This window comes from Hyperolius riggenbachi, chromosome 5 (assembly GCF_040937935.1).
Source record: "Hyperolius riggenbachi isolate aHypRig1 chromosome 5, aHypRig1.pri, whole genome shotgun sequence".
Classification (NCBI taxonomy): Eukaryota; Metazoa; Chordata; class Amphibia; order Anura; family Hyperoliidae; genus Hyperolius; species Hyperolius riggenbachi.
In genome coordinates, this window is record NC_090650.1 from 358,346,503 (window position 1) to 358,490,681 (window position 144,179).

At 44.3% G+C, this 144,179-nt stretch overlaps 1 protein-coding gene across 2 annotated transcripts; it reads right to left on the bottom strand.

The window, feature by feature from the left end:
• Positions 1-3,920: 3,920 nt before the first annotated feature.
• On the bottom strand, positions 3,921-109,182 carry SLCO5A1 (solute carrier organic anion transporter family member 5A1). 2 transcript variants are annotated; one of them, XM_068237478.1, is made up of 10 exons: positions 108,987-109,182; positions 93,370-94,796; positions 62,055-62,187; positions 58,581-58,807; positions 54,546-54,710; positions 35,561-35,759; positions 31,393-31,552; positions 22,148-22,389; positions 16,854-16,918; positions 3,921-8,436 (listed from the first exon to the last, which is right to left on the bottom strand). In XM_068237478.1, exons 2-10 carry the CDS (start codon positions 94,361-94,363, stop codon positions 7,970-7,972), a joined length of 2,652 nt encoding a protein of 883 aa, XP_068093579.1. In that variant the 5' UTR covers positions 94,364-94,796; positions 108,987-109,182; the 3' UTR covers positions 3,921-7,969. The 2 variants fall into 2 exon arrangements, with proteins under 2 accessions (XP_068093579.1, XP_068093580.1); XM_068237479.1 differs by lacking the exon at positions 108,987-109,182 and adding an exon at positions 98,149-98,233.
• Between the last annotated feature and the right edge of the window lie 34,997 nt (positions 109,183-144,179).

Consider the following 144,179-nt stretch of genomic DNA (forward strand, 5'->3'; position numbering starts at 1 on the left):
AATAGCAGTACAGTGTTGTACCATGCTAGCCATTGGTAGAAAGTAATTGGACACAATAGCAGTACAGTGTTGTACCATGCTAGACATTGGTAGAAAGTAACTGGACACAATTGTAGTACAGTGCTGTACCATGCTAACCATTGGTAGAAAGTAACTGGACACAGTAGTAGTACAGTGCTGTACCATGCCAGCCATTGGTAGAAAGTAACTGGACACAATTGCAGTACAGTGCTGTACCGTACTAGCCATTGGTAGAAAGTAACTGGACACAGTAGCAGTACATTGCTGTACCATGCTAGCCATTGGTAGAAAGTAACTGGACACAGTAGTAGTACAGTGCTGTACCGTGCTAGCCATTGGTAGAAAGTAACTGGACACGATAGCAGTACAGTGCTGTACCGTGCTAGCCATTGTCAGAATGTCACTGGACACAATTGTAGTACAGTGTTGTACCGTACTAGCCATTGATAGAAAGTAACTGGACACAGCAGTAGTAGTGCTGTACCGTGCTAGCCATTGGTAGAAAGTAACTGGGCACAACAGCAGTACAGTGTAGTACCGTGCAGATATGTAGAGAGCTATGGCTAACGGATATCTTTATGGAATATTTAACGCTGGAAAAGTGCCATGAGGATGAAACGAGCAAAAGTGTGTGGTGCACCAAAACACTATAAACTAAAATACTGTTATCTTGGAGAAGGTTGCTGAAGGCTGCATTTAAAAAAAAAGGTGACTTGGACGTTACAGTCATTCAGCAACACTTCAGCAGGCCATACACTGGCTCGATTCACGGCCGTTTCGACAGCAGATCCGATCCTGGGATCGAATCTGCTGCCAATCGCTTGCGCTAAACGCACCCGCCGATCCGATTCCCTCCCGAAATCGGATCGGTCCGTCGATCGCGCCGTGCGGGAAATTACCCTCGATCGCCCGGCGGTAGGAGCGCGTCGCTTGCGGCGTACGATTCGGGCCCGATCCGAGCATGCATACATTACCTGAAGCTGGCTCCGGGGTCCTCTTCTCCTCGCTGCACCGCATTTCCGCATGTCCCAGTGTACGCTTATACTTCCTGTGTCACTCCGGTGACCAGGAAGTTGAAATAGAGGGCGCTCTATTTGAACTTCCTGGTCACGGAGTAACACAGGAAGCGCCGGGATGGAGCAAGAACAGCGGTGCGGTGCGGAGAAGACGCCCGGGAGCCAGCCTCAGGTAATGTATACGGGGGGGGGGGGGGGGGACAGGGACAGGCGGCAGGAGCAGCTGAACAGATTGTGATCGGTTTCAGGCTGAAATCGATTCACAATCTGTTTGCAGTAAAGGCAGCCATACGATCCCTATCTGATCAGATTCGATCAGATAGGGATCTGTCAGCTGGTCGATCTAATGGCACATCGACCAGTGTATGGCCACCTTTCGATCCTTGAATCCTAACAGACCATTTATACAGCTAAAATCCAGTAATATCTCTCCTACTAGGGCTGCCTGATGCTACTCTACTGCGACACCCAACCAAGCTCTGAGACATGAGCTACAAAGAGAGGATGAAGGATTCAGAAGCATTGTGGGGGTATTATTCATACAAGGTACAAGATTGCATCTTTGTTAGGCCTCTTTTCCACAGGCATTTGATAGGCATTGAAATGCCTCTCAAACTCTCACTTCTCACTGCAGCCTGCTAAATGCTCACTGCTGCCTGGTAACTGCTTGCTGAGCACACAGTTCAACTGCCTGTGGAAAAGAGGCCTTAAAGGGGCACTATGGTGAAAAATTGTAAAATTTAAAATATGTACAAACATAGACAAAAAAGAAGTACGTTTTTTTCCAGAGTAAAATGAGCCATAAATTACTTTTCTCCTATGTTGCTGTCACTTTCAGTAGGTAGTATAAATCTGACAGAAATGATAGGTTTTGGACTAGTCCATCTCTTCATAGGGGATTCTCAGCAAGACTTTTATTCTTTATAAAGATATTCCCTAAAAAGGATTTATACAATGATGCTGGCCAGCTTCCCTGCTCGCTACACAGTTTTTTGGCAGTTGAACAGAGCAACTGCCATTCCTGTCATTCACTAAGTGCTTTTGAAAATAAATAAATCCCTGAGAATCCCCGATGAAGAGATAGACTAGTCCAACACCTGTCACTTCTGTCAGATTTCTACTACCTACTGTAAGTGACAGCAACATAGGAAAAAAGTAATTTATGACTCATTTGTATATGTTTGCACATATTTAAAATGTTTCGCCATAGTGCCCCTTTAAGGTGGAAGTCCAGGCAAACATGTTGTTAGTTCTGGGAAGGGCAGAGAAGGCTTTACTTCTGTCCTTGTCCCTTTTGAAGGACATCTACAGTATCTGCACTTCCTGAACCCCCAAGACAGCAGCCACTGGAACAGAAATACATTTCAGAATTTTATGGCTGTCACTAAACATGTTAGGGATAAATGTTCATAAACAAGTGTCAAAACTCCAGTCCACGTATGCCGAAATCATTTATGCCCCTAGTTTTCTCATGTCTCCTCAACAATCCCACAGACAGCAATAAAATCCTAATAAACATTCCCTGATTATCCTTCCCTGGCCTTTTCAAAACAAAAAACTGCTGCCTTAGCATTCACTTTAAGAAACACTGGGGTATATTCTGCAAACTGCTGTAAAATTGCCAGGCGTAGGCAGTATGCTGACATTTTACCAGCACTTATGGCAATTACATATTGCGCAAATAGCACAACTCGTGTTACCTAAGTGGCACATGCTTTGCTAGTGTAACATGCAGTATGTAACCAGCTTCAGTACTGGTAAAACTGCAGTGCGCTACCTGCACCCAGCAATTTTTAAAGCAGTTTATTGAATATACCCCCTTGCCTAGTGTAAGGCTATGTTCAGAGCTGGCATTGCACTGCAAATCCTGCAAGAGCAGAATCGCAACACACTGGAGGGGAACAGTAAAGGTGAGATGCATACAGAATATACAACGTATGTTTTACAACAACTGTTAACTCACATGTTATGCGGTACTGCACAAGTCCAGCGCATCACACTGTTAACATGCCTATTTGAATGTACCATTACAGCACAATCGCATCGCACCCCACTGTGAGCATAGCCTAAAAACTATGAAAGATTTTTGACTGAGACTAGCAGGAGATCTTGACATACTGTTTCCTTATTAACCCTCTTCTGCACAAAGAGGAAGCGGGAATTTTGCACTACAGTGGGCAGAACCATTCTGCGGTGAGGGGTGGGGGTGTACAGTAGGAGGATTTAGCAATCTTGTAGCATTCAAATATATTATTTAAACATAATTTAGGAAATACAAATAAATACATTAAGAGAAGAAGAAACTACATCATTTGCCTTGCACAAAAGTTCATCAGTTTTCACCTATTTCAATAGTAATAATAATAAAAAATCAACGCCAAGTCCTATGTCATCTAGGAAATTCACCTAGCAATAGGATTGCCAGCAAGAAATTACCCAAACAGACATCCAATAATCAGCAGAGTATTGCTGAATGCAGAGGCATCTGCCAGGGACAGGGTAGCACAAGGCTCCACACCTAGACACTGGCACAGACAGAAACAGCGCAAGAAAAAAACAGAGCAGAACTGATGCAAAAATGGATATTTAGCTCAACGCTTCTGATTGGTCATTCTGATCAACTGTTCCACCTCTGCATCGGATTTGCTCCAATCCTCCCTATGCTGGATTTGATAAATCTGACCCACTTGGTGCAAGAGCAATTCACTAGTGACAGAGACACACTGCTTCACACTGAATGTCAGATGGCCGTCCACTAGTGATGGAGTGATGCACTGCTCCACTGCTTGACACTGAATGGCAGAGAGGCACCACTAGTGACGGAGTGGTGCACTGCTCCACTGCTTGACACTAAATGGCAGAGAGGCACCACTAGTGACGGAGTGGTGCACTGCTTCACTGCTTGACACTGAATGGCAGAGAGGCACCACTAGTGATAGAGTGGTACATTGCTTCACTGCTTGACACTGAATGGCAGAGAGGCACCCCTAGTGACAGAGTGGTGCATTGCTCCACTGCTAGACACTGAATGACAGAGGCACCCCTAGTGACGGAGTGATGCACTGCTCCACTGCTAGACAATGAATGGTAGAGAGAGGCACCCCTAGTGACGGAGTGATGCACTGCTCCACTGCTAGACACTGAATGGCAGAGAGGCGCCCCTAGTGACGGAGTGATGCACTGCTCCACTGCTAGACACTGAATGGCAGAGAGGCACCCCTAGTGACGGAGTGATGCACTGCTCCACTGCTAGACACTGAATGGCAGAGAGAGGCAGCCCTAGTGATGGAGTGATGCACTGCTCCACTGCAAGACACTGAATGGCAGAGAGGCACCCCTAGTGACAGAGTGGTGCACTGCTCCACTGCTAGACAATGAATGGCACAAAGAGGCAGCCCTAGTGACAGAGTGGTGCACTGCTCCACTGCTAGACACTGAATGGCAGAGAGGCACCCCTAGTGACGGAGTGATGCACTGCTAGACACTGAATGGCAGAGAGGCACCCCTAGTGACGGAGTGATGCACTGCTAGACACTGAATGGCAGAGAGGTATCCACTAGTTATGGGGTGAAGCACTGCTAGACACTGAATGGCAGAGAGGTATCCACTAGTTATGGGGTGAAGCACTGCTAGACACTGAATGGCAGAGAGGTATCCACTAGTTATGGGGTGAAGCACTGCTAGACACTGAATGGCAGAGAGGCACCCCTACTGATGCACTGCTAGACAATGAATGGCAGAGAGGCACCCCTAGTGACGGAGTGATGCACTGCTAGTGACGCTATACTGACTATTGGGAGTAGATTTGGGGGATTCTCCCTGCTGACCATCATATTGCTGAGCCAGCTGTTACCAGGTCACACAGGCCCAAACTAAAGGGTCTATCTGTTTTTACAGACTTTTACTGTTTTTCTTGGTTATACTACTTTGCAGGTGCTCATATACTACCTAACTGAAACTATTTACAAATAAAATCCCAAGCTGATGGTTTTATATCAATGCCCAAAGCAAAAAATAGTCTTTGCTTTATGTAATCCTGCTAATAGCATTGGTATGGCTTGCATATCTGGTTTCTGCCCTGCTTCCCATGCAATTCTCCACAGTGTAGTTGCATAGTTTAGGCTAATTCAATTGTGCTTTGAAACATAGCTCACAGTACAGTTCATACAATGTACAGCATTTCCTCACAGCGACATGTACATCACACGGCATCACTGATAACATTCAGTTAGATAATGCAGCCTATGGCTCCATGCTTATTGGCTCCGCAAACCCCAGAGAACCATGCTTGGCAAGGGGTGGTAGAATATAACAGTGCTAGAAGGCTACCCTGCTGTTCACCTCTACACTGATGAATCGTTTACGTAAGTTAATATTGCCATCAACTAAATGGAAAAATATGAAACAGCACACTTAGATGCATGCACTGATCTTGTTCTAATAAACACAGCTCACTTTGAAGCATCTAAACCGCAATAAGCTTTCTTTGCCATACTTTACCATAAAATGTCTTAAAGCCCAGTTTGGGCAATAAGCTCATGGACAATGACTTAATACTGAATGAAAGAAAAGAACTTTCTCTTGTGCTTCCTGCACTAATCAGCTACTGAGCTGCTTACTTGCCACTCTGAGGCATCTGCTAATCTAGTTTTCAGGAGTCATTTAGTGAAACTAATACTGTTTCAGGAGTAAGGAATCCTAGACCGCTAATGAGTCAAATCTACTTCCTGTCAGCTCTGATTGATCCAGTTTTAGGCTGCATACAATGTGGATGCAAGCCAGAATTAGGCCAGGGGGGCCCACTTGTGTTTGCAAATTGTTCTCAAACCGCTTAGTGCAAATTGGCTACATAAATGGAGCGATTTATAAAGCGATTTTAGGCCCTGCTTTCCCAATTAAATGGCTCCAAAATAGGTGTCGGCAAAGTGCAATCACTCCTTCGCGCTTAACTCCATTAACTTTCATTAGCCTGACCCTTTGAAATGGCCGGCGCAGCTAAAAACACTCTAGTGGGCCATAGCCCTCATCTGCATTTCTTTGAACATGTCTACTAAGGAGGAGAAAATATACCCTACAATATTGTGTTATATAATCAACAGAATAATGAGTCTGGCCATGACGGCCAATACCATATGACGATGGGGGGGCATGTCATACTGGGCACAGGGAGGTCAGGTTAGTCATGTTATCTGTAGTGGTGAAAATAGAAAGAAACAAGGCAATGCTGGCAAACTACATCATGGCGGTAATATATAATAGATTTATGAATGTATCGGAGTGGAATAACATCATTGTGGCTAAATAGTTAGCAATGTTGCCTTGCAGCTCTAAGGCCTGAGACCCACTGGCAGTACTTTTGCAGCAATTGGTAGAGCGATGCATTAGTGTAACCCTATGGGGTTGGTTCAACTTGCAGCGTTGCGCTGGTGAAGTAATAAAAAATCTCTGCATGCAGCATGTTGGAAGCGATCCCTGAACAATCTCATTAATGACTGCAGAGCCAAATCGTGATCGCTATGGCAATTGGGTTTGAAATCATGGGCTACCAGTGGGTCCCTAGCCTAAGGCTTGGTTACATTCCCACCCAGGATATTACCTACATGGCATCTCTGTAGGCCCTCATCATGTTTGTACTTGCTTCCTATGGTTGCTTGTTTCTCCCACATCCCAAAAACAAACTGGTGGGATTTCTTCCCCAATAAATGAGCCTACTTTGTGAAACGTATATTATGTTGTAGGCCTTTCTGAATAGGTATCTGTAAAGTGCTGCATCATAAACCGACTCTATAAAGATTCATAATAATCGTCCTGTTGTCCTTGAACAGGGTTGTCAAACTCCATTCCTCGGAGGCCATATCCATATCAGTGTTTAGGATGTACTGAGAAATTGAGAAATGTGTTAAACTTGATAATCCATATCTTTCCTAATTCAGTCCCATCAATTAATTTGAGCTGAGCCAAAAATGTGTGTGGACCTCGGTCCTTGAGGACTGAAGTATGACATCAACTTCCAAGAACATGCAGACTGTACACTGGCAGACACTGTTCTAAGATTAGACCTAGACAAATGTACTCCATGCATGAAGACCATCAGCCCTCTACTCTGCTATATAACTGGACTGTGCAAAGGTAGCTCTACATAGAGATGTTGGCTAGCCAGTAGCCACAGTGAGATTTGCACCATTGGTGTGCTACAAATAACATAGAGTGAGGCAATGATCAATAATGCTATATTACTGATTATGTTTTCTACTCCCAACTTTTTGCGGATATTGTGGAAAATTCTCAGCAGCTTTGCAATCTCCAAAGACATCACTTAAGCTGAAAGATAATTCTGAGTTTATGGAGTCAGTGAAACCCTGTAGAGCAGTCTGAGATAAATTGCTTAAGCAGAGCACAGAGTGTAGCTTGTTTACTATTATTATAAGTATAGGGTAGCAGCTTACACTACATATACTGTGGCTGGCATGCCTGTATCTTAAAAAGTGTTCTACAACAATGCAAGTATACTGCATTTTTTTTATTAGGGCCTCATTTTAATTTATTTTAGCCATACGTAATTATAAATTACATTAACACTGTGACTCATAAAATAAATCTAAAAGCTGATTGTGCATAGAACAAGTTCTCAGAGCTACAGTATTCCAAATGTGCTGTATCACGGCTCTCAGTATTTGTATACTTTTAAGGAACCATTCAAAGGAGCGCAGATTCATAGCATAGTTATAGGAGCGCAGATTTATCACTAACAAGTAAGAAAGAATATTGGGAGGAAAGTCAATTTTTTGTCGAGGTAACCAGCCCTCAACAACCCTGTTGCTACTGATTGAAAGGTGTTCTCCTTGTTCCTAACGTACGTAGTTCATATAAAAGGCACGTGTTGCACAAGGCGCCATCACAATCTCAGCCAGGAGAAAGACTGACCATCCAAACTACGTGTCAGCTGGGGGCTCTTCTTGAGAATTGTCAAAGGATGAATTTATTGCTTCCAGGAAAGGCCCAGGATAGGTTTGTGCTATGTGTTGGATTCCTTTGTCTGCGTTGCCATCTTCATTCGGCTCTTCCCTGGTGCCAAAGGCAGGGCAGGATCTGGTCCGTGCATAATTTGGCTCTGCTCGGGTGGTTCTCGCGTTGCCAATCATCTCACTGACTGTGCTTATTGGGGACGCCCGCCACCTTCTCCTCTGCAACTGATCTTCTTTGTGTTTTATGGAATACCACGCCAGAAATATAAAAATGAATCCTAAGAATTTCAGACCCGCTGCCAGTCCAAAATAAACGAAGCGAAATGATGTCACGTTGTATTCCCAGCAGGAGCCTTGTACTCCACAGTCCTGCTGCCAAAGCATGCAAGTTGTATCAATAACAGCCCCAAAGTAGATCGGTGTAGGAATGTAAGCTGCAAAAACAAAGAGACGTTGGAGAGAGGTTGGAAATATACATCTTTTCACACAATAAATAATGTGCAGCCAGGCGCGGTAGGTTGCCAATGTAATTACAGAGAGTTAGATGGAAAATGTACAGCTAACTCCAGGGTGCTTTTTGTATATAAAGCATACAAAGGCAACCTTATTTAATTCCATGTTTGCATTTATTGAGACGGTAAGGTGAACATTTCTTAAAGTGAGATTCAAGGTACAGAAATGTGACAGTGCTGTATAGCTGGACATACACTATTCAAGTTCTAGTAGATTGGACATTAGATTTACTAAAGCCGTTCAACTACAGGAAAAAAAAACGATGAAAGGCCTGCTTAATGAAACAGTGATTAGGGAAGGCCATTCTTGGCAGATCCACAGGAAGAAGAAAGCATGGGGTGGGGCCTGGCAGAAGTAGTGAGGGAGGGAGACTCCATAGCTTTGTGCTGCATTGAGCAGAACAATGTTTGAGGCGGTGGTCGTGTGGCCGATATTAGATCAGATCACTGCAGAGATCTGATCTAATACTGAGTGGGGCCAGGTGGAAAAAGACCAATAACAGGTAGATATCAATAATTGCAAACCTAATGCTGTTCACCTATCTTAAATTGTATCCTGATACTGTACACAGTGACTAATTTATACTTACCTGGGGTTTCCTCCAGCCCCATGAGGACTATTGGCTCCCTTCCCACCTCTGGTATCATCTAAAGTCGGTGCCAGTACTGGTGTTCTGCGCCTGCACAACCTGGCCAACCATGTGTTCACCCCGGGACTACTGTGCAGACGCAGAACGATCCCTGCTTCAGGAGAGGGACGAGAGGCGTGCAGAACACCACAGCTGAATAAGATACCGGAGGTGATCCAGGGACAAGGGAGCGGCCCAGGGAGTGCGTTGAGGGAGACCATGGGGTTGGAGGAAGCCCCAGGTAAATATAACTACACCAATGAATGCCTATGGGCCTGTTTCCACTAAACACAATTTTTCTGATGCAGATTTCCCATAGGCATTCATTGGAGTTTTCTGCATCCAGAATCTGTGTGTAGTGGAAACAGGCCCTAAGGTATCCTTTAACTCATTAGCAGCTTCAAACTAATGTTTTTGTTTGAAGACTGCTGTGCACTCTAAACCTCTGCCGGCAAATCTCGTTTGGCTGGTGCAGCCAAAGGAGCAGGCGACAGGGAGCAGCTATAGTTACCTGTTCCGGACGGCTTCTTCTCTTCCTCCACCAGCGGTTTTGAACCAACGGGTCTTCTGGGTCCCGATCACATGATATGAAACGTGATTGGGATCCAGGAGACCATGTCAGCGTTACAATGCCACCCACTGGTGGAAGAAGGGTGATGGAAGAGTCTGTTCCATTGCCCCTCTTCCACCACCGGGTCATGCTGTAATGCTGACACAGTTTCCTGGATCCCGGTCACGTCATATCATGTGATTGGAACCGAGAAGACATGTTGGTATTACATTGCTGCCATGGTGCAGGAGAGAAGAAGAGGATCCAGCAGTTCGGGCAGATAACTATAACATTTCCCTGCCGCCCACTCTGCACATCCTGCCAGGCTGGGGAAGGCACACTTCCTCAGCGGCAGGAAAAATTCGGCCCTGCAGCCAAATAAAGTTTTACTTTATTTGGCTGCTAAAGGGTTAAAGGTTAATGGATGTGACATGGGGCCTGATGCAGCAAGATCCAGTAAATTTGCCATGTACGGGGAGCAGACGGCAATTTTACTGCTACTAACTCAGGGGAGCACCAGCCTTTAACTCTTAGCACCATTTGTAATTTGTGTGTTGCTATGGTAACGCGTGTTATGCCATGCATTATCATAGCAACATACAAGTTAACTCGGCAACGCACATGGCGCTAAGGCCGGTGATAGTAATGGTAAAATTGCTGTGTGCTTCTTGTGCACAGCGGACTTTGCTGCATCAAGCCGATGAGGAAATAAACATACGTATGTACAGTCCCAATCCATCCTAGGACTGGGCTTTGTTCCTTTGTTCTTCTTTATTATTGTAAGAGTTAAGAATCCAGGGGCCATATGCAGCAGGCAAGCTTCTTATTACCTAACAGAATGTACCGGCAAATTCAATTGTTGGCTTCAACTGAGCGTGTCCAACCTAGAAAAGGCAAATAGTAGCTATTAGTAGCTATTTGCCAGAGCATTGCTTGTAGCTACCTGGTGAAGAGGAGCAAGGTTTTGTGCTGTGCAGCTGTCTTTCAGTACCACAACACTTCTAACTCATTTCCACATGAAATCCACCACACTCGTCACATTTGTCAGGCAACTCACCCGACATCTGTGGCTCTCCACCGCTACAGCCTCAGGCTGCAGGGCAGTCACGTCCACCGCCACATGCCAGACTCCCCTGAGACTGTTGCTCCCTGTCGTTTCTGCGACAACTGGAAAGGACCACCATCGCTTCTTCTTAAATCACTGCAAACCGGAGCCCTGGCAAAATCATGTTCACAGCTCCCGCCAGGGCTCCCCATTGGTCCACCTATGTCATGGACTATGCAGGCTGGTATAGCTTAGTATGGCAGAGCCCCACGCAGGTTGGCTCAGCCATTCTGAATATACCAATCTGCATGGGGACAACAGGTTAAAGGAAAATAGTATTGGTTAGCTTAGTGGACCAATGAGAATTCCCCTCAGGGGAGAATTCTAATTGGTTGAGACCGTGGACCAATGGGGAGCCCCGGTTGCGGGCTCAAAGATGGTTTTTCCTAAGCTCCTTGCATAGTGTTGCACCAGAAACTCGGGCAATGCAACAGGTGAACTATCCCAGCTGGCAGCGGCTGTGCAGCGGGTGGTATGGATGATAGTGCCCAACAAAGGAGCAGTGGTAGTCCAACAGGACCAGTGGCTGAGAGACAGCACTTCAAGCGTAATTAAAGGAGGAGACAGAAGAAAGGAGTCACAAAAGAAATAAGTGACAGTTGAAAAAAGAAGAATGAAGAAGTTTGCTATTTTGAATAATTTATTTATTTATTTATTTTTTTAGACAAAATAGCTAAGGAGTCAAAAATGACTCGCTTTACCTATATAAAAGATGGGCATCTGGGATAACCTTAGTAAAGGAAGCTTCCAGATGACAAAACACGTTGGTGGCAGATGGCCAGAATTTTCACCAGCTCTGAGCAGATTTTCGCCCGTTTGCCTTAACCACTTGAGGACCTCAGTGTTAAACCCCCCTAAAGACCAGGCCATTTTTCACAAAAAAGGGCCACTGCAGCTTTAAGGCCTTGCTGCAGGGCCGCACAACACAGCACACAAGTTTCTCCCCACTAACAGAGTTCTCTGTTGGTGGGGTCTGATCACTCCTAGGTTGTTTATTTTTATTTTTTGTAAATATTTATTTTTGTTAATCAATTTGGTGTTTTTTTTAATTTTTTCCCCCCGCTAGCCAATTTGATTGACTGTCATAGATCGCATCGCTGTACAGGCGGCATCGCCGCTGGGAGACTGATGGCGGAGCTCTGCTCCGTCATTCATGCGGAGATGCGCGCGCGATCTCCTGCAATCCCTGCCACAAGGGCCTTACGGCAATCTGCGTTAGGCGGTCCTGGGGCTTCCACCGTGTCCACACCCATCGGCGTGATGCGGTCGGCAAGAGGTTAATACTTGTTTGGAAGCATTGCTTCCTGGTGGCATGAAGGGGGAACTGCATAGGGAAAAATCGCCCAAGCAAGTGTTCTTTCTGCTCTGATGAGTGCTTATTACAGTTGAATTAGGCAACAGTCGCATCACCTTATTTTAGAACTTTCCAGCAGGAATTGCATAGGGCCCCAGGTCTCTACAGTTTCTCTGTAGTCAGATGACAGGACTGCATATCTCTAATTAATACCTAATTATAAATTGAAAAACTCTTGCATAAATAAGGAGAAAAACACACCTGCTTGCAGAGAACAGATAACAATATCTGTAGTTCACAATCTGTCTGCAGGAGAGCTGAACAGCATAAAAAATCTGCCCTTTTCAGAGCCCTGTGCCCATATGCGATTAACTTTTTCTCCTGAGTTTTCTCCTAGGAGATAATTTTTCATCTTCGATTTAGAATAACCATTCAGCAATGGTAAAGGACCAAAAAGTTGGTGAATTATTTTGAGTACTTATTTGCATGTTAGTGGTTTAAAAGGCATTTTATTGACAAGTTGTGAAAATGTCACCTAGGCAAAAGCTCAGGAGAAAAAGTCAATTGATTATGGGCCATAATGTCAGTACTACGTATATAAATGAATAATAATAAAAATAATATCTGTTAACTCCTTAAATTGCAGAGTGCCCCATAATAGGGGGTAAGTGGAATAAAAATGTATGGGAGATGCAACAGATCACCCCATTTAATAAATTGCAGATACTGCTAAACATGGGATACAGACCAGAAAGGTCCACTTGTAATACTGTATTAATAACTAGGACTCTTATTTCGTTTAGGAATTACCAGTACTAGTTACACACTGTACTATGCAATTCCAACAGCAGCACAACACCTCCACCTTGTGGGCAAAAGTGGTTACTACCAAACAAAAGAAATTCATTACCGTATTATTTACCTTATTAGCTTAAATTATTGCTTAGCCTTAGGCTATAAAATTGTTCAAACTTGTTTCAGACACAAAAGCTATTTTAATAATTATTCTCAATAGTGAGAAAATAAAGAAAATGTTGCAGTAATCTACACAACATGGCTAGATAGTGTAATGGTTAGGGGCTCTGCCTCCAATACAGATGAGCTGGGTTCAAATGTAGGCTCTTTCTGTTCAGAATGCCTGCACCTATTCAGTAAGGAGTCATTGGGCTAGACTCCCTAACATGCACGGAACTATAACGCGTGGCAGAGGTAAAGTAGAAATTAGAGGAGACAGAAACTGCAAGCCTCAGTCTTGGTGGAGCATATCTCAGTCCAACAAATGAACGTGAGGTATGCCCCACCAGCGAACCAGTCTCTTGTGACTAAGCCCCACTCACTGGACTGTGTGCAAGAAGCACACAAACAACACACATAAAGTTCAACAGGATATACAATAAACTACGTAACGTGTTGTATTTACAGTGGCTTGCAAAAGTATTCAGCCCCCTTGAAGTTTTCCACATTTTGTCACATTACTGCTACAAACATGAATCAATTTTATTGGAATTCCACATGAAAGACCAACACAAAGTGGTGTACATGTGAGAAGTGGAACGAAAATCATACATGATTCCAAACATTTTTTACAAACAAATAACTGCAAAGTGGGGTGTGCGTAATTATTCAGCCCCCTTTGGTCTGAGTGCACACAGTTGCCCATACACATTGTCTGATGAGTGCTAATAACTAAATAGAGTGCACCTGTGTGTAATCTAATGTCAGTACAAATACAGCTGCTCTGTGACGGCCTCAGAGGTTGTCTAAGAGAATATTGGGAGCAACACCATGAAGTCTAAAGAACACACCAGACAGGTCAGGGATAACGTTATTGAGAAATTTAAAGCAGGCTTAGGCTACAAAAAGATTTCCAAAGCCTTGAACACTGTTCAAGCGATAATTCTGAAATGGAAGGAGTATGGCACAACTGTAAACCTACCAAGACAAGGCCGACCACCTAAACTCACAGACCAAACAAGGAGAGCGCTGATCAGAAATGCAGTCAAGAGGCCAATGGTGACTCTAGACAAGCTGCAGATATCTACAGCTCAGGTGGGGGAATCTTTCCATAGGAAAACTATTAGTTGTGCACTGCACAAAGTTGGCCTTTATGGAAGAGTGGCAAGAAGAAATCCATTGTTAACAGAAAAGCATAAGAAGTACCGCTAGCAGTTTGCCACAAGCCATGTGGGGGGCACAGCAAACATGTGAAAGAAGGTGCTCTGGTCAGATGAGACCAAAATGGAACTTTGTGGCCAAAATGCAAAATGCTATGTGTGGCGAAAACTAACACTGAACATCACTCTGAACACACACCATCCCCACTGTCAAATATGGTGGTGGCAGCATCATGCTCTGGGGGTGCTTCTCTTCAGCAGGGACAGGGAAGCTGGTCAGAGTTGATGGGAAGATGGATGGAGCCAAATACAGGGCAATCTTGGAAGGAAACCTCTTGGAGTCTGCAAAAGACTTGAGACTGGGGCGGAGGTTCACCTTCCAACGACCCTAAACATAAAGCCAGGGCAACAATGGAATGGTTTAAAACAAAACATATCCATGTGTTAGAATGGCCCAGTCAAAGTCCAGATCTAAACCCAATCGAGAATCTGTGGCAAAATCTGAAAACTGCTGTTCACAAACGCTGTCCATCTAATTTGACTGAGCTGGAGCTGTTTTGCAAAGAAGAATGTGCAAGGATTTCAGTCTCTAGATGTGCAAAGCTGGTAGAGAAATACCCTAAAAGACTGGCAGCTGTAACTGCAGCAAAAGGTGGTTCTACAAAGTATTGACTCAGGGGGCTGAATAATTACGCACAGCCCACTTTGCAGTTATTGATTTGTAAAAAATGTTTGGAATCATATATGATTTTCGTTCCACCTCTCACGTGTACACCACTTTGTATTGGTCTTTCACATGGAATTCCAATAAAATTTATTCATGGCAGTAATGTGGCAGTAATATGACAAAAGGTGGAAAACTTCAAGGGGGCCGAATACTTTTGCAAGCCACATATCATAACTCACAGAGCCGTAGCTAGGGCTTTCAGCGCCCGGGGTCAAAGACTATTAATGCACCCCCTAAGGAGGGACCTGCACGCGCCAAAAAGGGGGCATGGCCACACCATAAAAGGTGGGCGTGGTAATGGGTGGGGCCAAATATTCATGACTTTAGCAGTGGTGTAAAAGGTCTGCCAGGGAAGTTTGAGCTCTACCAAAGTATTTCCCCCCCAAAATAAATGTAATCTGACAGCATTTCACCAAAAATACATGTCATTTGTCAAAGGTTCCTCCAAAATACAGATAATATGGTAATGGTTCCCCCAAAATAGACATAATCTGGCAGCAGTGGTTACCCCAATATACATATAATCTGGCAGCTATTCCCCAAAATACACTTAATCTAGCAGCAGCTATTTTATTCTTTGTAGTTACTCCCATTTATAGCCAGAGGAAGTGGGTGAAATACCTGCAAAATGCATTGCACTGTTTTTGGTATATACAATAAAGTTATTGCCTGATTCAAGTCAATTCAGGTTCTCAACGGAGAGGCGAGTCCACCGCTACCACCCATTTGAAACTGTTTTAGTACATTTTAATCTTCCTGACACCTGCTTTTCCCTTTATCAATTATTATAAAAATATGCATCACCCCCATCATAATTATATAGCATTATTTTTACAGTGGAAAACAAATTCTTGATTACCGCACAAAAACAATGTGCTTTTCTAAAAAGCCACATGAATTAAGGTAGGTAAGAAAAGAAACATTAAACACAAGATAAAAACAATTTTGAGTACTTTTTTGCTTACGTTGGTTTTATGTGGTTACTACTGTAGTACCTCTTGCAGCATGCCTATACATATAAATAGTGCAGGCTATCTTACCTTGTTTCCCCCGAAAATAAGGCACTGTCTTATATTAACTTTTACTTCAAAATATCTGCTAGGGCTTATTTTCAGGGAGGCCTTATATTTTGTGGGGGTAGTCAGATCCCCTTTAGTATCCCCTACTACATACAGTATCCAGATCCCCCAGTATATAGCCAGAAATCCCCTCACCCCCCCCCCCCCCCAGTATATAGCCAGATCCCTCTAGTATATAGCCAGATTACCTTCAACCCCCCCCCCCCCCCCCGGGAACCGATTTACCCCCTCTGCTCCTGGCTCCCATCTCCAGAGAGTCGGATCCCCCTGCGGCTTATGTCGTGCTTAATTATAATTCAAACCTCAGATCAGCGGTGAAGACAGCTAAAGTTGTACAGTAACAGAGCCCGTATACAGGAAGTGATCTCTGTTTACTTCCTGTATACGGCGGTGCTGTTACTGTACAACTTTAGCTGCCTTCACCGCTGATCTGAGATGTGAATTACAAGCCGCAGGGGGATCCAACTTTCTGGAGGAGGGGGCCAGGATCAGAGGAGGTAAATCAGCAGCAGTGGAGGGGGGTTGAGCAGGTGAACTATACCCCAACTTCCCCATCGCCGGCCCTTGCTCTTTGCTGTGTCCCTGTCTCTTCCACTACAGCTAGGTATTATTTTCGGGGGAGGGCTTATTTTAGGGGAAACACAGCATTATGTGCACCACTAATTTTTACTACATTTTGATAACAATCTATTTGTTTTATGTGCAAAGACTGGCACATATTCAAAGTATTGCAATTTAGGCGAGTTCAGTTTTTCGCCAATTCTTTTTTTTGCTTGTAGCATGAATTTGGCCCAAATGCTCAGATAGAAAACATTGTAGATTGGTGATTGAAAATACTTACCAAGAGTTCTCAGCAAAACAAACTGCATTCCTAATGCAAATGGCCTCTCACCTTCTTCCACTGACCTGCAAGATAGAAGAACCATTGATTTAACAAGAAAAAAACAACAACAAAAACGAAAACTGGAAATCATCCAGAGTCTTTCAGTTGTTTAAAAGGGGTTTGTTGGGAAAATATGAAATTATTGTCAGCAGATGTAGGATAGTCAGCAGAATTGTGATTTTAGGTATTGGAGATCATTGTATGAGGTTTGGGGAGGAGGAAGAAAGTCCCCCAAAGAGTATAAGACACTAAAAAACTGTTTAAAAAGTGGACTCAGTATGAAACATCTTTAGGGTAAAAAGGAGGTTGTTTATTAGTCAACAACGTGTTTCACGGGAGTCAACCCGCTTCCTCAGGGCAGTAAATGGTGTCTTAGGGCAAGTATTGCACAGCTTGGAGCATCTGCACACTATTCACAGACCTGAGGAAATGGGTTATCTCTATTGTACAAGGTTTGATTCCCACAAGGAGTAGTGTCGTATTAATACTGCATGTATTGACTGCAGGTTCCTCTGCCGCTTCAGAGTGGATGTGTGAACAAACAGAACCACTGCTCATGCATAAATAGTGGTAAAATCCCTCCACTGCATTTACACAGTGAAGATGAGGACAAACTTGCTAATGAAACTGCGCAAACACTGCACCTGATGATCACTATCCCATTGAATTCTAGTGGAATAGCAATCGATCTGCTAGGCATATCGGGCTATAATAGACCTGTGTATGGCTAGTAGGGATGAATGAACAAAACTGAAGAGTTTTGTCTTGAAATGAATCAACCACAAATGTTGCTTTGCGAGATTATCATGATCTTGACAGTCAAGTTCACCATGTGGCAGAGAATTGAAGTGAGAAGCAGGTGGTGGTTGCCATATTTTTTTATTTTTTAAACAGTCTTGCTGATTTCTTTGGGGCAGGCGAGTGTCGCTTGCTAAGGAGGTGGGAAGAAGGGAGTGTGAGGAGGAATCTAGCTGGCGGTAGTGAAGATCTGGTCACCTGTGCTCTGCTTCAGCAGATTTCTTTTAATGCACAATTTACTGTATACTTAAAGAGGAACTCCAGTGAAAATAATGTAATAAAAAAGTACTTCATTTTTACAATAATTATGTATAAATTATTTAGTCAGTGTTTGCCCATTGTAAAATCTTTTAAATCCCTGATTTACATTCTGTCACACAGTACAGACCAAAAGTTTGGATACACTTTCTCATTCAAAGAGTTTTCTTTATTTTCATGACTATGAACATTGTAGATTCACACTGAAGGCATTCAAACTATGAATTAACAAATGCGGAAGTATAGTACATAATTAAAAAGTGTGCAACAACTGAAAATATGACATATTCTAGGTTCTTCAAAGCAGCCACCTTTTGCTTTGATTACTGATTTGCACACTCTTGGCATTCTCTTGATGAGCTTCAAAAGGTACTCACCTGAAATGGTCTTCCAACAGTCTTGAAGGAGTTTCCAGAGATGCTTAGCACTTGTTGGCCCTTTTGCCTTTACTGCGGTCCAGCTCACCCCAAACCATCTCAATTGGGTTCAGGTCTGGTGACTGGAGGCCAGGTCATCTGGCACAGCACCCCATCACTCTCCTTCCTGGTCAAATAGCCTTACACAGCCTGGAGGTGTGTTTGGGGTCATTGTACTGTTGAAAAATAAATTATGGTCCAACTAAATGCAAACCGGATGCAATAGCATGCCGCTGCAAGATGCTGTGGTAACCATGCTGGTTCAGTATGCCTTCAATTTTGATTAAATCCCCAACAGTGTCACCAGTGAAGCACCCCCCACACCCACACCATCACACCTCCTCCTCCATGCTTCACAGTGGGAACCAGGCATGTAGAGACCATCCATTCACCTTTCTGTCACACAAAGACACGGTGGTTGGAACCAAAAATCTCACATTTTGACTCATCAGACCAAAGCACAGATTTCCACTGGTCTAATGTCCATTCCTTGTGTTCTTTAGCCCAAACAAGTCTCTTCTGCTTGTTGCCTGTCCTTAGCAGTGGTTTCCTAGCAGATATTCTACCATGAAGGCCTGATTCACACAGTCTCCTTTTAACAGTTGTTCTAGAGATGTGTCTGCTGCTAAAACTCTGTGTGGCATTGACCTGGTCTCTAATATGAGCTGCTGTTAACCTGTGATTTCTGAGGCTGGAGACTTGGATGAACTTATCCTCCGCAGCAGAGGTGACTCTTGGTCTTCTTTTCCTGGGGCGGTCCGCATGTGAGCCAGTTTCTTTGTAGCTTTTTATGGTTTTTGAGACTGCTCTTGGGGACACTTTCAAAGTTTTCCCAATTTTTCGGACTGACTGACCTTCATTTCTTAAAGTAATGATGGCCACTCATTTTTCTTTACTTAGCTGCTTTTTTCTTGCCATAATACAAATTCTAACAGTCTATTCAGTAGGACTATCAGCTTTTAATCCACCTGACTTTTCCACAAAGCAACTGATGGTCCTAACCCTGTTTATAAGGCAAGAAATCCCACTTATTAAACCTGACAGGGCACACCTGTGAAGTGAAAACCATTTCAGGTGACTACCTCTTGAAGCTCATCAAGAGAATGCCAAGAGCGTGCAAAGCAGTAATCAAAGCAAAAGGTGGCTACTTTGAAGAACCTAAAATATGTCATATTTTCAGTTGTTTCACACTTTTTGGTTATGTACTATACTTCCACATGTGTTAATTCATAGTTTGGATGCCTTCAGTGTGAATATACAATGTTCATAGTCATGAAAATAAAGAAAACTCTTTGAATGAGAAGGTGTGTCCAAACTTTTGGTCTGTACTGTATATTACATGGTGACATTTTCACTGTTGGCACTTGGTGTAGCTGCTGCATGTTTTTTGGCAGTTGGAAACAGCTGTACACAGCTTTTTCCCACAATGCAGCAAGGTTCCCAGACAGGAAACTGCCAGGAGTACGTACTCAAGAATTTCTTGTGAGAGGGGTTTCACCACAATATCAGTCATTCAGCGCCCCCTGATGGTCTGTTTGTGAAAAGGAAGATTTCTCGTGTAAAATGGGGTATCAGCTACTGATTGGGATAAAGTTCAATTCTTGGTCGGAGTTTCTCTTTAAATACCTATTAAAGGCAACTATAACAAAGGTAAAACAGGTCTTTAAGAATGTCAGATCAAATTTCTGTTGGCCTCAGTACTGCTGAGCACTGACAGCACCTCCACTATTCTACACATGCATTCATAACGTCACACCATCAGTCCATGCTCCATCATCTCCATGCCCCACATACAAGAAGACAAACAACCACACCATGAAACCATCATAGACATTTGTGAATGCCATAGATGAAGTGAAAAGCTCTATTTAAGCATGTTATTTCGCTCTGCAGGAAGCAGGCCTGGCTATATATAAATTCCTTAATGCACATTTATTCGCTCTTTAAAGTGAGCAGCTCGGTGGAAAGGCTGCCTCAGGCTGTAGATGTACACACTGCAAGCCTGTGATATTTAGTACAGTTCCTTTCAGGACAGTAGTGACAAACTCAATGAGGCAGAATGGTGGAGAAGAACGCTTGCAGGCTATGTGTCTCGTATCATGTGTGGCTGAAAGCAAGGCTTTCTGTGTGCCTCTAATCTACACTTCCAAATGTCAGATGGCAGCCAGTATCCATGCAGAGAATAGACGCATACACAGCTTGTTCACTTAATAAACAATTGCAATCCACGGAGAAAGGGAACCGCACTGGAAACAAGAACTGTTCTTCTTCCAGTTCTGTTATATTTGGCTTGTCAAAGCACATAGCAAACAGACACAAACAGTAAGTTACGCCACATAGGGCATAAATCCAATTCATTCAAAACATTTAGGCTTATCACCCTGTTCTCAACACAGTATTAAACTTAAAGGACATGCGAGGCGAAAAAAAAAAAACCGAGATAAACAATTGTATCTGTCCTCCTCCTTCTAAAAGTGACTTTTAAAGTTATCCCGCAGTTTTATTTTATATTTAAATCAACTTTTTAAGCTTTTACTGTTTACATAGTTACATAGTTATTTTGGTTGAAAAAAGACATACGTCCATCGAGTTCAACCAGTACAAAGTACAACTCCAGCCTGCTCCCTCACATATCCCTGTTAATCCAGAGGAAGGCGAAAAAACCCCACAAGGCATGGTCCAATTAACCCCAAAAGGGAAAAATTCCTTCCCGACTCCAGAAGGCAATCAGATAAAATCCCTGGATCAACATCATTAGGCATAACCTAGTAATTGTAGCCATGGATGTCTTTCAACGCAAGGAAAGCATCTAAGCCCCCTTTAAATGCAGGTATAGAGTTTCATGGCCTTTTCTCAATGATGCATTAATTGAAGTATGACAGGGCTAAATATATGAACTATTGACCTTTTTTATCTCTTTCCTGCTCTTAGAAGCCATTTACTGCCACAAAAGTGAGGGTTACGCTAGAGTCCGACCTGGACAGGAACTGCCACTTACATACCTGATTTTTTTACTTTTTCAGGCAGAGAAAAAAAAAAAGGAACACAGCCTAGTTATTTGTGTACTAGGCACTGTACATATACATGTCTATCTCATTATGTCACCTCGTGAGTCCTTTAAACTAATGGGAAGCGAAAAAAGGCAAACAGATACTTACCTTCTCTCTCCTTAGGCAAGTATCTGTCTGTTTTTTTTTCGCTTCCCATTAGGTTTAAAGAGGAACTTTAACCAAGGATTGAACTTTATCAGTAGCTGATTAGCTGATATCCCCTTTCTCATGAGAAATCTTTATTTTTTCTCAAATAGATCATTTTGGGGGGAGGGGGAGGTGTTATTATGGTGTGGCTGATATTGTGGTGAAACCCCTCTCACAGTGTGATGTCGTGAGCATGGGCATGTTTCCTTTCTGTGAAAAGTGCAATGTTAGTTGTCTTGTGTGCAGGGGCGTAGCAATAGGGGGTGCAGAGGTAGCGACCGCATCGGGGCCTTTGGGCCAGAGGGGCCCCGAAGGGCCCTCCCTCAACTACAGTATTAGCTCTGTATTGGCCCTGTGCTCATAATAATCACTTCTATAGATACTTTGAATAGTAATAATCATTAACAAACTGTTCCCCATCCCCCTCTTGCATCCCTGACACTGTAGTTGCCATTGGCAGGTTTTGGTGCGCCTTATCAATTGTTATGTATTGAGTGCTTAGGGGGGCCCCATAGTAAAACTTGCATCGGGGCCCTCAGCTCCTTAGCTACGCCACTGCTTGTGTGCCCAACTTTCTCCTCACCTCAGGGTCACGATGATGGCTGAGGGTTGTGCACACGCTGTGATGAGGGTGACAATGAAGAGAAAAATCAGAAATGGAATGAGTGTATTGCAGGTGCGATCACACTTCCCCGACACAGCATAGCCGTTTTCATGCAGATAGGTCTTGACAATGACCACGCGGAGCTGACTGCGTTGGCCCACTGTGGGCGGAGTGATAACTTGGCGGCTTTGGACACAGGCACATTCAGTGTAATTTCTTACCTGTAACAGAGAAACAGTGAGATGACCATGTTTGATAATATTTCTAGATCAAAGGAGAACAAATTTGATAGCTGGTGTGTACATGATACACAATAGTCACAATACTGTACTTGGTGTAAATGACCAGAGTCAGCTATATCAGATGACCATCTGCTGAATAAACTGTGGTTTTCGGATTATGCTCTAGTGAGGATCTGGAGTGCATCACCTAACCGAGGTAGACTGTTCGCTATGAATGGAGAAACGTCCTGAACCGCTGCATAATTACACCAAGGTCGTTTTCATTTTTTTTAAAAACGCCTCCATTGACTTACATCAAAATTGTGGTAAAATTAAGGCAAAATCAATATGATTATGATTTTTCTGCGATTTTAATGTAAGTCAATGGAGGCGTTTTAAAAGAAACAAAAACAACCCAGTGTGTCTGGGCCCTAACAGAGACAGAGGCGCTACAAGTTGGCATGGTATGTATAGAGAACCAGTAAAGCAGGTAATTTCGGCGGCTGGCGATCAGCGCTTAGTCCCGAAGCTGGGCACCGCCATAGCACTAGTGCTAGACCACAAATTACATCTCCCTCCACGTTGCTACAACTCAGAGGGAGAATAGTATTTAACGCCGCCGGGAATTTGAGCGGCAGCAGGGTGAGCTGTCATTGGGCTCACCCTGTGCCCAGCTCACCGGCAGCCGGACAATATGTAAGCAGAACCAGAACCACTAGAATTTTTGTAGAGGACTAAAATGAACACAAAAGCCCACTTGCTAAAAAAAGCTATGCAGAGTACAATTTCTCCTTCTTAAAACAGAAAGTTCTTACAATTTTTCACCTAAGGATGAAGTGACCCGATCTGTTTCAGCACACCAAAGCTTAATTTGGCATTTTTTTTTTCAGCAAGTTGACTCTTGGGTTCCTTTTGGCCTCTACAAAAATCCTTGTGGTTCTGGTTCTCCTTAATGTAACTACGGTAAGTACTTAGGGACACCTCTAGCTTTTAAGTCCTGCCCACAGAGCCATACCAATCCACACCATGCACAGGTAAACACCAAAAATGCCTGAAGCAGCTGTCTGCAAGCTGGAGTGCTGTAAAATTCACAGGCATTCACAGGCGGTGAGCTTTAAAACAGCAGTATTAGATGAAGACAAAATTGTATTTGGGAGGGATAGAGATGAAAATGGCATATCAAAGACCAACGGGTTAAAACACAAACAACAATAAAAAAAACCTTTAGGTCTGGTTCACAATCTGCACATTTCTGGTCCAGTGCAGTCCTGTCAGTTGTGCATCAGTTTTCTATCAGTTTTACCTGACTAGACCGGAAATGTACACTTTTTATGTGTGAACACGGTCATAGAAACATAAACAAAACTGACACAAAATTGACAGGATGGCAACAGAAATGTACAGAAACACATACAAAACTGATTCCAACTGTCAAAAACTGACAGGACAGGGCTGGACCAGAAATGCATAGAAACACAAAACTGACTGGACACCTTTTCATGTGTGCAACAACCTGTACAGTGGCTTTAACGTTAAATAAAACATTCTAAAGAAAAAACATGGTTGGCATTAAGCATTAAAGTTCTCAATTAAAAATACACAAACATCTTTATAACTGGCAACAAGTGCACTGTCTTTCATACTGGTCGACTTGGTAGCGTAATGTCTAGTGGAAAATGACAGGTGCCCTTGAACTTATTAAAGAATATATTTCCATAAACAGAGCTCAGCAATGCCTCTAGCACATTCCTGATAGGAATAATCAGCCCAGCTGGTAGTCAGTATGTCTAAGGCTAGACAAGTTGATGAGAGATTATACCTCTCTAGTTACAATCGGTCACACAGCCAAAGGCCCTGCTCCGTTTCATATACATACAGAAATGCCAGTAACTAATTGAAAATAAGATCTGAGCTACACAACACCACTACAATGCACTGCCGCAAATCAAGTCAATGTGTGCTACGGCAACACCAGTCAGAAAGAGCGCAAACTATATTCTTATATGGGGAGAGGTCAGTAATCCCAATCACAGGAGAACAAAGTTAAGCCTAATCAGTAGTGGAGTTCTCATAAGTGCCCAGACAGAGGGCGACACAATAATGTGACATGACACAAGGTTCTAAGATTGCACTGGCTCATCTCTGAAACGCAAGTATGTCAACATACCGTGGATCTGCATCCTGCACAGTGAAATTGTCTCCCAGTCCAGAAAGTGATAGCTTGTTTGAATTGCAGCTATGCCTGGTTGGCTTTTAAGATGCCTGCAGTTATTAGTCAGCTTTTACAGGGACCTCACTGCTCTTAAACAGCACCCTCACTGCTCTCACACAAGGTCCTCAATGCTATTATGAAGGGTCCTCACTACTCTCACACAGATTTCTCAGTACTCTCACACCGAGTCCTCACTAATCTAACACAGGGTCCTCACTACTCTCACACAGATTCCTCTCTACTGTCACACAGGGTCTTCACTACTTTTACACAGTGTCCTCACTACTGTCACACAGAATCCTCACTACTCTCACACAGATTCCTCTGTACTGTCACACAGGGTCTTCACTACTTTTACACAGAGTCCTCACTACTGTCACACAGATTCATCTCTACTGTCACACAGGGTCTTCACTACTTTTACACAGTGTCCCTCACTACTGTCACACAGAATCCTCACTACTCTCACACAGATTCTTCCCTACTGTCACACAAGGTCCTCACTACTGTCACACAGGGTCCTCACTACTCTCACACAGATTCCTCCCTACTGTCACACAGGGTCCTCACTACTCTCACACAGATTCCTCCCTACTGTCTTACAGGGTCCTCACTACTGTTACACAGGGTCCTCACTACTCTCACACAGATTCCTCCCTACTGTCACACAGGGTCCTCCCTACTGTCACACAGGGTCCACACTACTCTCACACAGATTCCTCCCTACTGTCACACAAGGTCCTCACTACTGTCACACAAAATCCTCACTACTCTCACACAGAGTCCTCACTACTCTCACACAGAGTCCACAGTACTCTCATATAGGGTCCTTACTGCTCTTGCTGAAGGTCCTCACTACTCTCACACAGACTCCTGAGTACTCTTAGGCTGGGCGCTCCCTAGAGCGCTTTCAGTATAGTTTTTGCTTTCTAGAAATCCAGGCGATTCCTAAAAGAACTTTGCTACTGAAAGGATACGGCAGTGAGCCCACAGCACTGTTGTGCTTGCAGGGTGATCACAAAAGCATTTTGTAACGATTGTGGAACTTTCTCCGTGATCAGCGCACAACGCGTGCGCTGATATGGCGGAAATCCTCCACAAGCGTATGATTGCAGGAACCCAGCAAAAGGTGCTACGCACCCGTAGAGGGAAATTCCTGTCGGCAGATGGCGCTGAGGAGTGCAGAGGAACCAATCCTCTGTACCTCCACAAATGCCAGACAGGAATTGTACGAAGCGCAGAACGCAATCGCAAGAGAAGCAATTGCGAATGAGAATGAGCAAAGGGACAGGTTGTATGTGTGTGTGCGCCAATCTAGTCGCCACCCCGCGACAGCGCACACACAACAGCAGGTACGAAACAGAAACGCAACCGCAAGAAAGGCGATTGCCAAAAGTGACACAAGGCAGATCAGAACAGAATACGAGGATAGCAAAGGCACAGCAAATCATACAATGAGGAGATACGGAAAATAACAAACGCTAACTGAACGCGAACACCGCACTCATTCGCAACAGTGCACGCGTTCATGCGCGGTCTCCACGTGATAAGCACAATAGAGACAAGCACGCCCAACCAACCATCAACAGACAAACATGTAACAGAGGACGCGAGCGCCCGCTCAACGGCCACCCCACCGAAAGCCCAGCAAGCGCCCGCAGCAGACAAGACAGACACACGAAAACAGGGACAAGCAAGAGATAGGATCCACAGCACTAGCGAAAGTGGCTAGCGCTATCCAGGAAGACAGAACAGAAGGATCCACAGTACTAGCGCAGGATGCTAGTGCGATCCAGGTACAGAGTAGCAGAACAGAAGGATCCACAGCACTAGCGCAGGATGCTAGTGCGATCCAGGGAGACAGAACAGAAGGATCCACAGCACTAGCGCAAAGTGGCTAGCGCGATCAAAGGAGACAGAACAGAAGGATCCACAGCGCTAGCGCAAGATGCTAGTGCGATCCAAGTGAGACAGATCAGAAGAGATAGCTGGTAGCAACCGCTGCGCCAGCTATACTCCAAGAACAGATATCAGAACGATTTCCTGTCGACCACCGCTGGGACAGGACAATCGCAACAGAACAAACAAAACAGATAAGCAATCCTAACTGCACTAGGGGAACCTGCCTCTCGCAGTTTCAGAAATTACTCTAAGCTGAACTTCAAACAGAGAGTAAGGCTGACACTCCTCCAGGAGTGTTTCACAGGAAGGAATCCTTATGACCAGCCGAGCATTGTGGGAAACACATAGTACTTATAGTACACGCCTCCAATGAATGTGGCCAGGCAATTTGCATGACAACGTATGCAAATTCCTCAGCAAGCACAAGCTGCAAAACTGACAGAAGCTCTTCTTTCCAGAGTCCTGCAGCATGCAAACCTAAACAATGGTCAAAAAGCTGCCTGCCTGCACAGGCAGCTGAGCAGATCATTACACATTTTTGTAATTTCCCTGGAGCAATTGTGTTTTTGCCAATTGGGGCAAAATCCCAATTGCTCCAGAATCACAGGGAAAAAAATTATTTTTTGTGATTCTAAGATTGCTAGTGTCGCCCTAGTGATCGTGACCAATCGCTATGGGTGGCAGCCATAACAGGTGTCCATGAATCTTAAAGTGTACCAGAGATTAAAGAAACAAAAAGTTTTATACATACCTGGGGCTTCCTCCAGCCCCATACCCACGGATCGCTCCCACGCTGCCATCCTCTGCTGCCCGCATCTTCGGGAATCGGGTCCCTGCCCTTCCATGAGTCGGCTCCAGTCTACACAGGAGAAGTGTGCCTTTTACCTATTTCTCCAGTGACTACTGGAGAGATATGCCAAGAGTGCACTTCTCTTACGTCAGAATGGAGCCGACTGACGGAAGTGCGGGGACCCGGTTCCTGAAGCTGCAGGCAGCGGAGGATGGCAGCATGGGAGCAATATGTGGGTATGGGGATGGAGGAAGCCCCAGGTATGTATACATCTTTTTATTTCATTCAGCTCTGAGTCCCTTTAAGGCCAAGTATAGGTGACACGAGGTGTTTATTAGTCTGGTAGGGGTTAAAACTTAAAAAACAAAACTTTTATTTGTAATGTGCTCACTGTCACTTTAATAAAAAAAAAATCTCATAACTTTATGTGAATGATTGCTGGTAGCAACAATCATTCACTATTGGAAGAGTGCACAAGCATGCAAAAGCTCGTGCATGCGCATGATTGCAAGGGCTTTTAGTTCTGGACATGAGTCTCACATTCAGGAACCTTTAGAGTAGCTAGTTTGGACGTGGGACTCATGTCCAAGAGCCATAAGTACTGTAGTTTTAAAATAGCAACACCACTTGTTCACAGAGGAGTCTGTATTTCAGCAGAAGTGGCTTGTGGGTTTTCTTAGCATCCTGAAAAAAGAATGCTTGTGGTTGTAGCTCACCAATGTTAAGAGGGATAGAACTCGCCTAGATTGTTATAACAGCAATATTAACTAAACCCAGCAGAGTACTGTGCGTTAGACCCATGTTTCTCAACACACGGTTCGTGTACCCCAGGGGGTACGCGAGACCACAGCAGGGGGTACGCAGCCAGGAGGGGATGCAGCGCAAAACGGGGGAGCATGCCCACACATAGCAGCGGGGAGGGGGGTCCACTTCCCCCCTCCTTCACCTTGGGCTCCCCCATCAGCGCTTCCCACTCCGACACTCATTAATACCAGCAGGGGCGGCATGGTAAAAGGAACGCAGACTTTCTTCCGCGTTCCATGCCGGAGGTCCTTCTCTGTCAGCGATGACGCTACTTCCTGTTTATCAGGAAGTAGCGCCAGGCTCAGAGAAGATCGGGCCTCCGGCATGGAACGCAGAAGTAAGTGTGTGTTCCTTTTACCATGCCGCCCCTGCTGGTATTAATGATTGTCAGAGGGCAAAGCACTGACGGGGTAGCCCAAGGTGAGGGAGTGGACCCCCCTCCCCGCCGTTATGTGTGGGCATGCTCCCCTGTTTTGCGCTGCGTCCCCCATCTGGCTATACTGTGGGCATTGCCAGGCTATACTGGGGGGCAACCATGCCAGACTATACTGGTGGGCACCTATACCTAGCTATACTGGGGGCACCTATGCCTGCCAATACTGGGGCACCCATGCCTTGCTATACTGAGGGGCACCCATGCCTAGCTATACTGGGGGCACCTATACCTAGCTATACTGAGGGCACCTATACTGGGGGCAGGCACCTATACCTGGCTATCTATCTATACTGGGGGCACCTATACCTGCAGTGGGGATGGATTATTTCATATATATTATATAGACATATTCACACACATATATACACATACATACGCGTGGGGGGTACTTGGCTGGAATTGAATTGCGATAGGGGGTACTCAGGTCGAAAAAGTTGATAAACACTGCGTTAAGACGACCAGTAGTACAGGAGTAAAGTGCTATAGTAACACATGTTACGTTGCATGCTTAACATGCATTACCCATGTACTGTGGGTAGCGCTTCTTGCACAATGTGCAGTACTCTGAAGCCAGCTATGATTTTCCAGACATGACAAATAATTCAGAGTATGTCTCCACCAGGTGCAGGCAGGATATACTCCGCTCTTTTTACACCACCAACAAATTCAGAAGGAAGTATGAACTCACTGAAGGGCTCCTCTGAACAGTACTGAGTTAATCCCCACATAGCAGAGAGACACGGCCGCCATTTTCATCTGTTAGATGACCTCTGCTGCTGAATCATGTGGTGAGTAAAGACCAGGAAGGGTTGTTGTGAAATGCATGACAATTTGGCCATATGGCTGTGCAGTGATGTGTAACCATACCAATGACTGCAAAAATCCTTGCACTTCACCATTCGGTAAACAGGGGCATTTTGACACCCTTAACCTTTATAACAACTATAGCCACCAAGTTATTGTTCACCTTCCATATATTCAGAAGTCACCATGTCATCTCTCCCCTTCCCCATACCTGGTGTACCATCTCACCTCCACCACTGACCCCGCATGTAGATATTACTAATGGCCACCATGTAACCACCATCCAATGACTCTTGTGTGCCTTCTTCACCCAATCCCAGTAGCGATCTAAGGGGGTGGCAGCAGGAGCGGGCTGCTCTGAGGGCTCGTTCACACTAGGGGCCTTTTTGAGATTTTTTAAGTGCTGGCGATTTTCAAAATTGCCCTGAAGGTGCTTGTGCAATGATTGTCTATGACAGCTGTGCCCAACCTACGGCCCGCGGCCCTGTGCATACACCCAGGAACCGTACTGGACTCTAATACCATTGCCAGTACTTATGTCTGTGAGCAAACGTTCTCAGTGATAAAAAGGGCAAAAACTGGCTCACATTCTCGCATCACAGATGATCACCTTCATTCTGTATTAAGAATAAATGTTACAAATTTGGAGCCAAATATCCAGAAAATGGTTTCTGAAAAACAGCCGCAAACTTCTCATTAAGAAAATGTGCATCAAATGGTGAGTACAACAATTCTTACATTGTCGTTTTCTTTCCATTTCCAACACCATGTTAACTGTTACTAGAAAAACGTTAAAAGTTTTACATCGAAATGTTGTATGCATGTGTTCCGGCCCTCGAGATTTTTCTTGATTTGAAGTTCGGCCTTTAGACCAAAAAAGGTTGAGCACCACTGGTCTATGACAAAGTTCACATCTGAGCGGTTCGTTTCCAGATAAGCGGTGCATGGGCCATTTTTGAGGAGATTCCGCCTCAATGGAAGGTATAGGAAAACCGCAAAACGCTCACAAAATCACTTTGTGCAGCAATTGCGTGAGCGTTTGTAAGAATAAATACATGGTATTTATTCTTTTCCAGGTCAAAGAATGTCAGTGAGTGAATTAAAAAAACGCCCGGCAAAAGCGATTAGAAAAGCGCTTTTAACAAAACCGCATCGCCCACCCAAGCCCCAGGAAAGGAAAAAAAAAGCCTCTAAAAAAGCCCAACGCCGACAGACACGCGAGCGAAATGCAATGGGAATGAGGCCTGAGTGTCACCATGGTAGGGGGTGACACCAAAGTCCTGTGCAGCTGCCCTGGAGCAATGCAGAGTAGTTCTGTGCTGTGATATCTCACCTACTAGTGGCTGGAAAGTGTACTGGTTAAGGGCTCTGCCTTTGACATGGGAGACCAGGGTTCAAATCCTGGCTAGGTCAAGTACCTATTCAGTAAGGAGTTCAAGGCAATACTCCCTAACACTGCAGAGTGGCCTCTTGAGCGCATCCCAGTGGCTGCAGCTCTTGAGCGCTTTGAGTCCGACAGGAGAAAAGCGCTATACAAATGTTCGGATTATCGGATTATATTATTACTTTCGCACGCTAGAGTCGAATGATGCATCCTCCTCTCACTGCTCAGCTGCACAAACCCCAACCTACATAATACCATTTAAAAATTACAGAGCAGAAAAACAAGTCAACATGGAATTATGCATTCCAATTACAAACTTTCATCGCAACTGCAAATTTTGCAGGGAAATGACTGCTATGCAAAAATCGAGCTCATCACGTGTGTGTGTGTGTGTGTGTGTGTGTGTGTGTGTGTGTGTGTGTGTGTGTGTGTGTGTGTGGGATCAGGAGAGGAGTTTACAGACCCCAGTATATCAGATTACTGCACCACAGCTCTAGAGATTGTTCTATCTCCTTCTAAAGCAATATCCATAAAGCACTGCAGCACTTTACCCACTACTACTACTAATACAGGAAGTAAAAGTCATGCTGATAACCTCATTAATACGAGGACCTGTCTGTGCTTCCCCACAGTAAGAGTCAGCAGACGACTGCTTCACATATAGTACTTACTGCAATGCTTTGATTCCCCACACTGATGCAGCCAGCGAGACAAGGATTGAAGTATGTAATTCCATCCGATCCACACACTGGCTCGTATTCATGGATTTTACAACCGCAGTTAACATTACAGCCACCTGTTAGATTCCTGTGAGGCATCGTTAATGTGGGGCTGAGAAGGAAAGAGAAAACACACAGCTACTGCAAAATGTGAAGTATACTCAGAGAATTTTACATCGGCAGATTACAGACGCACTGACACGCTCTGATTACAGTGTGATGAAATGATTTCAACTACAGTATGCTGCGGGAAAATGAATAAACATGAATGTCATTGCTTTCATTTCTGAAGACTTCACAGCTGTTTTTCTGCCTCTGCACATACCACATTGGGCTTAAAGGAAACCAGAGACGGGGGATAGAAAAAAATATACCTCATTTCATATGACTAAGGGCCTTGCTGTATGATATGTATGGATGGATGGATGGAGGGAGTTCCTAATTAGTAGATATAGGGGAGTTAGGTATTGAGGTTTGGGCAATTTTTATATTTTTATATATGTTTTGATACCATTAAAGTGTATACAATTTTGATACAAACTTAGTTTTTGTGTGTGCATTTTTGGTATGTATCATCCACCCTGTGGTTCCTTCCTATAAAGTTTTGTGCTAGAAAAAAATATACATACCTGTAGCTTCCTCCAGCCTGATCGCTCTCTCGCCGTCCTCCTGCACCATCCAGATCCACCGCTATTCAGCCTGCAAAGTCCTTCAGTCTGGGGCGTAATATGCCCCCATCGTGCTCCCATTGCTGGGAGTGTTCTGCGCTCCCAGTGACGAGAGCGCGATGGGGGGGGGGGGGGGGATGGGAGTGTGCAGCCAGACTGCACATGCTCTGACTGTCCCCGACTGAAGGACTTTACTGGTCAAATAGCTGAGGATCCAAGCGCAGGAGGACAACGAGGGTCCGATCAGCCTGAATAGGGTGGCAGGAAGCCACAGGTATGTATAATTTTTTTAGACACCCCCCCCCCCTCGTCTCAGGTACACTTTAAAGTGAGACTGCCTTGATAGGCCTGAATTACTCCATGCATCTTCAGGCTGGAAATCACCATAGAACATAAGTGATCTTGCATACCTAGCCTGGGCTAAAGGACACGTTAACTGAAAGGGATATGGAGGCTGCCATATTTATTTCCTTTTAAACAATACTAGTTGCCTGGCTGTCCTAATCATTTGCCTCTAATGCCTGGTATACACTGTGCAATTTCCTGTCAGAAAGATGTGTCGAATCAATCATTTCCACAGGTCCGATCTGATTTCCAATAGTTTTTCTGATCGATTTTGTACGGAAGTGATCTGAAAATCCATCAGAAATCAGATCTGACCTGTCAGAAATTATCGAGCATCCAGCAGAGAGAAATGTAATCTTGACTCTGTGCAAAGCATTAGAAAGATGCTCAGCTCAGTTTTAGGATACTCTGGAACTGATAAAAGTGCATAGAGGAGCCGCATAGGAAAAGGAACAAGGTATCTCAGTGATGAGTAATGGCTAGATGATTTAGGGCCCATTTCTAGTGACTATTTTAGGTAAAATGGAGCCCTGGGCAAAAATGTCCTCTTTGACCTCTACAGTCCCTTATTTGTGGGCCCCCTAAGGAGCTTGGAAACCTGGGAAATTGCCCAGCTGACCCTATAGAAGCACTAGCACTGTTTCCACTAAACTCTGATATCTTACAGGACAGGAATTTGCGCTTCTGCTCACACAAAGGAGAAAATGAAAGTGTTAAAAATGGTTCCATCAATGTCCATTTGTGGAAAACGGTACATTTGTGTGTGGTGTGCACCAAGCCTAACCACGGTTGGCAACCGAGATGAAACTACCCATGAAAATGTAAACGCTGTAACTGAGCTATGAGGTTCAGGAAGTGTACCTGGCATACAAAGGCATAAAGTAATAATGTGAGTGGCTCCCCCCACTGTCCTCAAATGATGCCTTATGGGTTTTGCATTTATACACATGAAGTGGTAACCTATGGTTTTATAAAGGCAACTTTATACCCCACTTTCTAGATGAGAGATTAATATACAATTCAGACTTAAAGTGTACCCAAGGTGACATGTGACATGATGAGATAAACATGTGTATGTACAGTACTAAACATATTAATAACCAGGGTGTTTTCTTGTTTTATTTTGCTGCTTGAAAGAGTAATTTTTTGGGGGCATGGAAGTAACAGCTTCTGTCTTGTCAGTAGCTTGTCAGGAATATAGTAAACATCACTGATAAGCAAATTGCAGCCATACAAGTTTTACTGGCAAAATACAACTTGTGAGGGCAGGGGAGAGATATAAAAGCTCAATAGTTCAAGTATTTTCACTCTGGGACACTTAATAGAACATTGAACAGAGACAATAAAACATTCATTCTATTTTGTAAATGTTTAACTATAAAATAAAACCATGGGATATCTAAAAAAAAGGTCATTTTTTAGGAGTAGGTGGATAAATACTATTTATCTCATCAGCTTATTTTCACCTCGGGTACTTAAAACCATAATGGCATTCTGTCTGTTCATATTACCCTACATCCTGGGTTTAGGCTGTCTGGCAGCACATGTAGCACACAGCAGACAGGGAAGTTCCCATTGCATCATGGAAGCAGATTTGGGGGGATTTCGAGTTTGTCAGGACTTTCTTAGGAAATACAAGCTGAAGAAAGGTTGCCAGAGATACATTTTATGTTTCAGATTTTTTACAGCATGTCTGAGAGTGTATTTCACAGAAAGGCCTCTGGGGTTGTGTTATGTCATAAAAAGTGTCTAGCTGATTTCATCCAGGGAAATTAGACTCATGTATACTATTTTTCAATGATGTGCTCTTAAACTTTCTTTACAAAGGAATTAAACAGTCTGTAATATGCTATAATCTGATCTCTGAATAAGGCTACTTGCTTTGGATCGCTTTGCAAAAGAGGAGAAAAGTCACACAGAGCGTCACTCCTGCAATACAACGCATATGGTGAAGAATGCAGTACATAAAAAATATGCTTTGCTGCAACTGTTAGGCCTTGTTCACATTTAAAATAGAAATAACTGACGGCAGCGATTTTCGAGCGTTTTTTCCCCCCTCCCAGCGCTCCATACACGCTACAATTTTGTGCAAATCGCTTTTGTAAGCACTTTTGCAGACCGATTCCGTTTTGTCACTTCCTGACGTCAGCCAGGAAGTGAACTCTTTGACTCTTTGACTCTTTGGTTCTTAAAAACGCGAACGCAATTGCAGCATGAATTGATTTTGTGTGCATTTAGCGCTCTTCCTATACCTTCCATTGGAGCAAAATCGCCCCAAAAATGGTACAGACATCACCTTGCGGAGCGCAAAGTGGACGAAAACGCACTGATATAAACCTTCTCATAGAGAATCATTGCAAAAGCGTTTCGTGGGCAAATGTTAAAATCTCCTGCGCTTGAAAAAAGGCAGAAAACACCGTAGATGTGAACGAGCTTCACTTATTACAGGTTTAGGATGCTTGTGAACAGGGTGGTGTTGCTATTATATTGTAATGCCAGATTCACATCGGTGCCTCAGCAGTGCGGTGCGGCAGAATCTGTCGGAATAACATGATGTATGCTATGCATTACTGAATGACGTGCTCTTTTAGGGCTCATTATAATAAACCTAGGAAATAAACTAAAAATAAGGAAAGCACTATTAAAGAGGAACTTTAACCTGGGATTTAACTGCATCCTAATCAGTAGCTGATTCCCCCTTTCCCGCAAGAAATCTTTACCTTTTCTCGAAGAGTGCATCAGGAACATTTGTATGGCTGACAGTGTAATGTCAGGGACATGGTCCTGACACGTTGCATTGTGGGAAATAACATCTTTTTCCAACTGCCGAGCAAGCAGTATCATCCTCTCTGCATATATATTTATAAAAAAACAAATTTTTAGTCTATCACATTGTTAGTGGGTATGTTTATAGATAACGGCAGTTGGTGCTGTATGCTTCTTTTTTGTGTGTGTCAGCAGTGAAGATGATGACCTGGAAGCTCAAGGTGGCGCAAACAACATGAACGCATTAAAAAGTAAAGTTCCTTGGCTTTCAGTTACATATACAGAGGACTGCATACTCCCAATAAGTTACAGAGCAACGTTTTCAGAGTGCATATACCTACCCAGTAGTGTAAGGTATATTGATACCTCCAAGATTAATACTTTCACATCCCACAATGAACAGCGTGGAGAAGCAGAGCAGAGACACTCCGCAGCAGATCATAGCTAGCTTTGCAGATTCTCTTGCACTCAGTTTAAGCTTCTTGATAATATAACCTCCTAAGACAATACCCACACCAGCACTGGGGACAATGATCAGGCCTGAAACAGAGAAACAGAAAGAAGATTAGCACTGATTTTTTTTTTTTAAATATCTATTCAGAAAAAAAAGAAAACTGCACATTTAGTCAAGACACAGAACATTTATATTGCACTTTTCCCGGCAGAATCAAAGTGCCAGAGCTGCAGCCACGCTCTATAGACAGTAGCTGTGTTAGGGGAGTCTAGCCCAAGGTCTCCTCGCTGAATAGGTGCAGGCTTAGGCCCGGGTTAACATTAGTGGTGAGCGGAACAGGAGCGGAACATATACTGTACAAACAGACCGGTATGCGCTATTCATCCAATTTTAAACCAATGGAACCGTTCACATCCCTCCGCTTGTACGGATCCGTTGTCTGTTCCGCATAATGGACAAAAAAATGCTGCAGGGCCTATTTTCCCGGACGGTTGTGCCCAGCGGACCGGAAACTGAAAGTTTTGCAGGTACATAGGAACAAAGAGAAAACTGACAGTTTACAGCACACTGGCTGTAAAAACAGACAGTTTTTACCTGATCCGTATGGCCGGTTCTGTGAAAAACCGCAAATGTGAACCGGCCATACTGAACAGGAAGAGCCAAGGTTTGAACCTTGGTATCCTGTGTCAGAGGGAGAGCCCTTAACCAGTACACTATCCAGTGTGCAGTAGGATATCTCATTCCACCAATGTAGTAATTACACTACCAGACACCCTGGATCCAGTCCTGTCCTTTGCTCTTCATATCCAGTCTATCGCCAGTCCTGTTACTTCCACCGGCATATCTCCACTATACATCCATTCCTTAACCTAGCCAACTAAGGCTGGCCAACTCTAGTCCCCGAGGGCCATATCCATGCCAGTGTTTAGAATGGATGGAGAAATGTGTTCTACATGATGAAACACAACTTTCCAGATTCAGTCCTATCAATTAATTTGTGCTGTGCCATAAATGTGTGAGGACCTCGGCCCTTGAGCACTGGAGTTGGACAACCCTTAGCTATGGAAATGCTTTAGATTTTCTTTAGCCAAAAAGAAAATTTGTGTTATGTGAAAATCTACAATGTGTACAGGTGTCCAACCGACATGAACATGATTGAGGTGGTCATTAGTGATCCATAAGGTGAGACTACCAACAAATGGCTGCCATTGTTCCTATGGGCTCATTTATTGAGTTCCAGCACAGAGTTTACAGAGAAACCGTAACCAAGAATTGAACATCATCCCAATCAGTAGCTGATACCCCCTTTCCCATGAGAAATCTTTACCTTTTCTCAAATGGATCATCAGGGACATCTGTATGGCTGATATTGTGGTGAAACCCCTCCCACAGTGTGATGTCAGCACCTCTTAGCTCTGAGGTCCTGACATCACACTGTGGAAGCCTTGTTGCATTGTGGGAAATAACAGCTGTTTCCAACTGCCAAAAAAGCAAGCAGCATCTCCTTCCACTGACATCACCTGCCAGCAATAAAAATGTCACCATATGATGTCAGAATGTAAATCAGGGAGAGGAAAGATTTTACAATGAGCAAACACTGACTAAATAATTTATACATTATTATTGTAAAAATTAAACACTTTTTTATTACTTTACTTTCACTTGAGATCCTCTTTAATACTGTCTAGCAATCGTTTCCAAAACTGTCACCTGAAATTATTATTTTTATTTATATAGCGCCGACATCCTCCACAGCACTTTACAGAGTACATATTCATGTCACAAACTGCCCTCGGAGGAGCTCACAATCTAATCCAGCCATTCTCAACCTTTTTACCCTGGAGGAACTCTGCAATAACTTTTGGATCTCAAGGAACCCCTGCAAACAATTTTTTGATCTCAAGGAACCCCTACATTTATTTTGCAGGAGGCATGGGTCAGCATTCACAAAGCTTTTCGGTAATGCAGAAAACAGCTGATTTTACTGATCATTTAGTGAAATGTCAATTCACTAATGCTGTTACCGCATGACAAGCTGAAATTACAGAGCAGTGAGGAAAACTACCGATTTGTGCGGTAAACACCTCTATAAATGCCAGTACTTGTGTGGTAAAGCCAAGAGGGATGTTCGCTGATTACCAGCAGCTCTCAGGTGTCGAAAACTAGGCTCCACAATGCTTCAGAGTAGATATCTAATGATAGGCATGAGCAGAGAGCCAATAATAACAGCCCCTGGCTCCTGCAAGCCCCTGTCTCCTTGCTGTTAGGATATGAAGCCTTCTAGAGAGGAACAAGATTTTCTACCTCCCAGACAGCGGAGGACAGAGAACGAAAAAAAGAGGTTTCCCCTGCAGCCTTTTAGACGTTTATCAGATCAGGTTCCTGTTTGAAGATGCGGAGGAGCTAGTGTGGAAATCACCTAAGCATGGTGTGTTTAATATTTCTTGGATCTCATCTAAGCTGTAGCAATAAAATAAAATGTTAAGAAAGACTAATAGACAGATTCAGAGGGAGCAGAGGAACTATAGCAAACATGTATATTCTAAAGGGATGTTGGGGATGCTTTTTACTATTGAAATGCTGTCACTGTACGAAATGAAAATGTAACAAAACAGGGGCAGCTCCACACTCTTCTGCTGTTACTGAACAGGTTTTTGTGAGTTGAAACCTATTTTTTAGGTAAATTACCAAACTTCTACCGCACCTATGAAAATCTTTGCAAATTGGGGGAAAAGTCTAAAATACCGAATGCGGCATTTTACCGAGCTGATTTTTTTTTTTATCGACCAGCCCTTTGTGAATGCTGACCATGGTCTTTAAAAGGTAGGTGAGGCTGTTTATTTCACTACCTCCTATTACAGTGCCACTCATTATACTGTCTCCTTATCCTAGTGCTTTTTATTAATGTGCTCATTATTATTCTGGTGCTTCTTTTTACAGTGTTCCCTATTATAATGTGCTCTATTCTACTCTCAATGGGGGACAATGCCAAGGAACAAAAGTTTTGGAATAGTGTTCTGTGGACTGATGAAACAAAATTAGAACTGTTTGGGCCCATGGATCAACGCTATGTTTGGAGGAGGAAGAACAAGGCCTATGAAGAAAAGAACACCTTGCCTACAGTGAAGCATGGCGGGGGGTCAATCATGCTTTGGGGCTGTTTTGCTTCTGCAGGTACAGGGAAGCTTCAGCGTGTGCAAGGTACCATGAATTCTCTTCAGTACCAGGAGATATTGGAAGAAAATGTGATGCAGTCCTTCACAAACCTGAGGCTTGGGAGACGTTGGACCTTTCAACAGGACAATGATCCCAAGCATACCTCCAAGTCCACTAGAGCATGGTTGCAGATTGAAGGCTGGAACTTTTTGGAGTGACCATCGCAGTCACCAGACTTAAATCCGATTGAGAACCTCTGGTGGGACTTAAGAAAGCAGTTGCAGCGCCCAAGCCTAAGAATGTGACTGAACTGGAGGCTTTTGCCCATGAAGAATGGGCTAAGATACCCGTAGATCGCTGCAAGACATTTGTGTCAAGCTATGTTTCACGTTTAAATCTGTTATAACTGGAAAAGAATGTTGTACTAAGTACTAATGTCACTTGGGGGTTGAATAAAACTGATAATGATGTGAGCACAGAAAAGACATTTGTGGTTATTTCATTGTAAATGTTATGTTATATTTGTCTAAATTACATGTGCCCCTTTGATTTAATTGTAAACAAGATGACTGAAAAGATCAAAATCAAACTGGCCAAAACACTCAATTTCAGTGGGGGTTGAATAATTTTGAATACAACTGTATGTATTTTCGGTACTTATCTGTTAGCCGGGCGCATCCGGCAGGTGGCGCTAATTACATGAAAACTTCACATTAACACAAAAGTGTTAATGTAACCACTTGTCGGCACTGTTTGAAGTTGCCGGCTCGCTGCGGCCAAATGTATATTAAAATAGTGAGTGAATTGAATGACAAATAAGCTGCCGGCTTTGGCGCTCTCCTCCCCTTGCCCTCTCTCTCCTTTTCAATACTGGCAGCCGGCGGGGACATGCGTGTCCCCCAGAGTCGTTCGTCGCGGCAGGGAATCCTGCTTGTTTTAGGGCTGCCAGTGTTCTATAGGAGAGAGGCAGGGGGAGAAGAGCGAGACACGAAGCCGGCGGCTTGATCTGTTACATTGCCACCCGCTTATTTGTCATTAAATTCACTCACTGTAGTGCCGAGAAGCGGTTACATTAACACTTTTGTGTTAATGTGAAGTTATCATGTAATTAGCGCCGGATGCGCCCGGCTAACGGATAAGTACCGTATTTTCATTTAGGGGCACTTAATAGGTTGCCATTTTTAGGAGTAGGAGGATAAATACAGTTGTTTATCTTATCAGTTTATTTTCACCTCGGGTTCACTTTAAATTTTACACATTTTGGCAATAGTGGTTCTTTCAACCTTTTAGCACTGGACTTTCTTGTTTAATCCTTTTAGCCCGCATATCTTCCTGTCTTTACTCTCACAGAAGATCTGCTAAACTGAAATGAGTTACAGAGCATGCAGTTGGGTTTCAGCTCACACTGTGAAAGTGCAGATGGGAAAATCGGATCTCCTGATTAGTTCTTGTAGACAACAGTTACTTTTCCTCTTCTTGGGATAATAATACAAGAGGCCCTGTGTGTCCTGTATGGTGAGGATCTGAGATTCAGATTTCACTTATATACAGCTTTGCTCTGGTGGTGTAATTAATCTTGATGCTCACAAAACCGTTTTGAAGTAACAAAGGATGCTACTACCATTCTATAATCAGATCTGTGCTAGGAAGGACTTTAAATGAGTGTTTTTGTATTGAACTGCAGTCTTAATGTTGTTTTCATAGCTTCCAATGGCAAAATTGCCTAGAAATATAATGTTAACAAACATATTTGTTTCCTGAAGCTGGAATGATTGCTCTCATGCAAATACGCTCAAATTGTAACACAGACATCTAGAATAAACAGACACCTGTGCTAGCTATGCTGTAAGATCTCTATTCTGAGAGATGCCAAGCTATGCTTTTTATCAGTCTTGTAAGGGTGACAAGTTGCAAGTAATTTTTTGATGGGAAATGACATAGGTGTCTCCCAAAAGATAATAAGACAATGTACAAGAGGCATTATTGTGGGGGGAAAAAACATTTCTCAGCTTTTATTTACATTTGAGCAAAAAGTGTCCAGTCCAAAATTATTTATGAAGAGTCAGACTCCCAACCTGAAAGATTTGGAGCTCATTGCTAAAGATGAATGGGCAAAAATACCTGTGGATACATGCAAAACATTGGTCTGCAATAGTAGGAAGTGTTTGATTGCTGTAATAGCCAATAAAGGCTTTTCTATTGATTATTGAAAGGTGTATGAATAATTTTGGACTGGACACTTCTTCAAATTTCCCACAATAATGCCTCTTGTACATCGTCTTATTATCTTTTGGGAGACACCTATTTCATTTCCTGTCAAAAAATGAATTGCTGGTTGAATAAACGTAACTTTAAGTCAGAATTTGCCAGGGGTATGAATAATTATGGGCAGCATATATATATAGATTTGAACCCTGGTCTCCTGTGTCAGAGCCCTTAACCAGTACACTGTCCAGCCACTGCTACTTGCACTTGTATTTTGCTGGCAAATATTATGCAGCACATTGAATAATTCACAGTGACCCTCAGTGGCGCTCATAAGCTTATATCCATATCCCAGCCCAATGTCCATTTCTAGTTTTATTTCTACTTTTGGTGGGAGGTTACAGGGAGGATAGAAACTGGCGACAGATAACCTGACAGCATGTTTTTGAGGTTGATGGAAACCTATATAAAAGCTTATGCATATCCTACATTTTTGTCCTTCTCTTTATGCTGGGCACATTTATGTGACCCTGTATTTATGTCCCATCTGTTCTATGATACTGGCCCGTGTCTATGTTCTGCTGCTCTTGGCAGTGTTGGACTGGGAGCTGGAGAAGCTGAGGAAATCCACCTGCTGGCCAAGCAGTAGTAACCCTGTGTTATCACTCCCAATAGAAACCTGTAGCAAGACCTCACTGTGAGCAGCAACACCTGATTACTGCTGCTTGGCCAGCAAGTGGATGTCCTCAACTTCACCACCTCCAAGTCCAACACTGTCTCTTGGTATGACCACACCTGTCACAAGGCCACATGTAGGAACCCATCTGACAGATGATCTTGTGTGATTCAGCCTATCAGTGTCTCCAACATTCTGCACAGCATCCAGCATCTGATTGGCTGTTATCAGCAAGGTCTTTTCTGAATTGTTAATCAATAAGGCATCATCAGATTTTTTTTTTTTTGCAAGTTTCCACTAACATAACGGAGCTTAAAGAATAAAAGGAGATATGTGACGGGTGTTATGGGCGATAGAGACAGTAATTTAGGAAATGCTCTGTGCCTTCTGTTCATCTTTCTTTGTAAAGTAACGGTTGTTCTATGTTCTATTTATGCTACCAAAATATTTGTATGAAAATTGATGTTGACAAATACAGGCCCCTCCAGCCATCATGACTCTATTACTGCTATCTCCCTTCCACCCCCTGCCCACAAAGCAAAAATCTAAACATCATGTCATTATCATGTACAGAAAGAGGCCACGCAGCAATCCACCACTGGTCATAAACTGGAGAATGGTTATACTGTGTTATGCCTTAAGCTGGAATATGCACTATCCATGGAGAAATACGTGTCATTATAATTTCATAATGTATATTAAAGAGGCACTGTAGCGACATATATTAATGAACCACTGTGGGGTGACATATAGTAGAATGCAGTAAATGATTCAGAATACGCAATTTTATGGTCATTTTTCTGGTTTCAGCACCAGAAACACTTACCTATATATTGCAATGTAGCCCCACCCTTCCAGTGATGCTTAGCCTAGGCTTTTAAGCTATGCAAAATTCTCCTCCCAGTGCATTCTGGGAGATCAGGAATTATTTTTGCTGGCTTTGCAATTCTTAAGAACAAACATTCCGCAGAGCTGTAACTGGCAGGGGTAAAGGTGTCACCACCTCTGATAAATTTCAGAAAGTAAATCAGGGAAGATTTAACAATAGGCAAACACTGACTAAATAATTTGTACATCAAGGGTTGGTTTTTGTGGTATTTAACGCATGCAGCGTTTTTTGGGCTCTACCGCCGTCCCATACAAGTGAATAGGAGCGTTTAGAGCTGGCTTTTGCAGGCTTTCATTAAAGCCTGGTGGTAGATCCAAGCGTTGCGTCTCATCTCGAAAGCAACATCAGAGGCAGTAAACACCGGGAAACAATTGCAGAGATCCGAACTGCTAGCCTTGAAGGCTTCCCAAAAGCTAGCATCTAAACGCCGGTGTTTGAACGTGGCACCGAGAGAAAGCTCGGCAGAAGCCCGTGTGAACCAGCCCTAAAATTGTAAAAATAAAAAAGCAATTTTATTCATTACGTTTTTTTCACTACAGTTCCTCTAACTAATTTAGAATTTTTAAGATGTATGATTGTAAGAAATGTAATGAAGTAGTGTGTATATGTATTTTTGGAAGGGTTCACTGGTGCAGAGACGTCCCTTAGGAAGTTCCCAAATTACTAACGTTGTATGTGATGATGTTGGGGCAAATAAAAAAAACTGCCCTTAACATGTGGTCTGCCTCCTCCAGGCCTCTTGCACGCTACATGCAATTCCGATTTTTTTATACGATCCGATTTTTTATTCTTATTAAAAAACGTCGCAGCATGCAGTACTTTTTTTAATCGGAATCAAAAATCTGATCGTATAAAAAAATTGGAATCGCATGTAGTGTGCAAGAGGCCTCAAAGTTTGCAGAGTCGCTTTAAATACAATCAGCATCTACATATACACACAAAATGTATTCTGATCATTTTTAAAAGGTTGTTGCAACGTAGGAATTAGCTAGGACTTCTCACCGCTTCTCAGCATCTGTAACATTATTGTGTTGCTGAAAAGCAGACAGAATTATTCTAGCATGCTAACCACTTTCATACCAGCAGTATCTGGCCCCTTATGGACCAGAAACCAATGGTACAAAAAACAGGGCCCACTGACGTCACGCCGCACAGATTTGACGCTACCGCTGATCACGCCGCTCTCCTGTCGCTGAAGCTCACTTGCCGTCGCTATGACAGCAGAGCTCTGTAAGCTTTTGGCTCAGAGTGATCACGGGTTCAAGAACCAATTAAATCGGCTCCTGTCCGACTCATGAAGCTCTGCTGTCATACCAACAGCAGGGGGAGTTGGCTGTAGTAGCAGAAGAGCGGCGCAATCGGCTGGTCCATGTAGCGTGCTAACTGAAATCTATGTCCTGAAAGTGATAAAACCTCCCAAACAGTGCGTAGATTTCAATTAGTGCCGTCCGGAAGTGGTTAAAGTAGCGTGCTGTACGCATGTAGCATAAAACAATTTACCATAGCAACGTTCACATTACCTTGGTAATGTTGGTTACGCTAATTGTGCTGCAGTCGTAAGTAATAGCTCTCTGTGCACAGCAACTTTATCGATCTTTAGTGAATATGACCCTTGGTTAACCGCAAAAATTAACATTAGACTATGATGGGGGTTAGACCGTGAGCTTCTCTAACGGGCAGTTGATGACATGACTATGCACCGTGCAGAAGATGTCAGCCCTATACAAATACATAATTATTATTATTATTATTTATTGTATTTATAAAGCACCAACATATTACACATAATAGTGAAAACATTCCAATCATATAAAATTGCCAGCATCCTTCAAGTGAAAAGGACCTGATGGTTATCCTGGTACAGAGGCAAAAACATGGCACTGCTGTATCTATGCCACTAGCAAGCACATCCCATCACATGACCAGCTCAGTCCTTTGCTTAGGAACATCCTCACACAACCTTGCATTTTCACAGCAAGCGTAAGCGAAAAATGTCTGAAAAAACTGAGTTCAGATGTGTGATGATTCCTCAGGGCTGCTAGGCTGCGCTGTACAGAACACAAGTTATGTTACGCCAGAACTCCCAGACATGCTGCTTTATATATAGAACACCCACTACACTATGCCATGGTAATACACGCGGATTATGCTGAGGTATTTTCAAGGACAAATCTTTCCCATCTAGAGGAGACTCGGTCTCCAGCCAGGACCGCTCCTGTTAATGTAATAACACAGAGACTCTGGAGTCACGATCTGCCAAAAATAACACATTTGAGTGGCTTTACATATAGTGCATATTGTGCGTCATTCTACAATTCAATATCCACTTTCTAGAAATATCTTCCTTTATTTATAGCTTTAATATGAAATCCACTAAAAGCTTTCGCTGTGCATTAGTATTTTAATACAGCGCATTAAGGAGTTTATAGTCTTCCCTGGCACAGAAACCGCAGTATAAAATAATAGAAAAGCATTGATTTCCCATAAGTCACTGACAAGTAAGAAACAATGCACCTATTCTTACGCATATTACCGACAGCAGCCGAGAGCCGCGATCAGCAGGGATATTCATTTACACATCCTCCTCCTCTATCCTCCGGCTCCACTCGCCTCATGTAAAGTATTCATCTTTAGGGTGTTTCAGCCAGTGCAGTCACAGCACATTTGTCGGTCTCTCTCTGGTCAATGGGATGTGTTAAGTGCTTTATCACTGAGTGTCAGCCCAAAGTGGACCAGCAGCGAGCAGCCAGTACTGACTTTATGGAGGAATTATGAAAATTGCAAGTATGATAAACATGCCGGTGTTGTCCATTAAGATCAATAAGAAAAATATATACGCCAGTCTCATTAGGCATTAGCTAATTTTGTCATAGTTAATTTAACACTGGAGGTTGACTATAACATAACTGATGCTAGTAACCAGGGTTTTGTCAGCCAAGAGGGGACTTAAAGTGTACCCAAGATCAAAGGAAAGAAGACATTTATACATACCTGGGGCTTCCTCCAGTCCCCCTCAGGCTGATCGGTCCCTTGCCATCTTGCCACGCTGCCTGGATCCTCCACTATGGCCCCCGGTAATCCAGCCAGTCGGGGCACAGTGCACATGCGCGAGCCGGCCATGCGCACCACATCACGCTCCAGTGGCCAGGAGCATTCTCCGCAGATACAGGAGGCGGTAGAGGACAGGGAGGGACCGGAGGGGCTGAAGGAAGCCCCAGGTATGTATAAATTCCCTTTACTTTGATCACAGACAGTGTCGGACTGGGAAGTGGAAAAACTGAGGAAATCCACCTGCTGGCCAAGAAGCAGAAACCCTGTGTTATCGTTCCCAACAGAAGTCTTCACTTTGAGCAGCAACACATGATTACTGCTGATTGGCAAGCAAGTGGATTTCCTCAGCATTTTCAGCTCCCAGTCCATCACTGTTCTCAGGTACAGTTTAAAGGATAACTGAAGTGAGAGGGATATGAAAGCTGCCATATTTAGTTCCTTTTAAACAGTACCAGTTGCCTATCTGTCCTGCTAACTCTTTGTCTCGAATACCTTTCACCATAGACCCCGAACAAGCATGCAACAAATCAGGTGTTTCTGACATTATTGTCAGATCTGACAAGATTGGCTTCATGCTTGTTTCTGGTGTGATTCAGAAACTACTACAGCCAAATAGATCAGCAGGACAGCCAGGCAACTGGTATTGTTTAGAAGAAAATAAATATGGCATCCTTCATATCCCTCTCACTTCAGTTGTCCTTTAATGTGGCTGCTGGTGATTAGCTGTTATATAGCCAAACTGTTGGCTGATAAGATTACAGGCCCAATGCTTGACTGCACTGCAGAAGTTGTAGAGGACAAAAGTGAGTATTGGTTTCGGTATGGAGTCTGTTGATTAGGGATAAGGTAAGGGGGATAGTTAGTTCTAACTTGTAGGGTTAGGGTTAAGTGTCAAGAAGACGGTTTCCTCTAGAAAGGGATAAACTTTTACAAGGTTAGGTTAGGGATATACATTAGAAAGAGGTTACTGTTAACAAGTTGGGGTTAGAGTTAGGTGTCCGGAAGGGATTAACTTTAGGAAGGCCAAGCCAAGTTTCATCCATCAAAAAGTTGTTCATGTTAAGGGGTGAGGCTAGGAATAGCTGTCACGAGGGGCAATGTAACGGAAGGAAAATTAGGGTTCAGTGTCAGAAGGGGTACATTTAGAGAAGGGAAATTAGGGTTAGGTATATGTAGGGGCAACAGTAATGAAAAGTAGGGTGTCTGTCTCACCTAGCGGTCATGTCCCCTGTGCAGCATCTCTGGCATCAGGCGTCCTCGTGGTCCAGTTTTTCCGGGTGTGGTGGCGCATGCATCACTGGCTGTTGGTTGAATCTTGTGGTTGCGGTGAGCGTACGTACACGTGGTGTGCGACTGCATGCGTGGAGTCTGGCTTCTGCGTGCGTGGCTACGCCTGGGAGCAATCCTGTTGGCCTATAAAAGAAGGCCTAGTTTAACTGTCAGGCGCTGATACCTTTGTATCAGACCTGTATGGTTGCTCTCCAGACAATTCTTGATCTGATCTCCTGTTGTGACACGGCCTGTTCCTCAACTCTTCCTGATCCTCTTCTGCCACCGGCCTCTGACTGTTTCCTGGATTATGATAGTACTTTGTTGGTACCGACTTCTGCCCGTTTCCTGCATTATGATAGTACTCTGTTGCCACCGACCTCTGCCTGTTTCCTGAATTATGATAGTATTCTGTTGCCACCGACCTCTGCCTGTTTCCTGGATTATGATAGTACTCTGTTGCCACCGACCTCTGCCTGTTTCCTGGATTATGATAGTACTCTGTTGCCACCGACCTCTGCCTGTTTCCTGGATTATGATAGTACTCTGTTGCCACCGACCTCTGCCTGTTTCCTGGATTATGATAGTACTCTGTTGCCACCAGCCTCTGCCTGTTTCCTGGATTATGATAGTACTTTGTTGCCACCGACTTCTGCCCGTTTCCTGGATTATGATAGTACTCTGTTGCCACCGACCTCTGCCTGTTTCCTGGATTATGATAGTACTCTGTTGCCACCAGCCTCTGCCTGTTTCCTGGATTATGATAGTACTTTGTTGCCACCGACTTCTGCCCGTTTCCTGCATTATGATAGTACTCTGTTGCCACTGACCTCTGCCTGTTTCCTGAATTATGATACTACTCTGTTGCCACCGACCTCTGCCTCTTTCCTGGATTATGATAGTACTCTGTTGCCACTGACCTCTGCCTGTTTCCTGAATTATGATACTACTCTGTTGCCACCGACCTCTGCCTCTTTCCTGGATTATGATAGTACTCTGTTGCCACTGACCTCTGCCTGTTTCCTGAATTATGATAGTACTCTGTTGCCACTAGTCTCAGCCAGTCAGCCTTCAAAGTCCATTATTCTCTTCCTGCAGTTATCTAATCCTCCGCAGCGCGGTCATCTGTTCTCTGACTCACTGTTAGAGTTTTCTCTTGTGTGCAACCTGGTTGTCAATAGGCAGCAAAGTCCAGCGACCCTTGCGGGAAGCTCTGGTGAAGACCCCTGGTCATCTAGTCCCTGCACCTTAGGAGACCCTCACTTCAGTGGGAAAGTCCACTGTTGATCACTATCATTACATGTGGGTCTTGGTGTGTGTTACAATGTGGCTTTCTGCACTGTAATGGACCCCCTACGTGACAATCCCAGTGCAGCAGAGCGTATCAGTATACACATCTTAAGACACTGCACTTACTGTTAACACACTAAAAGCGTGGGTTAACAGTAAAAGTGAAGCATACTTTGCAGTGTTTGCTTCACCGTACCTGACACCAACGCTAGCATAACGTGTTGCACAGCTGTCTCGATCCATTGGGACCCACTCCTGCTGTAACAGGAAACACAATGCAGCCTTAATCAAACCACTGTTCCTCTCCACATCATCTGTGTGGTGGAGTTCCTCAGGGTTCTGTTAATGCCTTATTGTCCCCTGGACCAGTCCTCCCTTGAATTATTCTAGCCTGAAAACCTCGATTTTTACCCTAAAGCCTCATACACATGCTACACATGCTAGATGAGACCGATAAAGGCTGCCGGTACCGAAAATCTAGCATGCCTACAGCGGTCTACAATGCTTCGGCCAGTAATCAGCCTGGCAGATTGCTTTAGCTGAGTGTCGGTTGAGAGCCTTGTTCTCCCCACTCACCTTGCCCGCCGCATGACATCACTCCTGCGTTGTTGGCCCTTCCCGATAGCAACAGAACACATCACTAGCCTTCAGACTAGCTGCGTTTCTGTACAGCTTTGGACTTGTTTGCTGAGTATCAGTTCTCGATTCCTGCCAGGCGACATGCATTCTTACATGTCTACAAGGCTTTAAAACCAACATGAGAATACAGAATTTGAGGAAAGTCATCATTAGCACGGTAGTACAGATACACGCATCTTCTTATGCTGCTGTAGATTTCATTTTATGTTGGAACTTTCAATAAAGTAATCTGTTTCTCTAGTTATCTTACTGACTCTCTCAGCTCAGACAGCAACGGTTTGAGGAATTTAAGGGCCCTTGCGGTGGGGTACGGTAAAAATACCGCACCCCACCACCGTAACGAAAGTCTATGGAGACTCTCATACTTCCGACAGTACGGTGCAACGGAAGTGTTGTTTACACTGCACCCCCGAGGCTGGTCCAAAACTACGTTACCAGTGTGGTGCTGTGTTGACTTGCGGCGATCTGCGTCTTCCCGGAAGTCATGTTAGTATATGGCGACGCGTTTCTTTAAACACGTTGGCATCCCGATGTTGCAGAACACATGTGCGGAAGTGTATTTTAACAATATGCTTCTGCATACCTGAAGCAGGGAGCGTCACTTCCTGCTTGGCCGGTGGCCAGACAGGGAACACCGCACAATAGAGAAGTGTTCCCTAAAGGCCTGTTTTGGTGGGGCGATGTGGTGCGAGGGGCCCGACACACCTCATCGCCAACGCTGGATTACAGTGTGAAACCAGACTAAAGCTTTCAGGCCTAAAATAAAAATCTTATTTCCATTCAAGTCCCAATCCCAATGAATCTTCAGTGATTTCTCCCTTACGACCCGTACACACGCCCGATAACAACCGACGATAATCAGGCGTGTTTACGACAGCCTCTGACCCCCAACCAATCCGCCCAGCAGATCTTCTCACCGCAAGCGACGCCTATCCCCCGCCGATCCAATTGTTCACACCGAAACCGCGCCCACCGCATGATGTCACGCACGCACCACTGTCGTTCATCCATCATCCACCACCACCTGCATAGCATCACACCGTATTGTCAGCTACACAGCCGACATGCGAATGTGCAGCCTAGCACAACGACGTCGCCCAAGGGAATCAGGTCCGTCAAAGGTGTGTACCCACTGTTAGATTGCACTAAGCACACACAGAAGTGGGACATTTTCTGTCTCTCATGCCTGGGACCCACTACTAAGACACAAAGTGCTATCGCAATCGCTAGCGATTTGTGTTAGCGCTTTGCAAGGGATTTTGGGAGCGATTTCCCTGCTCCTATACAATACATTAGAATGGAAACGCTCCCAAAATGCTGAATGTCCTGCTATTGCATTTTGCCTAATCGCAATCGATCCAATGGATTCAGTCCCATCCATTATATTAGCAAAGCGTTTGGGGAAATCGCTAGCGATTTAAAGCGATCCCTAAATGCTCGAAAACACTCTAGTGGGTTCCTACCCTCAGGGCCCTTTCACACTGTGGTGGTGCGGCAAGTTGCCGCACTGCTACTGCAGCCTAATGAAAATCTATGGAGGAGTTCATACTTCCCACCTTGCGGTACACTGCGCCAGAAGTGCCCTATCTAATGCTCTTCAATACCTACGTTACCGCGCGGCTCCTGCGGCGATCTGTGTCGGGCCAGAAGTCATGTAAGTCTATGGAAACGTGCACACTTTTAAAAAAACGCCCCGATTATATGCGTTGAGCAGCTCGAAAAGAGTATTTTAGAAATACGCTTATGCGCAGGTCATCGATAGCCGAACAGGAAGTGAGCATCACTTCCTGCTTGGCCAGATGCCAGACTGGGAATACCGCATAGTAATGTGGTATTCCCGAAGGCCTGTTTTCGGCAGTGCAGCTGCAGCACTGCACCGCCAATCAGCAGTGTGAAATCTGCCTCAGGGTTGTGTTTGCATTCTGAACAAAGCCATACTAGCAGCATCATGTGCTGCAGATGCAGAAAAATCTCATAATTATGGGACAGTGCTGCGCTTACTAGCTCAATAACATATCAATAATACCTGTGTGAAATCCGACTTTTCAATCTCAGAAAACTGTAAATATGAAGTCTGTAAATCTTTTATCTTGTGGCTCTGTAAAATGCCTCATCCTGTCACCATACTGTAGCGTACTTGTATGTGCAGCTGAGCAGACAGACACAGTGCTGTGTGAGATCACTGGGCCGCATTGATGTGTGATTACGCCTCAGAATGGAGCTGTGTGCGCTGGCATTTTTCAGGTCTCACAGAAGGGAGTGGATGAGCCTATGTATCTATAGGATAATCACAGCCGGACAATCTGCTCCCTCAGAGGTCAGTGACCTAGCAACTGCCACTCTCCACATTCCCACACAATCTGCTGCCAAATTCTATGCCTGCTGTCATATAATCTTTCTACCTCAGACTGTGATCTTCATAAACGCTGAGGCGAGAAAAACATGTCACATCTACACCGTGTGCATTCATCTGTGTGTGCAGTGAGCAGGAGCAGATTATAATGTCAGGTATACAGTGCTAACATACGCTGTACTGTTAAACCTCAATCCCCAGGAACCTGAAGCAAGGAAAATTATTTAAAAAATAAACACATGACATAGCTGCAAATGAATATTACATACTAACCTCACCGTCAGTTCCTCTCAGAAGCTCACCGTTTTCTTCTTACAGTGATCCCTTCCAGTTCTGACAATATTTTGGCAGAACTGAAATATACCAGTTGCTGTCAGTTATACATCAGCAGCTGTCAGTTACAACTGAATGTGCAAGGTAATGTCCAAGTTTCCCTATGGCTCAAGTGGGGGATATTACAGTTTAACAGCGTGCTGACCAGGAAGCTGTTATGGGGTAATGGCCATTTCTAAAATGGAGGACGGAGAAATTAATTGATCACAGTGGACAAATGGGATGCAGGAGAGGAGAGTGAGATTGTATGGAGGAGAGTATGATGTGTGTATGGTTATTTTGACTTTTTCTTTTCAGTTCAGGTTCTCTTTAAAATATCACCGAACTCACACTGCTGGGATACTACCTTTGTTGTGTGAAATGAAGCTTCTGCAGCTAAAAATTCTGCCTTGAAATTCCGATCACATGATCACAAACAAAGAAGTACAGGGCTTTTGTTTCATCTGCTAGTGTGGTACTGCTGAGGCTTGTACTGCATCATTCATCTGCATTGTCAAGCTACGTAAACACTCCAGATTAATCTTGGCAGAAGGCGGCTGATAATGACCACAATCATGCCAGGCAATCTGCATTGTTTAAAAGGAAATAAATATCAATACCAAAAAAAATGGTGAGAAGTGATGCAAAGGAATAAACTGATTCCTACAGGACTGAGCCTATAAAATATGGAACTGGCCTATTAGCCTGCTAAAACATAACTTTTATTCACATAAAATCAGAGATGAAAACTGGACTGTGTGTACATTTTCCAATACAAATGTGGGGTCGATGTATTCATGTGCCTTTGTCAAGTGCACATAAACAGCTTAAATATGGAACTAGCAACAGGGAGGAGTCATGGCTAATCCCTCTGCACTGGGGTTCCCTACCAGCTTTCTGTCACCCTAATTGTGAGGGGTAGAGTGTGTATCTCGTAGGACCTCGTGAATCAAGGAAAAAAATATGTCAGCCTCCATCTCCCTCCAGGTTCCTTTTTAAAGTTCCTTTTTTGGCTTCCTCCAGCTCCCTGTGCCAATCACTCCTGCGCTGTCTTCATCCTCATCCTCATTCGCGGGGTAAAGGCCCCATTAGCTTGGCCAGTGGGAACCCACTGTGCATGCGCGGCCCGGCCGTGTGCCACGCTACCGTGGTTGGGAGCACTCTGAATGTGGGAGCGAGACAGGGGGTGTGCGCACGGGCAAACTGCGCCAGTGCAAAATGGCCCTGACTGGCCAAGCTAGCGGGGCTTCTACTTGGCGAATGAGGAGATGGAGGAAGACAGCGTGCAAGCGATCGGTGCGGAGGAAGTCACTGGTATGTATAAAACTTTGATATCTTTACATCTCAGGTACACTTCAAAGCGGACCCAAACTAAACATTTTTTTAATTCCAAATATTTAGTTGCACCACTGGGACACATACAAAGATAAATAAACACTTCAAGCCTATGAGCATTTCAGTGCATGCTTTTCACCCTCCTCTTTGCATAACTAGGGTTATACAGGTGGCAGTCATTAGCAATTCCTCCTTTGCTGGACACCATCTACTCCACCAGTCTGCCGGATTCTGTCCCGGCAATATGAAAGGAAGGGGGGGGGTTCCTCCAATAAATGTAAAATATTTTATATTTGTCGTCATGCAGCTGAAAAAAAAGCTGCTATTTATTATTATAATTTAGAAAATAGATTTTATTTCTGAAATCTTGTATTTTTAATTTGGGTCCACTTTAAGTAAAGTTAAAAAAAAACAACGTAAAATATTGAATTGCACAGATAATAGAGCATTAGTAGCAAAGAAAAGAGTCTCATATTTTTATTTTCAGTTTTATAGCTTTTTTCTATAACATTGCATCATATTCTGTCTTTTAAACTATAAAACCCGCAACCCATCGCCATGCAATGAAAGTCTATGGAGACTTTCATACTGAGACCTTACGGCGCAACGCAACGAAAGTGATGTTTTACCCGCATCCCTACATTAACGCTGCGGAGCTGCATCGAGTTGTGACGATCTGCGTCGGCCTGAAAGTCATGTTGGTCTATGGCGACATGTAGATTTTTAAAAAGGCACCAACGCGACATTGCAGCCTACATGTGTGGAAGCGTATTTTAACAATACGCTTACATGCACTTCCACACCAGAAGCAGGCACTTCCTGCTTGGTCGTGGCCAGACAGGGAACACCGCGCAATAGCAGGCATTTTTGTAGTGGAAACTGGACCTAATAGGAATTTCACTGATATCTAGAAGGAAGGTGAGGTAACTGTATATAAATATACTGTATAGGATATCACTTTTACCTTATTGTGCTGGAGTTTGTCATCTTAAAGTTTAGTAACATATAATTCCAGTTCTTCATTTTAAGCTCTTCCTGTCTGATTTGTTAGTGATTTCAATGACATCACTAAATATTATGATGCCATAGTGTAATCTCCATAAGGTCCTAACATGCTAAATCACAAAACCGTAAGTGTAAGGTCCGTGGCCCACTGGAGCGTTTTCAGACGTGATTTGCGCTTTCAAGGAATCGCTGGTAATTCCCAAAGCGTTAGGCATAGAGGGAGATATCTCTTTCTTGGCAGTTGTAAAAAGCTATTATTTCCTACAATGCAACAAGGTTCACAGACAGGAAACTGTCAGGACCATGGTCATGACATCACAGTGTGGGAGGGGTTCACCACAATCTCAACCAAACAGACCCCCTGATGTGCTATTCGAGAAAAGGTAAAGATTTCTTGTGGGAAAGGGGGTATCAGCTACTGATGAGGATGAATTTCAAGTTCCTCTTTAATGATTATGGAGACAGGCAGTACTTATGGGCTGTATAGTGGGACAGAGTGGTGTGGCCGGCAAATTAAAGCTGGTGGCAAGGACTGGATCCAGAAGCACGCTACAGAAGTAGAACAGAAACCGTCATATTCCCAAACCATCTTCCTCTCATCCCATCCGTCAGTCATTGTTGGAGGAAGTGTATGCGCCTCTATATCGCCCTACAGAAGAAACCCAAATGTGCAGTTAGCATGATGATCTTACCAGTGTAGATGCTGGCACTAGAAGCTGGGATGCCAAACTGTGACTCGATGAACTTGGGAATGAAGGTAATAAAAGCGGTGACAATGGCACTCTCAGCTGTGTATGACAAACTCACAAAAAGGAATGTCATGTTGCTTAAAATTCTGATTGCTGCTCTTGGAAGGTCTAAAAAATGACAAGAGATGAATTTTATAAAACAACTAAAAAGAGAAATAAAAACAATACATGTAGGAACCTTGAAATGAAAGGCATGTAATGGAATCTCTGATAGTGATCTGATAGTAATCTAACCAAAAAGAAGAAAAAACATCTGGTCACCCACAAAATGGGTTGTTTATTTATATCTGTAAGAAAATTTAAACCATGTTGCAAAATATTACATACAATAAGAAAAACAGATTAACTTATTTCTTGATTAGCAATAAGTAAACATTTAATTAAAAGCATTCCTGCACAAGTAGAATTAAATAAGAAAATGTCCCTGCTGTAAAGAGAGATCATGCGTACTGCCCTTGTCACTTTCTCAATATCAACAGTCAAGTGAATTTTGAATGGATACCTTTTAAAGCAAGATTGTCAGCCATAAAATCAAATTCCATTTACTCACAGCTCTGTTGTTTATTATGCAGTTTACAATCTGATACAACATGGCAAGCACTCCAATATAATTATAAATGTTTCTGCTGTAATAAATCGTATCTCAGTCAGCCTGGCTCTATTTGGTACATTGCCAGGGAGAAGAAGCTTGTTATTCCCCTCCCCCCTCAATCACTGCTCCTCACTAATTGGCTGAGAGCAGTTCAGTGTGAAGCTGCTGAAATATGATCTATGCTGTTCTCACATGTGTTTACAAAGCAAGCTAAATATGTAGTTTCTAGGAGAGAAAAACAATATTAAGGGAGGAAATGACATCAGGATTGGCTCCAGTTAATGGAAATGCCTGAAATTGTTTTCTCTTTATTTACAGAATCACTGAAATCAAAATGTGGACAATACAATACATATGGTATGTAAGTAGAACAAGTATTTATCTACTTATATGTGTGTTTTTTTTCCTGGGATTGTTTGGCTGTCCCTGCTGCTTTAAACTACTTCCAAACTATTATCACCCTCCTCTCCCCAAACCTCACTCTTGGAAATACTTAATGCCTAATCATTAACCCCACCCCAACACCCCTGGAACTAATTAACACCCACTTCCCCAGATTATCAATATGAACTCTGTTTACATATGGCCTTTATAAGAAGGTTTGTGGTACACTAGCATTACTTACAATCTGCCAACCACACTTACCTCTCCAACAAACTATCTGTGTGGTTTTGCTATGGTAATCAAAGGCAAAGAAGCACATAACCCTTTCAAATGTCACTGCAGCCTTCATCACAATAAGAAAAAAGAACAATGTCTATCACTGTTTCTCTCTTCCTTTGTTCACTAGATTAATTTGTTTTGTAATTAAAGTATACCTGTCATCCCTTCAAACCAGAAAAAAAACTACCACACTGAGTGACACAAGGCCTCCTAGTGGTGCCTTTATGCATGGATGTGTTCTCTGTACATTGTCCAAATGCATGACTCTGAGGCATTCTAATGATGCAAAACCTGCCATTTCTCTACATAGTAGTTACCCCCTCTCTTCCTAGAATAGCCCTGGCCCTTGTGGCTGGTTCATTAGTGTGATGAGACTCTCCTGAGGTTTGTGCAGCAGGAAGAGGAAGGGCTGATTGATTGCCGATGTAGCAGCGCTAATGCCTATGCAGAAAAAAGTTAGGTACCAATTTCAGTGGGGGACTTCCATGACACTTGCAAAGGTATCTAATCATGCATGCATGTACCTCTAATGCTGATGATTGTTCAAAGCAGTCCAATCAGATCCTGATCGATAACGCAATCGATTTGGGGTAGTTATCAACGCATTATCGACTGGGAGCAGTTTGGACGTCTTCACACGATGCAGACGTTTGTTTACATTCCTTTATCAGATACATTAAGTAAACATTAGTAAAGTGCTGAAAGAGAGCTCTCTCTGCTTCTAGTATGTGTGCAGTTGAGAAGTGATCACTAGATAGATTTTAATATATAAATACAGCAGCTATGCAATAAAATGCAATGGCAGAGCAGATAAATTGTACTTTGGGAATTTGGCATTTGTAGACAGACAATATTACTTGTGCACAAAAGCAAATATGATAACTGTATGGGTAATAAAAAGTAGGAAACATTTTTATTAAACGTTATGTCTGAGTTTTAGACCACTTTGAATACACATTTTTTTATATACCAGAAGTACATTTCTAAGAAGTGTAGTTCTAAAAGCTGAACCTGAACTAGGGTTTTATATCTGCTTTGTTAAACTTTCACAAAAATAAAATCCTTTTATATCCTGTCAAAATGTCCCTGATTGTGATGCTATTTCCCCTGTGTGTACGGCTCCTCTGCTTTCTGCTGAAATCTCCATGGCTGGCACTTACTGGCTGACATAATTAGGTTAAGGTGATCTTCGTTGGCCAAGTTTTCAGTTCACATAAGGGCTCCCTGCATGTAGGGAATACTCATATCAGCAGCACATAAAAAGGAGTCATCAGAGATACAGTAAAGAAACATGAATAGAGGAAGACCGGTAATTAATGTACATACCGTATGTTAGGTGTGAGATTTGGAAGCAGCAATTGCTGAAGTCTCATCAATTTAGAATAAGTTTTGATACTAATTTGAGTTTGTGATTTTTATCAAAAACACTAATCCGTGTATGTCTGAAGTTACTACACAGTCCGATCTGTGCATGTTAGGTTGGGAGAACACTTGTTTGAATCGTGGGTGTTTGCTGCATAACGAAAAATGCACGCAAAATGGGATTAAATGTAAGTCTATGGCTGGCATAGCAAATCTCAGCTCTCTGGGAATCACAATGTGTTTTAAAATCGTACAGCATGTTGCTTCTTCTCCTGTACTTTACGCAAATAGCAAACAATAGTTTCTTATGAATCTGCAAAAACCCATGTGTTCCGCATGCGTTTTTGTAAAAACATAGATCTGATACTGTATTTTCTGACTTGTTGAAAAGGCAAATTATTAAAAGGTGCAAAATGCAAAAGCATAAAAAGCGCAAAACGCATCAAAAATGCAGATCCAAAAATGAAAAGAAAAAAATGCAGCCTGGGTGGACACTGAGGGAGCCTATGGCCTACAGGGGGCTGGAGGAAGCCCCAGGTAAGTATAAAGCCTTTTGATTGCACTGTCTCAGGTTTACATTAAAATGTGTGCTCCCAGCATTATTTCGTTATTAACACATTTTCAGTTGGATGACAAGGAAGGAGGCCCTCTTTAACCTCCTTAGCAATAATCACGACTACAACTCGGGGTGGAAAAAACATGCCGGAAGCGGCAACCCCGAGCTATACTCGTGATAGCCGGCTGGAGGTCTATGCAGAGAAATGCGCACAGCGGGCATTTATCACTCAGCTCCCGGGGGATCCTCACGCCGGCCGCTATTGTTTTTCCTCTCCTCCGAGGCTCTGCTTCCTCCTGGTGAGATTGTCGTCTGTCATCATGACAACAGCCGGCAATCTCACTATAGGGTTACAGCGCCACCTAGAGGATGGAGGGAAAACTGCAGCGCTGGATCCCAGGGAGGTGAGTGAAGCCTGAGCTGCTGCAGATCTCCCTAGCAATATGATTTTTTCCAGGTTTTAGGGTCTGAAAGGGTGCAAAAAATTGTACCGCTTTTTAGACCCTAAAATCCACAAAAAATAATACCGCCAAGATTATAGGCAATTGCTGGTACCCAAATTAGTCAGCGAGGGCCGCTATAGCTGTAATTCTCATTGTGGCCTATGGCGGTGCCCAAATGATCGGCGCAGCCCTGTGCCGAAATGAGCTGATTTGACTATTACACATGAATGCACAAAATAAGGCCATACAGACTGGTAATGGGCAGAACTTGCAGGGGGACCAGCGAATCATGTCCCAACATCCTGGGCACACAAGCCCAAAGTAGCGTCATCTCTGCACAGCTGCAGAGATCATTTCTTTACCTCTAAAGTTTTTGCCAAATCCTATGGCTGGCCCGACTCCAGCTTCTGTCTTTGCTTTGTTGCTGGTTTTCTCCTTCATCACATCATCATCACTAGACACATCGTAGGAATTACTTTTCTTTTTTTTCTTTTTCTTCTTCTGTCGAGGAGGGAGTTTTTTGGGGAAGGTGAACATGGGGAAGATGACAAGTAGCATTGCCATGGCACATAGCAGAAAGCCACTCCACCTGGAAGACAAGGCATGGCCGATTGCAGCATGTAATGATAGGCTGTGAGAGGCATCTGATGTCACTAGTTTTATCTTGCTCACCTTCTAAAAAATCACTTATCTGCGAAAGGTTAGTTGTCTGATATAATCTGCTAGTTTTATATACAGATATAACCAATTCTAGTAAAAACCGAACCTCCTATCTTGACCATGGTAGGAGCATTAGACTATGACTATGGTAGGGGCTTTAGCTTATGACTATAGTATGGACACTAACTATGACTATGGTAGGGGCATTAGACTATGACTACGGTAGGTGGTAGGGGCATTCGATTAGGACTATGGTGAACCATAAGACTGACTATGGTAGGGACATTAGACTATGACTATGGTAGGGATATTAGACTATGACTAGAGACTTTAGACTATGATCATGGCAGGGGCATTAGTCTATGACTATGGTAGGGATAATAGACTATGACTAGAGACTTTAGACTATGATCATGGCAGGGGCATTAGTCTATGACTATGGTAGGGATAATAGACTATGACTAGAGACTTTAGACTATGATCATGGCAGGGGCATTAGACTATGACTATGGAAAGTGGTAGGGGCATTAGATTAGGACTATGGTGAGCCATTAGACTATGACTATGATAAGGGCATTAGACTATGACCGTGGTAGGGACATTAGACTATTGTAGGGACTTTAGACTATGGCTATGGCAGGGACAATACACTATGACTTATGTAGGGATTAGATTGTGGCATGTTAATGGCATGCACATACCTTGACAAATCTGCTTGCAAAGGTAATTAAGGTTTGGTCACAAAAATAAGACTCAAAGCGAAATGTAAGAAATAAGAAATACAAATATTGAGGATGATAGTATGATTCTCAGGGTAAAATATTACTTCCCGAATATTTTCATTGAAAAATATGTCTCCCTACAAAGCAATTAAAGCTGGAATTCTTGTGTTGGGCTTTGGTAGTCACGCTGGGAACTATCAGCTGGATGCTGCTGCTTAGATCGAGGAATGAGTCAATTCTCCAGTGTAGAAATAGTAACTATGGCACAAGCAAGCAAACTCTGTTCCAGTTGCATCTCCTTCTATGAACTCCATCAGCAAATATTTGATTCCCACCCTAACCATGCTGGGCTAATTACTAATCCAGAAGTAAAAAAGTACTGACACCATGAGGCAGTCTAAACTGCAAAACAACAAATCGACAACAAAAAAGGAGGGAAAAAGGAAAATACATCAATAATTTCAGACAATAAGGGCCTGTTTCCACTAAGTACAAATGAATTTGTAAAGTGATTTTTCGCATATAAAATGAATCCAATGCATGTTAATGGAGTAATTTAAACTGAATGTTAAAGAGAGCCCGAGGTGGGTAAAAAAAAAAAAAAGTAGGCTACCTGATCCACGGGGCTGAGCGGCTTAGGTAGCTGCAAAAAAGCCGCTTCCGTGGGCCACAATGGCCCACTTTTACTTTCGTGACCTCTGGGTCACGACGCAGCCCTGAGAGACTGTGTTTCTCTCATAGCGTGCAGGGAGGCGGGGAGCCGCAAGAGGCGTGGCCAGGGAGAGAAAGCTGCCCAATGGCAGCTCAGAAAACACTGCATGAATGCCCCTTTTAGGCGTTTTGAACAGGGAATTCCCCTGTGTTTAACTCTGAGTTAGCGACAAATCTTGTCGCTAAGCTCAGGGGGCTATAGCGCGGCAGTGGGGGGGGGGGGGGCAGAGAGCAGCGGTTGGGGGACACAGAGCCATGTCATTAGGCAGAGAACATGGCTCTGTGTCCCATCAGCCCCCCGAAGAGCCACCTCGGGTTCTCTTTAATATTCATGTGCGGCACAATGCAGAAAAAATATGGACTACATGATGCATATTTCTGCCCCACGCATCCATTTCTCATGTTATGATTGTTAGACACATACAAAAATTACATTTGCATTAAAATTCTCATAATAAACATGAAAATTTGCATACAGCAAAAATGTATGGGAAATGTAATATCGTAGTGGAAATAGACTCTTACTGGCTGTCTTACAAGATCTCTCTACAGAGATGCCTTTGAAAGTTATTAATATTAAAGAGCCAACATATTCTGTGGTGCTGTACAAAGTAAGAAAAAGAAACATGGGGTATATAAAGTAATAATAAAGACAAATATGGACATTGGTACAAAATACAAAATTGGTAATTACAGTGACATGGCAATATGATGAATAAATTGTATAACAAAATAAATAACAACAAATTCCAAAGTACAAAAGAGTGAGAGAGCCCTGCCCTTGTGGAATAGGGAAGAACAAGAGGGAGGATGGGTAGTATGCAGTATTCATACAGACACTGCGTTTGTATGTTATCTAGTGTTATCTAGTAAGAGTACAAACTTGGCCAGATGTCGAAGGGAGTTAAAGCATATGCTTGTCAGAAAAAGTGAGTTTTGAGGGAGCGTTTAAATATTTCAAAGGTTGGAGAGTGAAAGATGTGTTTTAAAAGGGTGTTCCAGAGAAGGGATGAAGCATGTGAGAAGTCTTGTATACGTGATTGCGAGGTGATTCTACAGGAGGAAAGAAGAAGGTTGTGTGCAGATCTAAGATTGCAGTTGGGTTGGAAAAATGAGGAAATGTATAGAGGAGAGGGATTGTGGAGAGATTTTTAGGTTGGGGTTAGGAGCTTGAAATGTATCCTCTTGTTAATTGGCAGCCAATGAAGAGCTTGACAGAGAGGAGCAGAGGAGGAAGAGCGAGAAGAAAGATGAATGAGACGAGCACCTGAGTTCAGTGCAGAGTGGAGTAGTGCCAGTTGGTTAGTTGGTAGCTCACAAAGCAATATATTACAATACTCCAAATGAGATATTATAAGATCATGTACTAACATTTCAGTTGTGTCCTGAGTGAAAAAAGGTTGGATGCAGGATATGTTTTTGAGTTGAAAATGACAGGAGATAGTTAGGGAGTGAATGTGAGGAAGAAATGAAGGAGGAGTCAAATATTATCCCTAAGCACCCTAAGTTGAGAGGATCATGTATGATTTGGACAGGCCTAATCAATGATTTCCATGCCAATGCTTGGCCAGGTCTCGCTTTCATCAGGTCACAAGCAAATCCGGTGAAGAACAGCTGGCAACTGCTCTGTGACATTTTATGTAATCAACTGAGCCAGCCCAATTCAACAGCATTTACTCAATTCACCAGGAATACTCTGCATTTCTAATAAACAACTCAAAGATGTTAAGTATGTGATCTTACCAGTTGCCAATGAAGCGAGGGTCACTCTGTTCAATGTTAACAATGGTTCTGGGATCAACATAAAATCCAATCAGGACACCACCTAACAAATAGCCTGCGGCCGGCCCAAGAGCACCCATGACATACATGATTGCTGTGAAAAGATGGCAGACAAAGAACAGAGGTTACAAAGAGGGAAAATAATGCTTTATGGCTTCACTACATCAACTATTTTCACATATAACAGAAGTCAAAAGAGTGGGGTTCAAATAATTCAATCAATAAGCAAGTTAGCTGGAAGGGAAGAGGGCTATTAAATGTACAAGAGACACCCAATTTCACACAAAAAATAGTATTTTAATACAAATATGATAGGTATATATATATATATATATATATATATATATATATATATATATATATATATATATATATATATATATATATATACATACATACACACAAATATATATATATGTATATATATATATATATATATTATATATATTTTATTTTTCTTCTTATTTTTTTTTGGGGTGGCCATAAACGTTCCCAATGATCTGATGTCCACAGAGAGAACTGGAAATCTCTGGGAAAAAAATGTATTACAGCCAGCCCCCTACGTACCGTATATAACTTCAGTTTTTCAGTTTCCAGAGGTCCTCAGGAAGTACATAGTAGAGGCCAGACTTGTACAGGTTTTTAGTGGAAAGCATTCAGGCCTGGTTCACATGTACGGTTCTGTGACGCTGAACGACGGGTGCGACGCTTGTCACTAAACGCTGCCTATTCAAATGAATGAGTGGTTCGTCGTTTGCACAACCACCGCATTTCCATCCCAATTTTTGCCGTTGTCTGTCCGGCCAAGGATCGTTTACTGCCACGCTTCCTTGTCCCCATGCGGGGATAAAAGATGCTACTCGCCTGGAAATGCTGCAGAAAGCTGACAAATGCTTTTCTGCAAGCTTGCAGAAAAGCATTTGGAACAAGACGACGTGCTGCTGCATGTGGCTGGTTCAGATGTCCACCTGAACCAGCCCCTAGGCTTGGATAGGTTAGGGTAGAAATAGGTTTAGTCTGAGTATTCATTATGTTTTTGTTTTGTTTTTTAAAGGATCCATTATGGAATAGATCAGATGTCAATTTTGGAGCACTAACAGCCGCAGCACATGGAAGATGAGGAGTGCACATGGAAAGGGGGTGTCAGCAGAGGGGTGCCCACAGCTGGTATTGAAGATGTGCAGCATGTGTGTTCGGAAGCCATGCCACTGTAGTCCAGTGTACTGGACTGTTCCTGATGTCATACAGCCATAGAAATATTCAGGCAGTAGATTAAGCTGAAAAGCTGTAGCATGGCTGTGATTATCTTGCATGAGCTCACAGCTGCAGAATCATTATGGATTGCTAACTCTGCTTACGTTCCCATAATAGCCTGTTATTGGAAATGTGGGCTGGTGCTTTACAGCTAAGTCAAGACACTTGTGCCTCCCCTGGTAGTAAACTGCCAGTCTAGCCAGAGTCACTTGTTTATCTCTCTTCTCCCATCAGTAAATGGTTTCTGCTCAGACAGCACACTCGGCCTGACCAGAGATTGATGGAAAGAGTTTAAGGTTATACATTCAGTGCTGGGCAAGCCCTCAACATGAAACAAATGAGTGATAAGAGAATAAGTAGCACTGGCAGATCTGTAACCAGGAATAACGAAGGCTATCAAGAACGTGGGCATGAAATGGCTGCAAGAACCCTTCCTGGCATCACAATCACCTCACGATAATTTTAATAAAACGGTTTATTGCCATAATTAATTGTTTCAGGGAAGTACTCAAAACAGAGCGACTGTATTCAAACATTATTAATAGTTTTTGTAGATCGTCTATAAAAAGCACCAATTATGTGGTGTATTCTAGGAAACTGCTGTGGATACGCTGCTGCCTAAAATAGTTCCTGACTGAGTATAAACAGACAAATGTTATATTTAACACTGAATTGGGGTAAAGCTGACACAAATGTGCATAGAGACAGAGGTCGTGTGACCATTCACATATGCTTTCTGTAAATTAGAATACGAGAGAACTGGTAGTAGCATGGCTATCCAAGACCAAAGCAGGGACAGGTGAAGCGTCTATTTGTAGCTGCAGCTTGCATAGAGGGTGGCCCCAGCGCATCCACTATTTTACCACTAATAGCCGCTAATCACTGCTATTAACATTGCCAACCCATGATGCAGAAAATATCGGTGGATAGGGTAAGGAAGGCGTAAGAGGTATTTTTAGGGTTAGGCGCCGGTGCGAGGGGGGTATCCTCAGTGTTAGGTATGGGGGTAGTTAAGGTTGGGCAACACCAGGAGGGATCTCTACTGGCCTTACAAATGACCACGGTGAAAGCAAGTGGAAGACACACTGTCTGAAAATTACTGTACATCCTGGCGTATAAGACTACTTTTTAACCCCTGAAAATAATCTGAAGAACCTTATCCGTCGGGTGTCATTGATGCCGGGTGATACGCCCTATCCTGTTACCGACTCTCAGATCTCGCTGCTGAGGACTGTAGTGAAGCGGCGCAGGCACACATGTGTGAGATCTGAGAGGTAGAGAAGGAGGTAAATGGAATACAAGGGTGGCCCAGAAGGGTGAAAGAGGCATGTTTTATTGGCACAGCACAACCTATTCTTCCATACCGCTCGGATAAACATGTAGACAAGGAGAGCTGACCAATCCACTTAGGGAGAGGGAGAGTTGACCAAGCCAACCAGTCAATCCCCTGTATAGTGTTATATACTGGGTACCACATACAGTACAGCACCAGTATCTATTCATACATAGCACCAGTATATGATTTTTTATTTATTTTTTATTTGGTGAGCATTGGAAGAGGGGTAGTCTTATACGGCGAGTATATCCCAAACTCTATATTTTAACTGGAAATGTTGTGTGGTCGACTTATATACCGAGTCGTCTTATACGCCGGAATATCTGAAATCTGGACTAATAAGGTAGCTGCCAGATAATTGATAGTCAGCCAGTGGATTTAGTTTGCTAGCACAGCATCTACTTTTGTCTTTGTCCAGTAGAGATTTGCACATTAAAGTACATCCGAGGTAAAAATAAACGGCTGAGAAAAACAATTGTATCTATCCTCCTTCTCCTAAAAATGACTTTTTTTTTTTTAGCTATCCCACAGTTTTATTTTATATTTAAATCTAGTTTTATAGTTTTTACTGTTTCATTGCCTCTGGTCATTGACACCTTCATTGAAGTATGCCAGAGCTCATATCTATGACACATTCATCCTTTCTATCTCTTTCCTGCTCTCAGAAGCCATTTACTGACGGGAAAGTGTTTTATGGTTGTAATTACTAATCAGTGAGGGTTATGCTATAGTCTGACCCAGTCCCAACCCAGACAGAAACTGTCACTTGCATACCTGATGTTTAACTTTTTCAGGCAGAGAAAGAAAAAAAGGAACACAGCCTACTTATTTGTATGCTTGGCACTGTACATACCCATGTCTATCTCATCATGTCACATGTCACCTCAGTTGTCCTTTAAGGTAATTTCCCTCTAATTTCAATCTCTTGACCAGAAGAATTATGTGCATCGCATGAGACTTCACTGACTGCATGCTTGGTGAGAGACCACCAAAGACTAAACATCAGCACAATAGTCAGACAACTGGAATATTTTAGGTAAATAAAGATGGCAGCTTTCATTTTCCTATTACAGGTTGCCTTCAAGCCAATCTATACTGCTGTGTTTATATATAAATTCCCAACGGATTGAACAAAGGTAATCAGAGAGCTACAGGATGCTAGATATTATGCAGACCTACACAATGGAACATCTTAATAAAGTATCCCATTATTATTATTCCCAGTGCATATTAAGAATACATTTCTTCCCAGAACATTGCTGATTCATGCGCATCTACTGAACCACTTAGCTGCTCTACAGGAATCCAGTATCTATATCCATAAGCATCAGAAAGCCAAGACTTTATTATGTGACCTTGAGGAACTAATTCTCCTGACTGAGTATTTATCAACGGGAAGGTTTTGAGTATCCCGTCTAACAGTGGTTCACAAACTAATCTGCATAGATGTTTAGGGGTAAGTGAAGCCATACAAATAGTTCCTCAGGGGTGGAACTGATAAGACAGACAAGTGATATGATAGCCATATTTAGTGATATGCTGAAAAACCACCTTTCCTGATCTCTAATGGTGTTCATGACTAGAGCCCACATATCCCACATTGGGAAAACCTTCCTCCCAGTGGCTGAATAAACACTAAGTGCTTCTGAAGTAGAGCTTCTGATTTTTGTTGCAGGGAATTCCCTATACCCCTCCCCTCAAGCAACCAACACCAGTAGCGTGTAGGAGTAGGGTCTGTGATGCTAGGTTTGAATAATAAATATAACTGGGTGTCAGCAGCATAGCAGTGGTATGTCAGGCCATGTTTTTGGATGATTTTTCCAAGTGGCAGCATGTACTGTATATGGGGAACAGCAAAAGGGATAGTATTATGGGGTACACCATATTTTAGTGGTACAGGGTTGGAGAGAAAATGCCTCAAGAATATCCTTTGTGTTCTGCCAGCCAGGAAGGAGTTGAACCACTGGAGAACTAAGCTATGTATGCCACAGGACTCTTGTAGACTGTTAAGCAAGATTTTATGATCAAATGTGTCAAAACCCACTGTGAGGTTGAGCAAAATCAGGATGGAACATTGGCCTCTGTCTCTTGCCATGAGCAGATTGTTGTAGATCTAGATGAGCTCTGTTTCACAGCTGTAATGTTTTTTGAAGCCAGATTGAGGAGATTCAAGGATGTTGTTTCCCGATAGCCTGGCTTCAAGTCGGAGATAGACTGCCTTTTCCATACCTTTCCCTAGAAAGGAGACAGGTTTGTAGCTGTTTATAGCATCTGGGTCTAAGGATGGTTTCTTGAGTAGCGGTCTGTTAGTTGGTTCTTTCAGACAGGTGGGAAACCTCCCAGCTTGTAGTCATTGGCCATAGTGGAAAATAATGATCAATGTTTAGGAAAAATGGGTATGATGGATTGGTTCGATTTTTCAAACACAATCAATTAAGAAAATTGACTGAATTTAAACTATCTATAAAAATACGAAAATTGACACTGTCTCACAACGCGACAATGAAAAGAGTTTGTCGGAGTGAGCTCTGTTAGAACCAGAACGTGAGTGTACAGTACAAGGTGTGTCAAAGAGGAACTTTGAAAAGATATTAGTAGGGGAAACAAATGAATACATTGCAAAGCGAGAAGTAAAAATATAGAAGATAGATCAAGAAATGATTGATATTCGCCATGTAATTCATTTATGTTGTTTGATCCACAATGAGCCAGTGGGTCGTCATCTTTGCAACTGGCAGACACAAAAAAGGAAAAAAAGCACCATCTGCCATTTTCTGTAAACACACCCACTAACATTAATATAGGCTAACAGCTAGGGTTTTTTTCATACATACTGTATATACTGTATGCACATAGGGAGATACTGCTTGCTAGGCAGTTGGAAACAGCAGTTATTTTCCACAATGCAATGAGATTCACAGGCAACAAACTTTCAGGGCCATAGCCCTGACATCACACTGTGGGAGGGGTTTCACCACAATATCAGCCACATAGATGTCTCTAATGATCTATTCAAGAAAAGGTAAAGATTTAACGTGGCAGAGATAGGATGAGGATGAAGTTTAATCTTGGGTTAAAGTTTCTCTTTAAATTGGATTTCACATTAGCTCATTTACTGTTGGGTGATCTCTATGACATTCCCTTCTCTACAGAGGCAGAAATGCCTTTTCACTTTTGATCAGAATGTACGGCAATAAATCACCAGCAGGCCTATCAGGGTGGATCCTGGCAAGTGACAGATGTGATCCAGAGACTGCAGACGTGGAGAGCGCTCAGTGTACAAACAAACACCAATAAATAAGCACATGTCTGGCAATCCTATGTTGTGCTATGTCACCAGTCAGCCTGATGTAGTAGAGGGTGTGGGCACTGTCTGGCACCAAGGGCTCACATCACAAGAAATGCCGGGGACTCAATGTTATAACAGCTTTCCTCCTCCTGCGCCAACTCGCAATTGTTTTTAGTTCAGCTGGAGCAGCCCAAATGACTCCATTTTCCTAAAGCGCCTCACTCACTTTACAGCCAGCTGTTTATCTTATCTCCAGCAACTGGATAGAGATTAAATAACAGCTGTTTTAAATGTGTTGCATTTGAACTTAGCACAATTTCAACTTGGCACAGAAGAAGCTATTATAATGTGAAATACCTCACATTGTGGACTGTTGTCATCAGACACTGAACTGCTAGTAAGCTTCTTTATCACTGAGAGGAATCGAGGGCATATTCATTAACCTCTTGAGGACCAGAGGTTTATACCCCCCTAGTGACAAGGCCATTTTTTACAATTTGGCACTTCACAACTTTAACAGTTTATTGCTCGGTCATACAACTTAGCACCCAAATTAATTTTACCTCCTTTTCTTCCCACAAATAGAGCTTTCTTTTGCTGGTATCTGATTGCTGCTGCAATTCTTAGGGGTTCTTTATTAAAAAAAATGTTTTTTTTTTAATATTCCCCCTCCCTCCCCTTCTAAATTGGCCCTACACTATGATCCATACACTACACTACACGTATATAGGCATATGTCTATGATAGGGATTAGATTGTGAGCCCATCAGAGGGACAGTTAAAGCGGATCCGAGATGAAAAACTAACTACCGTGTTTCCCCTAAAGACATCCCCTGAGAATAAAACCTAGCAGGAATTTCAAGAATGCTTGAAATGTAAGACATCCTCTGAATGTAAGCCCTAGCAGCAGCCCACATGACACCAGCAAGTCACGCTGAATACAAAGCCTGGATACAGGAGAGCAGCAGTATAATGTGAGTTCTACAGTCCTATATATGTCAGGCAATTTGTGTTTTTGTTGGAGCCAGCCCTTCTGATCTGTTGTGATGATAAGCATCACCAGCACTTCACCTCTTCCCAGGACACACACAGCTTATCCTATCATAGCTCTGGAGAGACTGACAGAACTCTCTGCCTGCAAGAAATAAACTCTTACCCACATGATCAGCAGAATAAATTTCTTGTAATTGAGAGCCAATATCGGCAAACCACAAGCTCTGTGTATGTTGCACATGGCATACAGTATGTACATTTTGTATAGGAAATTTTGTTTGCCCAAAAATAAGACATCCTCTGAAAATAAGCCCTAGCACATCTTTTAGAGCAAAAATTAATATAAGACAGTGTCTTATTTTCGGGGATAACAAGTAACTTGTCTATATATCTTATCTAAAGTTTAGATAGTTTACACAGCAAATCTAGCTGCAAACAGCTTTAAAGAGTAACTGTTAGCCCCAAAACTGAAAATTAAATCTCTCTTGCAATCTTTTATTTACTATTTAAAAGAGCCAAAAAGGCATTGTAGAAGTTAAAAATCAATATAATTTTTTTACTATGTATCCTTTTACCCCAGCTCCGGACGCAAAGCCGCATATCAGATACTGCTGAGCATGCATAGCATGCCTAGCTCTGCCCGACCCCCCTCTCCCCCCCAGGACCAGGTGCCGATATATGCTCACTCCAAACAGCTGACCGCTCTGACACGGAGAGAGAGCGGGAGCACTTCCAGCGCAGCCACCGCAAAACAGCCGCCGCCGAGTCACATGTGAGAGATGCACGTGCATCTCCTGTCTCCTCTCGCTCTTCACGAGATCACGGCGTGATCAAGGAAGCCAAGCTGTGGCCGCCATCCTGCGTTAGGTGGTCGCAGAGTGGTTAAAGTGCCATGCACAAGCAGCGCAAGACGATTTTTTTTGGTACTTACACAGGTTACATTAGCAGCACCTGCATAACCTAAGTAATGCGTGCATTGCCAGTGTTATGTGAGATACGCAAGTAGCGTAATGTGTGTTACCCTAACAATGTGTGACTTACCTACATAAAGTAGGTTACACTGACTGCACAACATGTGCTATATAACTGCCATAAGTACCAGTAAAATTGCTGTGCACTGCAATTTTGTTGAAAATACCACAAGTTGTGAAAGAAAAATTCTGCAATCTGCCACCTCCTTGTCCCTTCCTCCTCACTGCCTCTGCTAACTCCTCCTCACTCCCTCTGCTACCTCCTCCTCACTGCCTCTGCTACCTCCTACTCACTGCTTCTACTATCTCCTCATCACTGCCTCTGCTACCTCCTCTTTACTGCTTCTGGTACTTCCTCCTCACTGCCTATGCTACCTCCTCCTCACTGCCTCTGCTAACTCCTCCTCACTCCCTCTGCTACCTCCTACTCACTGCCTCTGCCACCTCCTACTTACTGCTTCTACTACCTTTTCCTCACTGCCTTTGCTACCTCCTCCTTACTGCTTCTGCTACTTCCTCCTCACTGCCTCTGCTACCTCCTCCTCACTGCCTCTGCCACCTTCTTATCCCTGCCTCTGCCCCCTCCTCCTCACTGCCTCGGCCACCTCCCCATCCCTGCCTCCACTGTTATTCCGTCTAACACTTTGCTTCTACAAACTGTTAATATACACTTCCCTTTTTAATTGCTATTAGAATTTGCCTTATGTACTTTGGGGTTTATTTGGGCTTTAAACCACAGTTCATAATTGTATTAAGGGCAGTGCTGCCTCACAGAACAAAGGTAAATGAGTAGACATTGGTTGGTAAAGCCGAGTGCCAGTCCAGAATGCAACTGAAGGCACTGCTTATAAAGATGCTTTGCAGTGTTGAAACTTTAAATTAATAAACATGTTTTATTACAATGCAGTGTCCTGCTCCAGTTTCCAGCTTTCTCATATTTCTCAGCTGATTATTGATCTCTGTGGAGAGAGGCTGGACCTGTGTGTCTATCATATACAGATTTCACAGACACCTTCCAGGGACAGATGAAAGTGTGGCACACAGTCTCGCTGTACATTTACAGAGCATGCAGGGAAGTACTTACTGCTCGCTCCCAAGTGACACATGAACCACACGTGAGTCTGGATAAGGTCACCTTATTTCCATGAGCTCCAGGCCTTGCTTCTAACATGTCACAGATTAAGACAAGAAGTCCAGATTAAATAAAAATTCAAAAAGTATGTTGTCTAAATGGCTCTTCCCAGAGGCGTAGCTAGGGTTTCCAGCGCCCGGGGACAAAGACTATTAATGCGCCCTGTAAGGTCAAAAAAGGGGCGTCGGCATGATAATGGGTGGGGCCAAATATACATGACCTTAGCAGTGGTGTAAAAGGTCTGGCAGGGAAGTTTGAGCTCTGCCATAGTGTTTCCCCCCAAAATACATGTAATCTGACAGCATTTCACCAAAAATACATGTAATTTGTCAGAGGTTCCTCCAAAATACAGATATTTGACAATGGTTGCCCCAAAATAGACACAATCTGGCAGCAGTGGTTCCCCCAACATACATATAATCTGGCAGCTGTTCCCCAAAATACACTTAATCTGGCAGCAGCGGTTCCCCAAAAATACAGTTAATCTGGCAGCAGTTTCCCCAAAATAGGTTCCCCCAGTATAGGTAACCAGGTCTATAGGTGTCCCCAGTGGTAGTAACCAGGTAAATAAATAAATAAAAAACACAGGTCACCGCTGGGCACCCCTAGGGACCCAGCGCCCGGGGGCACTTGTCCTACCCCGCCCACCCCTAGCTACGCCCCTGGCTCTTCCCCAGTCCAATGTTTTTTATAAGTACAATGTTTTTGAGTCCACATTTCAACAAAAAAATCTGCTTCCAATACATTTGAAAGTCATTCATTGGCACATGCTTAGTTTTTTTTTTTTTACCAAAGTGTAAATGCGTAATAGAAAAACACCACAGGAACCCAACATAGCAAGGCAAGAAAAGTTGTAACATAAAAATTAAAGCAAAACTCAAGTGAGGTAAAGCAGCCTCTATAAAAGTACAAGGGCACCCCTACTAATATTCTATGCCGGAGAACTCCATGCGTTTTATACCCCTTAAACCTAGCTCAATTATTCTTGATGCTAAGAACTACACCCCTCTAAGCCCAACACAAATTCCCTCCACCTTCGGTGCTAAAGACTATTATATCTCCACATCCAACATACAGTATCCCCTACTTAGTGGTACAGCAATAGGGATTGCAGAGGTTGTAGCTACACCTGGACCCCTGGTTCTGGGGGACTTAAAAGGGGTCATCTCCTTCAGCTGCTGCATTAGTTCTTTATTGGTGATGTGATGATAATGGTCACCTCTATATCTGTTCTGAATAGTGGTAATCACTAACAAACCATTCCTTTTCTTCTGCTTACACCCCTCTCACTACAGTTCCTCTTAAACTATAGACCCTGAAGCCTGTATTCTGCTACATTGTTCACAGTATGCTCAACTAGAAACACTTTCAGCGAAACACTTTGATTTTTAGGTTTTGGTCCAACTGAAACTATGTGATAAACTCAGGTCCAGATTTACATCACATTAGCCTTTAGGCACAGATGTCCTGGCACCTTAGACTTCGCCCTTCATGGACCTACAAACCCCCACCAAACCGCGACCCAAGTATGCTGGCTGGCCCAGCTGTCACTTCTCCCTTACTTCCCCTGCCTGGAGTAGGTAGCTACAGGGGTCCCTTAGTATAAGGTAGCCAGAGGTACCCTCGGCATTAAATAGCTAGAGGTGCTCCTGACTGAAGGGATATCTCATTAGTGGAATGTCGAGAGCTGGGTGAGTAACCTCTCATTTACACTCTGCTCAGGAATCTGGAAGGGAAGGAGGGAGCCCTTGGGGAGGGAAGTGAGCCTCCTTTCCATCATCAGGTGCCTGTAGGCATGTGCCTACAGTGCCTTATGGTAAATCCAGCCCTGGATAAGCTTCATCTCGGAGTAGGGCAATTCTTCATGGTCTTGCCAGAGCTCACAGCAGCCCCGAGAAGGTTAAACAGTAACAAGACACTTTGTATAGCTGCCTGGGATGGATCGTTTCACACAGTTTACTGGTAATTTTAAGCCATGACTGCATCAGGGCGGTTTTCCACTAGGAGTGTTTGCGATGCTGAATCGCAAAATCGCAAATCGATATCGATTTTTAAAGGGTTTGCTAAATAACATAGGAATCACGGTAAGTATTTCCCACTACCGTGATTCGATTTTAACCAAAGTGCGATCGCGCCTCAGAGCGAATTTTACAGCGATTTTGCTATGCAGTGCATTGCACAGCAAAATCGCGATCACAATTGCAGGAAAAAATTCCGGACTTGCTGAATTGCACTCGCTAGCATTTAGCGCAAGCGCTAGCTAGTCGAAAAGGGCCCTTAAGTGATAAGCACTCTTGCAGAGACCCTATGGAGGGGATGTTGCTGGCGCAGAGTTATGATATGAAGTTATGAACTAGGTGGGGATCAGTGAGCAGCTGCTGGTGACATGACCCATGGCTCTACAATCACCCCTCCATAATTCTAATGTCCTACTGACCGCCAATGTAAACAGTATACAGTATATCGTGGTACAAATGACCGCTCTCTCCTTTCCTTTCCCCTCCCATCCTTCGCCTGACGCAGCTGGCTTACCTCACCACATGTAAGGCACCCCTTGTGAATATCACTGTTTCTGCATGGTATACAGTTCTTTCAGATAAACTTCAGAAAACCAATATTTTATCATCCCTCGAGGTACAAATGACATCAGGAGAAAGATTCCTTACATAGCATTTTACCTCCTTTGCTAGAGCTAATGTGATTGCAAAGACCGATCACAATATAAAGTAACTGCAGTTTTTGCTCTGTGTATAAAATAAATCCTTCTAATTTAAGAATGAACCACAAAAATGTCATTGCAAGGACGTCTACCACAATGTCTAATGTAACAGACATCTGACAACTGCATACGCAGACAATGGAGATGCAAGACAAAGAGGGCGCACATCAGCAACTATGCTAACATTTTAATGGATAAAGGTAGACCCCCGGTTAACAAACATGATAGGAATCTGTTCTTAAGTCGAGACACTGTGCCATCTCTGTCCCCTGTACATGCTCTGTGCCCCCCTCTGTCTTCTGTACCTGCTTACACAAGTTCATTTCAATTTTGACTTGTTTCCACAGAATCCATGTCGTTCTTATCAGCGGGTCGTTTGTAAGTCGGGCGTTCATAAGTCAGGGACTGCGTGTATGTGGAGTGGCATGTGTTATGGGCCTCAATTCACTAAATGCCAGTAAAATTACTGTGTTTGATTGTGGAGGAAAGGGCAATCCCAAATGGTAATTGCTATACCCATATGAAAAATAGAAAGGTAAGCTCAAAACAAGTCAACTTTATTAACATACACCAAAAAAGTTCCAAGCTCCCATTCTCAAGGCAGTCCAATATACTGTATTAATACAATATAGATAAAAATGTATGTTGCGACTACACTAGTCTGTTTTGGATCTCAAATGGTCCTTAATTAAGCTTTTTGACATTGGAATATGCTATTCTTGCAAATGTAGAACAATACAGGGTATAAGTCTTAACCACTTGAGGACCCACCCTTTACCCCCCCCCCCCCCCCCTTAAGGACCAGCGTTATTTTTTGTGATCTGTGCTGGGTGGGCTCTGCAGCCCCCAGCACAGATCAGCTGGCACACAGAGCGATCAGATCGCCCCCCTTTTTTCCCCCCTATGGGGATGATGTGCAGGGGGGGTCTGATCGCTCCTCCTGTCTGGCATGTTGCGGGGGGGGGGCACCTCAAAGCCCCCCTCCGCGGTGAAATTCCCCCCTTCCTCTCCTATCTGCTCCCCCCCCCCCCCGGAGATAAGGGCTGCACAGGACGCTATCCGTCCTGTGCAGCCAGTGACAGGCTGTCCCCTGTCACATGGCGGCGATCCCCGGCCGCTGATTGGCCGGGGATCGCCGATCTGCCTTACGGCGCTGCTGCGCAGCAGCGCCGTACAATGTAAACAAAGCGGATTATTTCCGCTTGTGTTTACATTTAGCCTGCGAGCCGCGATCGGCGGCCCGCAGGCTATTCACGGAGCCCCCCGCCGTGAATTGACAGGAAGCAGCCTCCTGATTAATCAGCCTGCAGCTGGCGACGCAATACTGCGTCGCTGGTCCTGCAGCTGCCACTTTGCCGACGCGCGGTATGAGTGCGCGGTCGGAAAGTGGTTAAAGGACACATGTGGGGATTAAAAAAAAAACAAGATCTACTTACCTGGGGCCTTCTCCAGCCTCTGGCAGACATTATGTTTCACGCCACAGCTCCGCTCTCAGCTGGTGTCCCGGGGTCCCCTCTGTTGAAGATGTCTTCTGCGCCTGTGTGAGCGTTGTGGCCATCTATCAACTTGGCGGCCGATTCAATTCAATAATTCTTATTAACTTGGATGAAAATTGGTGCCACCAAGAGTAACATGGGCGCATGTGTGGCATCACACACTATATACACCGGCAACCGCGTGTAGCACGTGTATGCTGAAAGCGGACGGAGCCCAGCGCTAGCGGCGGACACGGACAGGTAAAGTATACTGTACCTGGCACAGGGAGGGTGAACATTTTACATTAGAGGGGCAGCTTGGGTCTGGCGAGGCGGCGGGTGAAGCGTTGCAAGACCGATTCACGATCTATTTCAGCATGAAATCAATCGGGAATCGGCCTGCGGTGTATAGGTAGCCGACAGATCTCTCTCTAATTCGATCAGAGAGAGATTTGTCTCTTGGTCGAATCTGCCCATCATCACTAGATATATGTTACCTTTACATGTCTATGCAATCTGTTTACTTAAAGATGGATTACTGTCAATCTAGACTGAGCAGCACGGTGGCATAGTGGTTAGCGCTCTTGCCTTGCAACGCTGGGTCCACGGTTCGTATCCCAGCCAGGTCAACATCTGCAAGGCGTTTGTATGTTCTCTCCGTGTCTTGTGGGTTTCCTCCAGGCAATCCAGGTTTCTCCCACATCCCCAAAACATACAGATAAGTTAATCTGCTTCCCCCTAAATTGGTCCTAGACTACAATACATACACTACACGATAGATACATAGACATAAGACTATGGTAGGGATTAGATTGTCAGGCCCTCTGAGGGACAGTTAGTGACAAGACAATATATATACTGTGTAAAGCGCTGCATAAGATGTTGGCGCTACATAACTACTAAATAATAATAATAATAGACTTACTCAGTGTGTGGTACAGTTACCATTCACAGGGATGCAAATGGGAAAGACATACACAGACCATTAGTCTGAGAGATGGATACGGTGTCTTGTCTGACCTCCTAATATTCTGAATATGATTAAACAACAAGCAAGCTAGAGTCACTATGGCAACTTGCTGACTCACCAAAGTAGTGGCGAGAAGCGGCAGTAATAGTGTGCTATGCTTAGTAACATCTCCACAAGTGCATGCTTCACTATTCCGTGGTAATAGAGAGAGCACATCATGTATAATAGATATTCTCTAAGCAATTTCCGAATTAAAAAAGAAACACACTGCATGAAAACACTGGAAATCAGCCGTAAAATGTAGCACAATCTGCTCAGCTTTGTTAAAGAGAAGCACTCAGAAAGACTTAAGACTAGGCAAGAGTTTGCCTAGTTACAGCCATGATATTAGAACTGTGCAGACCTGCTTATAAAAGATTTATATTCGTCCTCTCGTTTTGGCTTTGAGGGCAAGTGCAGCTCTGAGGTGGACCTGTCCGCTCTGACATTTGTCAACTGCTTGAATTCATGCAGATAATACACGCTACCTCCCAGCTGTGCACGACACTATCAAATAACACAGCGCTACATTCCTCTTAGCTCTGCCGCTTCTTGTATTCCAAATCCAGGAACTCATTTTGTCATTGTAAAGCGCATGACCTGTAAGCAACAAAGATGGTGAATTTGTTTGATCAGGAGCTGAGGTAGTTTTGGTACTAGACTAAATCTGGACTGCTGGGTACTCCGTTTAATGATTTTCTGATGGAAAGCCCAAGGCAGCCATGTTGTAATGACCTCCATTCTGAAGAGAACAATACCAGATCCCCCACATATTCCCAGTGTCAGCAATCAATATTAGACAGAAGTCAGCGTGATCTTAGCCCTGTTCATGTCCTAGTGACCTCCATACGGGGGATTTACAGTAGGCACTGGACTTCTTCATGAGTAGAGTATTTTGAAGCTCTAGTGATTTGATTTATGTTTGCTTTGGAGGTAAAGTTTGAGGCCTTAGTTTGGGGTAAATACACCTCAGGTGAGAGGGATATGGAAGCTTCCCTATGTATTTCCCTTGAGGCTGGTTTTACAACTGGCTGTGCATTTGCTGTGCGATGCCCCATACTTGTCGCATCGCAACACACAACATGTCAATCATATGACCCTGCGGCGGAGTGCGCAGGGTACATAGCACCCCCCGCATGCCCCTTACCCAGTGGTGTACTCTATGCTGGACAGGAAGTACGTCACTGGGATTCCTGGGTTTCCCCATCATATTCCCACTGTTCCATGCTGATCCTGTGTAGAACGACCAACATTACTTTGACCCCGGCAACACTCCAGAAGACCAACAGTAACACGCCGTAGACTTTGTGACGGCTCGGCAGTGAATCGGGCACTTCCGGTGCAAGGCAACGCTGTAAGTGTGCTAGGCCCCGCATTGCCATTGCGTTACCCTGCGGTAAAACAGGGTAACGCAAAACAGGTTTGCAAGGCAAGTGTAAATGGGGGCCTCAAATAACACCGCGTGCCTGGCAGTCCTGCTGATAATTCTGGTCTGTAATGTCTGAATCACACACCTGAAACAAGCATGCAATTTATCTAGTCAGACTTCAGTCAGAGCACCTAATCTGCATGCTTGTTAAGTGTCTATGGCTAAATGTAATAGGGGCAGAGGATCAGCAGGACAGCGAGGCAATCTGCATTGTTTCACTTCAGTTTCCCTTTAACCACTTTACCCCCGCCCGTACGGATTTCTCCGTCCCTTTTTCCATCCTTTAACCCCCAGGGACGGAGAAATCTGTACTTTACGCGCTCCCGCCGCTGCCCGTGCTCCCGCTCGTAAACACGCCGCCCGCCGCTAGTAAACACGCCGCCGCCCGCTCGCCCAGAGATCAACGAATGGGAAAATCCATTCCCGTTCGTTGATCTAAGCCCCGCAATGATCCGGTGCCGCTCGGCTGAGCAGCGCGATCATTGTGAGCAATAACAAAGTCCCAGCCTCTTTCTACTTCCTGCAAGCGTCCGGAAGGACGCTTGCAGGTCGCATGAAACAAAAAGTTACTGTTGCCATCATGTGGCCAAATAGTACAACTACATCCAAAGCATTTTTTACACACAAATAACGTTTAACACAAAAAATTAACTCTTTACCTCACACACTCCCCAATATTTTTTTTTGTAATTAAAAAAAAAAAAATTTACAATTTAAAAAAAATACATAAATAGTTACCTTAGGGACTGAACTTTTTAAATAATTATGTCAAGAGGGTATAACACTGTTACTTTATAAACTATGGGCTTGTAATTAGGGATGGACGCAAAACTGAAAAAAATGCACCTTTATTTCCAATTAAAATATATAATAAACATTGTGATAGGGACATAATTTAAATGGTTTTATAAACGGGATAAATAGGCATATACATTTAATGGGTTTTAATTACAGTACCATGCATTATTTAAAAACTATAAAGGCCGAAAACTGAAAAATAATAAATTTTTTCCCACATTTTTTTTAATTTTCCCATTAAAACACATTTAGAATAAAATTATTCTTGGCATAATGTCCCACCTAAAGAAAGCCTAATTGGTAGCGGAAAAAACAAGATATAGTTCATTTCATTGCGATAAGTAATGATAAAATTATAGACGAATGAATGGAAGGAGCGCTGAAAGGTGAAAATTGCTCTGGTGGTCAGGGGGTAAAACTCCTCAGTTGGGAAGTGGTTAAGAACAGCTTTTGAATACCACTTATGGTGGCAACAGACCTGGTTTACTATGGTTTATAAAACATTGAACAACATACTGTAAGTGACAAAATCAGGTCTGTATTTATTTTCAAAAAGTGTGTAAACTTGGTGGCAAAAGCTTCCCACCCTTCGTCAGGGTCATATCACAAAATAGCAAGAAAAATAAGAGTATTAGCATTTTTGCTACTACAGTCACGTGCATTTCTCCTAAATAAATGCAAACTGGCTTGGATTTGTGAATAAAAAAAGTACTAGCTGTGGGTGAGTGCAATAGCTTTGGAGACCAGTGTAGTTTACACAGCCTTCTTCAGAAAATTCTGTTATGCACATTACACATACAGTACATAGTTACATAGTTATTTTGGTTGAAAAAAGACATACGTCCATCGAGTTCAACCAGTATAAAGTACAACACCAGCCTGCTCCCTCACATATCCCTGTTGATCCAGAGGAAGGCGAAAAAACCCTTATAAGGCAAGGTCCAATTAGCCCCAAAAGGGAAAAATTCCTTCCCGACTCCAGATGGCAATCAGATAAAATCCCTGGATCAACATCATTAGGCATTACCTAGTAATTGTAGCCATGGATGTCTTTCAATGCAAGGAAAGCATCTAAGCCCCCTTTAAATGCAGGTATAGAGTTTGCCATAACGACTTCCTGTGGCAATGCATTCCACATCTTAATCACTCTTACTGTAAAGAACCCTTTCCTAAATAAATGGCTAAAACATTTTTCCTCCATGCGCAGATCATGTCCTCTAGTCCTTTGAGAAGGCCTAGGGACAAAAAGCTCATCCGCCTGTTATAAACTGAGAAAAGGGAGACCGAGAGCCCAATATAGTGTAGTATGTTGTATAAATAGAGAAAAATGTTAAAAGTAAGTATTATACTTACAAACCTGGGTTGCTCTAAGGCAACCACTGTATACGCAGGTGGGGAGATTAAGCCTGACCCCACTCAGGACTAAGATGTCGCTCTCTGTAGATAGGAAAAGAGGGTATATCACCCTTCCACCAAGGGTGGACAACTTAATATGCAAGGATACAGAGGCGCCAGTAGGATAAAACAAGATAAAAGGTTTAAAACGGTTTAGGTGGCGGTGGTGGACCGTCCACACACAAACAGACAAAAAATCGCTGTTGATTGTAGAAAAAAAATTCACAATTTATTCACATACTCCTACATAAAAGTGCAACGCGTTTCACGGGCAAACATCCCGCTTCATCAGGCAATAAACGAACGGAGTATCTCACAGCTCAGAGGTGCCAAGCTATCAATATACTCAGAGCTGTGAGATACTCCGTTCGTTTATTGCCTGATGAAGCGGGATGTTTGCCCGTGAAACGCGTTGCACTTTTATGTAGGAGTATGTGAATAAATTGTGAATTTTTTTTCTACAATCAACAGCGATTTTTTGTCTGTTTGTGTGTGGACGGTCCACCACCGCCACCTAAACCGTTTTAAACCTTTTATCTTGTTTTATCCTACTGGCGCCTCTATGCCTGTTATAAACTGTTCTTATCACCTTGCTTCGACACCATCGTCTCACAGACTGTGAGATCACTTGACTCTCCACACAGCAAACAGGAAATAGACTTTCTCAGGCTTCTCCAATGTTTCCGTTATTTATTCAAATCACAGAAAGACAGATAGATACAGTCATCATATCCTAGCTATGCAAATCTTCATGTTGCTCGTGATTAGACTCCCTACCGAAGTCTATCAGGTACCTTCTTCCTACCTACGTTACACTAAACTACCTATGTACATAGCATACATTATATCAGCTTACATAAAGGAATAACATGCTTAGAGGTCCAAGTCGGCCTTGCGAGCTAGTGCAGAAGGAAGAAGCAGAAGTGAGTTCTCCATCGCTCGCTCCAGATTTAATACCGGCTAGGAAAGAGTTAAATATGACATCATTTTCGCCACCCCCTATATCAGTCTATTGGTGGACCCACTCATGGTGTCATCATACCCGCCTACTCGATTAATAATCAATGAGACATTTGACATACATGCAGGAATGTGAATATTTACAAAACATGACTGATGTTTATTGTTCCAGGCCCAGGTCAGGGAGACCTGCGGCCTTGTTCAGAACAGCTTCTTGGTATGTTCTAGTTCTGCTGACAGAACTGCAGATTTTCTCTCTTCAGAGAAAATCCCCTTAAAGGGCAGGTCTGCTCATCAAGCCTTTTTGACTAACTCAGTCCAAATAACTGAGGCCTACTTAAATTATAACAATCCCCCCTAAAACGGCTTGACCCGCAGATCCCCTACTTAAATTATAACACCGCCAAGCTATTATATTGCCCTCTGATGTATTTATACATGTTAATTGTAGAAATTAAGAAGAATATTGGAAGCTTTTGTACTAGAGCCGCACATCAACAAACTGTGTCAGCCCATGACTTCCCTAGAGAGAACAGGCATCACTAGGAAAAAACTGCATCCCCAGGTAATTACCACATAGCCAATCTCATAGCAGCACACAGTAAGAGCAGGTAGAAGGAATGCCCTCTGAATTCTCCCATCTGCAAAAGCGGAATGCTGCAATACTAACTCCTTTTATGCCTACATTGAGCAAGGGATAATTCATTAACTTAGCATTCAGCCTGAGAAACCCTGGCAACTTACCAGAGAATTCTCAGTGCCCCGTAATTATAATTACAAATTACGCCTATATAAAAAGTCATGGTTATCTTGAAAAAAAAACCTCACCCACACTTCTTCTCGAAACAGGAAAAAAGGGCGCCGGCATAGGCACCCATTATAAAAGTTGCGATTTGTGGCAAAGCAGGGAAATTTGGGTGCATGGAGGCACCCAACAAAATAACTGTACCTTCTTTGCTGAAGATCGCGGCTTAGGCCCGGTTCACATCTGCGTTTTTTTGCAGAGCCGGACGTACGGATCCGCCATCAGGATCAGGTAAAAACTGTCAGTTTTAACAGCCATTGTGCTGTAAACTGTCAGTTTTCTATTTGTTCCTATGTAGCTGCAAAACCTTCTGTTTCCATTCCGCTGATCGAAACGGTCCGGAAAATTGGGTCCTGCTGCATTTTTTGTCCGTTTAGCGGAACGGACCACTGAATGGCCGGTTCCGTTGGCAAATGCTAATGTGAACCGAGCCTTAGTGGCAACACCTCCAGGCGCCCAAACTTACATTATTTGCTGCAGAGCACGTCTTAGCGGCGGCACCTATAGGCGCCCAAATTGACATTATTTGTCGCATATCGCGGCTTTGTGCGGCAGGAAAATTAGGTTAAGGTTGGGGGTGCGTTAAGTGTTAGGCATCAGGGGTTTATGTGTTAGGCATAGGTAGAGGGAGGTCTTAAAGGGACACTTAAGCCAGAAAAAGAAATGAGTTTTACTCACCTGGGGCTTCTACCAGCCCCCTGCAGCAGTCCTGTGCCCTCGCAGCCACTCACTAATCCTCTGGTCCCCCGCTGCCAGCTAGTTTCGTTTTTGCCGAAAGGCCCGACAGGACTGGCCACGAGTAGCTTTCTCCGCATTCCCGACTGTAATTAGTGCTATTGCGGGCTGCAAGGCGTACAAAAATACGCATTGCCGCATATCTATGCGTAGGTAATGCGGCAACGCTAATTACAGTCGGGAATGCGGAGAAAGCTACGCATGGCCAGTCAGGGAGGTCTTAGGGTTAGGCATTGGTAGAGGGAGGTCTTAGGGTTAGGCCTCAGTAGAGGGAGGTCTTAGGATTAGGGATCGGTAGAGGGAGGTATTAGGGTTAGGCATTGGTAGAGGGAGGTTTTAGGGTTAAGCGTCGGTAGAGGGAGGTTTTAGGGTTAGGCATCAGTAGAGGGAGGTCTTAGGGATCGGTAGAGGGAGGTAGTAGGGTTAGGCATCGATAGAGGGAGGTCTTAGGGTTAGGCATTGGTAGTGGGAGGTCTTAGGGTTAGGCCTCAGTAGAGGGAGATCTAAGGGTTAGGGATCGGTAGAGGGGAGGTATTAGGGTTAGGCATTGGTAGAGGGAGGTTTTAGGCTTAGGCATCGGTAGAGGGAGGTCTGAGGGTTAGGCCTCAGTAGAGGGAGGTCTTAGGGTTAGGGATAGGCATCGATAGAGGGAGGTCTTAGGGTTAGGCAATGGTAGAGGGAGGATTTAGGGTTAGGCATTGGTAAAGGGAGGTCTTAGGGTTGAGCCTCAGTAGAGGGAGGTCTTAGGGTTAGGGATCGGTAGAGGGAGGTATTAGGGTTAGGCATTGGTAAAGGGAGGTCTTAGGGTTGAGCCTTAGTAGAGGGAGGTCTTAGGGTTAGGGATCGGTAGAGGGAGGTATTAGGGTTAGGCGTCGGTAGAGGGAGGTTTTAGGGTTAGGCATCGGTAGAGGGTTCTGTGCGAGAGAAGGGTTAGGTTAAGACATAGTAAAATATCGGTAAACATTACCGATATTTTACTATTGGAATTAGGTAGTAGAACATTGGTAACTTTACTAGCAGCAATCCCTGTGTCTTTTTTTCCAGGAGGCTTTTTTGCATGTACACCTTTTTCAAATACTGTACTGTGGAAAAATTAGTTGCGCGGACCGGAGCGGTGCTTTTCAGCGCTGCTAGATTTGGGCACAGCCAGCGCCGCCATAGACTATAAAGGGATTCAGTCTATAGCGGCGCTCAGTGAGTAACGTCGGCGCCGTCAGAAGATGGAGCCGAGGTTGCTTAAAAATCATAATAATTTGGCTTCCAGCAATCGCTGGAAGCCGAATTATTTCATTCCCCCACTATCCATGGCGGCCTGGAGGGGGAATAGTAATTAATTCGGCCCGGACTTGTGCAGACGCAGGACCAGCCATATAACAGCTGGATCCTGCCCCCAAGTCTACCAGCGCCGAATTCAAATGTACTCGCCCGGACACCTTTGATAGGGAGCCATTCTAAGGAGATAAGACCATGCCATGTGCTGGAGGTGTGTAAAACGAGTGAGCCATAATTTGCAATGTTATAATACTGGGCTGGGATTAGAAGAGGCTGAAGGCCCGACTTCCCTTGAACATTGTCCTTGCACGATGCATTGGAGTAGCTCCAGGTAGAGCAACCATGGGTAATGTGAATGCTCACTTAAAACTTTCAGAGATTAGAAGGAGGAATATTTTTAATTGCAAACCATCCAGCCACGCTCCCACCACAGCTTCAGTTACGCATGCTATAAATAATTCATGAGTAAAAACATACCGTATATACCTGTATATAAGCCGAACCGCGTATAAGCCAAGGTACCCACTTTTCCATCAGAAACCAGGAAAAATGGATTGACTCGGGTATAAGCCCCCTCCCTTTAGCCAGATGTGCCCTAAGGATGATACAGCTGCATCTCAAGATGCCACTGGATGGTGTCATAGATTTGATACACAGTGATTGCCACACAGGAAGAATCCACAATCATTGCACTGCTGACATGCTGCTGGCATACTCCGCTCCACAAGCCAGGGGACACAGGTAGTCTTAAGCAGCGCACTCTACACACCATGTTGCAGGGGATGGGGGCACAGCCACAGCAGGGAGCCAGCTGGCAAAAGCAGGATCACTAATACATGATCCTTACCCTCCTCTGGCAGTAACAAAACCCACTCCACCATCCGTTCTGCTCTACTGACTCGCATATAAGCGGAGAGGGAAACTTTTCAGCACATTTTTTGCTCTGAAAAATTAGGCTTCTACATGAGTATATAAGGTATTTTAATTTTTTTAAATTATTATCACTACTCTTCATTGCAGAAGAGAGAGGCAGCACACAATCCAAAGGAAAAGGCAGGATGTGCCTAGGCTAATTGAGGATCTTGGGGAAAAGAGTGAGTGCTACGGAGAGTGCTGCAGGTAAGTGGGAAGAGAGAAGGCTACATAGACATAAGACAATGGTAGGGATTAGGTTGTGAGCCCCTCTGAGGGACTGTTAAGTGACAAGACAATATAGACTGAACAACTCTGTGGAAGATGTCAGTGCTATATAAATACTAAATAAAAATAATAAAGGGTTAATTGAGGGTCAGGGGAGAGTAGTGGCTAATGCTAATAAGGGTGCTGGGGGTGTGGGAAGATAGAGGGGCATGTGGAATTTGTGGTGGGTAGGTGGAACACCAGTGTAACTAACAACCAATAGAACCCATGATGGTTTAGTCTACAGGTATGCTATGAGTCCGAAGGTGTGCAGGATCTGAGCTGGAACTGTTGTGCCATTTCAGCCATTTGTCATCTTGCCACTGTAAAATGTAGTCCTGTGTCAGCAGGTTTTCATATCTGGCATCTGTGTGAAGCATCGTACAGAAGCTCAACTATTCTCACACAAAATGGTTGTAAGTGATTCTTTTGGTTGACAGTTTAAGGGAGGTGACAAGACAAGTGGTAGGTGCCCCACTGTGTGGACTAAAACAACAGAAGCCGCTGGGCTAGAGTGATCGCTGAATGGGAGATCATGAATTTTAACTATGCACTAAGATTTCACTTGTAGTTTTTACCAGTTTTGCAAAAGAACAGCAGTCAGAGGAAATGGTCCCTCCTTCAAAAACTACTAATCCTACCACCAGAAGTGGTGAAGTGCAGTTACCCATGTATGAGTGCAGCACTTCCTACTTCCCTGCCTGGAGAGAATGGAAACGGTGTGCAGGTAAAAAAAAGAGACATTTGGGTGGCTGATCAACGGGAATTAAGAGGGGGGCTCTCATTTATTATGTTTGAGGATTTAGGGAGAAATTCTGCCTTATACATGAAGATTTCAGAGAGGACTCTACCTAATTATGTTTGGAGAATGGGGGACTTCTGCCTAATTGTGTGTGGATCTTTTTTAGGGGTAGATCACTTTGACTCAGTAGTTTTCAAAGTAGCTCATGAGCTGAAAAAGTGAGGGCACCTCTGTGCTAGATATTCAGCTTACAAATCACAAATACTTATCTAAAACGATGAAAAGCTAGAGTGTGTACACAAATTGTGCACCTGCTGTCTATATGTTCAAAACATCACCCATACTGGGTCCACTCATACAGCACATCACTGGGCTGAGACTGTAAAGCTGACAATTCATTCTGTTGTAATGTGGAAAGGGAAAAAGGCTGATGGAGCGGCACAGACGTGACATCACACAGCAGGCAGGACTAGCGGGAACAACAAAGATACCGGTGGTCTCTTGGCCAAGTTCTACTGAGTGACACTATTGGAGGCGCCCTTCTGAGTAATTCGTATCTGAATAGATGATAATTGTATATGGTAAGAAGGGTAATTTTCTTACCTGATAAGAAGACTCTTTGGTCAATGTAAAAGGGTTTAACAATTTATTTAATACTTGCAAGGGACAACGCGTTTCGCAACCTTAGGGTCGCTTCATCGGGTTAAGTCAAGTGCTTAAGAAAAAAAGAAAAGAAGGCTCTCAAGCTATGGTCCATATCAATTAAAGCATATATGTCAATCACATAAAAAACATATAAAAGACATAAAACACATAAAAAAGTTATATAATATATACAGAGAAAATTACATATCACAAAGAATAAAAACACATATGTATATACATAGGCAAAAAATGGGGGGGCATATATATAAAAATTACGTTTAGGATGCTTTATCCCTACACCCGTAGGGGCAGAAGTTCATATAACATAGTGTCTCTGTGAGTACCGTAGAGCCCCAGAGTGTGAGCGGTGACCCCGGGGGGTCACTGCAAAAAACGTAAAGAAGACAACAATTGCAGAAGGCAATGTGGTTAACTCATCATCATTAAACTTAGAGATAGACAATGTAATTTTTATATATATGCACCCCCTTTTTTTGTATATGTATATACATATGTGTTTTTATTCTTTGTGATATGTAATTTTCTCTATATATATTATATAACTTTTTTATGTGTTTTTTATGTCTTTTATAGTTTTTTTATGTGATTGACATACTGGTATATGCTTTATTTGATATGGACCATAGCTTGAGTGCCATCTTTTCTTTTTTTCTTAAGCACTTGAATTGACCTGATGAAGCGACCCTAAGGTTGCGAAATGCGTTGTCCCGTGCAAGTATTAAATAAATTGTTAAACCCTTTTACATTGACCAAAGAGTCTTCTTATCAGGTAAGAAAATTACCCTTCTTACCATATACAATTATCATCTATTCAGATACGAATTACTCGGAAGGGCCCCTCCAATAGTGTCACTCAGTAGAACTTCACCCTACTTAGTGGGGTACTCGCAACTATAGCTTTAGGGCGGAGTTTTTTGCTGGAGCTGCGACCGACAAGGCCGAGTGGAGACGGTACTTCTCCACAAGCACAGCTAGTGGTTGCCATCAAAAGCAATCCACGTTTGTGAGTATACTAATTTATCATTAACTTTTGACCAACTTTTACTACGGTAATACACGATAGTGGGCTCCCGGCGTCCCTGTGTGTTTTATATCTCTACTAGTTTGAATCTTGGCCAAGTTGATCCGCCTGGCGGACCGCTTGCCGGGCGCCGGTTGGGGCCTGCTGTACACATGCTGGATTATAAGCCGGACACATGCCGATAGTGACCGGACCGCCTCAGCCAACTTTAATCAAGCTTAAGTATGGGGCTTTAAGGTTTCCTTTAATAAAGCTGCCGATCAAGATGATGGGCCAATAGCAAGGCCTAGAAGGCGGGACAATTCTTAGATTTCCCATGGGCAGCTAGTATTTGCATAAACATTGCAAGTACATCCAAACTGGCATTATGCGAGTTTATTTGTTATTATGTTCCTCGCTAAAGTCCTCCCTTAACCCAGCAAACAGCATCTCCAGAGGACACGCTTCAAGAATCAATATGCAGCTGTTATACAATCAATCTGATAAGGATAGTCAGCTCAATTCTGTTTAAGTCGTTTCTGACACACTTACTACTGCAGAGCTCTGACGGCTGCAGAGATCCCATCACTGCAGATTAAGACTTTGTGCTGCTACTACTTGGTTTGGCAACGGCAAGAGAAATCTGATCTCAAGCACACAGTCATCGTCCCCAGCATCCCCTGGACAGGACACAATGGCATATTCTGAATGTCACCGATGGTTAAGATCAGCTACCGTCATCCCCATCGACTTTAATCTGAAACACTATTAGCTTAATGCCATGTACTGAACAAAGATTATAGTATCAACTTGCAAATTCATGCTTTTATGCGATTTAATAACAACAACAACCAAAAAATTTCATATACAAAAAAAAATATATATATATTTTTTGAAAGCGTATGAAAAAAAATATTTTTTTCCTGCTGCTTCAGTCTCCACTGCATGGAGCAAATAAAGTCTATTTTGGATAAGAAACAGATCTCTATACTCTATGCCCTGGTACATTCTCTGTTGCAAAGGACCAACTCTGTCCTCCCATTGGTGGTACAGCACTTGCACATTGGTGGACTACAAGGTTACATATACCTTACGACTGCATAGCCAGGCTGGACAAATTGCTGGTACAGTATCCAGAGTTCCTTAAAAATTTCAGTCATCACTGACTAGAGGCAGCCACTCACTTCCTATAAGTGGCTCTAATACCTCAGTGGGCGAGACTTGCAGCATGTGTCTCGCAAAACTTTGTTAATACTTGAGCCAATCATGAAGCTTGTCTTCAAAATGTAGCCAATCACATCTGTAAGTGGCTCTGATACAGATGGGGGGGGTAGCAGGCAGGACAAGGGTGGCAGCGGAGTCGTTCCCCCTCCTCCCTCACCTGGTTCCCGTATATCCGCTCCAGCTAGTTTCAATAACTTAAATTAAATTGAAATTATTGCAACTAGCTGGAGGGGGAGCGGGGAGCGGGGGACCCACGTGAGGGAGGGGGGCATCCCCCCTCCCTGCCGACCTATGTCACCCCCGTCCTGGCTGCTATCACCCTCCAGCATGGCGGCTCCCTCTCTCCCCACAGGCTGGGACACAAAAAACGGATCCGTTTCTGTTTCCAAAACTGCCTGTGTAGAGGGGGATCTGTTTTCCTATTGCCTGCCGCTACCCCTGCGTGCATCAGGATCCATATGCGTTGTGGGAAAACTTCCGTTTAGGTTTTGAAAACGGGTTCACGCAAATGCATACGGATCCGTTTTTTGTTTAGGTGAAGATGGCTGCAATTTTTAACATTGCTATTCGTGGCTCTGGTTTTCATCAGGTTTTAAAAACTGAGCCACGGATACGTTTCCGGACCTAGTGTGAACTGGCCCAACAGCAACTTTCACATCCATGCTCAGATGTGGCTCCATGGGAGGCCCCCTTTCCAATGCCTGAGCTGTTCCTTGCACCGGGCTGGTGCAAAGAAGCAGCTCCGGGCTGGTGCAAAGAAGCAGCAAAGAAGCAGCTGACAGGCAGTGAATAAACCACCTTCAGCCTCCCATGGAAAAGGGGCCTTACTATGCAAATCATAGAACAAGGAGTGTCGACCACAGATGACTCTCAGAAGACGAAAGCCAGATCTACCACAGTGATTCACAAACGCCTTCAAACGGTTATCACAAACGCCCCCATAAATGTCCTCATTCATTCACTGGAAAAATGGCTGGATGCCTCTTGTCCGCTCTATGAAATGAGTGAACTGGCCATGGTGGTCCGACAACACACCATTAATACCGCATATGGCTATAGTACCGGTAATTTTAGATAGCAAATTTTTAGACAGAAAAAATGTAATAATTGACTATGGGATATTATCTTGGACACATTGAAAGCTGTACTGCCACATGCTAAATGTAAAAATTAGACATAGGGCCTTTCATGCAATCATGGCTGCCACCACCTGTGTCCTACTGACTCATAGGTCATGATTTGCTGATGACTAAGTCTGTGGGTTGTGGAGCCCTGGACAGCACTCATTTAGTCATTGTGAATATGCCAGTAACAGCTCCTATACCTGCACGCTCCTCAACCAATGAAAAGCCTATATTATTATTAGTCTTTGGAAAAGGACCTTTAACTAGTTAAACTCACAATATTCACTGCCCGCCCGCGAACTGTCACACTGAATGACAAATCACGCTCTGTTTCCACTTGCCTGAATTTTACCCACTCAAACCTTTAACTGTTGATTTTACAAAAAAAAAAAACCTCGAAAGGACACGACACAGAACAAACAGGGGATGCCATATTCTACACCTACAAAACTATCAACATATCCACTTAATTCTTCCTTCTATAAATAAGACAATCATATACAAAGGAATATCATGAGCAAACTATTCACCAGAAAGGTGCGTAAGTCCTGTCATGAAATACAGTTTCTATGCTCTTTAGCATAAAGTAGAGCAAGTCAGGCTTAGAGAGGGACATAGCGTGACTGGAGACACAAGCTCTTCTCCCTTGGGTGCAGATTTCCTTGTTATAGGACAGAAGGTTAGATTAAATACAGACCTGTCTCCTGGCCTGCTTAGCACGCACAGCAAGGTATACAGTTACAGTGCTGCCATCTTTGTTCGTTATTTGAAGTATCCTACCTAATAATATACAAGAGTCCCTGTGTCAGTGCTTTTGCGCTACTGCGCATGTGCTGCACTGACAGCCGTTGGGACATAATGCAGGACAGGCTGACCGAGCAGGCGGATGGGTGTGCGTGCATGCAGCGAGCGGTCGGGCTTGCGCACAGGGCGGGCAGAGCCCGTTTTTAAACAGGCTTAGGTCACTAGTAAACTGAATATTACAGGAAAACCATTAATCTGTCCCTCTCTTTCCCCCTGCGGTCATGTGGTGTGTAGGCACCATGATGATTGGCTCATCCAACAACAGTCTAGTTCCCCATCAGGTCCACTCTTGGCACAGAGCGATGATTGGGTAAGACAATGCGGCCTTTTTATTGGCTGCCCTAGGAAATGGTGGGGTATAAATAGGTTGGAACTGTGATGTGTGTCAGACTGTCATTAACTTGATAAAGGAGCACACGCTCCGAAACGTCATTGCTGTAATATGACAGAGCTGCAATAAAGATTAAAAGCTGTAAATACTGAACGTGCCAGCTACTATATTTGACTAGGAAAACCATGAATAATAATAAAGGTAACACAACGATATAACGCCTCCCATTCAGACAAGGAATGAGAATAAACATTTCTTGGTATGGTGGAGTACACAAGAGCAGTAATCACATGGACCTGTGAGGGCTCATCCTGGTACACGCCCATCTAGAGCGGTCCCCACAGATACTTCCAAGCATTGTAGTTAGTGTTCAGGCCCAAACACACATTCAGCACCATTTCAGCACCGAAACAGGATATGAAATGCACCCTGTCCTGCTGTCCGGTGCTGAATGCAAGAGTTCAGATTTAGAACCACGTGTTGTCGAATCCAAACAGCAACACTAACTATAGAAAAAGTGGATCTACGTTGCCATCAAAGAACAGTGAAAGCAAGTACATATTTCCCAACTGTCCCTCTTTCAGAGGGACAGTCCCTCTTTGGGAGCCATGTCCCTCTTTCCACGTCATTTGTCCCCCTTTCAGGACTTTTTCCCTCTTTCTATGTAAATATATATATTTCTCTACTAAAAAATGGTTGATTGACTTTAAACTTTATTCCCTTCCTTTAAATTGATATATTACTAATTTTAAAATGTTAATGTGAAGGTAAATGATCCAGGATAGAAAGGACCAGTGTGGTTTGGCTTATAAAACAACATATTCTATTTATGAAATCTTTATGGCATGCGTGACTAGGGGTGTGATGGGGGCGTGAGCTGAACTACGCTGCACAACATTGTAAAAAAATGTGAAATGGATTACAGGAGTGAGCAGAATTACGCAGCCATCAGTAACACTGCCTAATCTGCATAGGGGAGGAGGAGCTCAGCTGGAGACAAGACAAATAACATTTATATTGCGCTTATCTCCTGGAGGACTCAAAGCACCAGAGCTGCAGCCTATAGGGCTCACTCAGTAGGAAGTAGCAGTGTTAAGGAGTCTAGCCCAAGGACTCCTTACTGAACAGAAAGATTCGAGATTCAAACCCAGGTCGCCTTGGCAGAGCCCTTAGCCATTAAACTACCCAGTCACTGCAGCAGAAAGGGGAGGGCACAAAGCGGCTTATGCCACTCATGCCATGGCGTTAGGTTATTCAAACCACTGGACAAAATTACAGATCGATCAGCAAGTAAGAGATGCCAAATGCACTCTATTTCAGATGTGTGTTTATCTGTTGGCCTGGAGCTCAGATTTAATGCTTTAATGCTCTGGGATATTCCACTTAATACACTGTCACCACCTTACCACAATAGCCCAGAATAATGCATAGTCCTAATCAGCAGGCTTGCAGAACACTCATGTCTTTTGTCTTATATAGGTTTTGTTATTATGTATCATAGCCTTCTAAGCTTTGTGAAACAATTTTGATCTTTTATTGGCAGTGAGATCAGATCTCTCTGGCCTGCGGGCACGACCTTGCTAGTTCTTTGTCTCTCAAGCCACAGTCTAAAGAATCCCAAATCAATAAGTTGGAGATAATGTGTTGTAGCAAATGGATGTCAAGGAAGCACATAGGCAATCTGATATTTTACATCCCTCCCCTTGTGACAAAAATAACAATGAATGGCAAAGGGTGAACGATTTTTCCAAGATATCAAAGTGGAAGTGTTTTGCATTTTCACATCTATTCAGTGTTAAGCTATAAACTGAAGATAGTTTTCACCTTGTATGCTGTTAGTGTTAGGGAAGGTCAGTGGAGGAGTCTAGGTCAGGAATACAGGATATGCTAAAGTGGCAATTGAGGGTCTGGTAGGGGAGTCCGGGGACTAATTCTGAAATATTGGAGTTAATTTGAAGAGCCAATATCTGTAAAAATCACACAGCATCAACAAGAGTTAGTCCCAGTTTATTTATAATGCTTTTATTATTACTTAATTGGTAAAGGCCCATTTTGGAGTTTTCAATGTGTTTCAGCTAACATGACTTCAAAGGGCTCCGAAGCTACTAGTACCCTTTTGGTCTTCCCAAGAGCCCTGAGGGTTCTGTATCCCAGCCACATGGCATTTTGGCCTTCTCAAGAGCCCTGACTGTCCTGTGTTCCAACCATGTGGCCTCGTGGCTCCACAAAGAGCCCTGAGTGGTCTGTGTCCAAGCCTCATGGCCAGTTGACCTTCTTAAGAGCCCTGAATGTCCTGTGTTCCAACCACATAGTCTGTTCCCAGCCATCAAGCCTGTTGGGCATCACAAGAGCCCTCTGGCCCTCCTACAAGGCCTACTGGCCTCCCAAGAGTTTTGAATGTTCTGTCAGCCACAGGACCTGTTGTCCTTCACAAGAGTCCTTAGTGTCCTGTGACACAGGCACCTCAGCCCTGGGTGTTGTGTGTGACAGCCACTTGGACTGCTGCAGTAAGAGTTATTTGTTAGGTATGCTGGCAACTAAGTAACATCCAACTGAGACTAAGACACACATGTAACAAAAGAACAATAGAAAATGCATTACAATTTAATTTTTCCAACATTTAAATCCTCTTACCTAGGTACAGTGAAGCATTGTCCTTCTTGACATTGTCATCTAGGTAAGTCGGCCCCAGGGTGTAGATGGGTGTGGATCCCATGCCAATGAGAATCTGGGCACAGATGAATAAAGCTACATAGAGAGAGTGGTCTTTCCCACCTGAGTCTTTTGGGCACATAGATGACTCTAATGAATCTTTGGCAGTCATATTGCCATTCATACACAAGCCTTCATTTGAGTCAGAAGAGTTCAGCTCCTGAATTTGATATGGTGGAGAAATGAAATGAGGTAAGGAGAAAAGACCCGCTCCTACAGCAATAAATAAACCACCTGTTGCTAGCCAACGTGGCCTACGTCCTCGTCCACCAAAGTAGCTTATGAAAACCACCACTAAAAGGCTTCCGATATCGAAGCAACTCACCAGCAGACCAGATTCAGAGCTCTTCAAACTGTATCGTCTTTCAATAGTAGTAATCACACTGCTCAGATAACCAGACACCATCAATGACTGGATAAAAGTTAAGAAACACATGCAGACCAGGAAACATCTGGAATCTGTTAATGCAACACCAAGGCGGTGGTTGCTTTTTATTGTAGAAAGTGTCCCCGACTGAGAAATACCTTTTTTATTATTTGTGGTGCTAGAGGATTCTATTCTATCAGTGTTTCCCGCACCTAGAAAACTGGAGGCAGCAAAGGAAAAGATTGTCTTACTAGAAGGTGCACTGCTTTGAGTAGACAAGTTCCTATGATGGCCAACTTTGAAGTCCGACTCTTTTTGATAACCATGTAAAAAACTCCTCCGTGCTCCGAGGACTGCCGTTTGTGAAGTATCGACCAACTTGGATTCAAATTCTTGAAAGGTGGCTTTACAACACCCATTGAGGACCGGCAAACTTAGTGACCGATAGCTGTCAATTGTCTCAGTGGGATCCCTCTGGTCTTCATGCTGACCACCCTCAGAATGATATGTGACACTGAACAGCTGTGGACTAGGTTGTTCTAAAGCCATAGTCAGAAAATATCCTGAGACACAATGACTAAAACATGAAATGATATGAAATTATTCCAAAAGTCGTAACTCATAATCTAATCCATTTTACATTTCTATCCATTTTGCCTGTCTATAGATAGTCAGAAATGCCGCTCCAGGTTCTTACTAGCCATGAAGGCGCTACTAGGATTTTTTTAGTCGTTATGAAGAATGTCCTCCGCATAAACACCAAAACAGCCAAGCAGCTGTCCCTGGGCTGATTCCTTGTTAACTGTTCCATCCGGATAAGACGGTGATCAACAAAGAGAAGGCTTTAGAGTAGATGAGGCCTCAGCCTGAGATACAATGCTTCTAGCCCCATCATTTTTCATAGCCCTGGTTCCATCATAGACAGCAGTTCTTTCGTCCCCATTGTCTCCAGTAAATGTCTCCACTGGCAATTCTGCTGATTCTGTAATGCACAGAGAGAAAGCAAAGAAGGTCAGCACACTGCTTCTGTCAGCAAAGCGCAGCAGTGCTTCATAAGAACCTTAAGTGCTGTTTATGCATACTATGCTTCATCACACTTTTTTTTGCTCTTAAAGAGCTCCAAAGGAATATAAAGGATTAGTTTAGTCATGTTTATATGTAGAATAATTTCTAGACATAAATTTTAACTTACCGTAAGATTAACAAAATCTTTAAGCACAGTTACTGGTTTGCATATGTTGCAGCTCCTAAAATATGTTTCTTGAAGTTTTAAGAGAGTAGAAGAATTTCTCATGATGGTATGTAATGAAACTAGTTCAGAGACAAAACATTGTTTGGAAGGGAGTCTAAATATTTATAATCTGTGCATGAAGGCATGATAGCATCGTCAATAGATGTGCAGCAGCCATATTACACTTTGTTAAAGTGGTGGGAGGATGAGCTTTGTAAGTTTAGCCCACATACAACTGAAGTCTGAATAGCGAGCTGGACTACAAATCTCATCAACCCGAAGGTTTCCTGCTTCTTAGGGGGGCAGGGCTACCGGCTGAGATAGCATTTTACACAGCAATATAGATCAACCGATTTGACACACAGCAATACACTCTGCCCTAATGCTGCTATATTCGTGATGTTAATAGGTCTGCAATAGGTCTAGCATACTTCCAGGGGAGGAAGATGGATACTTGTAAAACAAAATAAGGGGAAAGGGGACCAAGAGCACAAAATAGTGACTCAGTAAAGCACAAATAAAAATCCCATCATGATTGGTTAGTGCTATGTTTGTACCCATTTGTGCTGCAAAAATTAAGATTTGTGCTGCTTTCATTTTGTAGATAATAGCACTTATTACTTCCAAATCAATACCATCACCCAGCCCCCATACAATCTACAGACATGACACTGGTATGGGTGGGTAGCGCCGTGCATGTGCTCATTTGTGCTGCAAAAATCAGCTTTCTATCTTTTATAGTTTTTGAGATATTCACGTTTTTATAAAGGTCGAAAGTTCACTCAGGCTCACTCAGCCTTGCAATGGTTTTGCAGCACAAACGTAGCACTAACCAATCATGATGGGATTTTTATTTGTGCTGCTTGTAGGGGGACCAGCTTCACAGAGCCCAAATGGTGTAGTATGTTATGGTTAGGAAAACAATTAAATTGTTTGAGCAAGAGTAATACTCACAAGTGTAGGTTTCCACAAATGCAATTACTGAACAGATGGGCATAATTATCCTGTCCCCACTCAGATTAAAAATGAACCCAGAAAAGACTAATGGTCACATGTGCTACAACAGCATCCCACCACAAACCAACAGGTTTCACTTCATAAAAGTAGGGACTTCGTCAGGGTACATAGGTGCAAAAGTGCTTAGCAGTGTACAATAGAGTGCATTATCATTCACAAACAAATAAAACAAAAGAATGCCAAAGCCTCATGACTATATAGACAGGCTGTCAAAATAGCTGTGAGGCTATGGCAATGCACTCTATTGTACTTACCCCGAAGAAAGCTCCTACTTTTATGGGGTAAAACATGTTGGTTTGTGGTGGGGTGATGTTGTAGCACATGTGACCCTTATTCTTTTCTGGGTTACAAAGTCTATTTCAGTGTCAGATTTTGAATAGGAATTTGTACAGGCTATCATCCCTAGACCCAGCATGCTATTTAAGCAAGTATTAAAACAGGCCAATCATTTTTAAAAATTTGAAATATTAAAAGTTATGTTTTAGTCTCTTTGTCAGGCAATATAGTAATGTGTGTTTTTGCAAATCAGATATTGTGTTTAATAGCAGAACAGTATGTAAGCACTACACACTCAGGTTATAAGATTGTTTCCCATGCTTATCAGAAACACCAAAATAAAACACATTCATTACTCATTTCTTTTATCTTTAGGCTTCCTTCTTTGTTGTTTGGCATTTACCAGGGATCAGTATTCCCCATACAATTACAGCAGAGCTATTAGATAAGATTGAGCATGACACAATTACTAATTTAGGGTCTATTTACTCTCAATGCCTCTGGCAGCATGATCTACAGGCTACTCACCAACCCCGCTCAAAATATAGACATTCAGATTTGATACCATAAAGAGCGTGAAAAGAAAACTGACCATTACAATGGTCATGCACAACTTGTGAATGCTGAGAGGTGTGAACTTTACTTTTTTTTTTTTACTATAATTTTTATTAAATCATTCTTGAGTTCTGACAATGTAACAGAAGGTATACAAAACAATCTCAGAACCAAGTATGGTGAGATACAGCTGCATCGAGATGAGACAAAGTACAAGTTTTATACATACCTGGGGCTTCCTCCTGCCCCATCCGCACGGATCGCTCCCACGCCGCCGTCTTCAGTCTTCTCCCTCTTCAGTACCGGGTCCCGTAACTTCAGCCAGTCGCGGCCAGTCTGAGCATGCGCAGTGCACTCCTCCATCTCTCTCCACCTCTCCCTGGTCTCTGGGAGCATTCAGCGCAAGCTCCCAACCGCCGGGGAGAGATGGAAAGAGCGCACTGTGCATGCTCAGAATGGTTGCGACTGGCTTAAGATACGGGACCCGGTACTGAAGAGGGAGAAGACTGAAAACGGTGGCATGGGAACGATCCGTGCGGATGGGGCAGGAGGAAGCCGCAGGTATGTATAAAACTTGTACTTTGTCTCGTCTCTGGTACACGTTAAGACAATAACCATAAAAGAACAACGTAGTCAAAGGACTCCGCCTCCCCTCTTTTCCCAGAGAAAACCGCCAAGATGTGCAAACATCTTGGGGTTTTTCTCCAGGGAGAGAGGGGAGGCGGGGCCAGGCGCCGGAAGTCGAGTGATGCAAGGTTTTCCGGACGATCTTGCGGGACAAGACAACTCAGGTAGCTATAACTTTTGATTTTTTTTACAGCGAAACTGCTGGATTTTTAGATTAGGATGGTGATCCGCTTTAAAGGAGAACTGTAAAGAGAGGTGTATGGAGGCTGCCATATTTATTTCCAATTAAGCAACACCAGTTACCTGGCTATCCTGTTGATCCTCTGCCTCCAATACTTTCAGACATAGCCCCTGAACAAGCATGCAGCAGATCAGGTTTTTCTGAGAATGTTGACAGATATGAAAAGACTAGCTGCATGCTTGTTTCTGGTGTGATTCAGACACTTCTTAAACCAAATAGATCAGCAGGGCTGCCAGGCAACTGGTATTGCTTAAAAGGAAATAAATATGGCAGCCTCCATACACCTCACTCTACAGTTCTCCTTTAAGCTTTCACTTGTGTTGTTGAACATCCCCAAACACCCATATAAGCCCCCCAATGGCCAAAGTGTTCATGTTTTTTACTGACCCGAATAGTTCACTTAAAAAGCTATGTAGACAAAGTGCAGCAATATAGGCAATAACTGGCATTAAAAAGGTGATTTTCCTACTATGTTGCCTGGCAACATCAATGCTGTCATAAAGGAGGCGTGGTTAAGCCACTGTCTTTATTAGCTGTCACATATTGCTATTTCACTGCTCAGTGTTACAGTAGCACATTGCTTCAGTCATGAGCTTTGATCTCTCTTTCAGTAGGAAAGGATGAAATAGGAAGCTGCATCTATCTAAAACAGACAACTTGTCAGCATGACTGCATACTAATAATAGGTCATCTTTTCACAGGACGAGTCTCTGAAAATATTTGGTTGCATGGAACAGAGGAACATTTATAAATAAGAAAGTTCATACCAGAATTCCTTATCAGGACATACACTAGTTTGTATTGACAGCTGTGCACTACATACTACGTTACCATTTGCTAAACACAACAGACCTGATTTCTTACAAGACTGCACTATCCCAGGAGCCATGTTTATATTCTGCAGCCTTACTACCTCAGCAGCTGTATATTATACAGCATCACTACCTCAGCAGCCGTATATTATACAGCATCACTACCTCAGCAGCCGTATATTATACAGCATCACTACCTCAGCAGCCGTATGTTATACAGCATCACTACCTCAGCAGCTGTATGTTATACAGCATCACTACCTCAGCAGCTGTATGTTATACAGCATCACTACCTCAGCAGCTGTATGTTATAGGCTCTGTGTGTAGAGATAAATCTCCCATGATGCAATGTGGTACACCTGATTCTGCTGATATGTGAAAAGTGTATGCTTGTGGGTGTAACAAAAGTGTAATGAATAGCGGAGATGCCGCCGCGCGGTCTGGCGGCTGTCTCCGCGTTCAGACCGGCGGTTTCCGCACAGCAACATGTGTCTGGTTTGCCTGGGCCTTCTAGTGCACACAGACGGAGAGCTACGCGCGCGGACCTTTATGCCAGCAGGAGAGGTATCAGCTGATCGGGACGATCAGCTGATCCCAGCGGAACTCCTGATTAGCTTAGTGGCTGGGGCGGCGCTGTGGAGCGCTGTAGTATATATAGATCTTGCTTGTCAGTTGCTGGTTGTCTACCGTTGCGAATACTTACGTGTGAGCACTCAGACCTCAGTCAGATCCTACAGCGTGTTAGAACCAGTTGGAACTGGGAATTCACACTTAGCCAGATTCCGCTCTTGTCATTACTGTGTTATACTTTAGACCAGTTCCAGGGTGTTGAGACCAAGGACCTCACACCCAAGCATAGGATTACTGTGTCATTACTGTGTTATACTTTAGACCAGTTCCAGGATGTTGAGACCAAGGACCTCACACCCAAGCATAGGATTACTGTGTCATTACTGTGTTATACTTTAGACCAGTTCCAGGGTGTTGAGATCACGGACCTCACACCCAAGCTTAGGATACTGTGTTATTCTATAGACTAGTTCCCGGGTGTCGAGACCAAGGACCTCACACCTCAGACTAGGATTGTGCTTGATATCTGTTATGACCTTTGGCTCTGTTGACCTCTCTCTTGCTTTCTGATTCGGTACCTCTGCCTATCTGTCTACCAGTTGCCAACCTTGCCTGCACCCGGTTACCGAATCAGCCTTCTGTCTCTGTACCTTATCTGCTCGTGTGTTGCCGACCTGGCCTGTCTGACTCTAACTGTCACTCATCCCTCGAGTGATCAGTCTGTCTGTACTACCCGTGACACTAATCCATCAGGTGTCAGTTAGCTGCAAGGACCTCCTCCTCCTCAGAAAGTCCTTCCTGCAGTTCAGCCAGTGGCCTCTACCCCATAGGAGTCCACTGGTTGCAGTACAGCCTGATTCCCAATCCATCTGGGAATCCTTGGCTGCAGTACAGTCTGATTTCCAGCCCATTAGGGAATCACTGGCTGCAAGATTATCTCCTCCTCTCAAGGAGATAGTCCCTGCACAGCCAGAGACCGCCTGCCCCTCAGGTGGTCACTGGCTGCAGTAATATCTGTGTTTCACGCTCCACGGGAGATAGCCTTACAGTTGCACCAAGCACTTACACTTCATTAGGTGTCCAGAGGTTAGTCATACTTGTATTATTGGTGATTCTGCAGATCATCAATAATCAGATACTCTCTGTGTGCTGACACCAATCTTTACAAAAAGCAGTTTCTTTTAAACAATACAACATACTTAAAAACTAGTGTTTTAGTCCCTCGCACCTTGCCTTCTAACTGCTTTCATGCCGATAGAGACCCTGGAGAGGAAGGGCTGGCTGTGCTCAGGAGGTTGAGTGCCACAGCCCTGTGTGTTCAGTTAATGGTCCTCCCTTAGTTAGTAGCAATAAGGGACATGTAAAGTAAAATAAATGACTGTGTATCCCCAGCGCTATGTTTTCTGTGGGATGTAGTCTGTGCTACTCTACTGGTCAAAAATTTTAGAATACCCCAGTTTTTCCAGTTATTTATTGAATGTCATACAGTGCAAGTCCAATGAATAGCTTGAAATGTTACAAGGGTAAGCAGTCAACTGCCACAGGTTAACAAAAAGTAAAGGTCACCAAAGACTGGAGGTTGATTGAGCCTTGAAAGCTGTTGCTACGATTTCTACAGATGCCTCAACCTTCCATGATTACTCTCAGCCATCTCTATCTGCATAAAGGTAGTGTTGGAACCAGGGCTTTGGAGTCGGTACAAAAATCATCCTACTCCGACTCCAACTCCGACTCAGGTACCCAAAATGGCTCAGACTCCTTGGTCTAATTCTTACCAGGGTTGTGGATTTGGTACAAAAATCATCTGACTCCGACTCCTCAGTTTATGAAACCACGATTCCGACTCCAAGTACCCCAAATTTTTCTGACTCCTCGGCTCTAACTCCAACTCCGACTCCACAGCCCTGGTTGGAACACAATAAGGGCTTGATTCTTCAAGCAGCGCAGCTAAAGCAGTGCGGCTTAATCAGTCGTAGTGCACCCTATGCACACCTTACATAGCAGTGCACGCTGCCATGTAAGGAGTGTGCCTTCCTTAGTTATGCAAATTGCTTCCTTAGCAATGCCCGAAGCAATGTACGTAACATTAACTGTGGGTGTCCCTGCTTTTGTGAAGTATTGCTACCGCAATACTTCACTCGCGGCCGCTACTGTTATAATTTAAATTGATATGTAAATGAATACAGCAGCGGCTGCGAGTGAAGTATCTCGACAGCGATACTTCACAGAAGCAGGGCCACCCGCAGTTAATGTTACGTGCATTGCTTCGCGCATTGCTAAGGAAGCAATGAGCGTAACTAAGGAAGGGGGCATGCAGGAGAACCGCGAGGGACTCAGTGTGAGAAAGCCAGTGTGAGAAAGCCATTAGACTTAAAGAAAAAGCTGTGAACAGATATGTTACACTGGTGACCTAAGCCGTTTATAAACGGGCTCTAGGTCTGTCACCACGCACCTGCCTGCCATGTGTGCACCCGCCCGCTGAGCGTGCACACACGCCCACCCGGCCAGCCCACCTCCTGGCCCATCCTGTGTCCTGTTCCAACGCTGTGTCAGTACAGGACATGTGCAGTAGCGCAAAAGCACTGACACAGGGACATGGGACGCAGGGACACTTGTATTTTATTAGGTAGGATAGAAGGTACAGCAAAATGTTTACTTTTTAAGCGCCCCTAAAGTAACTAATCAATTATGCCATGCACTGCATTTCTGATTTTGCTTCTCATTTAGAATACAAGCTTATCGCTGCCACTGTTCACACTGGAGAAATTAGTCATCAGCAGGTCATAATACAGCAGGTGTTATTATCAGCACTTCAATAGAAAAAAAGATAATGCATGCAAACAGTCCATTTACAATCAGGTCTGGATTTACATCACAGGAGCCTATAGGCACAGATGTCCTGGCATCCTAGACTTTGCCCTCCATGAACCTACAAACACCCACTGAATCCCACCGCAAGTGTGCTGGCTGTCCCAACTGTCACTTCTCCCTTAGTTCCTATAGGTAGCTAGAGGTGCCCCTTAGTATTACGGTAGGTAGCCAGAGCTATCCTCAGTATTAAGTAGCTAGAGGTGCCTCCAAGTATTAGGTAGCAGAGGTGTCCATGACTGAAAGGAGATCTCATCACTGGAATGCCAAGATTAGGGTGAGTAACCTCTCATTTACACTCTGCTCAGGACTCTGCATAGGTAAGGCAGGGGGAGTCACTTGGGGAGGGGAGGGAGCCGCCTTTCCATCATCAGGCGCCTGTAGGCACAAGTCTATGTGCCTTATGGTAAATCCGGCCCTGTTTACAACTGAAGAAGCAGTGGAGACAGTTTCAAAACACTTTATTCATAGAGAGAGCAGTGACACAATAGCTTTTTATACTGTCAGTATAAGCACAGTGTAACAGCAATAGTCTGTTATCAACTTGGGTAGAGGTATCTAAAAGGGAGAAAAGAGGAGCATTCCGATTGTGAAGTATATAAAAAATGTTTCATTCACAAGCAATAAAAGCATTCCACTTACCAGGAATAGCAGGTTTAAAATGCATCTCAAGGGTGTAAACCCTAATGTAACACAGGGTGAGTCCTGTCAGAATCACCATGACCAGTAGTGATTGGTCCCAGCTGGAGGGAGGGAAGCAGCCTGTCACCCTGGTGGTCCTGTGCCAGTGACGTCACAACGTATTTCGGCATGTCCATGCCTTCATCAGGTGAGTCACTGGCACTGGCTGTGCTTTTAAAGGAGTAATCAGGCTAAAATATGGGTCCCCCGCTCTACTTACCCTGGACTTCCCACAGCCCCTTGCAGATGACATGTCCCACACCGGAGCCCCACGCTCAGTGTTTGGCCTGGGGTCCTCGCCGATGCAGAGGGCGACCTCAAGGTCGTCTCTACTGTGCCTGCATGAGCGCCACTGTCAATCAGCCCATTTTGGCCGCGGTGTACTGCGCAGGCACAGAACTACTGCACTTGCGCAGTACACCACGGACAACTTGGACTTGATTGACATCACCGTCTGCTCCAGCGGGGACCCTGGGCCGAAGACTGAGCGCAGAGCTGCGGCGTGGGACGTGTCATCTGCAAGGGGCTGGGGGAAGCCCAAGGTAAGTAGAGCGGGGGACCCATATTTTTGCCTAATGACTTCTTTAAGAAACAAGGATCACCATTACAACCAGGCAAGTTACATTTTTAAAAAGAAAATGAATGAAATATGGGATCCTTCATATTCCCCTCACTACCTGATCTTATTAACATTTACAGCTACAGCCATACTGAATGTCTATGGCAGGGGTTTTTGCTCCCCGGTGCCGCTCAGACACCTCCCGGGGGTGCCTCAGCGTTCATCCCCTTCCTTTGTGCATTGTTATCAGGTAATGCAATCCCACACTGATATACAATGGGGGTCACTGACTACTTGAAGGGGCAATGTGGCCTAATAAGCATCACTAGCTACTTGAAAGGAGGGAAATGCATGCTGCCTACTAAGCATCACTAGCTACTGGGGAAGGGGGGATGCAACCTAATGGGGGGGGGGTCACTGACAACTTGAAGGGGGATGATGCCTAATAAGCATCACTGGCAACTTGGGGGGTGCTACCTATTTGGGGGGGGGGAGGTCACTGACTATTTGGAGGATGGATGATGCCTAATAAGGGTCAGTAGCTACTTAGAGGGGGAGAGCTGTTGCCTAATAAAGGTAATAACAGCTTTTTGATAGTTGTTTTAGCCTAGGGGTGCCTTGAAAAAATTTCAAGGCCATCAAGGCGCCCTCACCCCAAAAGTTAATGCAAAAAAATAGGGTTAGGAGCGGCACACCTTTCCGTACAGAGTCGGGTGCTAAGTCCAGGATGCTAAGCCAACATCCGGAAAATGTCATAAAGTTGAAGAGTGGACTCGCACACCAGCTTCTCAATGGAGCCAAAGAGTGTTGTTTATTAATCCATAGTATGTCAAACACAGAGCATGACAATTGTTTCGGGGCCGCTGTGGGTCCCCTTCATCAGAAAAGTGCAGACTAACGCACCCCAAAAGTTAGAGAACCACTGGTCTATGGGCAGGACAGAGGACAGGGTATTGTAACCTAACATTTAGTACACATATTATTAGTCTAGCATAAAACACATGTACATAAGTGCTATGTTTTCCATTTTATAATTTATAAATACCCAAATAATCAGCATCATTGAAATTCAGCTAAGAAGTGAGTGTGTGTTTCTTCAGGAGAGGAGCCGGTTTTATTTTTATTCCACGTTAGGAGCAGTGAGCTCATATTAAATGTTCTGGCAGGTGTTGGAGAAGAGATGGACTGCTAGGACACCAGAGGACACAGCGAGGAGGAGAGAGTAATCTAATAACGTGACAATGCACAGAATGCATGCAGCCGAGTCACAGGGGTTACTGCAGTCACTGCTAACCTCCCGCTCCATTCAATCCCCAGTAATGGATGGAAATTCCAGCAGTATCTTATGCAATATCACTAGGCATCATAGATTAAGGTAGATCTCTGGTCACACAAATAGGAAAGCAATCTTGGTGAAATCCAACAAACGACCTTTATTAGAAGTTGTATTAGATGGATCCTGAAAATTCAATCCTTAATCGCTGAGTGTTCTATGTTCTCTTACCCGACGCGCCAGCTGCTGCTTTTGTTCCTTTAAAGGACGATGAAATGAGACAAATATGGATGCTGCCATATTTATTTCCTTTTACACAATACCAGTTGCTTGGCAGCCCTGCTGATCTATTTGACTGCAGCAGTGTCTGAATCACACCAGAAACAAGCATGCAGCTAATTAAGCATGCAGCTAAATAAGTCAGAAACACCTGATCTGCTGCAGGTTTTAGCCATAGTTCAGGGACTATGGCTAAAAGTATTAGAGGCAGAGGATCAGCAGGATAGCCAGGTAACTGGTATTGCTTAGAAGAAAATACATATGGCAGCCTCCATCTGCCTCTCACTTCAGCTGTCCTTTAAAGAGAAACTCCAACCAAGAATTGAACTTTTTCCCAATCAGTAGCTGATACCCCATTTTACATGAGAAAGACAATGATTTTCACAAACAGACCATCAGGGGGCGCTGTGTGACTGATTTTGTGCTGAAACCCCTCCCACAAGAGGCTCTGAATACCGCGGTACTGCTGGCAAACTGCCACAATGTAACAATGTTCAGAGACAGGAAATAGCTGTTATTAGCTGTCTAACAGACAGAGCAGCTAGAAACAGCTAAATAACCTGCCCACAGTAACAATGTCACCATGTAATAAATGTCAGAATGTGAATCTGGGAGAGGAAAGATTTTACAATGAGCAAACACTGACTAAATCATCTATACATAATTATGGTAAAAAATGAAGCACTTTTTTTACTACATTATTTTCACTGGAGTTCCTCTTTAAGACAGATACGTATACACTATTAGATTTTAACATAATCAGGCAAACCTCAGATATCGATTGTAAGACAGAATTATCACCATGTATCATTTAATACTGAACCAATTTCCCCCATATTTTGATTAAAGCTTGATCAATTGAGCCCTGGAGTTTTAATCAATGTAAGGTTTTTACCAAATCAAGAGTGTTAAGGTGTCCATACATTATTTGATTTGTGGCATCGATGTCCGGCAGATTTGATCAAAATCATCAAATATGCCAAAGACTGATGCCGCAACATGGCTGCCCAATCGTAATTTTGATCAATTTCCATCCCGAATCGACCAAACCAATCAATTCAGCATGCTGGAAAGATTTTGCTGGATGCCCAGTGGTGGCGGCGTTTCCTGGCGACTGCCGGACCCCGGCCGGTCTCACCACATGTAAACTGTGTACCCCCCAGGCTGTGCCGAGTGCAAGCTCACCTATGTGCTGGCGCACCTCCTCCTGTGTCCTGCCTATTTCTCCATTCCTGAACAGTGGATGTCTAGCTTGAAAAAGATCCAAGTCAGAGCAATGCAGTGCTAGCGTCTATCTGCTGTGCTTTTGTAATGTCCTTTATTGTTACAGAACTAACTGGCAGAGGGGCAAGGAAAGAGCTTACCCTCACACAGCCATATTCTGAACTCAGCTGAGATCATGCATTGTGATTCTGTGGAACCTTTTGAGCCTCCATTATAGAATTCAGATCTTTTTTCTACTGTACATACTCACGTAACATGCTGCCGATTTACAAAGGACGACTGTCGCCGGAGCGGATGTAGATGGAATTTCACAGGGAACTACCAGACAGGTGAGTTCTCTGCTGCTGCAAGTGCTCTGTAGTAGACCCGGGGTTATCACTATTAGCCGGGGGAGAGACAGCATGAGTAGGAGACTTTACGCTGGCCATGCTTTGATGCTCCATTAGACACACATGGTTCAGAATATTTTTCGATAAGATACAACTGGTTCAGAATATTTTTTCCTCGCTTTTCTCCTCTAAAACTAGGTGCATCTTATGGTCAGGTGTGTCTTGTAAAGCAAATATATGGTAGGTGGCACTGTGGCTAAATGCACTTTTGCCTTTCAGCATTCAGTTCCAGGGTAAAAGGCTGGCCAGAACACTAGCTGCAATAAGTGTTTATGTTCTCCTCATGTTTGTGCCCATGTTTCTGGGCACTCTAGTTTCCTCCCAATCCCCAAACACATACTGGCAAATACCCATCAACTGCCCATCAATGATACAATTTTACCACAGCTACATAGTAGAAGGGTAAAAACTCAGTGAATATACTTTGAATGCTTTAGGTAGTCTCTCATATTACAAAGAACTAGTAAAATTGTACAATCAAGACTGAACCATTAATGGGCACCTTTAGAGGTTGTATGAACTTTTAGGTGCCCATTAACAGCACAGAACAAAACTGTGTTTAAAGAGACTCTGAAGCAAATAAAAAGTGCTATTTTTACCTTGTACTTCGCTTAAGGAGTCTCAGTAGAGTTAAATCGCTGCATTCCCACGGCAAAATGGGGGGTTTATACCCCCCCCAAATCCTGGGGCAAAAACTTAGAAAGTCGTGGATTTTGCTGCCCGGGGAGGCAGAGCTTTGAGCTGTAGCTCTGCCTCTACTGACGTCAATCGCTGTGCGGATCTCCGCCTCTCCCCGCCCCTCTCTGTGAAGGAAGACAAGAGAGGGGCAGGGAGAGGCGGAGATCCGCAGCAATTGACTTCAGTAGAGGCAGAACTACGGCAGAAAGCTCAGCCTCTTTCAGGAAGCGCTCCCCGGATTTTCCTCTGAGGATTTGGGGGGTCTAAAGCCCTCGTTTTGCTGCAGGGATGCAGCGGGTTACCTCTACTGAGACTCCTGAAGTGAACTACGAGGTGAAAATAGCAATTTTTATTCGCTTGAGTCTCTAAAGGGACTCAGAGTAATAAATAAAAACAAAATCTGAACTTACCTGGGGCTTTCTCCAGCCCACCGTAGGTTGGGAGGTCCCTCGGCGTCCTTCTGGCTTCTCTCCCAGGCCCTGCTCAGAAATGGCTGCCAGCGACACCGGGACCAAGTGTTGGGCTCCCTCTTCCGGAAAGATGACGTCAGTCGTCACCAAGCCGGCCGCCTCGCGTCATCACGGCGGCCGGCGTGACAGTACTGCGCATGCGCGGTTTAACCGCGTTTTATTGTTCACTGGTCAGAGTCCCTTTAAAGAGGAACTGTATGAAAAAAAGTGCCCCTAAGCCTCAGGATCCTAATGTGGCTTCCCTCGTCCCCTTCAGCCTCAGAGATCCAATGTTGGCAGCCCCCAAAAATATGCCAAGTTTCTGCGGGCGGCACAGGCGCAGTAGGGGCTTCAGCGTTGGGCAATATTTACCTATCTGTGCTCCTGAGCAGACCCAGCACAAGCTTCCCCTAGGGCTCCGGCGAAAATAGCCAAGCCAAATCAGGTCCGCTCTACTGTGAAGGTGCAGGCGACTTTGGGGTGCTGCCAGCGCTGGATCCCAGAGGCTGAAGAAGTCATCCTCATTAGGATGCAGAAGCTTCCGCCTCCTGAGGTAAGTATCCCCAGGGGCACTTTATTCCTTACTGGATTACTTTAATTGATTCACACCACTAAAGAAGCCAACTCGAGATCGTATTTCCTCCAGTTATGATCATATCTATGAAAAATCCACCAAGCAGAAAGATCAAATGATTGATGATTCGACTGTACAGAATTGATTGGGCCAATTAGCTTCTCTGTTTTCATACGATCTGAACTGGAATAACTTAATCGAAAATCCAATTGTTTACTAAAAACTGTACTGTTGATGTGCACCTTTTGACTGTGGTAGGGATTACAATGACAGACCCTATGAGGGACAATTAGTGTATGTATATATATATATATATATATATATATATATATATATATATATATATATATATATATATATATATATATATATATATATATTTCTTTTTATTTATTTTTCAGTGCAAATATCAACTCTACACAAATATACAAATGCACAATATAGCTCTTTTTTTTAATTCAGAGTTCAATAATAATGATATGGCATGTTAGGGGGCAATAGTCTTGTTAGGGGCAGATAACTTTTGATAGAGCCATGTGGGTGGACATGTATCTATATAATGCACATTGATGTAGAAGGCGATCTGATGCTGGACCCCCAATGTGCCCCAAGCACGGTACTGCTGCCCAGCCAATCAGTAAGGGGATGGCAGCACAGCCCAGCAGCAGGGTAATCCTCCCGTGCCCCCTTTGTTCCCTGCTCTGTGTAATGCCATGCTCAGTGCTGGTGCCTTTGTCTCATCCGCTCAGTGGCTGTATGTATAGGCAGGCACAGATGACAGATCAGGGGATGCTGAGCACAATGCAGAACCTGGGATGGGGACAGCACTATATACAGCATGCAGTGACAATAGGAGGGATGAATCATACCGTGTGAGTGCAGTCAGCATGCCTCCTCTCCGGGATGCGGGGCTCTCGGTACAGCCTGCATACTGAGCCCCGGTATCCCCGGCGTCCCGTCCCGGTACTGGCTACAGAGCTCCGGCAACACATCCACTTCTCTCTTCTGCTTCTCTCAATCTGCTCCAGCGGGATGCAAAGGGCGAACGCACACCGGTCAGCCAATCAGAGTGCAGGGAACAGAGACCGGCAGCCAATCAGCGCCTCGTATCTCCATTGTCCGTCTGTTCTTTATCTCCCCCTCCCCACCTGCTTAGAAGCTCCGCCTGACTGTGGTGCTGCTGTGAGGGCAGTGCAGGGTTCCCTGCCTGGTGGGTGCTGTGCAGGTTGTGGGCACACTCAGTGCTCTGTCTGCCTGGTATTCATAAACTGAGGCGACTCAGGTTGCAGTGGAGACATCTGGTCAGGGAGATCTTTTTATCACTTTGTTTTCTTTATAGCTACAGGCTTCATTAATAAAGTATGTCCTTAACAGAGCAGGGACAAGGTCCTTCAGCACCCAAGGCTGAGACACCAATGTGCGCCCCTCCATCACATACTGATTGCTACTAGACTAAGAGGGCCATAGGGCCCACAACCTCCCCAACACCTTAATATCTAGTTATCTGGCTTGCAGTCACTGCCAAGTATCCCCTTTTCTTATTTCTTTCTGCTTCAAACACAATTAGGAATGACAGCTGAATGAAATGTGCGCCCCCTCCTACACTGCGCCCTGAGGCTGGAGCCTCTCCAGCCTATGCCTCGGCCCGGCCCTGGTCCTTAATTTGACAGGACAATTGCTCTTTTGGAAGCAAATCCTCTGTAGCTATTTTTTTCTTTATTTATAATATTCCTCTTTAGAGCTAGTGTGCAATTTTGTATAATGGCCAGTTCAGACTGTTTACCGCCAAAATCAACCGTGTGCCACGTTAAGAAAAATGGCAGCATTCCTCTAAGGCTCTGTTCACATCTAAAAACGAAATTGCTGACTACATCGATTTTCGATTTTTTGCGCTTTTTTTCTTTCCCCCTTCCGGGGCGCTCCACTGCCTGCTACTATTTTGTGCAAAGCGCTTTTGCAGAGGATTCCGTTTTTTCACTTACTGACGCCAGTCAGGAAGTGAACTCTTTGACCCGGAAAAGAATAAATACAATGTATTTATTCTTAAAAATGCAATCGCTGCATAAAGCAATTTTGTGAGCGTTTAGACCATATTTAGACCTCTTTCCAAAAAAGAGGACGATCACAACAGTATGTGGGCGTGGTCATGGGTGGGGCCAAATATACAAAACCTTAGCAGTGTGTTGTCCAACTTCGCAGGCATGGAGGGCTGTTTTTTATCCCACACCCCATGGTGGAGCGCCGGCCGACCACAAAATGCAATCAGATTCGCAGAAGATTTCCCCACAAAATGCAATGAGATTTGGAACAGATTTCCCCCCAAATGGATTCAGATTGGCAGCATAGTTCTCTACAAATGCAATAGGATTGGCAGCATATTTCCCCACAAATGGAATCAGATTGGCAGCGTATTTCCCCACAAATGCAATCAGATTGGCAGCATATTTCCCCACAAATTCAATGAGATTGGCAGCAGATTTCGACACAAATGCAATGAGATTGGCAGCACATTTCCCCACAAATGCAATCTTATTGGCAGCCGATTCCATACAAATGCAATGAGATTGGCAGCAGATTTCCCCACAAATGCAATAAGTTTGGCAGCACATTTCCCCACAAATGCAATGAAATTGGCAGCACATTTCCCCACAAATGCAATCTTATTGGCAGCACATTACCCCACAAATGCAATCTTATTGGCAGCACATTACCCCACAAATGCAATCTTATTGGCAGCACATTACCCCACAAATGCAATCCCCACAAAAGCAATCTTATTGGCAGCACATTACCCCACAAATGCAATCTTATTGGCAGCACATTACCCCACAAATGCAATCTTATTGGCAGCACATTACCCCACAAATGCAATCCCCACAAAAGCAATCTTATTGGCAGCACATTTCCCCACAAATGCAATCTTATTGGCAGCAGATTTCCCCACAAATGCAATCGTATTGGCAGCAGATTGTGCGCAGCATTTACTAGAAAATAATCGCTATGTACGCAGCATTCACCAGAAAATAATCGCTATGTGCGCAGCATTCACCAGAAAATAATCGCTATGTGGGGAGCATTCACCAGAAAATTATCGCTATGTGGGGAGCATTCACCAGAAAATAATTGCTATGTGGGGAGAAGTCACCAGAAAATAATCGTTATGTGGGGAGCATTCACCAGAAAATAATCGTTATGTGGGAAGCATTCACCAGAAAATAATTGCTATGTGCGCAGCATTCACCAGAAAATAATTGTTATGTGGGGAGCATTCACCAGAAAATAATCGCTATGTGGGGAGTATTCACCAGAATATAATCGCTATGTGGGGAGCATTCACCAGAAAATAATCGCTATGTGCGCAGCATTCACCAGTAAAATAATCGCTATGTGGGGAGCATTGACCAGAAAATAATCGCTATGTGGGGAGCAGTCACCAGAAAATAATCGCTATGTGGGGAGCATTCACCAGAAAATAATTGTTATGTGGGGAGCATTCACCAGAAAAAAATCGTTATGTGGGGAGCATTCACCAGAAAATAATTGCTATGTGGGGATCATTCACCAGAAAATAATTGCTATGTGCGCAACATTCACCAGAAAATAATCGCAATGTGGGGAGCATTCATCAGATAATAATCGCAATTTGGGGGAGCATTCACCAGACAAAAATCGCTATGTGGGGATCATTCACCAGAAAATAATCGCTATGTGCGCAGCATTCACCAGAAAACAATCGCAATGTGGGGTGCATTCACCAGATAATAATCACAATGTGGGGAGCATTCACCAGAAAATATTTGCTATGTGGGGAGCATTCACCAGAAAATAATCGCAATGTGGGGAGCATTCACCAGACAATAATCGCAATGTGGGGAGCATTCACCAGAAAATAATCGCAATGTGGGGAACATTGACCAGAAAATATTCGCTATGTGGGGAGCTTTCACCAGAAAATAATCGCAATGTGGGGAGCATTCACCAGAAAATAATCGCAATTTGGGGGGAGCATTCACCAGAAAATAATCGCTATGTGGGGAGCATTCACCAGAAAATAATCGCAGTGTGGGGAGCATTCACCAAAAAATAATCACAATGTGGGGAGCATTCACCAGAAAATATTCGCTATGTGGGGAGCATTCACCAGAAAATAATCGCAATGTGGGGAGCATTCACAGGAAAATAATCGCAATGTGGGGAGCATTCACCAGAAAATTATCGCTATGTGGGGAGCATTCACCAGAAAATAATCGCTATGTGGGGAGAAGTCACCAGAAAATAATCGTTATGTGGGGAGCATTCACCAGAAAATAATCATTATGTGGGGAGCATTCACCAGAAAGTAATTGCTATGTGCGCAGCATTCACCAGAAAATAGTTGTTATGTGGGGAGCATTCACCCGAAAAGAATCGCAATGTGGGGAGCAGTCACCAGAAAATAATCGCTATGTGGGGAGCATTCACCAGAATATAATCGCTATGTGGGGAGCATTCACCAGAAAATAATCGATATGTGCGCAGCATTCACCAGAAAATAATCGCTTTGTGGGGAGCATTGACCAGAAAATAATCGTAATGTGGGGAGCATTGACCAGAAAATAATCGCTATGTGGGGAGCAGTCACCAGAAAATAATCTCTATGTGGGGAGCATTCACCAGAATATAATCGCTATGTGGGGAGCATTCACCAGAAAATAATCGCAATGTGGGGAGCATTGACCAGAAAATAATCGCTATGTGGGGAGCAGTCACCAGAAAATAATCGCTATGTGGGGAGCATTCACCAGAAAATAATTGTTATGTGGGGAGCATTCACCAGAAAAAAATCGTTATGTGGGGAGCATTCACCAGAAAATAATTGCTATGTGGGGATCATTCACCAGAAAATAATTGCTATGTGCGCAACATTCACCAGAAAATAATCGCAATGTGGGGAGCATTCATCAGAAAATAATCGCAATTTGGGGGGAGCATTCACCAGACAATAATCGCTATGTGGGGATCATTCACCAGAAAATAATCGCTATGTGCGCAGCATTCACCAGAAAATAATTGTTATATGGGGAGCATTCACCAGAAAATTATCGCTATGTGGGGAGTATTCACCAGAATATAATCGCTATGTGGGGAGCATTCACCAGAAAATAATCGCTATGTGGGGAGCTGTCACGGACGGTTGCGGGGACGCAGGCGCGTCCTGGAACCGCCCGTGAAGAAAAGAACGATCGCACTCGATTCCTGCATCGATTGCGCCTCAGATCAATAGAACCAAGATTTGACGTGTAGTATCCCTATGCCTAGGGACAGCTGGGGGATCTGTCTTAGCTGAAGTGACAGCCTGGGGGGAAGGTGTTAATTAGCTTGGACATATTCCCTGTGGAAGGCACAATTCCCCTTTTGGTTCTGGGAACCAGGTGACACTTAGCTGATCTCATGGAGATGTTAATTAACCAAAGGATGCCTAGGTACAGCCAGGCAGGCTACGAATCCACGGGAGGTCTTGACACTTTGCTCCCTAGTAAAGATCAAAGGAAAGTCAGCTGTTAGCAGCTAGAACACCTCCTGAATTAACCTGAGGCTCATGGCATAATCCATAACTTCCCAGATCTGTAATATTTCTGGGGTTCCTGAGATGGCAGCTTCGCCAAACGTGGGGGAAGTGTAGCATGAGCCCCGGTGCTGGTTCTGTGGAAGTTTCAGAACATTCTGAGGTAAGGACTGCCAGTTAGGCAGTTTGAAAATGCCCTGATGATACCACAGGGGTCCCACCCCTCATGTCTGGTATCAGGGCGCTGGGTAAATCGAGACAGACCTGAAAATGTTAATAAATCTGCCCTGACCTGTACGGTTCTGTGAGATAGAGCCCATATATGGGTAGATATGATTTCTAGCCCCCAGGATAAGGGGAGGGCTCATCTCATCTTCTAAGGGGGTGTATGGCTCCCCGCCCTCACTCCCTCCTACTGAAGCAGGGGCATAAGAATTGCTGAGGACCCAAACTCAGTGTCCTCCAGACTGAAACATCTTGCACTCATCAGATGCCAGCTTGAGGATATGCTGGCATCCACCTGGTCTGAACTCTGAACTTTGATTGAAATCCAGAACTGATTTTTCCCACAAAAAGGACATCTTTCCAGGAACTAAGTATTTTTCTCCCTTCTTTTATTTTTTATACTGGCTATTACTGTTTTAATAATTGTTGATTTTAATAATTGTCTGTATATATTAATTATTTATATTGCGTGAATAAACGACTTTCTCCAAGTCATTCACTGTCTGCTACCCTGCTTATCAGCACACACAGAACTGATCCCGGGTCTCTGAAGATACGCTACTGTTTGTTTGTTGTTGGCTAGACAGAATATTGTGTGTTTAACCGTTTTATTCGCAGGATTAGTCAGTTAATGGGCTCCACGGTCCCATGGTAACCGCGGTGGTGGCAGTTTACTCTGAACCAGTAGGTGACGTTGTAATTACCCGTGTCTCACAGGCTCCCTTCTGAGTTGTCTGCGGCTAATTCTTAACGGTTCCTGCGCATTGACTGCGACCAGAGTTCGCACGATCTGTGCGCTGGCACCGTTTAGAAGGCTAAGTGCGGTCAGCCACTAGGGCTCCTGTGACAGGAGCATTCACCAGAAAATAATTGCAATGTGGGGAGCATTGACCAGAAAATGATCGCTATGTGGGGAGCAGTCACCAGAAAATAATTGCTATGTGGGGAGCATTCACCAGAATATAATCGCTATGTGGGGAGCATTCACCAGAAAATAATCGATATGTGCGCAGCATTCACCAGAAAATAATCGCTTTGTGGGGAGCATTGACCAGAAAATAATCGTAATGTGGGGAGCATTGACCAGAAAATAATCGCTATGTGGGGAGCAGTCACCAGAAAATAATCTCTATGTGGGGAGCATTCACCAGAATATAATCGCTATGTGGGGAGCATTCACCAGAAAATAATCGCAATGTGGGGAGCATTGACCAGAAAATAATCGCTATGTGGGGAGCAGTCACCAGAAAATAATCGCTATGTGGGGCGCATTCACCAGAAAATAATTGTTATGTGGGGAGCATTCACCAGAAAAAAATCGTTATGTGGGGAGCATTCACCAGAAAATAATTGCTATGTGGGGATCATTCACCAGAAAATAATTGCTATGTGCGCAACATTCACCAGAAAATAATCGCAATGTGGGGAGCATTCATCAGAAAATAATCGCAATTTGGGGGGAGCATTCACCAGACAATAATCGCTATGTGGGGATCATTCACCAGAAAATAATCGCTATGTGCGCAGCATTCACCAGAAAATAATTGTTATGTGGGGAGCATTCACCAGAAAATAATCGCTATGTGGGGAGTATTCACCAGAATATAATCGCTATGTGGGGAGCATTCACCAGAAAATAATCGCTATGTGGGGAGCATTCACCAGAAAATAATTGCAATGTGGGGAGCATTGACCAGAAAATGATCGCTATGTGGGGAGCAGTCACCAGAAAATAATTGCTATGTGGGGAGCATTCACCAGAATATAATCGCTATGTGGGGAGCATTCACCAGAAAATAATCGATATGTGCGCAGCATTCACCAGAAAATAATCGCTTTGTGGGGAGCATTGACCAGAAAATAATCGTAATGTGGGGAGCATTGACCAGAAAATAATCGCTATGTGGGGAGCAGTCACCAGAAAATAATCTCTATGTGGGGAGCATTCACCAGAAAATAATTGTTATGTGGGGAGCATTCACCAGAAAAAAATCGTTATGTGGAGAGCATTCACCAGAAAATAATTGCTATGTGGGGATCATTCACCAGAAAATAATTGCTATGTGCGCAACATTCACCAGAAAATAATCGCAATGTGGGGAGCATTCACCAGAAAATAATCGCTATTTGGGAAGCAATAACCAGAAAATAATCGCTATGTGGGGAGAAGTCACCAGAAAATAATCGTTATGTGGGGAGCATTCACCAGAAAATAATCGTTATGTGGGGAGCATTCACCAGAAAGTAATCGCTATGTGGGGAGTATTCACCAGAATATAATCGCTATGTGGGGAGTATTCACCAGAATATAATCGCTATGTGGGGAGCATTCACCAGAAAATAATCGCTATGTGCGCAGCATTCATCAGAAAATAATCGCTATGTGGGGAGCATTCACCAGAAAATAATTGTTATGTGGGGAGCATTCACCAGAAAAAAATCGTTATGTGGGGAGCATTCACCAGAAAATAATTGCTATGTGGGGATCATTCATCAGAAAATAATTGCTATGTGCGCAACATTCACCAGAAAATAATCGCAATGTGGGGAGCATTCACCAGAAAATAATCGCTATGTGGGGAGCATTCACCAGAAAATAATCGCTATGTGGGGAGAAGTCACCAGAAAATAATCGTTATGTGGGGAGCATTCACCAGAAAATAATCGTTATGTGGGGAGCATTCACCAGAAAGTAATTGCTATGTGCGCAGCATTCACCAGAAAATTGTTGTTATGTGGGGAGCATTCACCAGAAAATAATCGCAATGCGGGGAGCAGTCACCAGAAAATAATCGCTATGTGGGGAGTATTCACCAGAATATAATCGCTATGTGGGGAGTATTCACCAGAATATAATCGCTATGTGGGGAGCATTCACCAGAAAATAATCGCTATGTGCGCAGCATTCACCAGAAAATAATCGCTATGTGGGGAGCATTGACCAGAAAATAATTGCAATGTGGGGAGCATTGACCAGAAAATAATCGCTATGTGGGGAGCAGTCACCAGAAAATAATTGCTATGTGGGGATCATTCACCAGAAAATAATTGCTAGGTGCGCAACATTCACCAGAAAATAATCGCAATGTGGGGAGCATTCATCAGAAAATAATCGCAATTTGGGGGGAGCATTCACCAGACAATAATCGCTATGTGGGGATCATTCACCAGAAAATAATCGCTATGTGCGCAGCATTCACCAGAAAATAATTGTTATATGGGGAGCATTCACCAGAAAATAATCGCTATGTGGGGAGTATTCACCAGAATATAATCGCTATGTGGGGAGCATTCACCAGAAAATAATCGCTATGTGGGGAGCTGTCACGGACGGTTGCGGGGACGCAGGCGCGTCCTGGAACCGCCCGTGAAGAAAAGAACGATCGCACTCGATTCCTGCATCGATTGCGCCTCAGATCAATAGAACCAAGATTTGACGTGTAGTATCCCTATGCCTAGGGACAGCTGAGGGATCTGTCTTAGCTGAAGTGACAGCCTGGGGGGAAGGTGTTAATTAGCTTGGACATATTCCCTGTGGAAGGCACAATTCCCCTTTTGGTTCTGGGAACCAGGTGACACTTAGCTGATCTCATGGAGATGTTAATTAACCAAAGGATTCCTAGGTACAGCCAGGCAGGCTACGAATCCACGGGAGGTCTTGACACTTTGCTCCCTAGTAAAGATCAAAGGAAAGTCAGCTGTTAGCAGCTAGAACACCTCCTGAATTAACCTGAGGCTCATGGCATAATCCATAACTTCCCAGATCTGTAATATTTCTGGGGTTCCTGAGATGGCAGCTTCGCCAAACGTGGGGGAAGTGTAGCATGAGCCCCGGTGCTGGTTCTGTGGAAGTTTCAGAACATTCTGAGGTAAGGACTGCCAGTTATGCAGTTTGAAAATGCCCTGATGATACCACAGAGGTCCCACCCCTCATGTCTGGTATCAGGGCGCTGGGTAAATCGAGACAGACCTGAAAATGTTAATAAATCTGCCCTGACCTGTACGGTTCTGTGAGATAGAGCCCATATATGGGTAGATATGATTTCTAGCCCCCAGGATAAGGGGAGGGCTCATCTCATCTTCTAAGGGGGTGTATGGCTCCCCGCCCTCACTCCCTCCTACTGAAGCAGCGGCATAAGAATGGCTGAGGACCCAAACTCAGTGTCCTTCAGACTGAAACATCTTGCACTCATCAGATGCCAGCTTGAGGATATGCTGGCATCCACCTGGTCTGAACTCTGAACTTTGATTGAAATCCAGAACTGATTTTTCCCACAAAAAGGACATCTTTCCAGGAACTAAGTATTTTTCTCCCTTCTTTTATTTTTTATACTGGCTATTACTGTTTTAATAATTGTTGATTTTAATAATTGTCTGTATATATTAATTATTTATATTGCGTGAATAAACGACTTTCTCCAAGTCATTCACTGTCTGCTACCCTGCTTATCAGCACACACAGAACTGATCCCGGGTCTCTGAAGATACGCTACTGTTTGTTTGTTGTTGGCTAGACAGAATATTGTGTGTTTAACCGTTTTATTCGCAGGATTAGTCAGTTAATGGGCTCCACGGTCCCATGGTAACCGCGGTGGTGGCAGTTTACTCTGAACCAGTAGGTGACGTTGTAATTACCCGTGTCTCACAGGCTCCCTTCTGAGTTGTCTGCGGCTAATTCTTAACGGTTCCTGCGCATTGACTGCGACCAGAGTTCGCACGATCTGTGCGCTGGCACCGTTTAGAAGGCTAAGTGCGGTCAGCCACTAGGGCTCCTGTGACAGGAGCATTCACCAGAAAATAATTGCAATGTGGGGAGCATTGACCAGAAAATGATCGCTATGTGGGGAGCAGTCACCAGAAAATAATTGCTATGTGGGGAGCATTCACCAGAATATAATCGCTATGTGGGGAGCATTCACCAGAAAATAATCGATATGTGCGCAGCATTCACCAGAAAATAATCGCTTTGTGGGGAGCATTGACCAGAAAATAATCGTAATGTGGGGAGCATTGACCAGAAAATAATCGCTATGTGGGGAGCAGTCACCAGAAAATAATCTCTATGTGGGGAGCATTCACCAGAATATAATCGCTATGTGGGGAGCATTCACCAGAAAATAATCGCAATGTGGGGAGCATTGACCAGAAAATAATCGCTATGTGGGGAGCAGTCACCAGAAAATAATCGCTATGTGGGGAGCATTCACCAGAAAATAATTGTTATGTGGGGAGCATTCACCAGAAAAAAATCGTTATGTGGGGAGCATTCACCAGAAAATAATTGCTATGTGGGGATCATTCACCAGAAAATAATTGCTATGTGCGCAACATTCACCAGAAAATAATCGCAATGTGGGGAGCATTCATCAGAAAATAATCGCAATTTGGGGGGAGCATTCACCAGACAATAATCGCTATGTGGGGATCATTCACCAGAAAATAATCGCTATGTGCGCAGCATTCACCAGAAAATAATTGTTATGTGGGGAGCATTCACCAGAAAATAATCGCTATGTGGGGAGTATTCACCAGAATATAATCGCTATGTGGGGAGCATTCACAAGAAAATAATCGCTATGTGGGGAGCATTCACCAGAAAATAATTGCAATGTGGGGAGCATTGACCAGAAAATGATCGCTATGTGGGGAGCAGTCACCAGAAAATAATTGCTATGTAGGGAGCATTCACCAGAATATAATCGCTATGTGGGGAGCATTCACCAGAAAATAATCGATATGTGCACAGCATTCACCAGAAAATAATCGCTTTGTGGGGAGCATTGACCAGAAAATAATCGTAATGTGGGGAGCATTGACCAGAAAATAATCGCTATGTGGGGAGCAGTCACCAGAAAATAATCTCTATGTGGGGAGCATTCACCAGAAAATAATTGTTATGTGGGGAGCATTCACCAGAAAAAAATCGTTATGTGGGGAGCATTCACCAGAAAATAATTGCTATGTGGGGATCATTCACCAGAAAATAATTGCTATGTGCGCAACATTCACCAGAAAATAATCGCAATGTGGGGAGCATTCACCAGAAAATAATCGCTATTTGGGAAGCATTCACCAGAAAATAATCGCTATGTGGGGAGAAGTCACCAGAAAATAATCGTTATGTGGGGAGCATTCACCAGAAAATAATCGTTATGTGGGGAGCATTCACCAGAAAGTAATCGCTATGTGGGGAGTATTCACCAGAATATAATCGCTATGTGGGGAGTATTCACCAGAATATAATCGCTATGTGGGGAGCATTCACCAGAAAATAATCGCTATGTGCGCAGCATTCATCAGAAAATAATCGCTATGTGGGGAGCATTCACCAGAAAATAATTGTTATGTGGGGAGCATTCACCAGAAAAAAATCGTTATGTGGGGAGCATTCACCAGAAAATAATTGCTATGTGGGGATCATTCATCAGAAAATAATTGCTATGTGCGCAACATTCACCAGAAAATAATCGCAATGTGGGGAGCATTCACCAGAAAATAATCGCTATGTGGGGAGCATTCACCAGAAAATAATCGCTATGTGGGGAGAAGTCACCAGAAAATAATCGTTATGTGGGGAGCATTCACCAGAAAATAATCGTTATGTGGGGAGCATTCACCAGAAAGTAATTGCTATGTGCGCAGCATTCACCAGAAAATTGTTGTTATGTGGGGAGCATTCACCAGAAAATAATCGCAATGCGGGGAGCAGTCACCAGAAAATAATCGCTATGTGGGGAGTATTCACCAGAATATAATCGCTATGTGGGGAGTATTCACCAGAATATAATCGCTATGTGGGGAGCATTCACCAGAAAATAATCGCTATGTGCGCAGTATTCACCAGAAAATAATCGCTATGTGGGGAGCATTGACCAGAAAATAATTGCAATGTGGGGAGCATTGACCAGAAAATAATCGCTATGTGGGGAGCAGTCACCAGAAAATAATCGCTATGTGGGGAGCATTTACCAGAATATAATCGCTATGTGGGGAGCATTCACCAAAAAATAATCGCTATGTGCGCAGTATTCACCAGAAAATAATCGCTATGTGGGGAGCATTGACCAGAAAATAATCGCAATGTGGGGAGCATTGACCAGAAAATAATTGCTATGTGGGGAGCAGTCACCAGAAAATATCGCTATGTGGGGAGCATTTACCAGAAAATAATTGTTATGTGGGGAGCATTCACCAGAAAAAAATCGTTATGTGGGGAGCATTTACCAGAAAATAATTGCTATGTGGGGATCATTCACCAGAAAATAATTGCTATGTGCGCAACATTCACTAGAAAATAATCTCAATGTGGGGAGCATTCACCAGAAAATAATCGCAATTTGGGGGAAGCATTCACCAGAAAATAATCGCTATGTGCGCAGCATTCACCAGAAAATAATCGCTATGTGGGGAGCATTCACCAGAAAATAATTGCTATGTGCGCAGCATTCACCAGAAAATAATCGCAATGTGGGGAGCATTCACCAGAAAATAATCGCTATGTGGGGATCATTCACCAGAAAATAATCGCTTTGTGTGCAGCATTCACCAGAAAATAATCGCAATTTGGGGGGAGCATTCACCAGACAATAATTGCTATGTGAGGAGCATTCACCAGACAATAATCGCTATGTGGGGAGCATTCACCAGAAAATAATCGCTATGTGGGGAGCATTCACCAGAAAATAATCGCTGTGTGGGGAGCAGTCACCAGAAAATAATCGCTATGTGGGGAGCATTCACCAGAAAATAATCGTTATGTGGGGAGCATTCACCAGAAAACAATCGTTATGTGGGGAGCATTCACCAGAAAATAATCACTATGTGGGGAGCATTCACCAGAAAATAATCGCTATTTGGGGGGAGCATTCACCAGACAATAATCGCTATGTGGGGAGCATTCACCAGAAAATAATCGCAATGTGGGGAGCATTCACCAGAAAATTATCGCTATGTGAGGAGAAGTCACCAGAAAATAATCGTTGTGTGGGGAGCATTCACCAGAAAATAATTGCTATGTGCGCAGTATTCACCAGAAAATAGTTGTTATGTGGGGAGCATTCACCAGAAAATAATCGCAATGTGGGGAGCAGTCACCAGAAAATAATCGCTATGTGGGGAGTATTCACCAGAATATAATCGCTATGTGGGGAGTATTCACCAGAATATAATCGCCATGTGGGGAGTATTAACCAGAATATAATCGCTATGTGGGGAGCATTCACCAGAAAATAATCGCTATGTGCGCAGCATTCACCAGAAAACAGTCGCTATGTGGGGAGCATTGACCAGAAAATAATTGCAATGTGGGGAGCATTGACCCGAAAATAATCGCTATGTGGGGAGCAGTCACCAGAAAATAATCGCTATGTGGGGAGCATTCACCAGAAAAAAATCGTTATGTGGGGAGCATTCACCAGAAAATAATCGCTATGTGGGGAGCATTCACCAGAAAATAATTGCTATGTGGGGATCATTCACCAGAAAATAATCGCTTTGTGTGCAGCATTCCCCAGAAAATAATCGCTATGTGGGGAGCATTCACCAGAAAATAATCGCTATGTGGGGATCATTCACCAGAAAATAATCGCTTTGTGTGCAGCATTCACCAGAAAATAATCGCAATTTGGGGGGAGCATTCACCAGACAATAATTGCTATGTGAGGAGCATTCACCAGACAATAATCGCTATGTGGGGAGCATTCACCAGAAAATAATCGCTATGTGGGGAGCATTCACCAGAAAATAATCGCTGTGTGGGGAGCAGTCACCAGAAAATAATCGCTATGTGGGGAGCATTCACCAGAAAATAATCGTTATGTGGGGAGCATTCACCAGAAAATAATCGTTATGTGGGGAGCATTCACCAGAAAATAATCACTATGTGGGGAGCATTCACCAGAAAATAATCGCTATTTGGGGGGAGCATTCACCAGACAATAATCGCTATGTGGGGAGCATTCACCAGAAAGTAATCGCTATGTGGGGAGCATTCACCAGAAAACACTCCCAATGTGGGGAGCATTCACCTTATAATAATCACAATGTGGGGAGCATTCACCAGAGAATATTTGCTATGTGCGCAGCATTCACCAGAAAATAATCGCAATGTGGGGAGCATTCACCAGACAATAATCGCTATGTGGGGAGCAGTCACCAGAAAATAATCACTATGTGGGGAGCATTCACCAGAAAATAATCGTTATGTGGGGAGCATTCACCAGAAAATAATCGCTATGTGGGGAGCATTCACCAGAAAATAATCGCTATGTGGGGAGCATTGACCAGAAAATAATTGCAATGTGGGGAGCATTGACCAGAAAATAATCGCTATGTGGGGAGCAGTCACCAGAAAATAATCGCTATGTGGGGAGCATTCACCAGAAAATAATCGTTATGTGGGGAGCATTCACCAGAAAATAATTGCTATGTGGGGAGCATTCACCAGAAAATAATTGCTATGTGGGGATCATTCACCAGAAAATAATTGCTATGTGGGGATCATTCACCAGAAAATAATCGCTTTGTGCGCAGCATTCACCAGAAAATAATCGCTATGTGGGGAGCATTCACCAGAAAATAATCGCAATGTGGGGAGCATCCACCAGAAAATAATCGCAATGTGGGGAGCATTCACCAGAAAATAATCGCAATTTGTGGGGAGCATTCACCAGAAAATAATCGCTATGTGGGGAGCATTCACCAGACAATAATCGCTATGTGGGGAGCATTCACCAGACAATAATCGCTATGTGGGGAGCATTCACCAGAAAATAATTGCTATGTGGGGAGCATTCACCAGAAAATAATCGCTATGTGGGGAGCAGTCACCAGAAAATAATCGCTATGTGGGGAGCATTCACCAGAAAATAATCGTCATGTGGGGAGCATTCACCAGCAAATAATCGTTATGTGGGGAGCATTCACCAGAAAATAATCGCTATGTGGGGAGCATTCACCAGAAAATAATCGCTATTTGGGGGAGCATTCACCAGACAATAATCGCTATGTGGGGAGCATTCACCAGAAAATAATCGCTATGTCGGGAGCATTCACCAGAAAACAATCGCAATGTGGGGAGCATTCACCAGATAATAATCACAATGTGGGGAGCATTCACCAGAAAATATTTGCTATGTGGGGAGCATTCACCAGAAAATAATCGCAATGTGGGGAGCATTCACCAGACAAAAATCGCAATGTGGGGAGCATTCACCAGAAAATAATCGCAATGTGGGGAACATTGACCAGAGAATATTCGCTATGTGGGGAGCATTCACCAGAAAAGAATCGCAATGTGGAAAGCATTCATCAGAAAAGAATCGCAATGTGGGGAGCATTCGCCAGAAAATATTCGCAATGTGGGGAGCATTCACCAGAAAATAATCGCAATTTGGGGGGAGCATTCACCAGAAAATAATCGCTATGTGGGGAGCATTCACCAGAAAATAATCGCAATGTGGGGAGCATTCACCAGAAAATAATCGCAATGTGGAGAACATTCACCAGAAAATTATCGCTATGTGGGGAGCATTCACCAGAAAATAATCGTTATGTGGGGATCATTCACCAGAAAATAATCGCTATGTGGGGAGCATTCACCAGAAAATAATTGCTATGTGGGGATCATTCACCAGAAAATAATCGCTATGTGCGCAGCATTCACCAGAAAATAATCGCTATGTGGGGAGCATTCACCAGAAAATAATCGCTATGTGGGGAGCATTCACCAGAAAATAATCGCTATGTGGGGAGCAGTCACCAGAAAATAATCGCTATGTGGGGAGCATTCACCAGAAAATAACCGTTATGTGGGGAGCATTCACCAGAAAATAATCGTTATGTGGGGAGCATTCACCAGAAAATAATCGCTATGTGGGGAGCATTCACCAGAAAATAATCGCTATGTGCGCAGCATTCACCAGAAAATAATCGCTATGTGGGGAGCATTCACCAGAAAATAATCGCTATGTGCATAGCATGCACCAGAAAATAATCACAATGTAGGGAGCATCCACCAGAAAATAATTGCAATGTGGGGAGCATTCACCAGAAAATAATCGCAATTTGTGGGGAGCATTCACCAGAAAATAATCGCAATTTGGGGGGAGCATTCACCAGACAATAATCGCTATGTGGGGAGCATTCACCAGACAATAATCGCTATGTGGGGAGCATTCACCAGACAATAATCGCAATGTGGGGAGCATTCACTAGAAAATAATCGCAATGTGGGGAGCATTCACCAGAAAATAATCACAATGTGTGGAGCATTCACCAAAAAATAATCGCTATGTCGGGAGCATTCACCAGAAAACAATCTTAATGTGGGGAGCATTCACCAGAAAATATTCGCTATGTGGGGAGCATTCACCAGAAAATAATCGCAATGTGGAAAGCATTCATCAGAAAAGAATCGCAATGTGGGGAGCATTCACCAAAAAATAATCGCAATGTGGGGAGCATTCACCAGAAAATAATTGCTATGTGGGGAGCATTCACCAGAAAATATTTGCTATGTGGGGAGCATTCACCAGAAAATAATCGCAATGTGGGGAGCATTCACCAAAAAATAATCGCAATGTGGGGAGCATTCACCAGAAAATATTCGCTATATGGGAAGCATTCACCAGAAAATAATCGCAAAGTGGGAAGCATTCATCCGAAAATAATCGCTATGTGGGGTGCATTCACCAGAAAATAATTGCAATGTGGGGAGCATTCACCAGAAAATAATAATTCACCCCCCCCCCCCTCCCACACACACACACACACCTCCGTCCACATCAGCCAGCAGCACCAGGCACATCATTAATATATACTTACAATGCTGCACCTTGCGTGGGGTCGGGTTACGGGTCGGGTCCGTTCTCCTCCTCGGGAGGCCTCCGGCTCCAGTCCAGACAGTCGCAGGCTCGCAGCACACTGTCTGAGCTGAGGATAGGCAGCCAGTCCGCGGTCCGCCCCCTTCCGTCGCTGGCTGGCCGGTCCCTCCGTCACTCCCTCCTTCTTCCTTCCTGGCTGGCCTGAAGCCAGAACTATAGAGTAACTTTCGGGCCCTGGCCGCCCAGGGAGTATCAATGCGCCACGTGGTCCCCCTCCTCACACCAGGCACCTTATCAGATGAGGGGGGCCTGGGGGCGGCCCGCTTTTCTACAATTATCGGGGGGGGGGGGGGGGGGGGGCCGGACTGGGCATGGTATAATTGAAAAAAAAAAGTCCTCTGAGGTACAAGCCCCCAATGGCGTTCGGCTGTCACGGGCCCCATAGCAACCGCTATGGTTGCTAAACTGATTGCTACGCCCCTGCATCCTTTTTATCTAAGGTTGTGGTTGGTGTGATGCAGTTGCAACAAGTCCTTCAGGTTTCCAGGGCCCAGATTGTGCAAGGATTTGAATGTCAATAAGCCAATCTTAAACAGAATTCTCTATTTTATTGGCCGCGCCAATCGCCTGGCGACAGCTCTGACTGGCGACGGTTCGGGGCGCGCGCGTTATACACACGGGGGACCTGTCGCCGCAACACGTGCGTGCCACGTGGTTGCGGTGACATTTGTAACCCATGTGTATGAGCCATAACACAGTAGAGGAATGATAGCTGAGTGAGTTGTGCGCCCCCTCCTACACTGCGCCCTGAGGCTGGAGGCTCTCTCGCCTTTGCCTCGGCTGGCTCTGAGCTGCAGCCATAGTATTAGCTGCAGACCGGGCACTTGATGGCTCCACCCACTTCCATAAACATAGGAGCATCTCCAGATGTCTTGACAACAGAGAGGTCTACGCACGCTGGCAAGCGATAGTAACTTGTCTTCTGATGCTGTTGTGGCTTTGGGTCTGCAAGATCTCCAGACCTCCTGCAGATGTTCCCCAAGTTTCTGAGTGTTTTTTTTTATGGTGAAGGAAACTGTGCCCACTGACATCATGACATTCTTGGCTATTTCTCTCCAGAAAAGACCTCCATAATTAAGGGTTATGATGGTGTGGGGCATATTCACTAAATATCAGTAAGATTGCCATGTGTAGACAATTTCAGTTACTTATGCAGATCATGTAGCAGGTGTGGTGTTATACGCACAACCCATGTTACCTGGGTAACACTCTCATTGCTGGGGTAACGCGCACTACATAAGTAGTGTCGGTCACTTTACTCTAGCAAAGTGAGCATAAGTGCAGATAAAGCGGATAAGGAGAAATAAATCATGAGATAAACACGTAAGGAGTTATATTCCAAAAAATACTGTAAATTGTACATGTGCTGGGAGTGTACGTAAAGTTTATCCTCATTTATGCAAACTGTAACGTGCATGATGCAGATGGTGCATTGTACAAGCAACATATGGCTTTGTCAGCATAATTACATATTATATACATTTACCGCTGTTTTTGTGTATATACCCCCGGAGAGTAAATTCATGAGGTAAATGGATAAGCTGAGATAAATCATAAGATAAACAAATAAAGGTGTTGATTCACAAAACTCCATTAAACTGTGTTGCACACATAGCACGCTTCAATTTGTTTTTTAGAGAGATTGCAAAAATATACCCCTTATTTACTAATGCTTGGAAGAGAGCACACTGTAATCTTACCCGTACAAACACCAGGAAGTTCGCATGTGCTGTGCAATTAACACAAGCAACGTTACTTGGGTGATATGCGCATTACTATGGTAACATGGGACACGCTACTTACACAAGTAGACCAGATAACATGGGCTGCACTAATTGCGCTTTATCCCTGGTGGTAGATAGATCATGTGACTATGTGGTGCATAATAATAATCTGGATACTGTAAATAATACCAGAGAGGTCATCATTTACTGTATCTTATCTTGTAAAAATTATATAGAGTTGCTTAAAGGACATCCGAGGTGAAACAAAAGTGATGAGATAATCAATTGTATCTATCCTCCTTCTCCTAAAAATGACTTTTTTTTAGATATCTCACAGTTTTATTTTAGTTTTAAAGGACCACTATCGTGAAAAAAGTAGGCAGTTAAAATCTGACAGAACCAACAGGTTTGGTGCAAGTCCATCTCCTCATGGGGAATTCTCAGGGTTTTCTTTGTTTTCACAGCATTTCCTGAGCAGCAGTTTAACTGCCAAAATAGTAATATACCAGCCAGCCTCCCTACTCACTTGAACGCTATCTTGTCAGTTAGACTTTGCAACTGCTGTTCAGCAAATGCTGTTGAAAACAAAGAAAACCATGGGAATCCCCCATGAAGAGATGGACTAGCCCAAAACCTGTCGGTCCTGTCAGATTTTAACTGCCTTCTTTTTTCGTGATAGTGGTCCTTTACATCTAGTTTTTACGATTTCATTGTCTCTGCTCAATGACACCATCATTGCAGTATGCCAGAGCTTAAAGAGAGTCTGAAGCGAGAATAAATCTCGCTTCAGACTTCATAGTTAGCAGGGGCATGTGTGCCCCTGCTAAACCGCCGCTATCGCGCCGCTAAACGGGGGTCCCTTCACCCCCAAATCCCCTCGGTGCAGCGGGGGAGCGCTTCCTGGTTGGGGCAGGGCTAACTGCCGCAGCCCTGCCCCACACGCGTCTGTCAGCACGTATCTCCACCTCTCCCCCTCCCCTCTCAGTCTTCCTTCACTGAGAGGGGCGGGGGAGAGGCGGCGATGCACCGCTGATAGACGCGACTGGAGGCAGGGCTGCAGCCGTTAGCCCTGCCTCCAGGAACAACCAAGTCTGCGACCAAGTCTTGCGGGGGTGGGTTTGGGGGTGAAGGGACCCCCGTTTAGCGGCGCAATAGCGGCGGTTTAGCAGGGGCACACATGCCCCTGCTAACTATGAGCTCTGAAGCGAGATTTATTCTCTTTAAATCTATGAACTATTAACCCATTTTATCTCTTTCCTGCTCTCAGAGGCCATTTACTGACTGGAAAGTGTGTTATGGCTGTAATTACTTATCATTGAGGGTTATGCTATAGTCCGACCCAGTCCTCACCTGGACAGAAACTGTCACTTGCATACCTGATGTTTAACTCTTTCAGGCAGAGAAAGAAAAAAAAGGAACACAGCATAGACATTTGTGTGCTTGGCACAGTACATACACCTGTCTATCTCATCATGTCATGTTGTCCTTTAAGGTCCCAATTGGAGCCTTAAATGTAACCCGGTTTAAAAAAAAAAAGGCAGATACTCACCTAAGGAGAGGGAAGGCTCGGTCCTAATGAGCCATCCCCCTCCTCTCCCGGTGCCCCCGGTGCTGCGCTGGCTCCTCCGTACGTATCCCCCGCCGAGGGGACTTCGGAAGTCTTCAGGAGCCGAGTCCTCCCGAAGACAGGCGGCGCACACGCGAGTGCGTCATAGAGGGCGCGCGCGAGTGCGCAGTGTAGAGCGGCACGTATTCGGGAGCACTCGGGCTCCCGAAGCATTTCCGAAGCCTCCCTTCAGCCGAGAGACAGTGGTATTTGACCGAAAAGGTTGAATACCGCTGCGGGGGAGCCAGGACAGCAGCGGGCACCGGGAAAGGAGAGGGGATGCTCTATGGGACCCAGAGCCTCCCTCTCCTTAGGTGAGTATCTGACTTTTAAAAAAAAAATAATGATTCCCATTAGCTTTAAAGCCAATGTAAAGCACATAAAAAACAAAGCAAAAAAAACCACATGAGCTGCTTAAGTTTTTAAGTCACACAATGTTGCTGTCACTACCGCCGCTCCAGCGCCTCTGATACCGGTTATTTTTATCCTCAGAGATTGGGTCTGTGATGGCAAAGATGTCTGTGACCTTTCCTTCACTTCCCAGTCATCTCACAACACGCAGGTCACTCAGGTCGCTCTCCCACACAGCGTGAGCACTGAGAGCACGGCTCAGAGGGTTGGAGAAAGGGGTGGATGGGAGCTGATGTGGACGGGCGTGAAATAGAGCCCTAGAAATCATCTCTGCCTCTTTCTACCCCATAGCCATATTTGACTGAAGTGGTTGATTACTTTGTGGGGCAATTTCGGGTGCAGGGGTGCTCCCTCTGACCATATATTGGGACAGTGTTGCATGTGTCCCTTCACAGTGTTAAATATTTTTTAAAAAGGCTGAACATTTACTTTAAGGTGCCTATTCACTTAATCATTCTGGTCAAATCTGATAGCTATCGATGCCGCAACATGGCTGCCCGATTGTAAATTAGATCGATTTCTGGCTGAAAACTATTGATGGCTCCAGATGGAGAGATCTCGCTTGAAAGGGGGCAGTCGGATGAGAGGTGGAGAATTTTGGGACAACCGACAGACCCCTTTTAGGTCTGCTCCCTTCTAAAATGTGCTCTCCCTGGGCCCATGCAGAGTGTTGGCCCCAAAACACACACATCACCAGTGCTCCTCCCTGTGCCCCTTTCCATCCCCACCAGGGCTTCTTTAGCCCATAAACTGGCAGCATGTACGTTAGGTGACTATATTTGTAGAACTATTACATTTAATTACTAATATAAAATATGATCAACTCACAACATTATCCAGTACTATTGTCTATGTTTTTTTTTTAACTGTGTTGCATACAAGAAGGTGCAACCAAATGCAGTTGATTTATGAATGTTTTAGGCTTCGTTTAAAGAGAGTCTGAAGCGAGAATAGATCTCGCTTCAGACCTCATAGCTAGCAGGGGCATGCGTGCCCCTGCTAAAACGCCGCTATAGCGCGGCTTAACGGGGGTCCCTGTCCCCCCAAACCCCCTCCGAGCAGCGGGGGAGCGCTTCCTGGTTGGGGCAGGGCTAACCGCCGCAGCCCTGCCCCATGCGCGTCTGTCAGACGCGTACCTCCGCCTCTCCCCCGCCCCTCTCAGTCTTCCTTCACTGAGAGGGGCGGGGGAGAGGCGGCGATGCGCGTCTGATAGACGCGACTGGAGGCAGGGCTGCAGCCGTTAGCCCTGCCTCCAGGAAGATCAGCTCCAGCGACCTTTTTCCGACCCAGGTTTGCGGGGGGTGGGTTGGGGGTGAAGGGACCCCCGTTAAGCCGCGGGATAGCGGCGTTTTAGCAGGGGCACGCGTGCCCCTGCTATATATAAGACCTGAAGCGAGATTTAGTCTCGCTTCAGTGTCTCTTTAACAGATGTGTTTGCTATGATTCATTTTTAATGTAGTTTCGGTGTCCTTATTTCACTCTGGATGCAGCAAAGAACTGGTCAGGAAGCACAGATGAGGAAGATGTGGATTAAAAGGCAGTAAGCTGGGAATCAGATTCTCATGGAGCATGTCACGCTACTGCAGTGTATCACAAAGCTCACTGCATGCTAGCTGTGTTCTGTTCAGCTCACTGACAAGGAAATACAAGGACGGATTTTAATTACCACAAAAATTAGAGCTTAAAAATGTAATGCAGGGGAAGGAATTGTTCACATCTTATGCTCTGCTGCACGCTAAACGTACTACCACTATTATATGCAATTTAGTACATATCATTTTGCAAAAAGGGTTACCAAAGGGTATTACTATTATTATTATTTTTTGTTGTGGTTAACATTTTTATTATTACACATCATTGACATGGACTGCCCTGTCCTGTGCATTAAAGGAAACCTGTAATGATTTAATAAAAATTAAAAAAAAGAGTCACTTACCTGGGGCTTCTGCCAGCCCACTGTAACCGCCCTGTGCCTGCGCCGGTAGTCAACGATCCTCCGGTCCCCCGTCGTGGCTCAGTTTCACTTTTGTCAACTTGCAAGTCAACAGTCTCTGCGCCTGCATGGCCCTGGGCATGCGCTTCCTCGTTCGCGCTCCTGTCGCCGGGAACATCCTGCGCAGCCACAGTAGAGATTTTCTTGTACTGCGCCTGTGCAGGAGGCTCCCGGTTATGAAGCCCCAGGTAAGTGAAACTTTTTTTTATTCTAATCATTATAGGTTTCCTTTAAAGTGAGGATCCAGGATCAAAAGTAAAGCCACCCCTACATAGTGCGCTGATATTGCCCTGATTTGCTACACTCATGCCATTTTATAAACAGAGGCTTTTAATCCTTTAGCAGCCAAATAAAGTAAACCTTTATTTGGCTGCAGAGCGGAATTTCTCCTGCCCCTGGGAAGTGTGCCTTCCCCAGCCTGGCAGGCTATGCAGAGTATGCAACAGGTAGATTTTATAGTTAGTTGTCTGGGCAGCTGGATCGGCTTCTTCTCTCCTCCATCGCGGCGGCGATGTTACCTCGAAGTCTTCTCGGTTCTGATCACATGATATGACGTGATCGGGATCCAGGAGAACATGTCAACGTTACAGTGCCACCCTGTGGTGGGAGAGGGGTGATGGAAGAGTCTCATCCATCTCTTCCATCATCAGTCTTCCATTACCGGGTGGTGCTGTAACACTGACATGTTTCCTGGATCCCTATCATATGTCATATCATATGATCAGATGTGATCGGGACCCAGAAGACCTGTCAGAAGTTCATAGCCACCGGTGGAGGAAGAGAAGAAGCTGTTCAGAGCAGGTAACTATAACTGCTTCCTGCCGGCGCACCTTTCGCTGCACTAGGCAGCCAAACAAGGAAAAAAATTGTTTCAAGCTGCTAATGAGTGTAACATCACAGGATTGAGACTGCAATATTTATACCCACCACACGATGGCAACCTGACCCCTCTTTCAGAGCTAAAGGAAGTGGACAAAGGGGGGGATGGGGAGGACAAGAGGAAGAGAGAGAACAAAGGAGAGAGGGGGGAGGACAAAGGAGAGAGGCTGGAAAGACATGTGGATCTCTCTGTCCCAGCCTCTGCGTAAGTGATCTTCGTGTGGTTCAGAGGAACGGACCAGGGCAGAAAGAGGAGTACAATCAGGCTCCAATTGATGCGATGAAGCCAGGATAGCAGGAGTTGGATTCGAAACAAGCCACCAGCGACCAGACAGGAGGAATAGTCTCACCCAGCCCAGAGGACAAGCCATTCCTGAGGGTTGCTTGCTGCAGCGACGAGACGGGTGAGAGGCCTGTGACCACAGTACTTTGGGTTTAATTGTGCCTTCGCCTGGCGAGCGAGAAGGGGCCCCTGCCCCTCTCATCTCAGAGTCCTTTGGAGAGCTGGTCGTGCCATGTGGATTACAAATACCTTCTCTTGAAGGTCTGAGTGCTCCAACTTTAACTTGAATGGGCCCCATCGCTAGCAGACTTTATAGCAGTTTCACCACTGGCCAGTGGTTGGTCAGGGTTTGAAATGTTTTAGCTAAGTGCAGTAGCTAGTTGCACCTACTCTACTATTTGTGTGAATTGCATATAACTGTTTGCCTGTTTGATTGTTAAGAATTGTACTAGGAGATCAAATGGAAGTCCGCACCACCTCCTTAGGGTAAATCTTGTTTTATTAGTATCAAAAACCTGGCAACATGAAGAAGGGCAGGAGCCCGAAACAGCGGACTGTCTTGCCTATTGGTTCTTTTTCATGTGTTTTTGATACTAATAATTTCTGCTTCACTAACCCATTGTCACTAAGCTGTTGCTTTTATTTGATGCCATTGTACCCCTATACCATTGTGAATCCTGTTTGCCCACACCCTTCTCATAGGGCATCTTGTCTGCCCCTAATGAAACCCCTTATAGTTATTGGTGTGTCGGAGTATTAAAGGGTCCTTTCACAGGACGTGTCATCACTGGGGACAGTAGGAGAACCCAACTCTTACAGCAGCTCCTGTGGGAGTCAGTGCTACACGTGGGGACTCGTCCGGGATTCTAACCTAGCCCCTAGAGTGATGACTGCGCTAGGAACAACGAGCCAGGCCAGTAAAATGGACCCAGTCACTGCTGCCCGCTGGTGTGAAGAAGAAAATGGTAGACTACAGTTCAGTGTGGTGATGGATATACCTGCTGATGGATGGACAGAGAATCAAATAGATAAAGCTATTACAGCCCTAGCACTTGATCGTCGGGTGTTCGTCTTAGACACACGGACTGATCTGGAGATCTCTCACACATATGCCCTGCTAGAAGTGAAAAAAGGCCTTCCCACTTGCTTCCAGAACACAATCTTACAGCTAACGGATGACATCAAAGTTCAGTTGATCCGACCAAGTCCCTCAACCACTCAGACAGTTCCAGTGAAATGCCACCAAGTAAAAGAGAGGTCTTCTCAGCCTCTGTTGACTCTATGCCCACCACCCCAGGATATCCACCCGCTTCCTTCTACACTAATATGGGAAAACTGATGGAAAATTTGGTGACAAATTCATTCCAACCTATCAGTTATGGGTACAGAAAACTGAGGGTTTGTTCTGATAACTGTCCCATCCGGGGAAGATGACTTTGAGACCTGGATAGACCAGGCTGCACAGGCCTTAGATGAGTGGGAGGTCTCAGATACAGTCAAGCGACAGAGGATTGTAGAGAGTGTACGTGCCCCTGCTTCAGATGTTGTCCGGAATCTTAAAAGAGACCAGCCAGGTTGCACTGCTACAGAGTGTCTGGATGCCCTTCGTGAAGTTTTTGGGCAGATAGAAAGTTGTGCTGACTTGATACATCGGTTTGGACATACCTACCAAGAGGAAGGGGAACGCCTATCCACCTTTGTCACTCACCTGGACAAGATTCTACACCAAGTAAACCTAAAAAAAGGAATGACACAAGACAATGCAAGTGAGGCTTTATTGACTCAGATCCTAAAAGGTGCACAACCTTTAGACCCTATAATGCTGAAAATTCAAATGAGAGACCGAAGTGACCTTTTCACCTACTCAAAACTGATTAAGGCCATTCGAGAGGAAGAGACACTGTTGTCCGCTAAGTCCCAGAAAATGACCACCTCTGCTGGTTCTGGGCGAAGTAGTGGTAGTGCATCTGTGTACTTAGCACGAACCCCCTTTGAAGCTTTGGGAGAGATGGACAGTAAGACCCCTTCTACTGCTGAGGCCCTCACTCAGGCGATAACCCAGATGGTGCAGTCAAATTCCACTTTACAACAAGCTTTTACTGAGATTCAGAGGTCGATGATGCAAGTGATAGAGACTCAGGCAGGGATGCAACAGTCCATGGCTGATCTGCAGAGAGCTATTGCACACCCTACCCCAGAGGGCCCACAGCTATCCAGAGGAGGACCCCTCAAGAGTAGAAGATATTCAGCAGGAGTAGAGTGCTTTAATTGTGGGCAAACTGGACATTACTGAGCCCAAAGCCAAAAACCCCGGCACTCTCGGACCTTAACAGAGGAAGTGCACCAGGCACTACAGGATCTTTTACCTGCCAAGCCGGCGGAAAATTTCAGAGGGCCCCGGTGAGGGGGCAAGCCGGGAGCCCACTTGCTTCAAACAGCTCCAGCCCACACCAAAAGGCTGACTGGGAAATCGTACAGGAACCCTTGAGTAGGACATTGCACCGGATTCCTAAGAGACAGTCAAATACGCCTCCCTCAGAAATGGGTCCCAGTGTACAGGGGAGAAATACACATCAATGTGAGAAAGGCTACCTGGAGCGTCGCTTAGAGCGTAACAGGAGGCCAAAAGGAGTACAAGCTCAACCAGCCAGGCCTACAAGTACACCTCCTTCTGGGCAAATCCCTGCTAACTTAGTGGGCCCCTCTCCAGTGGTGCCTGTTCAAATAGAGGGCATCTTCACAAGAGCGTTACTTGACTCGGGTGCACAAGTGACTTTATTACTGTATATCGGGACTTCTATCATAAGTATCTGCAGCACCTGCTCCTGCGAGAATTAAAAGACCTAGAGATCTGGGGAATTGGAAACGATAAGCTCCCCTATGATGGGTATCTGCAGATCAAGTTGACCTTTGACCCACTGGTTGTTGGGCAACCGGGAACCTTTGACACCTTGGCCATTGTATGTTCTCGACCCCCAGGTTCAGTGAGAAATTCTTTAATTGTGGGGACTAATACAGACCTGATAAGACGAATCTTGTCCCCCATAGCCTCCTGCTATGATCTACCACCAGAAGGTGTGCACTCCATGCTTCATCCAGTCTACCAACGTTTAGTCCAAGAATAGAGGGCTCCAGCCGAGGGAGTAGGAAGATTGTGGCGATTGGGGAAGAAGGAGAAACTGTTGCAACCAGGAGAAGTGGCATGCCTTCAGGCTTCAGTAAGACTGAGCTGGGATCTGCCAGGACCGCATGTCCTGCTAGAAACCATCCCTGGAGAGAAGACAGCCCCCAGGATAGAGTTTATCCCTGAAGTGATCCCAACAAAGGCACTACAGAAGGCTCAAGGAAAGATCTGCATCAGTGTTTGTAACACCACTGACTCCCCAGTGAGGATCAAAGCACGGATGCTTTTTGGACAAGTGGGCTCAGTCACCCCAATTTCGCCATCCCTTTTAGTGGGGGGAGCTGAAGATGGAATCCCTGTAGACTGCTTCTACCCAGCAGACTCCCCGATATCTCCAGAATGGAAGAGCAGGATTCAAGCCCTGCTTCTGAAACGGCAAGAGTTATTCTCCAAGAGTGAATTTGATGTTGGGTGTGCAAAAAGTACTCAACATCGCATACGCCTACAGGAAGACAAGCCTTTCAGAGAGAGATCTCGTCGGATTCCATTTGGGGATTTGGAAGATTTGAGGGAACAGATTGCAGAGTTGAAGAGAGCTGGAGTGATCCGTGAATCCCGAAGTCCCTATGCCTCTCCCATAGTGGTGGTTCGGAAGAAGGATGGTTCCATCCGAATGTGCATAGACTATCGCACTCTTAACCGTCGTACCACCCCAGATCAGTACACAGCCCCATGAATAGAAGATGCCCTACATTGCCTAACAGGAGCTAAGTGGTTCAGTGTACTGGATTTGCGCACTGGGTATTACCAAATTCCCATGCACCCCGATGACAAAGAGAAGACCGCTTTTATCTGCCCTTTGGGGTTCTATGAATTTGAAAGAATGCCTCAAGATCTTTCAGGAGCGCTTGCAACCTTCCAGAGGCTGATGGAGCGCACAGTGGGAGACATGCATCTGCTAGAAGTCTTGGTGTATCTGGATGACGTGATTGTCTTTGGAAGAACACTGGAGGGGCATGAGCAAAGGCTGGAGAAAGTACTGAGTCGACTTCAGGAAGAAGGACTGAAACTTTCCCTTGAGAAGTGCCAGTTTTGCCAACCGTCTGTCACCTATCTAGGGCATGTAGTCTCAGCTGAAGGCGTGGCCACAGACCCCAAGAAGCTGGAAGCTGTGGTCAATTGGCCTAGACCGCAAGATGTAGCTGGATTGAGATCATTCTTGGGGTTTTGCTCCTATTACCGAAGATTTGTGGAGGGTTTTGCCAAGATGGCCCAACCCCTTACTGAGCTCTTAAAGAATGAAGGTGAGGAAAGTGACTCAAAACTTTCAGACGAGGCTCAATCAGCTAAAGGGCCCAGAAAACCTCAAGAGTCAATACAGGAAGAGTGGTCCGACTGTTGTGAGGAAGCATTTCAGCAGCTGAAGTGGAGTCTAACTCATACCCCAGTCCTAGCCTATGCTGATCCTACTCTTCCTTATGAACTGCATGTGGATGCTAGTAGAGAAGGGCTCGGTGGAGTGCTGTACCAAGAGCATGAACGGCATCTAAGACCTGTTGCTTATGTGAGTCGAAGTCTCTCCCCATCTGAGAAGAACTATCCTACCCACAAGCTGGAGTTCTTGGCTCTTAAATGGGCAGTAGTAGACAAGCTCAGGGACTACCTGTATGGGGATGAGTTTGTAGTCAAGACAGACAACAACCCATTCACCTACATCTTCACTACTGCTAAGTTAGATGCTACAGGACACAGATGGCTAGCTGCACTGGCTGAGTTCCGCTTCAGCTTGAAGTATTGACCAGGAGTGGGGAACAGAGATGCTGATGCCCTGTCCAGAAGGCCTCATAACACTGGAGCTTCAGAAAGAGACTGGACTCAGCTGACCCCAGAAGGGATACAAGCCTTATGCCAGGAGGCAGAACATTGGGTCAGAGGAGTGACAGGGGCTGAACTTGTTGGAGTCAGTACAAAAGGGGTCCCCAAACTCTACTGCAACCTGTACCAAATGAAGGATGGGAGCTTGCCCATCCTTAGAAAAAAGGATCTGAAGCAGGACCAGTCAGAAGATCCCCTCTGCCGACTGACCCTGGAGGCCCTAGAAAGCCAACGACCAGAGCTCCTACAAACTGAATCTGTTGAGAAGGCCAAGATGGTTTACAGAGAGTGGAATCGGCTACAGCTCCGAGACGGACTGGTCTACAGTAGAGCTCCTGTCGATGATCTGGAAGAAAAGTGGCAGTTATTTCTTCCTGAAAAACACAGAGAGACAATACTAGTGGCCTTACATAATGACCATGGTCATTTGGGAGCAGAGAGGACTCTCAGCCTAGTCAAGGATAGATTCTACTGGCCCTGCATGAGAGCTGAAGTAGAAAGCTACTGTCACTCATGTCTGCGGTGTATACAGCGGAAGACCTTGCCCACTAAAGCTGCCCCAATAGGTCACCTACAGAGCCAAGGCACCATGGAGTTGGTATGCATGGATTTCCTGTGCCTGGAACCAGATATGAGCGGACAAGGAAGTATCTTAGTGGTGACTGATCACTTCATCCGATACGCCCAAGCTTTCCCCACGAGGGACCAAAAAGCTTCCACAGTAGCAAAAGTACTAGTAGAGAAGTTCTTTGTCCATTATGGACTACTGCAGAGGCTTCATTCAGACCAAGGTCGAGACTTTGAGAGTAAACTCATCAAAGAGTTATTGCAAGTGCTGGGGGTGCAAAAGTCACAGACTACTCCTTACCACCCTCAGGGCGATCCGCAACCCGAGCGGTTCAATCGCACACTTTTGAATATGTTAGGGAAGCTTACCTCTGAAAAGAAGCAGCACTGGAGTAAATATGCCTCAGCAGTGGTCCATGCGTACAACAGCACAAAGCACGATACGACAGGATATTCACCTTACATGCTAATGTTTGGAAGAGAAGCTCGGCTACCAGTGGATCTTGCTTTTGGCATCTCCACTGATGAGACTTCAGCTGCATCTCATAAAGGCTATGTTGACCGACTTCGGAGGAACCTGAAAACTGCCTATGAAAAGACTCAAACTGCTTCCAATATTCGGGAACAGCAAAACAAGAGAAAATATGATGTGAGGGTTCGGGTTCATGACTTACAACCGGGTGACAGGGTGTTATTGAGGAACCTGGGCCTTCATGGGAAGCAGAAGTTAGCTGACCGGTGGAGCTCACAGCCATACATTGTTTGTGCACAGTTGCCCAGCCTTCCAGTGTATCAGCTCCGTCCCAAGGGGAAGACAGGGCCCTTGAAGATTTGTCACCGCAATCACCTTCTACCACTGAATGAAACAGTGCGGGTGCCCGCTCCACGTGAACCATCCCTGCCTACACGAACCCCAGTAACTCGGTCACAATTGCCTTCTACTGCAGAGGATGACGAGGAAGAGGACCTGGAGATGGAATGGCTGTGGCGGTTTGACCCCATTGTTTTCACACCGCCTATAGAGGAAAACTACTCTAGGCCATTAAGAGCTGATGCACAATAATTCATACCACGGGCCCAGGTTGAAGAAGGGCCAGAACAGGTACCCACTGAGCCTAAAGAGGAGGGAGAGACTCAAACTATTACTGAGACCCCATCAATGCCACCTCGGGAGATTGTAACAGAATCCCCCGCGAGAGAGGTTGTAATTGGATTCCCTGCCAGGGAACCCCTAGAGCCTATGGAGCAGAGAACCAAGTGACAGATCAAACCTCCCCTGAGGTTGACATATGACTCCAGAGGAAACAGTTTTGAAGAAGCCATCACCACCGTCTGCAGATCTACTGAGACACAAGTCCATCAGACCACTGTACCAGTGTGTGATACCTCCTGCCCTGTACCCGACACACCATGGTGGGAAGTCCCACTGCCCACAACTCAGGATAGCTTCAGTTACCCAGTTACATGTAGGTATTAAGTTAATTTGTAGTTAAAACTTTGTTCTTTGGGGACCAAAGACTTTCAGTGGGGGGATCGAGACTGCAATATTTATACCCACCACACGATGGCAACCTGACCCTCTTTCAGAGCTAAAGGAAGTGGACAAAGGGGGGGATGGGGGAAGGACAAGAGGAAGAGAGAGAACAAAGAAGAGAGGGGGGAGGACAAAGGAGAGAGACTGGAGAGACATGTGGATCTCTCTGTCCCAGCCTCTGTGTAAGCGATCTTCGTGTGGTTCAGAGGAACGGGCCAGGGCAGAAAGAGGAGTACAATCAGGCTCCAATTGATGCGATGAAGACAGGATAGCAGTAGTTGGATTCGAAACAAGCCACCAGCGACCAGACAGGAGGAATAGTCTCACCCAGCCCAGAGGACAAGCCATTCCTGAGGGTTGCTTGCTGCAGCGACGAGACGGGTGAGAGGCCTGTGGCCACAGTACTTTGGGTTTAATTGTGCCTTCGCCTGGCGAGCGAGAAGGGGCCCCTGCCCCTCTCATCTCAGAGTCCCTTGGAGAGCTGGTCGTGCCATGTGGATTACAAATACCTTCTCTTGAAGGTCTGAGCACTCCAACTTTAACTTGAATGGGCCCCATCGCTAGCAGACTTTATAGCAGTTTCACCACTGGCCAGTGGTTAGTCAGGGTTTGAAATGTTTCAGCTAAGTGCAGTAGCTAGTTGCACCTCCTCTGCTATTTGTGTGAATTGCATATAACTGTTTGCCTGTTTGATTGTTAAGAATTGTACAGCAGTTTTGTCTCTCTCTCTCTCACCCAGTGCATTAAGGGGCAGAGTCTCTTCACGGGTGGACAGGGGAACAAACTCTATTTATGACTGTTGCACTATTGAACTGCTGTTTCTGCTTCACTAACCCATTGTCACTAAGCTGTTGTTTTTATTTGATGCCATTGTACCCCTATACCATTGTGAATCCTGTTTGCCCACACCCTTCTCACAGGGCATCTTGTCTGCCCCTAATGAAACCCCTTATAGTTATTGGTGTGTCGGAGTATTAAAGGGTCCTTTCACAGGACGGGTCATCACTGGGGACAGTAGGAGAACCCAACTCTTACAGCAGCTCCTGTGGGAGTCAGTGCTACACGAGTCAGCTACATGAATTTTGAATTGCTATAGATGTCACATGATCTATGCTCCCTGTTCAACAGCTGTTATGTAGGAACAGGGTCTCAATTCCCTTGTGACATCGCAGTCCCTGTTCAAACTTCTTAATACTGTGTACTAGCCAGGATTAAGGTGTGGGTAGATGTGTCCTAAAACTGTTGGTGACCCAACTTCTCACTCTGAGCTGGGTTTCTGCACAGGCCAATCCTGTGCCTTGGGCAGTAGGAGGGCTTGGGGTTTAGCAAGTGGTTCTGGACTTCCTTGTTGCAGAGTTGGAAACAGAACAGCTCAGCTGTAGCATAGTTAACTGTCTGCACCAGTTCCTCCTTCACTTTCTTGCATCTGCTATACTCTCTGCCACTACAAAGGAGCATTGGGGGGGTATTCAGTAAGTTTAGGTAAAGTTGTCATGCGCATGGAGCGCACAGCAATTGTATTGTTACTCACATGGGGCTCTATTCATAAAACTTCTGAGCCGGAAAAAATCCTGGAGGTAAAATACCGCAGCGGTATTTTACACTTCTGGGTGGTCATTCATAGAAATCTTGCCAGCTGAGATAGCAGAGCGGAGATCTCCCGCTGAAAGCTGGCGGTAAGCTGTCGGAAGGCATGCGGAAACACTTCAGCCGGCAGAGTCCCTCCGTGCACTGCTCTCTCTGGGAGGTCGGTCCCATTCACTTGTATGTAATCCGCAAAATCAGAGGAAGCGGTATTTCCCGTCCACATACCGTTTCCTCTAATCTTTATGAATGGCCATTTTGTTACTTTTTTCTAGATAAATCTAGAAAAACACTGGAGAAGGCGGAAATTTCTCGCTCTGCTGGGGGATTGTAGATTTTCATGCGGGAACAGCTTTTATGAATGCCCACTTTGCTAAATGGACGGGAAAATCCGCTGTTTTGAGCGGAAAACTTGCGGTAAGGTTTTATGAATAGAGCCCATTGAGTAGGTAGCATGCGTTGCGAAATCAGCAGTACCTACATTACCTGAGTAACACAAGTGTTACTAGGGTAACATACAGTATGCAAGTTTTTCTCTCTTTTTATCATTATTTTTTTTATCATTATTATGCAAATCTTCCTACTTGCCGTCTTCCTCTTTCCATTTTTTCTTCCATCTTTCTACTTACTTTGACAATCCAACCCCGCGATCCCGTCTCCAAGACGTTACAAGACAGGTTGCTGGATCGTCAGAAGAAGGTAGGTTAATGTGCCAGAGCGTGCCAATCCCGTCTAATCTGCTCCCATTAGCATTAGCAGGAAGTATGGTGAGCAGACGGACAATAAAGATTGGCCGCGCAACTGCCGACAATATGTAATGTGACAATCACTCACCAATCCCGTAGGCCACTGTTGCCATGCAGGTTTCATGCACTAGAGACTTCTGGAGGCAGATTCAATGCATGTGTAGTAAAGATTACGTAGTTAAGATTAGTTGGAGGTGCCCATACATGTACAATCATGATTGTATGTACAATCGGTAAACTAAAAATATCGATTTCATGCTGGAAATCATGTAATTTCACTGCCACCACTCTTCCAGTTTGGTAGGGAGGGAAGAGACTCCCGCTAGCTAATCCTAAAAGGAAGAAAACAGTTATTTACAACCAAACCAGCAAAACGACAATTTAGAAGCAAATAATAAAACAATGACTCTGACTTTTCAGAGGGCAGATTCGTTGTAGCAACAATCAGATGACCAGAACAGGCACAAGACTGAATGATAAAATTGTTAGTTTTTATTCTAAAACTACATACACATAGCCTATTTTAGCCCACAGAGAAATATACCTGTCCGGCAGAACAGATTGGTTTGATAGAAAGAGAGTAGAGATGAAAAGAAACAGAATGTCTGAATGTACAGTTCAAATACCGTTATTGGTAGTCCATGCGACAAAATCGCAGGTCTTTGGCGGAAAGTCCAAGATGACGATTGCCTTGCCTTTGTGAGAAATAACCCAGGAGATTTGCGCCAGTGTCCAGCTGGCTGCCGGGATGTTATTCGACAAGAATTTAGATGAAGGACGCTGGACCTTTGTGTCATTGAAGTTTTAATCCTCACTGTAGATAGGCGGGGTCATGACACGTAAAAGTCCAGCCTTGTGCAAATTGAATAAGGCAGTGCCCCCTTAGACAGGGAGAGATTTTGGCCCAATTCATGTTTTGCCCGCTTTCTCCATGCCCATAGGTCACATCAAGAACCCGACTGAATATTTATAATCAGCGCAATTGTGTGAATCTGCTGAGGACCAAACACGAGGAGTCTGGGTGACTCATAGCACTGTTCTTACTTTCACCCCTTCTAGTACTGGTATTGAAAGATCCAGAGGGCTGAAAATCTCTCAGGACCAGTGTCACGTGAAGTCCAACACACTCTGCGGATTCAAATAACCTGGTATCTTTGTAACTCCAGAAATATTACAAATATAGAAGTGTATGGATTATCATAGGTTACAGTGGGGTCAACTGCTCTCTGAGCTGAGGCCAGCTGGGAGATGGTTTCCTTTGATCTCCCAGCCTAAGCGACCCCCTGCTGTGATTGGAGAAGGATGCTTTAAATTGGTTCTGTCAGGCTGATATCTAATCTTCATCTGATGGATGAGCTATATAACTTCCCAGCAGTGTTGCCAACTCATCCCTTTAATTACTGACACATCTAAGTTATACAGGTTCTGGGGCTATTTGCACATAATCAGTGCCTTAACTGCATCTACCTAGCCACAAAACCTGTATAATTCATATGTGTCAGTAATTAAAAGGAATAAGTTGGCAACACTGCTTCCCAGGGATGCTAGGGGACAGATTTCTCACTTAGATGAGAGAGACTATGTAATTAGGAACCTGCCAGTGCTTGCTAGCAGAGCCAGAGAGTACAGGGAGAAAAAAAAAGAGTAGATTTAAACCAAAAATTTCATTTTGGTTGCTTGCCATGACTAGCGTTTGTGACTCCATGATGCATTCGATATGTCATATCGAAGGCGTCACACTTACTTGCTAAGTTCTTTTTGCCATTCTCTTAATTACCATCATCTTTCTTTGATCTTCTTTCTTATTACTTGTGGTTTCCCTCTTCTCTATTACTTAATCCTTCTAAAGGGGCCCATACACTTAACGATTTTCCCGCCGATATACAGCAGATTCGATCACTGTGATCGAATCTGCTGTGAAATCATTGCGCAAACGCTGACAGAACGATCAATTTCCTTCCCAAATCGATCGTTCCCGTTGATCCGTCGTGCGGAAGATTTTGCTCGATCACTGGCGGGTCAGGAGTGCGTCGATAGCGGCATTCGAATGTCCGACGACCGGTGCTAGCGGCAATACATTACCT

Coding starts and splice junctions, on each gene's coding strand:
- SLCO5A1 (XM_068237478.1), bottom strand. CDS start 94,363: ATGGCTTTAGAACAACCTAGTCCACAGCTGTTCAGTGTCACATATCAT. Junction 58,808..62,054: donor CCTCGCTTCATTGGCAACTG/GTAAGATCACAT, acceptor CTTGTCTTCCAG/GTGGAGTGGCTTTCTGCTAT. Junction 8,437..16,853: donor TGTTTTGCTGAGAACTCTTG/GTAAGTATTTTC, acceptor TTGTTTTTGCAG/CTTACATTCCTACACCGATC.